Here is a 144,179-nt window from a genome sequence, read left to right on the forward strand (position 1 = left end):
ATACCTGACTCAGTTTACAGAAAAGAACGCGCCTTCTTTGACCTTATTGGCTCAATTGATATATTGTTAACCTTTAATTGGCTCGCTACCAAAGGTCCAAAAATGTCAAGTTGATTAATGCAACATGCTGAGTTGCACGTAGCAGCTTTGACTTGGGGTCTGTGAATTCTCACATCCTAACTGAATGCAGCCTGTTTGAATTCTCTATCATGCGCGCCGACTCTAGCGCGATTGTGCAGAGGTCCCGGAACTGTTTTCAGTGCCGGGACCTGGCTCCACCCCAAACCCATTGGGCCATGCTATGCCACGACCGAGGAGAGGCTATGGAGTGGCCAGAATACAGAGGTCTTTTTTCGGCGCGCTTGGAGGCGGACAAAAGCGGTGCATTTCGCGTGAGGGTGCCAGAAAAACAGGTTAGGGAAATTCTAGCCCATAGGGCCTAAATTTGGCCAGGAGTTGCTCCGTTTATTTTGGAGCAACTTGATTTTTCTGGAGTATCTTAAAAATCCCCATTCTGCACATTCAATTTGCGCCGGTGTAAGTGAGTTAGTTAGGATTTATTTTATTTAGTTTTTTTTTCAAAAGGGGGCGTTACCAGCCACCTATACCTGTTTTGGCCATTTAAGCCATTTTGGACAGCTAATAGTTGCTCCAAACTAATTTAGGCCAGCGTATGTGGCCACTTGTGGCCGCACAGAAAACCCTTGCGGAGAATTAAGAGATCAGCGCAGCTAAGTACATTCTAAAGCACCAAGCACTAAACAAAGCACAAAAATACGCATTCAATAACAAATAAAAAATACAAGGAAGCTGAGAGGACCTGCATCTAGCACCAAGCACCAAGACTTACAAAGCACTAAACAAAGCACAAAAAGTAATAAGTAATTAATTAACAAATAAAAAATAGAAGGAACCCTGCACCTAAAGCACCAAGACCAAAGTAATAAGCAATCAATCAATCAATAACAAATAAAAAATAGAAGTCCTACCAAAACACGGCCCAGGAAGGCAGAGGGCCGCCAATGAGGGAGACCATTTGGCCAGGGATAGGGGCGGTGCGCTTCAGGCCCTTCCCACACAGCATGCAGCACACTCTCACAGATTCTGGGGGTGAGGAGCTACTGCGCATGCGCGCACAGTCTAGTGCGCATGTGCAGAGGTCCCAGCACTGTTTTCAGTGCCGGGACCTGGCTCTACCCCCGAATCCAGTGGCCATGCTACGCCACCATTGAGGAGAGGCTGGGGAGCGGCCAAACTCGGCCCGAAGATTTTTGGAGCATTTTGAGGCGGACAAAAGCTGCACACATCTGGTGAGTGTGCCAGAAATCTGTACTGGCCAAATTCTACCCCATAGAAACATAGAAATTTACAGCGCAGAAGGAGGCCATTTCGGCCCATTGTGTCCAAGCCGGCCAACAAAGAGCCACATGGCCCTTGGTCAGCAGCCCTAAAGGTTACATATAAACCTATGAACAATGACGGAAAGGCAAAGAACACCCAACCCAACCAGTCCGCCTCACGAAACATTCTACACTCCACCCCAACCGGAGCCATGTGATCTCCTGGGAGAGGCAAAAAACAGATAAAAACCCAGGCCAATTTAAGGAGAAAAAATCTGGGAAAATTCCTCTCCGACCCATCCAAGTGATCGAAACTAGCCCAGGAGATCACGTTGGCCGTATTCAATTCCCTGCAGTACTTACCATTAATACTACGTCAGCCAACAAAAGGTTATCCAGTCTAATCCCAATTACCAGCTCTAGGTCCGTAACCCTGCACGTTACGACACTTTAAGTGCCCATCCAACTATCTCTTAAAAGTGGTGAGGGTTTCTGCATCCACCACTCTTCCAGGCAGTGAATTCCAGATCCCCACAATCCTCTGCGTAAAGAAGCCCCCCCTCAAATCCCCTCTAAACCTTCCACCAACCACCTTAAAACTATGTCCCCTCGTAATAGACCTCTCCACCAATGGAAATAGACCCTTACTATCCACTATGTCCATGCCCCTCAATGCTTTGTACACCTCAGTGAGGTCTCCTCTCAACCTCCTCTGTTCCAATGAGAACAAACCCAGCCTATCTAATCTGTCCTCATAACTAAGATTCCCTATTCCAGGCAGCAGGAGTGAAATTAATTGAAAAAAAACACCAATAAACTAAGGGTGGTAGAAGTTTGGAACTCTCTTCTGCAAACAGCAATTGATGCTAGATCAATTGTTAATTTTAAATCGGAGATTGATAACTGAAGGTATTAAGGGATATGGGCCACAGATGGGTATATGGAGTTAGGTCGTAGATCAGCCATGATATTGAATCATGAGAACAGGCTCAAGGGGCTGAATGACCTATTCCTGTTCCTATGTTCCTGTGGTCCACCCCAGCAAGGTGCTTTCATATCCTCTATTAGTATTCCTAGACCCTAGGCCAAACGCAAGTATTTTTAAACCCTAACTCTCCCCAGTGTTTCTAATCCCGCCCCCACCCTCCCCCCCCCCCCCCCAGTCCTCCATGAAGAACAGACAGATGCCACACTCCAGCCTGCTCCACACTAACTCATCAAGTGGAAAATTTCCGTTTTCACTACCGGGACAGTAATTTGGCCGAATGAATGGCCTTCCAATTGTAGAACCAAATCAATTTTTGTTCCATTGATTTTAATTAACACCAAAACGTCCTCTTGGCCATATTTAAATATTGAAGGGGTACACCAGGTATACATGGCAGTGCAATATTGGGCATAGGTCAATAGGGAAGAGGATGTCTGGGCACTTCTGTGGTCTTACAGGCAGCAGCAATACTAAAGAGGCAGGTACAGTAAAAGCCTCTTGAGAAACTTCAAATCATGTGAATTTCAGCATTCATGAGAGCAGGAATGTTATTATTTCAGCAAGAACCACTCAGCTCAAGACCTCATTACAAACATGGACAAAAGAGCTAAATTCCAGAGGTGAGGTGAGAGTGACTGCTCTTGCCATCGAGGCAGCAGTTAACTGAGTGTGGCATCAAGAAGCCCGAGTAAAACTAAAGTCAATGGGAATCAGGGGGAAACATCTCTACTGGCTGCAGTCATACCTAGCACAAAGGAAGATGGTTGTAGTTGTTGGATGTCAATCGTTCCAGCCCCAGGAATCACTGCAGGAGTTCCTCAGGGCAGTGTCCCAGGCCCAACCACCTTCAGCTGCTTCATCAATGATCTTCTCTCCATCTTGAGGTCAGAAGTGGGGATGTTTGCTAATGACTTCACAGTGTTCAGTTCCATCTGCAACTGCTCAGAAAATGAAGCAGTCCATGCCCGCAAGCAGCAAGAACTGGACAACATTCAGGCTTGGGCTGATAAGTGGCAAGTAACATTCGTGCCACACAAGTAGTACCAGGCAATGACTATTTCCAACAAGCGAGAGTCTAACAACCTCCCCTTGATATTCAACGGCATTACCATCACCGAATCCCCCACCATCAACACCCTGGGGGTCACCATTGACCAGAAACTTAACTGGACCAGCCACATAAATACCATGGCAACAACGGCGGATCAGAGGCTGGGTATTCTGCAGCGAGTGTCTCACCTCCTGACCCCCCAAAGCCTTTCCACCATCTACAAGGCACAAGTCAGGAGTGTGATGGAATACCCTCCACTTGCCTGAAAGAGTGCAGCTCAAGAAGCTCGACACCATCCAGGACAAAGCAGCCTGCTTGATTGGTATCCCATCCACCACCTTCATTCATTCCCTCCACCACCGGCGCACCGTGGCCGCAGTGTGTACCATCTACAAGATGCACAGTTGCAATTTGCCACGGCTTCTTCGGCAGCACCTCCCAAACCCACGACCTCTACCACGTAGAAGGACAAGGGCAGGTGCGTGGGAGCACCATCACCTGCAAGTTCCCCTCCAAATTACACACCATCCTGACTTGAAAATATATCATTGTTGTTGGGTCAAAATTCTGGAACTCCTTCCCTAACAGCACTGTGGGAGTATCTCCACCACGCATACTGCAGCAGTTGAAGAAAGTGGCTCAACACTACCTTCTCAAGGGCAATTAGGAATGGACAATAAATCCCAGAAATAATTTTTTTAAAAGCTGTCAATGAATAATCTAAACTTTTAAAATCATTTTTTGTTAGTCAGAAGCTTAAATTTGCATGTTCCTGCTCTGCTCATTTATCTTAACGTGCCTTCCCCTGGCAATGTGCTCATGAAGTTGTACCAAGCTGGGTGGCAATAGCAGCCCACACAGGAGTCAGGGCATCTCTGCAGTTAGCCTGGGAAAGAGTGGGTAAAAGGGGAGCGCCATAGTTTAAAATGTCAAACACGTACGCATGCACTTGTTTCAATAAAGCTCTGTTTGTAAAGTATCATTATGATTTGAGTGTATTTTAAATGTGGAGGAATCGGGAATTCAAATATGGGTGTGCAGAATAATGGTGCAGCAATAGGAAATGAATGTTGATTTGACTGTAGGGCTTCTCTTTTTATTCAAGGTAGCATGGAACAGTTGTATGGCTGGAGGCCGGAGAATCTTTTGCTCTGTGGTGGGATACAGCTGTTAGTGACTCAGGGGAGGGGCAAATTACTTTTTTCAGCAGCTTTCAGGGAGGGCTTGTGGTTGTTTCTTCTCGTCTACCTCCAAGTAAGCCACATTACCAAAGGGGAGTCATCATAGGTGGTCCCTCAAACGAGGTTGACTTGCTTCCACAGATGTTTCAATGAAGGGCCCGATGTTCCTGTCCTGAACTCCAATTTAGGGGGTGGAAGATGCCTGTGCGTGGATTTTTTTAACGTGTAGTGACCGTTAGACATCAGCCACCACACGGGCTTGACAGAATTAGGCCTTTATCCAGTGGCAAGGGTTAACCAGGACGACCGGAGACCTGCTCTGCTGCACAGACCTAGCGTGCACACATCGCAGTGTGGGCACACCCGTGCTGCCCCTGGGCCCTCGGCTTTTCTGGGCTCCATACCCTCAATCGCCGCACCTCCGCCACGATCTCTCACCACTCCTCCACCACAAACATTCGCCGCACCTCCGCCACAAACATTCATCGCACCTCCGCCACAAACATTCATCGCTCCTCCGCCACAAACATTCGCCGCACCTCCACACCAAACATTCACCGGTCCCTCGCAGGTTGAGGTGGCCCACGATGGTTTTATATGATAGCACACTGTACAAGTCACATTTTCTGCTCTAAAGTGTGGCGCTCTCTCCTGATTGGAAGCGGAGGACATATTGATTATGCAGTAACCAGTTGGCATTTAAATCTACATTACCGCTCACAATTGTTGCCCTGCCAATCATTGGTGGAGGTGCTAATGTGGACAACATAAGGACAGGATAGGCCTTGGTTGTGTTGCTCTTGTAGTGGAACTGTCAAGACGCAAAGGAGGAATAATTGGCATTTGGACAAGGTGTCTGAAGGCAATTGGAACCCATGCAGCTGTTCACCAAGGAGTCAATGTCTTCTGAGCAGGAGGAAGGGGGAAGAACACTGAGGAGAAAATCATACTTTCCAAAATAAGATGAATGTTCGGTTACAAAAGCAAATTCTTCTTGTAGCATATTGGTAGCAACATACTACAGATGCCTGGTGACAGTACAGATGAACATATGCAGTCTACAGAAATGGTGAACCAAATATAGTTGATAGGATGAAAGGGCCAAAAAACATGAAGGTTTGGAAACATTTTTGAACACAGCTATTCAGAAGACCAGAAATTAATTTCCAGCACATTACAACATCTGATATACAACTGGTTGCTGAGCCCCACCAATTCACCCATTTGAAGCAAAGGAATTGTCTCCACCAATGACCAATCTGAGCTGAATCCACAGTGCGACTTATCCATGAGGTTGTCCAGCACCTGCCTGACTGTTTATCTTTCATCAACCATCATAGTTTTGGAGTTCTCATCAGACATGTGGACCTGTATCTGTGCCTCTTTGATCTTCTCCAATGCCACCCTGATTTTTTCTGCTTTCTGCCTGGCAGCTTGCTCCTCCTCTGTCATGGGTTGACACACAGTGATGAACACAGCTTACATCACTTAGTGAAAGAGGCTAGCTGCATCCGGCAACAAGTTCTGAAGCAGAACAAAAATGTTTTTTAATTCAAAGAGCCCAAAGGAAAGCTCTTTATTGATTGTACCAGCCTGACATTATGTCTGAAAGCATCTTTATGGTAGTTCAGTAAGCAATAGCCCCAGGTTTTTATGGGGATACTCTCTGCTCCTGATCTGCACCCAGAGCTGTTTGATAAAATTTAGATGCAGACTCATTTGACATATCCATTGGCATGTAAGTTACATTGCTGGACTGTCTTCAGATACAGTCAGGTACAGACATCAGAAAAACCACAGAAGTTTAGGGCAGTGCTATTCAGACCCAGAATAGGGTAAAGGATTAGAGCCTAATTATTCTCTGCATTGCACCAGAAATTTAGGCACTATTTGGGAGCAAGGCGAAGGAACATCTATCCTTATCTTCTGGCACTCATTGAGCAACTCCATGGAATATTTGTTAGTATATGATTAATATGGCACTTACCAGGAGTCTTGTGTATGCTCTGATCTCCTAACCCCTTCCAAGACACCTTGCCAATTTAACCTATTACTATTATTACTACTTAGTAAGTTCCTTCATGTTTACACATGAGGCCCTCCGGTTGAATACTAGCGCTGCATTTAAACATAAGATCAATGGGGGTTGAGATATGCCCAAGGAAATTCCTTCCCACTGTACATTCTCTTTGCCATCATTTCACTATGCTATCGGGGTCCTATGTACACCATGGGACTCCAGTTTGTATATTACAAGTGGTCTCTCGCCTGAAACAGGCGGGTGCTCCAGCCACTCATCCCAAGACCCTACCTAAGGTGCAGCAGTTGGAGCACCAGTGTAAACGGGGCAGTAAGTAATAGAATGCCATTTTCAGACTGCTGCAGGCAGACGGAATTAAAGTCATCCCTACTATTTCTGTGCCAACATGTGATCCTCATAACCTCATTTGCATATTTGGGACTGGTTTTCCCCCACACAAAAAATTCTTAACAAATTTCTTTGCAATGTTTGCCATTCAGGCTTGCTCTCAAAACTGGGCTTTTCTTATTTCATTGTGCCATTCTCCACAAATACTGCATTCTCCATAACTGGATTAATAAATGTTTTTGACAGTTATATCAGTTAAATGTCTAGTTAGCAGTTTGTCATGGCTGGCTGCTATTCCTTTCCCTATCAGTAACAAAGTCACATTCTCAAAAATGGCACATTTCAAACCACGCATTCCTGTGATTTGGTTAGCGGGTCATAAATTACTAGCATATGAAGATTTTTCTCATTTCTTTTGCACAGTAGAAAATATAGCACTCGGCGATCATCCAGACTGACTCAGTAACTGTTAATTTTGTTTATAGTTTCTTTAATATCAGCTGTTTCTTAGCCATGATGTTCTTTGTGCCTGCGCTTAAATGTTTCCCCATTGTTTTCAGTCTATCAACAGAATTCAGTAGTCCTGTGAAAGCAAAAACATCTTCAAAATGTCAAATTCTGTATTCCTGCGTAGCTTTCGAACACTTGGTGAAGACAACAGCGCATTTGAGTCCGAATACCTAGGTAACAAAATCTTTCAGCAGTAAATTTGTTTCTGCGAAAATTGTGATTGCACAGGAATTCTTAGAGAAATAATATTCTGTTCTATGTAAAATTATCTGTTGATGATAAAGTTATTTTGCCAATTGATTATTTTGGGTTTTTTCCCCTAAAATTCCTATTTAATTTTGGAGTGGTATTTCTGTGATGACTGTGGAAATGACAAAATTGAATACATTTTAACTTTCGGGTGGCCAACCGGCACAGAACACTGGCCACTCACCTCTTCACCAACACTTCCCAAACCGCGACCTCTAGCACCGAGAAGGAAAAGGGCAGCAGGCGCATGAGAACTCCTTCACCTCTAAGTTCCCCTCCGAGTCACACATCATCCTGACTTGGAAATATATAGCCGTTCCTTCATCGTCACTGGTTCAAAATCCTGGAACGTCCTCCCTAACAGCACTGTGGGAATAATCTCAGGATTGCTACCAGTGCCACGTGCTAGTCAGAGTAGGAATCGCAGGGTAGCTCAGATTAATACGTGACTTGAGGAGTGGTGCAGAAGGGAGGGATTTAAATTCCTGGGGCATTGGAACCGGTTCTGGGGGAGGTGGGACCAGTACACTCCAGACAGTCTGCACCTGGGCAGGACCGGAACCAATGTTCTAGGGGGAGTGTTTGCTAGTGCTATTGGGGAGGGGTTAAACTAATATGGCAGGGAGATGGGAACCTATGCAGGGAGACCGAGGATAGTAGAATGGGGGCAGAAGCAAAAGATAGAATGAAGAAAAGTAAAAGTGGAGGGCAGAGAAACCCAAGGCAAAAATCAAAAATTGCAGCAAAATTCTAAAAAGGCAAAGTGTGTTAAAAAGACAAGCCTGAAGGCTCTGTGCCTCAATGCAAGGAGTACTGTAATAAGGTGGACGAATTAACTGCACAGGCAGCAATTAATGAATATGATATAATTGGCATCACGGAGACATGGCTCCAGGGTGACCAAGGCTGGGAACTCAACATCCAGGGGTATTCAGCATTCAGGAAGGATAGACAGAAAGGAAAAGGAGGTGGGGTAGCGTTGCTGGTTAAAGAGGAAATTAATGCAATAGTAAGGAAGGACATTAGCTTGGATGATGTGGAATCTGTATGGGTGGAGCTGGGGAATAACAAAGGGCAGAAAACGCTAGTGGGAGTTGTGTACAGACCACCAAACAGTAGTAGTGAGGTTGGAGACAGCATCAAACAAGAAATTAGGGATGCGTGCAATAAAGGTACAGCAGTTATCATGGGCGGCTTTAATCAATATAGATTGGTATAAACTGGTAGCAATACAATGGAGGAGGATTTCCTGGAGTGTACTAGGGATGGTTTTCTAGATCAATATGTCGAGGAACCAACGAGGTAGCTGGCCATCCTAGACTTGCTGTTGTGTGATGAGAAAGGATTAATTATCAATCTTGTTGTGTGAGGCCCCTTGGGGAAGAGTGACCATAATATGGTAGAATTCTTTATTAAGATGGAGAGTGACACAGTAAATTCAGAGACTAGGGTCCTGAACTTAAGGAAAGGAAACTTCGATGGTATGAGACATAAATTGGCTAGAATAGATTGGCAAATGATACTTAGAGGGTTGATGGTGGATAGGCAATGGCAAACATCTAAAGATCACATGGATGAACTTCAACAATTGTACATCCCTTTCTGGAGTAAAAATAAAACGGGGAAGGTGGCTCAACCGTGGCTAACAAGGGAAATTAAGGATAGTGTTAAATCAAAGGAAGAGACATATAAATTGGCCAGAAAAAGCAGCAAAACCTGAGGACTGGGAGAAATTTAGAATTCAGCAGAGGAGGACAAAGGATTTAATTAGGAGGGGGGAAATAGAGTATGAGAGAAAGCTTGCCGAGAACATAAAAACTGACTGCAAAAGCTTCTATAGATATGTGAAGAGAAAAAGATTAGTGAACACAAACTTAGGTCCCTTGCAGTCAGATTCAGGTGAATTTATAATGGGGAACAAAGAAATGGCAGATCAGTTGAACAAATACTTTGGTGCTGTCTTCACAAAGGAAGACAGAAATAACCTTCCGGAAGTACTAGGGGACCGAGGGTCAAATCACAGATCGATAGATTTTTAACCAATAAGGGAATTAAGAGTTATAGGGAGCGGGTGGGAAAGGGGAGCTGAGTCCACGGCCAGATCAGCCATGATCTTGTTGAATAGCGGAGCAGGCTCGAGGGGCTAGATGTCCTACTCCTGTTCCTAATTCTTATGTTCTTATGTAACTGAAGGATATCCTTATTAGGAGGGAAATTGTGTTAGGGAAATTGATGGGATTGAAGGCCAATAAATCCCCGGGGCCTCATAGTCTGCATCCCAGAGTACTTAAGGAAGTGGCCCTAGAAATAATGGATGTATTGGTGATCATTTTCCAACAGTCTATCAACTCTGGATCAGTTCCTATGGACTGGAGGGTAGCTAATGTAACATCACGTTTTAAAAAAGGAGGGAGAGAGAAAACGGGTAATTATAGACCGGTTACTCTGACATCAGTAGTGGGGAAAATGTTGGAATCAATTATTAAGGATGAAATAACAGTTCATTTGGAAAGCAGTGATAGGATTGGTCCAAGTCAGCATGGATTTATGAAAGGGAAATCATGCTTGACGAATCTTCTGGAATTTTTTGAGGATGTAACTAGTAGAGTGGATAAAGGAGAACCAGTGGATGTGGTGTATTTGGACTTTCAAAAGGCTTTTGACAAGGTCCCACATAAGAGATTGGTGTGCAAAATTAAAGCACACAGTATTGGGGGTAATGTACTGACGTGGATAGAGAACTGGTTGGCAGACAGGAAGCAGAGAGTCGGGATAAACGGGTCCTTTTCAGAATGGCAGGCAGTGACTAGTGGAATGCCGCAGGACTCAGTGCTGGGACCTCAGCTATTTACAATATACAATTAATGATTTAGATGAAGGAATTGAGTGTAATATCTCCAAGTTTGCAGATGACATTAAACTGGGTGGCAGTGTGAGCTGTGAGGAGGACGCTAAGAGGCTGCAGGGTGACTTGGACAGGTTAGGTGAGTGGGCAAATGCATGGCAGATGCAGTATAATGTGGATAAATGTGAGGTTATCCACTTTTGGAGCAAAAACATGAAGGCAGAATATTATCTGAATGGCGTAGATTAGGAAAAGTGGAGGTGCAACGAGACCTGGGTGTCATGGTACATCAGTCATTGAAAGTTGGCATGCAGGAACATCAGGCAGTGAAGAAGGCAAATGGTATGTTGGCCTTCATAGCTAGGGGATTTGAGTACAGGAGCAGGGAGGTCTTCTTACTGCAGTTGTACAGAGCCTTGGTGAGGTCTCACCTGGAATATTGTGTTCTGTTTTGTTCTCCTAATCTGAGGAAGGACGATCTTGCTATTGAGGGAGTGCAGCGAAGGTTCACCAGGCTGATCCCAAGATGGCTGGACTGACATATGAGGAGAGACTGGATTGACTGGGCCTTTATTCACTGGAGTTTAGAAGGATGAGGGGGGATCTCATAGAAACATATAAAATTCTGATGGGACTGGACAGGTTAGATACAGGAAGAATGTTCTGGATGTTGGGAAAGTACAGAACCAGGCGACACAGTCTAAGGATAAGGGGTAAGCCATTTAGGACTGAGATGAGGAGAAACTTCTTCACTCAGAGAGTTGTAAACCTATGGAATTCCCTACAGCAGAGAGTTGTTGATGCCAGTTCATTGGAAATATTCAAGAGGGAGTTAGATTTGGCCCTTATGGTGAAAGGGATCAAGGAGTATGGAGAGAAAGCAGGAAAGAGGTACTGAGGTGAATGATCAGCCATGATCTTATTGAATGGTGGTGCAGGCTCGAAGGGCCGAATGGCCTACTCCTGCACCTATTTTTCTATGTTTCTATGTTTCTATGTTTCTACCTTCACCACATCGCCACTTTCTCAAGGGTAATTAGGGATGGGCAATAAATGTTGGCTTTGCCAGCACGACCACATCCCAGGAACGAATAACAAAAAGTGCCGGAGCAAAGAGGCCAGATCTATTGCAAGCCTGGACCTCAATTAAATAAAACCGACACTGCCCATTCCAAACAGGCAAGATTCAGGCCGGCACAATATCTGGTGTTTCAGAGGCCACCCGACTGGCAGCAAAGTAAATGAAAAAAAATTCTTCTTACAAAACCTAGCTACATAATGCATGTTCATTTACTCACACTGACTGGGATTCAAGATGGGTACTTGGAAACTTTCGGCACCTCAACATTATTTGCAGGGCAAGTTAGCTCATACCTGAAGGAGTAAACGTGAACTTGAGGAGGGCTCTATGTTTCAGGCCTCTGTCAGTCTTCAAGGACGTGATTCTGAATACTAAGAGCTTAGGACTAGTATTATCCTTCTCTTGCTATTTCTTCTTCCCCTACTCGCGCACTCACTTACTGAGATCATCATGACACAGAGTACATGTAAGCTCTGTTAGAAAGGGTGTTTTCCAACCAACATTCGACCGTATGTACCCATTATGTTTCTGTCGGCATCCCCAAAAGAACCAACCATAATTTCTCGAGAAATGAAAGAAACTATCACCTCACCCTGTCTCACCTGTAATAAGCACCTACACAAAACATCCATCCTAAGGGATTTAGATAGTCAGCAAAAGACATAAGAAAAATCATTTTTATGCAATGAGTGGTTAAGATCTGGAGGCAGATTCAATTTTATCTTTCAAAATGGAATTGATTAAGGATCTGAAGGAAAAGAAATTGCAGGGCTACAAGGAAAGGGCAAGGGAATGGGACGAGCTGAGATCTGGCACGGGCTCTATGGGCTGAATGGCCTTCTTCCGTGCTGTAACCATTCTATTTCTATGATTCTATGGTAAATCACAAAGCACCAGAGAGAGGAGCAGGTGACGATTGCAGAGGAGGAGAAGGAACTTGCCAACTGGAATACCAGCTGTCCCTGCGGTTTGGACCTCAAGGTCTGGTAATGATTGTGAAGGAGTTTACTAGCTGCATCTGTGCAGTCATGTACAACCGCTTATCACAATTACAGTGCACCATGAAGCTTGTTGCAAATCCATAGGCATTTGTATATGAGCCTCCAGTAACAGTGGTCCTTCACACAATTAAAGTATTCCTCAGGAAAACTCATACTGTTGGCATGGAGGATTTAGCTTTGATGTACAGCTGGCTTTCTTGTCCAACTTCAGCATGTTGAAGGAACAGGTTGAGAGAGCTATTACACACACCTTCACAAACATTATTGCTACCCAGAGACCTGCTTGCACACAAATCAGTGGACATGCTGCGAGAGTGTCCATTAGAAGGGTCATGGCTAGAGTAAGCACAAATAAGACTACCATCTCTCAGGGCATTGCCATATCTGTCCCATCCAACCCCACCTCCCCAGGCTCAATGACAATATTTGTCAGTAATTGCAGCAGTGAATGAAACAGAACTGTCTCTTGGTCTCGGAAAAGAAGGTACAAGGCTACTTCAGTCCCAAGAGGTTCCTGTTGACACCCAGAAGCTAACACCAGAAGGACCATTACAATAAGTTTGAGAACACATACATCCTAAGCTGTCACCAAGGAGAACATTAGGATAAAACATATATGCTGAATACATATTGGGTAATAAATTGGCTTACCTTTATTAGCACGTTGTTCAGAGAGTTTACATAAGAACATAAGAACATAAGAAATAAGAGCAGGAGCAGGCCATATGGCCCCTCGAGCCTGCTCTGCCATTTAATATGATCTTGGCTGATCCGATCATGGACTCAGATCCACTTCCCTGCCCATTCTCCATAACCCCATTATTCCCTTATCGTTTAAGAAACTGTCTATTTCTGTCTTAAATTTATTCAATGTCCCAGCTTCCACAGCTCTCTGAGGCAGCAAATTCCACTGATCCAAAACTCTCTGAGAGAAGAAATTTCTCATCTCAGTTTTAAATGGGCAGCCCCTTATTCTAAGATTATGCCCTCTAGTTCTAGTCTCCTCTATCAGTGGAAATATCCTCTCTGTATCCACTTTGTCAAGCACCCTCATAATTTTATATGTTTCGATAAGATCATCTCTCATTCTTCTGAATTCCAATGAGTAGAGGCCCAACCTACTCAGTCTTTCCTCATAAGACAACCCCTCATCTCTGGAATCAACCTAGTGAACCTTCTCTGAACTGCCTCCAAAGCAAATATATCCTTTCGGAAATATGGAAACCAAAACTGCACACTTTATTCCATGTGTGGCCTCACCAATACCCTGTACAACTGTAGCAAGACTTTGCTGCTTTTATGCTCAACCCCTTTGTAATAAAGGCCAAGATTCCATTGGCCTTCCTGATCACTTGCTGTACCTGCATACTAACCTTTTGTGTTTCATGCACAAGTACCCGCTGTACTGCAGCACTTTGCAATCTTTCTCCATTTAAATAATAACTTGCTGTTTGATTTTTTTCTGCCAAAGTGCATGACCTCACACTTTCCAACATTATACTCCATCTGCCAAATTTTTGCCCACTCACTTAGCCTGTCTGTCCTCTTACGGATTTTTTGTGTTCTCCTCACACATTGCTTTTCCTCCCATCTTTGTATCGTCGGCAAACTTGGCTACATTACACCAGGTCCCTTCCTCCAAGTCATTAATATAGATTGTAAATAGTTGGGGTCCCAGCACTGATCCCTGCGGCACTTCACTGGTTACTGATTGCAACCCGAGAATGAACCATTTATCCCTACTCTCTGTTTTCTATTAGTCAATCCTCAATCCATGCTAATATATTACCCCCAACCCTGTGAACTTTTATCTTGTGCAGTAACCTTTTATGCGGCATCTTGTCAAATGCCTTGTGGAAGTCCAAATATACCACATCCACTGGTACCCCTTTATCCACCCTGTTCGTTACATCCTCAAAGAATTCTAGCAAATTTGTCAAACATGACTTCTCCTTCATAAATCCATGCTGACTCTGCCTGACTGAATTTTGCTTTTCCAAATGTCCTGCTACTGCTTCTTTAATAATGGACTCCAACATCTTCCCAACCACAGATAACAGGCTATCTGGTCTATAGTTTCCTGCTTTTTTGTCTGCCTCCTTTTTTAAATAGGGCGATACATTTGCAGTTTTCCAATCTGCTGTTTATTTCTAGTAGTTTGTAATAAGCTATTAGTAGGTTAACTGATGGAAATCCATGATATGAGATAGGGTTGAAGACAAGTGAAGGTTTATATTGCACGAGTGCCATTCGAGGCTTGGGCAATTGGGTGAATCTTACTTCTATGAGAGTCTGAAACACTGCTCCTGTAGGTTGCAAAGGGGTTTCCATGCTGCTCAACACTTTCCATCCAGCCCTTTGACACCAACACTATATTTTGCCCTCTCAATAACCACATATGCCCATCATTTGATCTACTAATAGCTTATTCTGTTCCACTAGAAATATGGACCAAATGATAATAACATTAAACCAATTTTGAGTTTAGTGGGGTTCAAATTAAATGGATCTCTGCCCAATTTCCAAGTCATCCTATACCCTTTCCTGCACAGACCAGAATCTATTCTCTTGTAGACTTATTGCACATGGTAATATGGAATTAGCATAACAGAAAATATATAAGTTCAGGTTAATGCCATCACTGTTCAAGGTAAAGATAGGATTGTGCAGGAGAGAGAATAATAATGCTACAATGCTTCATACACTTCCTATTTTTAGAAGAAAAACACGTTAAAAAGTATTTTTTAAGTATTGTGCCATCAATTGTGTTTCTGGTTCTTTTCTCCTTCTGGTCTGCCTGGACAGAACACCTGAAAACTGAAATAGCAGGTACTTGCCCTACTCCCAGGACTTCTCTTAAGTAGGGTGACCATATTTTCTAAACCGAATCTGGGAACACACAGGGTGGGAGCACAACAAAGTAGCCAGGATGATTTTCAAGAAAATTGAAATGTCGACTTTGTTGCTTCTGCTAGTGGAATACGCGTAGAGAGACCTTACACCGAATTTCGAATCTTGAGTGAATTCTGGCAATACTGTTATACTCATCCCCAAATACCTTCTTAACTTTTCATTTCTAAATTTTAAATCTGTTCCAAACTGACTGAGATTTTCTATATAAGGAATGAAACACCCTCTTTCTCAACTGGTGTCAGAAACCTTTTCCCGGTGGGAAAATTTAGGGCTGGCTTTATTCAGTGAAAAGAACAAGATGCACCATACTAATCTGAGGAAAACTAAATCCACTCACCCACCAGCTCTCATTGCGCGTTCGGCTGCTCCTGCGCATTTTAAAGGTTCCACCCTGCAGCCAGTCACTATTGGCCGAAACACGTGGTCAGGTGACTCAATCCCCCAGAGTGCAGTGCGGCCCGATCTATCGATGGGGCTTTTTCTCCACCACGCTGTGGGAAGGTGGAGCTGGCATTATCACCTCCGTCCAACCGGCTCCTGGAATCCGTTCCTGAGCTCAAACCAGGCGGGAACGGGTGGAGAATACCCCCCCCACCCCCATCCCCCCCTGTGGCTTCTGTACATTCAAATTTAAATAAAACAAAGACTCTCTGTGGGTTCTAAACCGGAGACTCTTCCTAAGATATTGTTTGTCCAGGGACACAGTCCCTCATCCGGGGACTGTCCCCAGAAAACAGGGACATAGGGTCAGCCTACTCTTAAGGCATCTCTTAAGATGGCTTCTGGAGAAACACAAGTGTAGCTGGGAAATAACACTTTCTCTGACTTTTCTCTCTTTTTTAGGATGGCCCTCCATCACAGTGAAGTAACTGAATCAGAGACTGAATATGCAACTACCGCTTTATTGCACATATTCCATTTATTGTAAAATTATTTTCTGCTCTTTATTCATTTCTATTGTGGCAGGAACAATTTCCTAAATGGTGTTTTACACATAAAGCATCTCTCACATCCTCAACACACTTCACAGATAATTCATTACATTTGAAATATATTTACTGTTGTTATGTAGGCAAACATAGCAGCCAATTTATGCACAGCAAGGCCCCACAAACAGCAATGCGATAATCTTCTGATGGTGTTGGTCGAGGGATAAATGTTGATTAGGACACCAGGAGAGCTCCCTACTTTTCTTTAAATTTTTTATATTCACCTCAAATAGTAGATCAGTGCATCCAAAGAACATCATCATCATCATCATAGGCAGTCCCTCGAAGTGAGGATGACTTGCTTCCACACCAAATAATAGCCCTTTAGACAAGTGTCAACTTAGAATATGTCCTAAAGATCTGCAGTGGGGCTTAAACCCACAAGTGACTGACTCAGGTGACTGAGCCCAAGCTGATACTTAAACACAATGTATATCAATTATTGATGAGTTCTACGTGTTCTTCTTTTAATTATATTAGTTGCACTGCTGTTTGGAACATCAGCATTCTATTTGATCCTGAGTTGAGTTGCTGATCTCATATCCTCTCCATCACAAAGATTACCTATTTTCACCTCCATAACATCACCTGCCCCTGTCCCTACTTCAGCCCATCTGCTGCTGAAACCCTTGTCCATAATTTTGTCATGACTAGATTCGACTATTCAAATGCTTTCCGGCCAGCCTCCCATCCTCCACCCTCTTTAAACTTCAGTTCATCCAAAACTTTGTTGCCCTTCTTGTACTGCACTAAGTCCTGTTCACTCATCATCCCTTTCCTCACTGACCTACATTTGCTCCCTTTCCGCCAATGGCTCAAATTTATAATTCACGTCCTTAAGTTGCTTCATGATCGCATCCTTCCCAAATTCTGTAAGTGCCTCCATCCCCACATCCTTCCCTGAACTCTTGTGCAGCATTCTCCTTTTACCCCAGCATTTGCAGCTATACCTAGAGCCTCCTAGGCCTCACACTCTAGAATTCCCTTCCTAAACCCCTCCACGTCTCCTATTGATCTTCAAATGAGTGCAGCTCAGATTTATTAGAATGTTACTAGGGCTCTGAGGGTTAGATTATGAGGAGAGTACATAAGCTAGGCTTACATTCCCTGGAATGTAGAAGATTTGGGGATTATTTGATTGAGATTTTTAGGAATATGAAAGGAATTAGTAGAGTAGATAGAGCAAAATATTTTCTGCTGGTGGGGGAGTCCAGGACAAGGCGACATAACCTTAAAATCAGAGACAAACCATTCAGGAGAGAAATTAGGAAACACATGCACATGCAAAGGGTGGTAGAAGTATGGAACTGTCTCACACAAAAAGCAGCAGATGCTAGCTCAATTAATAATTTTAAATCGGAGATCAATAGATTTTTGCTAATCAAGGGTATTAAGAGATATGGAGCCAAAGTGGGTGGATAGAGTTAGGATCTCATTGAATGGCAGAGCAGGTGTGAGGAGCTGAATGGCCTACTCCTGGTCCTATGTTCTCGTGTCCCTATGTTCCTTTAATACTCTCCTTAAAAACATCTACTTCATCAAGCTTTTGGTCACCTCTCCTAATATTTCTTTCTTCGGCTTAGCTTCCATTCTTTTGATTGTACCTCTGTGAAGTGCCTTGGACCATTTTTCACATTAAAGGCGATATATAAATGAAAGTTGTTGCTTTTTTCTGTTATCCTGTATGATGAGCTTTTTTTTTTATTACAGATATTAATCGTACGAGTAAACGGTGAGTATTTTACTTAGGTACTTATAAAATGATGTGCCTTTGTAGGTGTGTTTTATTCTATGGCGAATAAAGTGTTCTGCATTGGACACTGTTGAATTGGAGCGATTTCTTCTATTTTACTCATTGAATCACTCCTAATCCTGTTCCTGTTTCCTGTTTTGCAGAAATTCCTACACGGTAAATGGAAAACCCTCCTCAAAAGCTGAGAACTGCAATGGAAACATGTAAGCCTAGAACAAGTTGTTGTGTACGTAAATAACCAGACTAACTGAAACAGGAGTAATGTAACTTAACTGTGTCCTTTATAGCAACTCCTAAAATGGTGTCCCAAAACCAGCATGAACCAGCATGTTTACAGCAGTGTGTGAATAGCTCCCACAGGGTCCTATGCCTGTCTAGTGAGGGTTCGTGTAACAAATAAATAGAGTATGAACACAACACAAGTATCATCCAAATAGTCATATATATAATGCTGGCTAGAGGCTGATTGCAATTTATTCACGTTGGACTGTCCAAGGGTTAAATTGACATTTAATTTTGTTGTATTTAAAGATCATCACTGAAAAAAGAAGATGGCATTAGGATTGGCTATTTTGAACTGGTAATTCAGAATTTTTTCACTGCCAGTGCTTTTGTGTTGTAAATTAATCTATGTAATGCCTTCAAGTGTTCGGACTACTCTTTTGAAGAAAAATATTTAAAATGAAGGGAATTTCTTTGTGCCTGTTTCTTCCCTGGGTTATAAACCAGGAATTTCATTTTCACATTTGAACCTTTCTAGGTGAAAGCAGGCCAGTGTGCCAAACTTTTTAAATATTAGAGGCATGAAATTCAATTTTTGTGGTCAAAAATTGGTAAATTGGTGTCATTCTGGCATAAATGACCAGATTTTAGGGCATAAAGCAAATACACCAGAGTTACACTCGAAACGATGATAGAATTAGCTGATGGCAGAAGATGCACCTACCCTCCCCATCACCTACCTCACCACACCTCACCCCCCCCCCCCGCCTTCCTCCAAATAGTGTGAGTGCATGTGCAATAATGAGGGCCAAAGATACTGTCCTAGTCTGTAATTTAAAGCAGGATTGTGCCTAATGTAAGTAAAGCCTGTAGAAAAGAGGAATTAGTTACCTGCAGGAGTTGACAAACCAGGGAGTGGTTGAGTAACCAGGCTTTGAATGTCGCCAAATTTGTGTGAAGCAATTAGAAAAACCTTTCCTCAGCTGTGCTGCTAAGAAAGGATTCTGCGAACTGCCATTCAGAAGTTTCACAGGGAATTCTTTTTCTTCCCATCCTTCTGTTATGGTGTTAACTATGCACATTCCCTTAGTGCCCTTGTGATGGAAGCAGAATAGGAACAGGTAGAGAATGTGAGAAGCATACAGAGTAATGCTATACCAAAGGCAAGGACTGGTTAGGAGGTACCCTTCCAACATAGTCGATGTCTCAGAAGAGGTCTACTTAAGGTGACAACACCTCAATAAGGAGACATGGAACTACCTCCCATTGCAAACTGACCTCCAAACATTCTTTCAAACATAAATGTATTCCGGAATACATAACACAAAGTAGCTTTACTGTGCACATATTTATTTACAGGTATTTATTTTTTACCATCATGCCTACTCCTGGTGTCTCTCTGAACTGTTCTTAACCTTAACTAAGGTTTAGGCAAGCACCAGTCCAGATTCACATACTTGGGTGGGGTTTAGAGTTGAGGAAACATTGGATGAATTATTTTTCTTAGGTGTGGAAGAGACAAACGTGATGGCTGATAAAGGGCTGGCTGCTGCTAAGTGGAGCCATAGCATTGTCACTGAGTCACATTGAGGTCAGGACCACAGGACTAGCTGTGAAATAGAGGATAGTTCAGCAGTGAGTCAACAGTCACTTCTCTGTTTATAAAGTATGATGTAAACAATTGATACACAGTTGGCCAATGCTGTGCACCATCTTCTCCATTCTCCAGACTGTCAACGAACAGCATACAGCATGAGTGGCATTTGCAGGGGAGACCTCAGGCACACCAAGCACAGTTGCAGCAGCTGACACAAATGTGTACACTACTCCTGTTAAGGAGCTATGCTCTACACTCCATGATACATTAATGACTGGAGACAGACTCCAGAGTGAAAGATTGGTAATATTCTGGAAGTACAATGCTCTGTTTTCAAGCAGACGAGTAGCTGATGTGAGAACTTCATTAGGGGCTCAGGAACAGGTGAGCGATTCTTAAGTGACCACCAATCCCTTGCCTGCAGCTGTCTCTGAGCTAGTGATAGGATAAACCCCCAAAAGGAAGCAAGTGACTGCAGTCAGAAGAGGATAGAACATTTCTGGTACATAAACAGGACTGTCTGTATCTGCCATTCATCAAGGTAAATAGTAGATGAATCACAAGCAGGTCTAAACCAGGATTCTCATAAAAACTCCTTATCTACTCCATATATATTCATCTTTGTCAGCTGTGGTTCAGTGGGTAGCACACTCGCCTCTGAGTCAGAAGATTGTAGATTTCCAGTCCCACTCCAGGGACTTGAGCACATAAATCTAGGCTGACATTCCAGTGCAGTGCTGAGGGAGTGCTGCACTGTCAGAGGTGCCGTCTTTCAGATGAGATGTTAAACCGAGGCCCAGTCTGCTCTCTCACGTGGATGTAAAAGATCCCATGGCACTATTTTGAAGAAGAGCAGGGGAGTTTTCCCCCGTGTTCTGGCCAATTTATATCCCTCAATCAACGTAACAAAAACAGATTATCTGGTCATTATCACATTGCTGTTTGTGGGAGCTTGTTGTGTGCAAATTGGCTGCTGTGTTTCCCACATTACAATAGTGACTATACGCAAAATTACTTAATTGGCTGTAAAGTGCTTTGAGATGTCCGGTGGTCGTGAAAGGCGCTGTATAAGTGCAAGTCTTTCTTTCTTTAATTGGTGCTTAAAAAGCCTTAACAATCCATTAATACTAAGTTTGTACATTGTGTGTTAAACCAATTTGGTCCTGGCAGGAATTTTGGGGGCCCGGAAAAAATGCATTAATGCTACCATACCAAATAACAATACATTAGTGCATGCTGAGCATAGAATGACTATGTATTAATGCACACTTAATCCATAGTTAGCTCTTATACACAGAATACTCTCGACCCTAAGCTAACGTTTCTGAGTGCTCACCAGCAGTGAGGAACCTCGCTCGCCACCAGTGTATAGCAGAAAACCACCCATTCCTCATGCAGCCAGCAAACAAATCTTTCATTTTGTTCCCTGTTTTTAATAAATGAAGATCCTCAAAAATGCCTTTCAGTTTTAAAGTGATTGCACAATTTTGTAGTGGCCTTATACTATTTAATAAAATGTCATGTATTAGAGTTCCATAAACATTGCAATTCAAGTATCATTAACAAAAATGTTTTTAAACAAAATGACTGACAAGTAAATAGGCACTCTTGAAGATTTTCCAAATAAAAGAAAATCCATGTAATTTCTCGATTTGTATGCCTGATGGTCTACACTGGCTGCTGAGCTTTGACAACTGATCAGTACTGACCAAATTCAACTTTTTCACTCAGCCACATTGATATAGACACATCTTTTCAGCAGTCTTATAAATGCTGATATTGTACTGTCTCACTTACCAATATAATCATATATCTATCTATATTTATAAATATATTCTGAGCTGTAAAATTCTATGATCCTTTGATTCTACCTCTCCTCATGCCTGCAGTCCGAAGCATTCCTGGAGGATAGTCATTATTCTCATCAAGTGTGTCTCTCCTCTGTCGAAATCCTTGTGGCGGAGCTTCCAGCACATAATTAATAAACCTAACATCCTTTATTCCTTAACACCTCATTTTTTGGCAATTTGCCTTGGTTAACATCTTCCCTGGCCTCTTTTCTGCTACTTCATCTGCTTAAATGCCTCCTGATTGTAGTTTTCAGCTGATTATAACAATTATGGATATATATCATTGTACCTTCATTGTTGCTGTGTGAGAACCCTAGAATTCCCTCCCTAACATCAGTATGGGAGAACCAACACCACAAGTACTCTGGCGTTTCAGGACATGGCCCCCTTCAACTCAGGACAGCTAGGGATGGGCAATAAATGTGGCCTTGTCAGCAACGCCCACATCCCGAGAACACATTTTTTTTAAATTGAATGTTCATTTTCATTGGCTGGCCTGCTGTGTGGAATTTTAAACCCACATTTTATTTAGCCCATGAACTAAAAACAGGAAAATCATTTGCTAAACTGCTTTCTTTGTAATAGTCAAACATCAAAAGCATTCCTTAGTCAACTCTACAATAGTACAGCAACAGCAATTTCCAGGTTAGGTTCATTTGTCCACTAAAAGTTGCTCCCTATGGAAATGTTCCTAAACTCTGTAAATATTGTGACCAAATTCATGAACAGATTGTGTGGCAAATCGTGGACATCTTTACCAAAATGTTGTTCCACTGCATCACCCCAGTTGGCGGGTCTTTTTTTTGACATGATTACTATTGTGAGAATGGAATATAAACAGCAACTGTTTCTCTTACATATAATGTTCAATATTCTTTCTTCCAGTTTAGGTTTGCTTCCTGCTATGAAATCACCCTGATGGTTATTGGAGGCCTCTGTGCTCTGGTTCATGGAGTAGCCCAGCCTGCTGTGTTATTGGTGTTTGGTTTGTTGACAGATACATTCATTGCATATGACATAGAATTACAAGAATTAAATGACCCAGGAAAGATGTGCATTAATAATACCATCACTTGGGCCAATGGATCAGAGTACCAAAATTACAAAAATGAGACAGTGCCATGTGGGTAAGTTGATGCCTGTATTATATTCTTTTCATATTCTTTCCTGTTTTTGTCCCCTTGTAGGCTACTCACTGACATGCCATCTACTCTAGGCAGATGGGTAGGGTGATGTGATCTCAGGATGCTACCCAGCATTATATCTGTGTTGGCTCATTGTCAGCTAGTGAGATGATCCAGGAGGAAGGCAGGAGCTGGGAATCTCAGTTGTGCCTTATATCTTCTGTTTTATCTATCTATCTATATATATATATACACATATACTGGAAAGCTTCAATAACTGGACATCATAATCACTGTATTGCCATTGCAATGATACTGCTATGAACAGTGCTTCTCTGAACTTCCTTCTTTGACCTTGCTAAGCTTGTCATCCTTTGTGTTCTTCCTTGTGCCTACATATTCAGTAGGGAATATTTTCAGGCGAGCGGCATGAGCATGCCGGTGCAGAATTTGCAAGAAGAGGCTGGGAAATCGATTCATTCAGCATGTGACCTTTTGCACAAAATGTCCAACAGTTTGAAATATGTATAAATTAAAGAGCAGTGCGATTTCCCTTCTGTTTAGGATGGGATTCTACTGTGCCTCCTGCTGCCCCACCTGGAGTGGGCAATAGATAAGAATTCATGTGCAATAATTCTCTTAAAGAGGCAGTGGACCTTCTGGAATTTCAAAGATATGGGGGGTGAAATTCATTATCGCCTCATTTGGGGGGTGGTAACATTCGGGAGGCGTGAGACTTAGCGGCAGGCACGGAAGTCCCGTCGCTCTCGAGACATTTGGGTTAGCACCTCTGGAAGGAAGTGGAGTACTAAATCAAGTGTTCCACTTCCTTCCAGGGGAGCTAACAGGCAAGGCGCCTCAGCAGCACTGCATACTGGGCCGTGCAGCGTTGCCTCGTGCGAGTTGCTCTTCCCTCACTTAAAGGGAAGGGCCCACGCTGCCTACTCTGCAGAAGGTAAACAGACCTCCCTGACCACCAGAGAGCAGGGAGGTGCCACACAATCAGCCCGGCACTCAAGCAGAGTGCTGGGCTAAGTGATCGCGGTTAGGATCCCGTGAAGAAAACGGAGCAGCAGTGGGAAACATAAGGTAAGTTTGCTTTCTTTTCCCCCTGGCCACCTCGCTTTTAAAATTCGCCCCAGTATCGGTTAGCTGCCCGATCCTCGCCTCCAGCAGCTGTCGGTGCTTTCACCCAGTGCTGCTGCAGGGGGCAAAAATGAATTTCGGGGTCGGGGCGTTAACGGGGCGATGCACGCGGCGATGGAGACACGATCTCCGGGCGCAGGAGATCGGAGCGCAATGCCGTGATGCTGCCGCTAAACTCCCATCCAATATGGCGTGAGTCGTTGGCAGTGTCGTGCCCGGGCGGTAAGGCATTCGTGCCCCGTTAGCGTCCCCTGAGAGTGCTAGTGGGAGGCGCAAATGCACCGAATTTCTAGCCCTTGTTTTTTTTTTTCATTTCTTTTGCTTTTACTGAAAATTTTTTTATATTGAATTTTTTATGTTTTTTATTCATTTTTAGAATTTTAGAATAGTGAAGAATTATTGTTTTGAAACAAAAAGGGCTGAACATTATCAAAGTTAGCAGCAAACCCTCTGTAATTTGAAGCAGGAAGAGCTTATAAAGGGCCTGTTACAATAAAAATGTAATGGAAGATCAGAAAGCAACATGACATCTTAATAGAACCTAAAGATCCACATAGTAATTACCAACTCAAATTAAAATTGAGGGCTCACTCTAAAGTGCCCAAAATATAGCATGCAATAGCTGTAATGGTATAAGATAAAAGAAGACATGCCAGGGAGATCAAGTATACCAAGGACATGTAAGAATTAGATGGTATTGATGCTGAGCTTGAACAAGGCCTGTGGTTTCATCTCCCTCTATTCCCTCCATGCAAGTATATTGAGCATAGCTTTCTCCAAGGAAGGCAAGGAAGGAAGACTTGTAATCTCTGAGCTTTCTTCCAGTTCAGATCCGTTCCCTTGTATTATCATAGAATCATACAGCACAGCTGGTGGCCATTCGGCCCGTCATGCCTGTGCCAGCAATTATGTGCCACATTATTGTGCAAGTAGTCTTGAGCTATTGTGAATAGCCCAACAGTGACAGATTTATGCCCTGCAGCCCATTCTGAGTGTCATTAAGTGACCGTACATCATGCAGCTAGGCTGCTTTATAATAATTTTAACTGCCAAGTCATTGAAAGGGTTTCAATTGTACATTGTAGATTAAATGTGTGCCCTACTAGAGTATGGACATGCATGACATGCAATTAAAGCACTATAAGGTTGTGTGAAGGCCTGGCTTGGGCCAGCAATACATATGGGGGCAACATTTCTGCAGTGTTCCCAATCATCCACCGTAATTTCGCGAAAGATCAAGTGAAATGGTGTAAACAGCTTCTCCGTGGTGTCCCTGATCTTCTAATAAAGTTACGACAGGAGTTTGGGCGAACTCTGGAAATGTTATCCCATGGAATAGATTGACAGGCAGCACTTTGTGGCGAGCATATTTTGACCAAGTTATCTGTTAAATAGCAGGATTGGGTCATCTGACAGTGTCAGTTTTCTTTACATGTGCCTCCTTCTTGCACATCTGTTCACAGCATTTTAATTTCTTCAGTTATTAAATGGGGATTCAGGTGCTGCATTGATACAGCAGTTGGGACTGGAGGCACATGGAGTGAGTCTGCCACTCACCTGGGGCTAAAGGCACATGAGGCTAGAACCTCAACTTTTATGCTTATCACCCAAAAATGGGCGTTATTTCCAGCGTGGGCGGAAAAAATAGGTTTTCAGATCGCCGGTTTCTCGCCATTCTCAAAGCACCTAGTTTCCATTTTTGAAAATCGGCGTTACCGCGAGTGATATGAAATGGACGGTAGCGTTAATTCATTTGACCTTCTGCCGTAAAGTGTGGCCGTCCTTAGCAATGGCATGGAAACGCTCGATTCCTGTGATTCAGGAGGTCAAGGGTCATCATGACATGCGCAGAAGAGGAGACAGAGAGAGGGAGCTCAGAGGGTCTGAAGGCGTGTGTGGGTGTGGTGTGGCTGCTTTGGGAGGAAGGAGGGAAACTTTAGAGCTTCACAGCAAGTAGGCAAACCAAAAGTAACTGTTACCAGCCACATATTTGCTCGAATTTGGCCTATAATGGAGAGAGAGGAGGGGGCATCACAGCACGCTGTGGAGACTGATGCTGGAGAGAGCAGTGAGGTGGGAGAGGAGCACATTGGAGGGCGCAAAAGAGCCAGGAGGTTCTCGGATGAGGCAAATGCCTCCCTCCTGCAGGAGGTCGAGGTACGCTTGGGTGATTTGACACAGAGAGGGCGTGGGAAGCCCACCCCAAGGCCTACCAGAGAATATGGACCGAGATAGCAGAGGTGGTCTCGTCAGTGACCAACGAGGTTCGTGAGGGCAACCAATGCCGCAAACGATGGAACGACCTTGTGGGATTCGCAAGAGTAAGTATTACATTGATTTACGTGTACTCATATATTTATATAATTTGACCTTGGCCATCATTTTCCAGTCCTCTTTGGATATGGGCATGGTGCCGGAGGATTGGAGGACTGTTAATGTAGTACTCTTGTTTAAGAAGGGAAAAAGGGATAGGCCGAGTAATTACAGGCCTGTCAGCCTAACATCAGTGGTGAGAAAATTATTGGAAAAAAATCACAATTTTGAAGGATAAATCTGCATTTGGATAGGCAAAGATTAATTAGGGACAGTTAGCACGGATTTGTTAAGGGAAGATCGTGTTTGACTAACTTGATTTAATTTTTTGAGGAGGTAACCAAGAGGGTCGATGAGGGTAGTGCATACGATGTAGTATATATGGACTTTAGCAAGGCTTTTGATAAGGTTCCGCATGGTAGACTGCTCATGAAGGTTAAAGCCCATGGGAATCAGGGCAAAGTGGCAAGTTGGATCCAAAAATGGCTTGGAGGTAGGAAGCAAAGGGTAATGATTGATGGATGTTTTTGTGACTGGAAGGATGTTTCCAGTGGGGTTCCACAGGGCTCAGTACTGGGTCACTTGCTTTTTGTGGTATATATCAATGATTTAGATTTGAATATAGGAAGTATGATTAAGAAGTTTGCAGATGACTCTAAAATTAGCTGTGTGGTTGATTACAAAGAGGAAAGTCATGGGGCTGCAGTAGGATATCAATCTACTGGTCAGGTGGGCAGAGCAGTGGCAAATGGAATTTAATTCAGAGAAGTGTGAGGTGATGCACTTTGGGAGGACTAATAAGGAACGGGTATACACATTAAGTGGTAGGCCACTTAATAGTGTAGATGAACAAAGGGACCTTGGAGTGCTTGTCCATAGATCCCTGAAAGTAACAGGCCGGGTGGATAAGGTGGTTAAGAAGGCACACAAAATGCTTGCCTTTATTGGCCAAGGCATAGAATATAAGAGCAGGGAGGTTATGCTTAAATTATATAATACTTTGGTTAGGCCACAGCTGGAGTACTGCATGCAGTTCTGGTCGCCGTATTATAGGAAGGACGTGATTGCACTAGAGAGGGTGCAGAGGAGATTTACTAGGATGCTGCCTGGAATGGAGAATCTTAGTTATGAGGAGAGATTGCATAGGCTGGGTTTGTTCTCATTGCAACAGAGGAGGTTGAGAGGAGACCTCATCGAGGTGTACAAAATATTGAGGGGTCTGGAAATAGTGGATAGTAAGGGTCGATTTCCATTGGTGGAGAAGCCTATTACAAGGGGGCATAGGTTTAAGGTGGTTGGTGGAAGGTTTAGAGGGGATTTGAGGGGGGTGCTTCTTTACGCAGAAGGTTGTGGGAATCTGGAACTCGCTGCCTGGAAGAGTGGTGGATGCAGAAACCCTCACCACTTTTAAGAGGTGGTTGGATGGGTACTTAAAGTGCAGTAACCTGCAGGGTTACAGACCTAGAGCTGGTAATTGGGATTAGACTAGATGACCTTTTGTTGGTCGGTGCAGATATAATGGTAAGTACTGCAGGGAATAGAATACGGCCAGGGTGATCTCCTGGATTAGTTTCGATCACCAGGATGGGTTGGAGAGGAATTTTCCCAGGTTTTTTCTCGCTAAATTGGCCTGGGTTTTTATCTGGTTTTTGCCTCTCCCAGGAGATCACATGGCTCCGGTTGGGGTGAAGTGTAGATGTTTTTAGTATAAGGGGTGTTGCAGTGGTGTGGGGCGGACTGGTTGGGCTGGGTGCTCTTTGCCTTTCCGTCATTGTTCATAGCTTTATATGTAACCTTTAGGGCTGCTGACCAAGGGCCGAGCGGCTCTTTGTCGGCCGGTGCAGACACAATGGGCCGAAATAGCCTCCTTCTGCATTGTAAATTTCTATGTTTCTATGGTTCTATGATTTGTAACAGTCATGAGTGACTATCATCAGATGTGAGGTCTTTCACTTTTACCGGGAATGTTTTACTCAAAGCCTGCGGTCACGGTGCACATCTTTAGGTAAAGAATGATCATTTTCATAATAATCATGATTACATCTGTCGGTTATGTGTTGTATCAGTCCCTGTGACAGTACCTAGCAATGATCACATGCCATGTCGTCCTGTCACCTTTTGCAGAAGAAGCTATCGACAATGAGGTCCGTACAGAGGCGAATGGGTGGGGGGCCACCAGTCACCAGCGACATCACTGAGATGGAGGAGCACTAGATGGCCTTGGGGTGGAATGGCTTCTGGACCGTGGCTCGCACTCATGGGAAGCACCTCCGGACAGCCACGGACGCATCTGTAGACCCTGAAGTGATGCCACGTGAGTAAAGTGTACACCATTGCGTGATGTAAAGTCAATAGATGCCGCACCCACTCATATCCGAACAATCATATATGATAGATGTTTTCTAAAATTGTCATAGAAATAATGATGGCCTAATGAAAATCATTGCAATGCAAATGTGTTGATGGTCATGAAATGTGATGTCTGCGATGATTTTGAGTGCGGTGGTGCTTTTGTTGTGCATATGCTGTGTGTAGCGCTGGACTCACCTTGTGACCCTAGCACCCCCTTCTCCTCTAATAACCTCATTTGTGTTTTGCAGTTCAGCCAGCAGCACATCCCAAGGCAAGACTACAGATGCCAGAAGGTGGGGGCGCGGGGCCCGACTCTCCGGACAATCCAACATCTGGTGCTGGGGAGCTCCGATTCTCATCCGTCAATCCACTGCGTCTGTTCTCCACGGATGAGAGTGCTGACTTCGAGGAACCTGCATCACCACGGTCCAGAAGCCATTCCACCCCAAGGCCATCTAGTGGTCCTCTGGTCATTCCCACCTCCACTCTGGAGATACCAGCCCCAAGCATCTCGCCACAGGGCACCCTATTTGTCCCCAGGACGGCGCCGACCCCACGGAGGTCTTGTGGACGCGGCAGGTCTGTTCCACGAGCGCCACATGACAGCGGAGAGATGGTACAGTTGTCGAGGAGGACTGTAGACATTGGTAACCAGCTCATCTAGCCATTGGGGGTCATATTCCAACAGCTGGCCACCATGACCAAGTACATTCTGCATATGACAGAGGCCCTGGATGCAATAGCCAGGAACACTGCTGGCACAGGCCTCCCAGTGGTCCCCGAGCGTGGCACTCCACCCCTAGGTTCCACACCACCACTGCGAACGACAGATGACAGCAAGGCCCAAGATCTTGCTCCTGCATCAGAGGATGTTGCCCCCTCGACACCCCCTGCTCCCATACCCGTGCAACCAACGCATCTGCCTTCATCCCCCCCAATGTGGCACCGCCTGAGGGGCTCCTCGGCCAGGTGCTGTGGAGCGAGGAGGGGAAGGGTAGACGTGGGGAGAATAAGGGGAGGGGGGAAGGAAAGTGAGGTGCATATCCACAGGTGATGGCTGCGTTATTTCTCCATCTGGGTGTATACAATTTGTTGTAACGTATGGAGGCTGAGGACCACGCTCCTGCTTTGCCTTTGTATTCTATGTTGCTGGACATGTTGAACATTTGATTGATGTCACTGGTGGTAAAATGGGGTGTGGGCAGGTGTTGGGTGTTATTGTCTGTGATACTTATGATTTCAGATCAATGTAGGTATAACATTTTTGTTATTGAACATAATCTTGTTGCGCATTGTTTCAGATAGCTGCACCGTTACACACTGGTGATTCCTTAACATGAAAGGGTTAAATACAACTTAACATCAATCAACGTAAACTTTAACTGGCACCAAGATGATGGGCACACCCCATTTTACCACCAGTGACATCTGAGCTGCACACACACAGCAGTGTGTCAGCGTTGTCACTCACAGCAACGCTCTTTCAGGCAAATCATTCAGATATCAGCTCCTCACGTAAGAGTCTTGCAGCTATGGAGCCAACACGGGTCCTTTTCTGCGGTGTAGAGGAGGTCGGTGGCATGGTTTCATAGCCAGCCTGTTTGTCTGGCCTTAGGTCAGCGTCCGGCCCCTCGTCGTCCTCTTCCTCTCTCTCCTGAGGTGGAGTATCAGTGCCTTCTGGCAATTCTTGGCCCCTCAAGATAGCCAGGTTGTGCAGCATCGAGCATACGACCACAAATTTACCTACTTGCTCAGGGTTGTATTGTAGCTCCCCTCCTGAGTGGTCAGGACATCTGAAGCTCTGCTTAAGCACAGTTATTGTTTGGTGGCCCCATTGCATTGAAAGTATAATAGCAATTGATCAGAAGCATTGATTTCCTCACTAAAATACACCTGGAGTAAAGCCCCAATAGTTCAGAGTCTGAAAATATATCTGTTCAGATGTTCACTTCACCTGAGAAGAACTCCAGAGTCAATGCAAACTCCCCCGAAGTTAAGGCAGCCTTTTGAATGAAGCGACCTGCAATTTTAAAAATGCCAGCCACACCGCTGGCGTTCGTTCAGAACAGGTTCACTTTTCCTGGGTGGTTTTTTGGGCGATATGTGTGCGAAGTGGTGAAAGTGACTGTGGGCGATCTCCTGGGTATTAGTTTCACCAAATGTGCTCTTTACGACAAAAAAAGTGGGCGGGCAGTATTATTGAATCTCGGCGTTAATTCCGTGCGGAAAGTAACGCTGGGCAATATTATGGGCATTGATATTGCCCATTCTTTTGATTCTGCCCAAAAAAAGTGGACGGGTGGTAATATTTTTTCCCAGTGTTAAGCACATGGGGGAAATAACGCTCGGCGATAAGTTTCCTAAAATGCCCATCAGTTTCCATTTTGTGCCAAAATGGGCGATAAATGGGCGTTATATGTCATTTCAGCGATAAAATGGACGTTAAGTGGCCGTTAAGCATGCAAAAAAAGTGGCGGTTCTAGCCCAAGGAGTGAGTCTGCCACTCACCTGAGGCTGGAGGCACATGGAGTGAGTCTGCCACTCACCTGAGGCTGGAGGCACATGGAGTGAGGCTGCCACTCACCTGAGGCTGGAGGCACATGGAGTGAGGCTGCCACTCACCTGAGGCTGGAGGCACATGGAGTGAGGCTGCCACTCACCTGAGGCTGGAGGCACATGTGTGAGGCTGCCACTCACCTGAGGCTGGAGGCACATGGAGTGAGGCTGCTACTCACCTGAGGCTGGAGGCACATGGAGTGAGGCTGCCACTCACCTGAGGCTGGAGGCACATGGAGTGAGGCTGCCACTCACCTGAGGCTGGAGGCACATGGAGTGAGTCTGCCACTCACCTGAGGCTGGAGGCACATGGAGTGAGGCTGCCACTCACCTGAGGCTGGAGGCACATGGAGTGAGGCTGCCACTCACCTGAGGCTGGAGGCACATGGAGTGAGGCTGCCACTCATCTGATGAAAGCGGTCAGAGGTCTTGTTACCATATTTGTGGCAAGTTGCCTGAACATTTGGAGAAACTTGTCAATGAGGTGGGAAGGACAAGAAATGCGGTTAAATTATGTTAGCGGGGGGAGGCGACCTCGAGGGAGGGCTATGGACAGTAAGGCATCAGGTGGCTCAATATTTATGGTATCAGAAGCCTTAATGCTCCTCCTGACCCCACAAGAATTGCTAAAAAATCTAACTGTCCCATTTTTGGAGCAGCTTCCAGCAGTCCCTTTAAGGACCCCAGTTTGGGCCGGTCTACCTCCAGTACCATTATTAAAATTGTGTTGTTGTTATTAAAGTGAAGAATTACATCGATCTGGAATCTAACATCCAATGGCTAGCACTCCCAGGTCAGGTATAGCATAGGTTAGTAGTAGGATGGTGCTATCAACAAGTTTGATGATTTACCAAATTCCAGCAAGTTAAGAACGATTATGGTGAAATGTATTTTGTGCAAATTCCCATTGTATTTTAAGAAAACCTAAAACATTATGTGACAGGACATTCTTACTAATATTTCATTATGAATTTCTAATAAATCAACAAGATGTTATGAAAAACTGATCTTTCTTTCACAGAAGTCCATGGTGGATTGTACTTTATGTTATGACATAATTAAGAATCATATATTGAAAGTTGGCTTTGCACAAATTATATGAATAAGATTGCTAACAGTACAAAGCATATCTCAGCAATAATTGAAACATGAAATCCATAATTTTTGTTGTTGTCTTTTCAGGGTCTTGGACATTGAGAAAGAATTGACCATGTTTGCTTTTTATTACATTGGAATAGGAGTATCTGTGTTATTACTAGGGTACTGTCAAGTAAGTTTTAATGATGAATCTCATTTTCAACTGATAATTTCTAATAATTGATCATCAATTATGGCATGGTTTCTAAATTGACAAATATTTTCATCCTGCAGTTAAACTGAAAATGTTTTCTGTTGTGCAATCTTCTTCTTCTTAGGCAGTTCCTCGGAGTCGAGGATGACTTGCTTCCACACGAATATGAGTTCTCAGGTGACTGATGAGTCCAATGCGGGATCTACAGTCTCTGTCACAGATAGGGCAGATGGTGGTTGAGGGGACGGGTGGGTGGGGTGCCGTGCGCTCCTTCCGCTGTTTGCACTTGGTGTCTACTTGCTCCTGGCGAAGAGACTCAAGGTGTTTGGCGCCTTCCCGGATGCTTCTCCTCCACTTTGAGTGGTCTTGGGCCAGGGATTCCCAGGTGTCGGTGGGGATGTTGCACTTTTTCAAGGAGGCTTTGAGGGTGTCCTAGAAGCTTTTCCTCTGCCCACCGCTTGTCGTGGACTTTGTCATCGACGTCTACCCTTGTTGACAGTAGACTCCCAAGGTATGGAAAATTGTCCACGTTGTCCATGGCCTCATCATGAATCTTGATAATCGGGGCGCTGTACTGTGTGGCGGGGGCAGGTTGGTCGAGAACCTTTGTCTTACGGATGTTAGTGTAGGGCCCATATTCTCATAAGCTTCAGTGAAGGTGTTGACATTGGTTTGGTGTTCGCAGTGTGCGCAGATGCAAGCATTGTCTGCATACTGTAATTCAATGACGGAGGGTGGGACCACTTTAGATCTGTACTGGAGGTGACGGAGGTTGAACAGTTTCCCGTTTGTTCTGTAGATTAGCTCCACTCCAGCGGGGAGCTTATTGAGGGTGAGATGGAGCATTGCAGTATTGCAGGGGTTACTGCTGATCCCACCATTTGTCTTGAATTTGACACACGGTGAAGATCATGTCCATTGTGTCCCTTAGTGAGCGGAATCCACATTGCGACTCTGGGAGGAACTCTTCAGCCACTGGGAGAAGGCGATTGAGGATGATTCTTGCGATAACTTTCTCTGTGGCAGACAGTAGGGAAACTCCTCTGTAATTACCGCAATCGGACTTGTCACCTTTCTTGAAGATCGTCATGATTACAGCGTCTCTGAGATCCCCTGGCATGCTCGCCTTCTTCCAAATAAGAGAAATGTGTTCATGGATTCGCGCCAATAGTGCTTCTCCGCCATGCTTTAGAGCTTCGGCGGGGATTCCATCTGCTCCTGAGGCCTTGTTGTTCTTCAGCTGTCGGATGGCCTTTTCAACCTCATGCCGGGCTGGGGTTGTGCTGAGGTGGTGGCGGGTAGCATGCTGCGGGATGGAGTCGAGGACACTCGCGCCGAAGACAGAGTCTTGGTTAAGGAAATTGTCGAAATGCTCCTTCCAGCGGGCACTGACTGCCTCTCTGTCCTTGATGTGTACCTCTCCATTCTTGGCTCTCAATAGGGTAGGACCTTGGGTGCTTGGGCCGTGGGTGGTCTTGACTGCGCTAAAGAATCCACGCATGTCATGGTTGTCGGCTAGTTGTTGGATCTCCTGCGCTTTTTCCACCCACCATCTGTTCTTTAGGTCGCAAGTTTTATGTTGGGCCTCGGCCTTCAGACGTCTATAGAGCTGCTATCTTGCTGCTATGTTGCTGTTTCCAGTTCAAGACTGCCTTGCACTTGCGGCTTATTAGTTCCTGGATCTCCGAGTCGTTCTTGTCGAACCAGTCTTGATGTTTCCAAGCATCTCTTTACAGGTGCTAATTATGGAGGCCTTGAGAGCAGACCAGGCACTGTGGACACTCTGCATCTCCGGTTCACTGGAAGTCTTCAGATTAGTTGTGAGGTGTTGGCTGAATAGGGCTTTCTTAGCAGGGTCTTTGAGTGCTCCAGCGTTGATTTTCCTATGGCATCGTTTCTGTTGCCGCCGCCATTTTGGGGATACATTGATGGGAATGACAGAGCAGATTAGGCGGTGATCAGTTCAGCAGTTGTCAGCTCCTGTCATGGCACAGGTGATGAGGACGTCCTTGTGGTCCCTCACTCGGACGATGACGTAGTCAAGCAGATGGCAGTGCTTGGAGCGAGGGTGCTGCCATGAGGCCTTGTACTTGTCTCTCTGATGGAACAAGTTGTTGGGTATGATAAGACCATGTTCTAAGCATTTCGTCAGGAGGAGGGTGCCATTGGGTGTGGCTTTCTCTGCAGATCACACCTCCCTAGAGGTCTTTGTCCTTTCCAACTCTGGCGTTAAAGTCGACAGGAGGATCAGCTTGTTGCCCGTTGGGACTCAGGTCAGGGATTGTTCAAGGCTGGAGTAGAATTCCTCTTTGGTCTCGTCTGTAGCTTCCGGTGTTGGGCGCACGCACTGATGACCGTAGCACACTGGTTCTGGGCTAGGGTGAGCTGAAGGATCATGAGGCATTTGTTTATCCTGCAAGGGGAATTTTTGAGACGCCCAACTGGCTCATTTTTTATGGCAAAGCCTACCCCATGGAGGCAGCGTTCTTCTTCTGGTTTACCTTTCCCGAAGAAGGTATAACCACCACCTTGTTCCTTGAGCTGGCCTTTCCCTGCCCGCCGAGTCTAGCTTACGGCGGCGATGTCTATGTCGAATCATTTGAGTTCCCGAGCAACAATAGCAGTGTGACATTCCAGTCTGTCACTGTTGGGGTTTTCCATGAAGGTCCTGACGTTCCAAGTCCTGAACTTCATTTTAAAAGTTGGAAGATGCCTGTGCATAAGTTCTTTTAACGTGGGGTGGCCGTTGCATATCATCTATTACATGCCGCAGGGATCAGTGCTGGGACCCCAACTATTTACAATCTATATTAACGACTTGGAAGAAGGGACTGAATGTAATGTAGCCAAGTTTGCTGACGATCCAAAGATGGGAGGAAAAGCAATGTGTGAGGAGGACACAAAAAATCTGCTAAAGGACATAGACAGGCTAAGTGAGTGGGCAAAAATTTGGCAGATGGAGTATAATGTTGGAAAGTATGAGATCATGCACTTTGGCAGAAAAAAAATCAAAGAGCAAGTTATTATTTAAATGGAGAAAGATTGCAAAGTGCCGCAGTACAGCGGGACCTGGGGGTACTTGTGCATGAAACACAAAAGAATAGTATGCAGGTACAGCAAGTGATCAGGAAGGCCAATGGTATCTTGGCCTTTATTGCAAAGGGGATGGAGTATAAAAGCAGGGAAGTCTTTCTACAGTTATATAAGGTATTGGTGAGGCCACACCTGGAATACTGCGTGCAGTTTTGGTTTCCATATTTATGAAAGGATATACTTGCTTGGGAGGCAGTTCAGAGAAGATTCACTAGGTTGATTCCAGGGATGAGGGGGTTGACTTATGAGGAAAGGTTGAGTCGGTTGGGCCTCTACTCATTGGAATTCAGAAGAATGAGAGATGATCTTATCGAAATGTATAAGATTATGAGGGGGCTTGACAAGGTGGATGCAGAGAGGATATTTCCACTGCTAGGGGAGACTAGAACTAGGGGGCATAATCTTAGAATCACTAAATCGACTGATTGGTAAGAAATAATTTCAGTAAATGTACCATCTCTGAAAAAGAATAAAATCAAAACAAACACATTATACTTTTTCAATGATGGTAAAACTCCTTTTTTAATTTACTATTTTACAAATAGGGAGAGGAAATTGGCTCAGATGTCGACTTGTATCTTCAGTTTTGCAGAATTGTATTTCAAATCTACAGCCACAGCTCTTCACTTCAGAACTGGTCACTAGAAATACATTCCATTTGAAGAAAAGAACCTGACATCCTGCTCAATCCCTACAAGTCCACGAAAACTTTACGGGACTGAAATTCCTGGAACGGCAGGGCTGACAGCAGCACCAATAACGGCACTCATTGGCCATTGGCCCCACAGGGGAGTGAGGAATTTCAGAGCTGAAATTTACACTCTCCATTGGGGCAGTAAACATGTTCTGGCTGAGGATCAAATACATCTTCAACATAAATAATCAATTTTACAACAGCTGTTTTCCTACTGTTGCCATTAAGAAACTGTCATTGTGGGCCCCACTTCTGTCAAAATGTTATCCTGACACTCAACATGCAACTTGCGTTAAACTCATAAACTCACCCATCATGTTGGAAAAGCTGAGGGTAGTAGCGAATATGAATCTACTTGCATAATTTTGTCATATCTACCTTTTCCAGATATGCTTCTGGGTCACAGCAGCAGCCCGGCAGATTCAAAAGATAAGAAAAGCTTACTTCAAACAAATTATGAGAATGGAGATTGGTTGGTTTGACTGTAATTCTACTGGAGAATTGAACACAAGGATGTCAGAGTAAGTATTTGATTTAAGTTCATAAACAGCTTTACCCTTTCTATAAAAACAATGTTCCAATAAAGATTAATAATGGCTATACAACCAATGCCACCAATAATAATTACAACTTAATAAAATAGAAGTAATGGAGAAAGACTTTAAATAATTCACTTGTTTTACATTATATGTGTGGTAGTATAAAGTGCAATAGATAATTACAGCTAGTATTTTTGAACTGCTATAAGCAATCATATTTGAGGATATTAATAAACCATGACCTTACTCCTGGCCAATTAGAAGACATCTGTCATCGTTAAATGCTATTCGAGGAATAACAGGGCCTGCAAGGGGAAGAATTTCTCTGGTTCCTTTGTGACATTCCAATTACAATCAAAAAGATGTTCACCTTGGGCAGACATCGGGCGGGTGATGGGCAGTGGGCAAGCCAATTGTGCCACCTCACCTAATGTCCTCAGTGAGAAGCACGAGCCACTTTGATAGCTGAACCTTATTTACATAATGCTAGCGAGCTGCGAGCATTGAATCAGTGCTTGTAGGCAGCTGGCTGGTTGAGGGCTGCAGGAAATCCAGCAACTCCTTTGAGGAGCTAAGTCAGAAGTTCAATATTAAGCACTGGAAGCAGGGGACCAGTTGGCATGTAGAGGCTGGCAGCAGGCTGGAATAATTTTGTGGGAGCAGGAACATTCATGCTTTGAGAATAGCTGGTTAGGCTGCTCAAAGCTTAATACCAATGGGCATGCTCTGCCCTTTGGCTCCTCAATATTGCTTTGGGGTCCTTCAGGCTGCATTTTTTAAATAAGCTCCTATCTGAAACAGTCGGACGCCTGGGCCACCCATGTGAAAGCCGAAACAACATACAGACAAGTGGATTAGGAGTGGGAACAAGGCGGTAACTTCAGCCCATGCTTTATGGAGCGCTACTATTCTGTTCCCATCCGAAAATAGGCTGAAAATCAGATTTGTTAATGATGCCACTACGTAAAATGTGAAAACTATATTCTTCACCACAGACCCTTTGGTTTTACATCTTGTCATGCCCCACTACTTTCCTCCATCCTTGCAAGAAAGTAACTGGTCTCCATTCTGTGCCTCAGTATAATGGTGCCGCTGATATCCAATACTTTCAACATGGGAACTCCAGACATTAGCTTGTCTTACTGCTCCATGGCACACAGGTTGCAATTGCAACTGTGCTTAAAATAAATGAATGAATAAGAGCAAGATTATGACCACGCTTTCATAGAAAACATAGAGACATAGAAAATAGGTGCAGGAGTAGGCCATTTAGCCCTTCAAGCCTGCACCACCATTCAATATCATGGCTGATCATTCCCTCAGTACACCTTTCCTGCTTTCTCTTCATACCCCTTGATCCCTTTAGCCGGAAGGCCCATATCTAACTCCCTCTTGAATATATCCAACGAACTGGCATCAACAATTCTCTGCGGTAGGGAATTCCACAGGTTAACAACTCTGAGCGACGAAGTTTCTCCTCATCTCAGTCCTAAATGGCTTACCCCTTATCCTTAGACTGTGACTCCTGGTTCTGGACTTCCACAAAATCGGGAACATTCTTCCTGCATCTAACCTGTCCAGGCCCGTCAGAATTTTATATGTTTCTATGAGATCCCCTCTCATTCTTCTAAACTCCAGTGAATACAGGCCCAGTCGATCCAGTCTCTCCTCATATGTCAGTCCTGCCATCCCGGGAATCAGTCTGATGAACCTTCGCTGCACTTCCTCAATAGCAAGAACGTCCTTCCTCAGATTAGGAGACCAAAATTGATCACAATATTCCAGGTGAAGCCTCACCAAGGCCCTGTACAACTGCAATAAGACTTCCCTGCTCCTATACTCAAATCCCCTAGCTATGAAGGCCAACATACCATTTGCCTTCTTCACTGCCTGCTGTACCTGCATGCCAACTTTCAATGACTGATGTACCATGATACCCAGGTCTCGTTGCACCTCCCCTTTTCTTAATCTGCCACCATTCAGATAATATTCTGCCTTTATGTTTTTACCACCAAAGTGGATAACCTCACATTTATCCACATTATGCTGCATCTGCCATGCATTTGCCCACTCACCTAACCTGTCCAAATCAACTTGCAGCCTCTTAGCATCCTCCTCACAACTCACACCGCCACCCAGCTTAGTGTCATCTGCAAACTTGGAGATATTACACTCAATTCCTTCCTCTAAATCACTGATGTATATTGTAAATAGCTAGGGTCCCAGCACTGAGCCCTGTGGCACCCCACTAGTCACTGCCTGCCATTCTGAAAAGGATCCGTTTATCCCGACTCTCTGCTTCCTGTCTGCCAACCAGTTCTCTATCCACGTCAATACATTACCCCCAATACCATGTGCTTTAATTTTGCACACCAATCTCTTGTGTGGGACCTTGTCAAAAGCTTTTTGAAAGTCCAAATACACCACATCCACGGGTTCTCCCTTGTCTCATTTCCATTCTCCCTTCTCACTAGTTACATCCTCAAAAAATTCTAAAAGATTTGTCAAGCATGATTTCCCTTTCATAAATCCATGCTGACTTGGACCGATCCTGTCACTGCTTTCCAAATGCGATGCTATTTCATCTTTAATAATTGATTCCAACATTTTCCCCACTACTGATGTCAGGCTAACCAATCGATAATTACCCGTTTTCTCTCTCCCTCCTTTTTCAAAAAGTGGTGTTACATTAGCTACCTTCCAGTGCATAGGAACTGATCCAGAGTCGATAGACTGTTGGGAAATGATCACCGATGCATCCACTATTTCTAGGGCAACTTCCTTAAGTACTCTGGGATGCAGACTATCAGGCCCTGGGGATTTATCGGCCTTCAATCCCATCAATTTCTCTCACACAATTTCCTGACTAATAAGGATTTCCTTCAGTTCTTCCTTCTCGCTAGATCCTCGGTCCCCTAGTATTTCCGGAAGGTTATTTGTGTCTTCCTTCGTAGACAGAACCAAAGTATTTGTTCAATTGGTCTGCCATTTCTCTGTTCCTCATTATAAATTCAGCTGATTCTGACTGCAAGGGACTTACGTTTGTATTCACTAATCTCTTTCTCTTCACATATCTATAGAAGCTTTTGCAGTCAGTTTTTATGTTCCCAGCAAGCTTTCACTCATGCTCTATTTTCCCCCTCCTAATTAAACACTTTGTCCTGCTCTGCTGGATTCTAAATTTCTCCCAGTCCTCAGGTTTGCTGCTTTTTCTGGCCAATTTATTTGCCTCTTCCTTGGATTTAACACTATCCTTAATTTCCCTTGTTAGCCACGGTTGAGCCACCTTCCCTGTTTTATTTTTACTCCAGACAGGGATGTACAATTGTTGAAGTTCATCCATGTGATCTTTAAATGTCTGCCATTGCCTATCCACAGTCAACCCTTTAAGTATCATTCGCCAGACTATTCTAGCCAATTCATGTCTCATACCATCGAAATTACTTTTCCTTAAGTTCAGTACCCTAGTCTCTGAATTAACCGTGTCACTCTCCATCTTAATAAAGAATTCTACCATATTATGGTCACTCTTCCCCAAAGGGCCTCGCACAACAAGATTGCCAATCAGTCCTTTCTCATTCGACATCACCCAATCTAGGATGGCCAGCCCTCTAGTTGGTTCCTCGACATATTGGTCTAGAAAACCATCCCTAATACACTCCAGGAAATGCTCCTCCACCGCATTGCTACCAGTTTGGTTAACCCAATCTGTATGTAGATTAAAGTCGCTCATGATAACTGCCGTACCTTTATTGCACGCATCCCTAATTTCTTGTTTGATGCTGTCCCCAACCTCACTACTACTGTTTGGTGGTCTGTACACAACTCCCACTAGCGTTTTCTGCCCTTTGGTGTTCCGCAGCTCCACCCATACCGATTCCACATCATCCAGGCTAATGTCCTTCCTTACTATTGCGTTAATTTCCTCTTTAACCAGCAATGCTACCCGACCTCCTTTTCCTTTCTGTCTATCCTTCCTGAATGTTGAATACTGTCGAAATCTCGACCTCCGATAAACACCTTCAGCTCCGGCAGAAGTTTCTTTAATTTACTTGCTAGCAAGGGAAAGGTCACACTCAGTCAATGGCTAAGTGAACACCTCCGCAATGGTACAATTTCACGAGATATTTATACAGTAAAACCCAAGTTATGGCCTCTCCCTGTGTATTGGCTCTGTCTCGCAGTCAGTGAATATAGATAAAGAGTTAATTACTACATCCTTGTCCTGACATGGTTTCCAGATATTTTCTTTTGTCAGGGTTATTAGTTGGCCAGCCGGCCATTACTCGATGAGAGTGTGGTAATGAGCTATTACCTGCCTTGCATTGTGTCAGGATGGTCCAGTTTCCTGGTCAGTTATCTTTTTTCGTCAAATGGATGAGGTCTCTACAAGAGATAATGGCTGGTGGTTTGAGTACTTTGAAAAGGGTGGGGTGGAGTGGAACTGGTGTCGTATAGACAATAGAGAGCACCATGGGTGGTACTTGTCTTCAGCAGGACTTGTCTCCAAGCTGTCTGGTGGCCATCAGCCATTTCAAGCCAGGTTTAGCTGTTTATGCAAGCCGACTGCTTTATGCAGAAATTTCTGGAAGGACCAGGACTCCATTTTGTTATATATTGCAAAGGGCACAAAAATACCGTGTGGTATCAGCTTAGATAAAAATACATTTCCACATTCCCCCATTTTGTCCTTCACAAGGACAACTTAATCCATTCTGATTTACAGTCTCTCTATTTCCATTTCCACACAAGAGCCTTCAGTAGTTATTGCTACCATAACTCTAGCCGTGGTCTCGGTAGGTAACATGGTTTTTCCCACCCTGGCACAGCAACACTTAACCAAGACAAATAATAGATATAGGGCGAAGGCTATCAGCAGGAATATGATCAAACCCTGTACCACAGATCTCGCTAGGGGTCCCAACCATCCCGATGCCCAACCCCACAAGGTGATACTGTCCTGGCCAACTGTGTGTTTATACTCTATTACCTTTTTCCTAATGTATTCAGCTAGACTGCCGATTTCTTCTGATTTATCCTGGATATACGTACAGCATTCTCCACCTATTAATGCGCATGTCCCTCCTTCCTTGGCTAGGAGATAATCTAAGGCCATACAATTTTGGAGAGCCACTGTTCGAATAGCTACCATTTCATCATTCACCCCTTCAAAGGCTTGGGAAGTTGCGTTGGCTACGGATTCAACTAAGTTAGCCATTTCCCGTAACTGCCATTCAGTTGATGCTATTCCATAGGGTGGCACCATTACCATGAATATTCCATTTAGCCATGTCAAATCCCGTTTAAATCTATGGCTTCCATAGGCATCCCTTAAAGTCTTTATTGATCTGATAAAGGGTACCACATATCCTAAGTAACAGGACCCTGTCCAGTTGGCTGGTAACCATGGGTAGGCTTTATGGCCACAAATAAAGTAAGTGCAATTATAGGACGTCAGTCTCCTGGTCCTTTCGCGCCATCCATACTCGAGTGGTCTCACCTTCCCACCCTTCACCTGGGGCTTTGTTATGGACCATTGTCCAGCCAACGGTTGCTATCTTTATCTCATCAGTGGGATTAGTTGTGGCTTGCCATTTAGTCATTTGGGAACACTTGCTGCATCCCATTTCTGGTCCTTTAGTCTCATTACTCACTAGGCATATTATATCTTCATGATTTCCTATTCTGGGAGTAATACTTAGGAAGGGAGGCTGACGGTTATTATTATAATTGGGCTGGTACCATCCCTGGAAGGCTGTAAGTTTATACCCTGCTGACCTCCATTCTGTTTGCTCCTTCGTTTCTGACATCTTGGTTAGGTTTGTCCTATTTTGCACTATCAACCATTCTACCATTTCTGATTCGTTAAAGGGGACAGATCTCAGGGGAATACCCTCTTCAGAGTGGACAGGTACATGCGAACATATCCAACAACTCGACAAGTTTCTTTCTTGAACATACTTATGACTCAGTGCCATAAATACGTTTACTTGCAGTTCCCTTCGGTGGCGTGTCTGTACCCCTGGTATAATCAATAATGCAAAGTAAAACCCTGTCAAGCCCAGCACCATCAGTCCTCATAGTCCATATAGTTCCTTATTCAGTCTTCCTTTTTCTGTTCCTCTGGTTCCTTCTTCCCTTCCTCCTGGTCGGGTGCCCTTTTGCAATGGGACGCATGGATCCATGTTGGTCTTTCCTTTACCTTGATTGCAGTATTAGTCGCCAGCAAGACCTGGTATGGTCCTTCAAATCTTGGCTGTAGACTGCTTTTTCTTTTAAAGATTTTGATGTAAACGAATTCCCCAGGTTCCAGGTTATGACACTTCCCTTCCGCTGGCTTGACTTGAGCTTCCTTTACCTGTGAATGAAAGCTGGAAATACATTTGGTTAGTGCAATACAATAATTCAACATATTTTCCTCCATTTTGTGGATGTCCATTTGTTTTGCAGTAAATGGTGCTGTAAAAGGTAGTCATTGGGGACATCCCATAACTATCTCATGCGGTGACAGGCCTGTTGTTCTGTTGGTTGCAGATCGCATTACCATCAAAGCTAAGGGCAGCAGTTCTGTCCATTTCAGTTCAGTGTCATTGCATAATTTTGCCAGCTTATTTTTAAGCATTCCATTATATCTTTCAACAAGTCCAGCTGATAGAAACATAGAAACATAGAAAATAGGTGCAGGAGTAAGCCATTCGGCCCTTCTAGCCTGCACCGCCATTCAATGAGTTCATGGCTGAACATGCAACTTCAGTACCCCCTTCCTGCTTTCTCGCTGATTGTGGATGATAACTGCAATGAAAACGTTGATTAATCTGCAAAGCTTTACACATTTCTCTTATGACAGTTCCCGTGAAATGTGACCCGTTATCACTAGAAAGCTTAGCAGGGATTCCGAAGCGCAGTACGATTTCCTTTAACAAACATTTAGCAACAGTAGTGGCATCGGCCTTTTTACATGGAAAGGCTTCAATCCATCTAGAGAACACATCTACAATAACTAATACATACTTGAATCCCATACACATAGGTAATTCAATAAAATCCATTTGTAAATGTACAAAAGGCCCCATTGGATTTGGGTGGGAGGCAGATTCTACTTTTTCCGTCTTACCCGGATTCATTGTCTGACCGGTAACACAATTTTCAAAGATTTGTTTTGCAATTGCCGAAATACCTGGTGCATACCAAGTTGCCAAAATATAATCTGCCATCCCCCCTTTGCCTGCATGTGTGAATGTATGAACACATCGGGCAATCCATGGAAGTAAGGATTTGGGCGCTACCACGCGGCCGTCGTGGTGAACCCATATTCCTTCTGGATTTTTATAACATTGATCCTTTCTCCAGGTCACCACCTCCTCTGTACTGGCCTGTGTCTGAAAGGCCAGTGCATCATTAATAGTGGGTAGCGGGTCTGAGCAATTATTTTTCCTTAGTGAGAACAATGACACCTGCATCCCCCCTTTTGACAGAGCTGCTGACTTAGCTGCATTATCGGCTCTGGCATTCTCAAGTGCCACCTCATTCGACTGGCCTGTATGTGCTTGGCATTTGATAATGGCAAGTTTCAAGGGGCATTGAATGGCTCGCAGGAGATTTTCCACTTGTTCTGCATTTTTGATAGTGGTTCCTGAAGAAGTCAGGTACCCGCGAATCTTCCAAATTTGTCCATAGTCATGTGATACCCCAAAAGCATACCTGGAGTCAGTGTAGATATTAACTGTTTGTCCTTCAGCCAGAATACAGGCTCGAGTTAACGGAAACAATTCGGCTTTTTGGGCTGAAAAGGAGTCTGGAAGAGAGGCTGTTTCTATAACTTTAAACTGGGTTACAATTGCATAAGCTACTCTAGGTTGGCCCCTATCATTTCGTAGGGCTGATCCGTCAACATAGTACACTAGATCAGGGTTACACATTGGTACATCTGCAAGATTGATACGTGGTTTAGTCACTAATTCGGTTACCATTTCACATGAATGGGGTTCGCCGTCTTCTTCCGTGGGGAGTAGAGTGGCTGGATTTAAGGTAGTGCATCTTTTGATGATAAGGTTCGGATTTAATAACAATTCAACCTCATATTTAGTGGTTCTTGCGGAGGTTAGGTGTTGGGTGGCACATTTAGTAAGTAAAATCTCGACAGAGATGTATAGAATGGTCTGATGATTTAGAGTTATTGTCTGAGCCTGTTGCAGAGCATAATAAGCTGCTGCCAACGAAGGAAGACATCCTGGTCGTCCATGTGCCACTGGGTCTAGTTGGGTACTGAAATACGCTACGGGTCGCTGCCTGTCCCCATGTAACTGAGTCAAAACAGATTGTGCAAAACCCGACTTGTGATGAACAAATAAGTTGAATGGCTTAGTGTAATCTGGTAATCCCAAGGCTGGTGCTGAAGTGAGAGACTGTTTAAAATTCTGGAAAGCATTCATTCACAGCTCGTAGGTCTTGGACAAACCTTCATTTGTCACTATTGGGCTTCTGAACCGGAAGAATCGGTGTGTTTCACGGACTTCTCATTTATGCTTATAGTGATTCACAGATCACAGAATGTAAAGTACTTGTTTTATAATTTTATTAAAAGGCTTCCAAACCCAAGATTTTTCCTATACACCCAAAATGTTGATCAAGGAGATCACCTGAAATATCTCAAAATCCCAATTCAACTATTGTACTGCCACTCTTTATCTAAAACAACAAACCCTCTTACAGAGCTAGAAGCTTTCGCGTCAAGATTTTATACCAAGGACAATGGGAGCGTACTCCCCCAGCCTGCACCTCGAGAGACCCACAAAGGCTTTTTTAAAAAAAAAGGCATTACAAATTTCCTTCCCCGTTCTTTATCTCACTCCGAGACTACATTTATGTCTTTCAACCCAATGTAATCAATGATTGCGTGTCTTCTTTCGACAAGTAAGTGAGCGTGTCAAATAAATTCTCTTTTTTTTAACCGGGACCATGTCACAACAAACGTATCCTTTGTGCATTTCCTAGCTCCGTAACTTCTCATCCGAATAAATCCACACCTGCATTTCTAACTTAAAATGTCTTAAACTTCCCACATACAGGACAACACTATGGCCCAAGTTTCGGGCCGCGCCTAAAACGGCGCAGCCCGGACCTGGACGCCCGTTTTTCATGCCACAAAGTGCGCCTAAAAATAACTTACGTATTCTCCGCTCCCTGCAGGTCCTCTGGAGCTGGGCGCGGCACAGCACGAGCTGTAGGGGGCGGAGCCAGGTCCTTGCGCTGAAAACAGTGCTGGGACCTCTGCACATGCGCGCTACAGTAGGCGCGCATGTGCAGTAGCTCCAGGCGCCCAAAACTGTGGGAGGGGCCCGAAGCACGCAGCCCCTAGCCCTGGCCGAACGGCCTCACTGATGCTGCATGTATAAGGCTCCTCACACCCGACCGGACCCGACCCCCCCCCCCCCGCGACTCTCTCTCTTCCCCCCCCCACCCCGCGACTCCCCCCCCGGACCTCCGCGACTCTCCCCCCACCCCCCACCCCGGGACCTCTGCGATTCTTCCCCCCCCCCGGATCTCCGCGACCCCCCCCGAGACCCGACGCCACCTACCTGTAAATCCAGCCCGAAGTCTTGGGCCCGGCCGTTCAGCCTCCTTCCCTCCCTCCCTCCCTCCATCCTCTCTCCCTTCTCCCCCTCTCACCCCTCCTCTCCCTCCCCTCCTCCCCTCCCCCTCTTCCTCCTCCCCCCTCCTCTCCCCCCCTCCTCTCTCCCTCCCCCCCTCCTCTCCCCTCCGTCTCGCCCCTCCTCTCCCCCTCCTCTCCCCCTCCCCTCCCTCTCGCCCCTCTCCCCCCTCCTCCTCCTCCTCCTCCTCCCCCCCACCCCCTCCTCCTCCTCCTCCCCCCACCCCCCCTCCTCCTCCCCACCCCCTTCTCCCCCCCACTCCCCTCCTCCTCCCCCCACCCCCTCCCCCTCCCCCCACCCTGCTCCCCTCGCCCCCGCCCCCCTTCTCCCCCTCCCCCCCACTCCCCTTCCCACCCCCCTACTCCCCCTCCCCTCGCTGTCAGAAACACAGACACTGACAGACGGAGAGTGAGAGACACACACAGACAGACAGACAGAGAGATAGAGACACTGACAGAGGCACACTGGGTGGGCCGTCCCAGCACGCTGTTGGAGGACTCCCGGTGCTGCAGTCGGTAAGTAGAAAATGTTTTATTTATTGATTTTTTTTTTTAATTATTTTTTATTAATTGTTTTGATTGATTTATTGGTTGATTTATTGATGTATTTATCATTTATTATTGATGATGGCTCTTTATTTGTAAAACTGAAGCGTTTAATGTTTGTAAACTTCCCTTTAAACCCTAGCCCCCCCCCATTCCCTACGCCTAATTTGTAACCTATGCCTGATTTTCTAAAGTGTAGACAAGGTTTTTTCGAGCGTACAAAAATCTTCACTTACTCCATTCTACGTTAGTTTGGAGTAAGTTTTCACTGCCGAAACTTTGAAAACAGGCGTAAGTGGCCGGAAAAAAAAATTCTGTTCCAAAGTGAAACTGTTCTAACTGACGAGAACTGGAGCAAACTAAATGCCAAGAATTCAAATTTCTAAGATATTCCATTCTACACCAGTTGCTCCAAAAAATCAGGAGCAACTCAGGCCGAAACTGGGCCCCTATGAAGGGTTAAAATAAACTTCACTCTGTTTGAAAAAGTGGGTGGAGTTAAAACAGACAGGCAGTTGCACTACCTTTCCAAACAGGTTTCCAGACACATGAGAAAAAAACACAGAAGCACTCTCATTCAAAGACAGACATTCACAAAAGTCTCTCTCCATTCAATAAAGCTTTTTTTGTTGACCAGCTTTATTTTTTTTTAATCCATAAGTCACTATCAGGTTCTCTTTTTTTTTCATATTGATTTACTTCCTCTGTTAATTTTACATGAGCTTGAAGAATCGGAACCCAGGCCTTTTCTATTACTTTCCTTTTTTTTCTTTACCTCTTCTACCTGGATCTCTGTTTATAAGACACTCCTCTAGACATGTTCTCTCTAAATTAAATGAACCATCGGGTGGAAATGGCCTGTTTTCACCCTTAGTCCACTTTACCCATTTTTTTTTTGTGGTCAATTGAAGTCTGACCACAATTCTGGAGCATAAAATAGGCTGGCATGCCCTTTTGTGGTGTTTTAACTTGCTCTGGCACCCATTCTGGATGATTAAGATTTTCCACAGTTTCTGATCTCACAATCCTTTTGGCCAACCGAGTTCTCTACGCCCACTTCTCCTGGCCGTTACGTGGCCTGAAAAGGCTCTTAATTCAGGCTCAGTCTGGGTGTGTGAGAGATGTTGGCACGAACCAACTGTAGTTGATCAATCAGTTACTGTTTCTTTTCTTAATCAATCCTTGTTTTTCCGAATCACAATTTTCCCTAGTGACTCTTCCCGTTTCTCTAATTGCAAAGTCGCTCAAAGGTATTGAACACAATAGTATAACAAGGACAACTAGGACAAACAACATTCACGCGAGTATACAAATCATAACCTTAAACTCTATCTAAACAAATAATCAATTCTCAGTCTGTGTTGTACGCCACTACAGACCGAGTCCTTAACTTATCCTAATAAAACTTATAAAACTTATAAAACTTATGGTCCCATTAACTTAACTCTTATCACATAAGAACCTTCGATCGAATAGCGTTTTTTTTTCCTAATCTTATCACATAAGAACCTTCGATCGACTAGCGCTGTTTTTATCTTACCTACAGAAACCTTCCCCGGGCTGTTTCTAGATATTTCCAGAACCAGATCTCTTCTGCCTGCGAGCTGAGAAAGAAATGATCATAAAAAATAACTTTAGCTTTTAAATGTCGAGTCTCATAGATTGCAATACTTCTCCTGTGGACAACAGATTACATATGCGATTCAACAGTGAAGGAACCTCTTGTGAGCAAAAGGCTCACCTTGTTTTGGCCACTGAAGCCTTTCACTGGAGAGGCACTATGCCTGTATCCGTTTTACTCACAGGGCAGAGAGTATGCATCTCGCTGGAACCTCCAAAAAGTAACTGTCGAAATCTCGACTCCCGATAAACGACTCAGACACCGTCAGCTCCGGCAGAAGTTTCTTTAATTTACTTGCTAGCAAGGGAAAGGTCACACTCAGTCAATGGCTAAGTGAACACCTCCGCAATGGTACAATTTCACGAGATATTTATACAGTAAAACCCAAGTTATGGCCTCTCCCTGTGTATTGGCTCTGTCTCGCAGTCAGTGAATACAGATAAAGAGTTAATTACAACATCCTTGTCCTGACATGGTTTCCAGATATTTTCTTTTGTCAGGGTTATTAGTTGGCCAGCCGGCCATTACTCGATGAGAGTGTGGTAATGAGCTATTACCTGCCTTGCATTGTGTCAGGATGGTCCAGTTTCCTGGTCAGTTATCTTTTTGCATCAAATGGATGAGGTCTCTACAAGAGATAATGGCTGGTGGTTTGAGTACTTTGAAAAGGGTGGGGTGGAGTGGAACTGGTGTCATATAGACAATAGGAGAGCACCATGGGTGGTACTTGTCTTCAGCAGGACTTGTCTCCTAGCTGTCTGGTGGCTATCAGCCATTTCAAGCCAGGTTTAGCTGTTTATGCAAGCCGACTGCTTTATGCAGAAATTTCTGGAAGGACCAGGACTCCATTTTGTTATATATTGCAAAAGGCACAAAAATACCGTGTGGTATCAGCTTAGATAAAAATACATTTCCACAATACCCCGGATGTTGAGTTTCCAGCCTTGGTCACCCTGGAGCCATGTCTCCGTAATCCCAATTATATCATATTCGTTTATAGCTACCTTCGGAGTTAATTCGGCCACCGTATTTCACATGCCAGAGACCACTTTTGAAAGAAGTGAAGTCAGTTGCTAAGTATAGATACTTCTCAATAGTTTGTTATTTCTGTCAGATATCAATGAACAGTTTGCATATGATTGCAGTTGTTGTGTTTGATTCTCTTGACTTGACAGCTGCAGCTCTGCAGACGAACAATACAATAGTTTTCAAGCATTAATTAAGCTCCAAGTTTACTGTGTATGTTTGGGTGCAAGAATAGGGTGGCCATGTTTGATAGCCAGTATTCTTCAATTATAGCAATAATCTGATCATTCTTTAACATTGCAACTCTATCAAGTCATTTTGATGATACAAGTGCCTTCAATGTTCTTCATCTTTTTACAGTGATATTAATAAAATTAATGATGCCATCGCTGATCAAGTTGGGATTTTTATTCAACGTTTCACTACTTTTGTCAGTGGATTCCTCCTAGGATTTGTCAGTGGTTGGAAGCTCACACTGGTTATTATTGCTGTCAGTCCTCTGATTGGTTTTGGAGCTGCTCTCATGGCATTGGTGAGCAAACAATTGCGTACGCGAGGAGACATGATTTGTGCTATAGCTGTGTATTCATTGCATACTCAAGATTTCAGATATCAATTACTTGTCAGTAGTCAGCTAACCAATTTGTAGACTGAATAGACAGGCCTCATCGTGTCATTGATCCGGCAGCTTAATAATATGTCATGCTTTTCAGGCCGGAATTTTCTTTACCTTGGCAGATCTGGTGAGGCAGTGTCCCTGGCGGGTCTCAACCCTGCTGCTGGCTCCATTCCGCTGAAGAAAATTAACTTACCTTAATGGGGCCTATTAAGTCCGCCCAGTGCGTTACGTGGCCCAATGAGATGGAGCGCATCTGGTGACGTCATTCATGACGTGTTTTCAGCCGGGATCTTTAAAGAACCCATGGCCACATTAGATTTGAAGTTTCATCTAACATAGTGCTGTTGTGCACTACAGCATTGGAGTGCTGCAAACACTGACAATGACTGCACAGAGGCAGAGAGCTGCACCCAGGTTCTCCGATGACTCCCCATATGCTTATGGAGGGTGTCAGAGCACGCAGAGAGGTCCTCTTCCCCTCCGATGGGCGGAAGAGAGCTCCACAGGAGATCAAGACATTCTGGTTGCAGATTGCAGAGGAGGTCACCAGCAGGGATGTGGTCAGGAGGACCTAGGTGCAGTGCCGCAAATGTTTCAATTATTTCAATAGATCAACAACAACAACTTGTATTTATATAGCACCTTTAACGTAGTAAAATATTCCAAAGTGCATCACAGGAGTGTTATAAGACAAAACAATAAATTTGACACTGAGCCACATAAGAAGAAATTTCGACAGATGACCAAAAGCTTGGTCAAAAGAGGTAGGTTTTAAGGAGCATCTTAAAGGAAGAAAGAGAGGTAGAGAAGTGAGGAGCTTTAGGGAGGGAGTTCCAGAGCTTAGGGCCCAGACAGCTGACGGTACAGCCACCAATGGTTGAGCAGTTATAATCAGGGATGCTCAAGAGGGCAGAATTTGGGGAGTACAGACATCTCGGAGCGTTGTGAGGCTGAAGGAGATTACAGAGATAGGGAGAGGTGAGGCCATGAAGAGATTTGCAAACAAGGATGAGAATTTTGAAATTGAGGCGTTGCTTAACTGGGAGCCAATGTAGGTCAGCGAGCACAGGGGTGATGGGTGAGCGGGACTTGGTGCAAGTTAGGCCAAGTTTTGGATGACCTCTAGTTTACGTAGGGTAGAAAGTGGGAGGCCAGCTAGGATTGCGTTGGAATAGTCAAGTCTAGAGGTAACAAAGGCATGGATGAGGGTTTCAGCAGCAGATGAGCTGAGGTAGGGGCGGAGACGGGCAATATTATGGAGGTGGAAATAGACGGTTTTAGTTATGCCACGGATATGTGGCTGGAAGCTCATTTCAGGGTCAACTATAACACCTAGGTTGCGAACAGTCTGGTTCATCCTCAGACAGATGCTATGGAGAGGGATGGAGTCGGTGGCTAGGGAACACAGATTGTGGCGGGGACCAAAGACAATGGCTTCGGTCTTCCCAATATTTAATTGGAGAAAATTTCTGCTCTTCCAGTACTGGATGTCGGACGAGCAGTCTGACAATGTAGAGGGAGTTCGAGAGAAGTGGTGGTGAGGTAGAGTTGGGTGCCGTCAGCCTACATGTGGAACCTTATGCCATGTTTTCGGATGATGTCGCCAAGGGGCAGCATATAAATGAGAAATAGGAGAGGGCCAAGGATAGATCCTTGGGGGACATCAGAGGTAACGATGAGGGAGTGGGAAGAGAAGCCATTGCAGGTGATTTTCTGGCTACGATTCAATAAATAAAAATGGAACCAGGTGAGTGCAGTCCCACGCAGCTGGATGGTGGTGGAGAGGCGTTGGAGGAGGACGGAGTGGTCAACCGTGACAAAGGCTACAGGCAGGTCGAGAAGGACGAGGAGGGATAGTTTACCTTTGTCCCAGACACAAAGGATGTCATTTGTCATTTTGATGAGTGCCGTTTCAGTACTGTAGCAGGGGCGGAAACCAGATTGAAGGGATTCAAACATGGAGTTCCGGGAAAGATCAGGAAACAGTACAAAGCCACACTCAACCTCATCCTGCTGTGCCACTTAGCACATCCCCATCACTCTGCCTTCCCTACCCAACTCCTACACATCCTTACTCACACCAACATACCTTGCACCTCCACCCATCCCTCTCTATTTACATTATCATATCCCCATCTCATTAGCCACTCCTCACATTTACCCTCATCCTAGTGCAATCCTACAAACTAACAACACACAAGGGTAGCCACTTCGGTGTTTTAGCCAATGTTTGTGTAAAGTTTATGTTAATGTGGTGTCAATCATAAAATTCTTTATTTTCAACACTTTCCGGTCTTAGACAGATTTGTGTGCACCTTTGGAAGTGGCTTAGTGAGTTGCAATTAATGGTGAGACATAATGGTACCCTGCAATGGTGATGAGTGTGAAAGTAATGGCTTGGCCATTGTAGGGATGCTTCATGGCATTGCTGTGGGGTGGTGCCAACCTAGCACATCATGTGGCAACCATATGAATGTATAGCCTCAAATGAAGTAAATCTGGCCATGGTGAGGCCATCCCTGACCTCCCGGGAAGCAATGTGGTCGGAGGCTGATGCCTTGTGTCCTGTGCAGCATCAGGTGATTGTGGAGAGGTTAGTGTTATTGGTGCTGTTGGTGTGCCTGGTACTGCTGGTGTTGGGGCTCATTGTGGTCCGATTCTGAAGACCAAGGTGAGACATTATAAATGGCACCCATGTTGATGGAATAGATGGCAGGTGAAATACAGATGACAGATGCATTCTGTCACAGGTGAAAGAGTTCTTCCAATAAGGGAACACGGGATGGAAACTTTGCTGGAAACACTTGCAACCTGCAGAATCTGAGCTAGAAATGGATTGAGCAACAGCTTCTGCCTGAGGAAAGAAACATAGAAACATAGAAAATAGGTGCAGGTGTAGGCCATTCGGCCCTTTGAGCCTGCACCACCATTCAATAAGATCATGGCTGATCATTCACCTCAGTACCCCTTTCCTGCTTTCTCTCCATACCTCTTGATTCCCTTAGCCATAAGGGCCATGTCTAACTCCCTCTTGAATATATCCAATGAACTGGCATCAACAACTCTCTGTGGCAGGGAATTCCATAGGTTAACAACTCTCTGTGTGAAGAATTTTCTCCTCATCTCAGTCCTAAATGGCCTACCTCTTTATCCTAAGACTATATCCCCTGGTTCTGGACTTCCCCAACATCGGGAACATTCTTCCCGCATCTAAACTGTCCAGTCCTGTCAGAATCTTATACGCTTCTATGAGATCTCCTCTCATCCTTCTAAACTCCAGTGAATATAGGCCCAGTTGATCCAGTCTCTCCTCATATGACAGTCCAGCCATCCCTGGAATCAGTCTGGTGAACCTTCGCTGCACTCCCTCAATAGCAAGAACGCCCTTCGTCAGATTAGGAAAGTGATCATCTGTCAGGTGGGAGCTTTTACTGTACATTTCATGCTGTCAAATAATCAGCTGGAGCAATGGCCACTGAACTCCCACCTCAGATTGACAGACGTGGTTCCCGAGCAGCGGGAATCACGTGGTGACGCAGCGAAAAATAACAAGTAATGAAAAAAGGCTTTTCAGTGCCTGTAAACTACCCGATAATCATTTCAATTGGTCGCCCGCCACTGCCGGTTGGGTCAGCTCCACGATGACAGACGCGCCTGGGGGAACAGCCACTGGGTGTGAGAAGACAACAGGTTCCCAACCCTTTTTCAAAAATAACAACTTTCCCATCCCATCTGCCACCGATCATGCCCGCTACCACCCCGGAAAATTCCGGCCATAGAATTTACAGCACAGAAATAGGCCATTTGGTCCAACTGATCTGTGCCAGTGTTTATGCTGCACATGATGCTCCTCCCACCCTACTTTATCTAACCCCATCAGCAAATCCTTCTATTCCTTTCTTCCTAATACACCCTAGCTTCCGCTTAAATGCATCTATGAAATCGTTAAGTTCCATTGCTACTATATATTTCCATTTGAAACTTTCAAGTGCCTGCAATCTAAGGCCCTTTCCAGTGACCAGACATCATCACTGGCTGTTGGAACCTGGAGGATCAATGTTGGTACAATGGTAGCCAGCCAGGCTCCTCCTGCATACCACAGCCAAATACTAGAACAGGGCACCAAACCAGGGAAGATGCTCCTATACACCATAAGACAGCAAATTCAAAGCAGAACTGTTGCATCAATTAAGCAAACTGATTATAACCTCGTCTCATGTACCCCTGAGATCAACAGAGAAATTGCAAAAAAACCTACTTTGCTCAGCTTATTAGAGTACCACGTCATGCACGAAATATACACAATATCTATCCTAACTCTCACTATAACTAGCCAGCCAGGACACACATGATGAATTAAAGATACTCAGAAAATGATGGGTTAGATGGTCATACAAGATGGATGAAAAAGATTGTTTAATTGTATGTGGTATAGTTTAATCACCAATCAGACTTGATAATTTGTAGGTTTAAATTCAATTTGAAAGAGTTGCTAAAGGCTGAGGATTTCAGGAAGGAGATGGAAGGGATAGGGAAAGAGAAAAGCAGAGTAAATCTAGTGGAACTAGAGCAAGCCCTGTTAGTTCCTCAATATGATGCATTCAAAGAAAGGGTGAATGCATTGCCATGCACAGAGCTGCTACATGTTGTAACATGATGGTTAATTGGTTTTGATGCAAAAAATGAAACTGCTCGCGGCTTTAGCCACTGTTTGATTGGGACCTGTCTGTCAGAGGAGTAGTGTCAAAATATTGTTGCATATATTCCAATAGCTCATAGGCATTTTCCACCCGTCAAGATTTAGTTCGGACCTGAAATTTTAGGTCCATCATTGAAACACCTGTGAACTTTTTGACGTGGAACCAAGTCATCCTCGATTCAAGGGACTGCCTATGATGAGGTGAAATAACACAAAATATTTTAAAAGATCAACAATCTTGTTGAGATTATATTGTTAATGTTAATTTTAACATTAGTTTTGGCTTCTAGGATTTTATTATACTGCTACATAAATTCTTAATTTTCAAAGCATCAAAGTTGCCCTTCATAATTCATACGTAATACTGCAATATGTTGATTGCTGAATTTTGTGACATGTACCTATTACTCAGTGCATGGTATCAAAATTGCACTATTGTTGGTTGGTACTGAAAAGCTCCTCTTGCATACCACAGCCAAATACTAGAACAGGGGACCAAACCAGGGAAGATGCTCATATACACCATATGCCAGCAAATGCAAAGCAGAACTGTTGCATCAATTAAGCAAACTGATTATAACCTCATCTCATGTACCCCTGAGATCAACAGAGAATTTTCAAAAAAAACTACACTTTGCTCAGCTTATTAGGGTACCACGTCATGCAAGAAATATACACAATGTCTATCCTAACTCTCACAAGAAAGCATCCAGTTGCTCCATTCTCAGTCAGTGAGATCCAGTTGACAGTAAAAAGCTACTAGTCTGGGAAACTCTAGAGTCAATACCTAACTTGACAAATTTCAAATGATCCTATTCCCTTAATTCACTTACCTCCTCCTGACACCTTTTCACAAAATGCTCAAGACAAATGCCCTCTCAAACACCTTCAAGGCAACCACAATCATCTTAATACATAAAAAGACAAAGACCTCCACCCAAATGCACCTTTAATGCTAACTAGAAAACTTTGTTCAAAATCCTGACCTTCAGATCGGACACAGTTATCTTTTAGCTGCATCAGATCAAACCAAGACATCCAGAGAGCAGGCTATAAGCACTGATCACAAAATATCCCTGAGAACCAATCCGATCACCTCACTCCACAGCATCTTTCAAAACATCTGAGAACTTGGGCAACTCTCAGGTTTCAAGGTCAATGACTCTAAAACTGAGGACATGTCCCTCATGCAGTTGTCCATATGCACACACTGGAGACCTTTGCTTGGTTGGAGGCTGGCTTTAGATACCTGGGCATAAAAGTTACACTGAAAATTATCTTGATAATTAATGAAAAAGCTCCCCGAGCCTATTATATCATTTGATTAGATCATTGCTGATCTGTACCTCAACTCCATTTACCCGCCTTTGATCCATATCCCTTGATACCTTTACCAAATAAAAATCTGTCAATCTCAGTCTTGAAAATTGCAATTGAAACATAGAAACATAGAAACATAGAAACATAGATGCAGGAGTAGGCTATTCGGCCCTTCGAGCCTGCACCGCCATTCAATGAGTTCATGGCTGAACATGCAATTTCAGTACCCCATTCCTGCTTTCGCGCCATACCCCTTGATCCCCCTAGTAGCAAGGACTTCATCTAACTCCTTTTTGAATATATTTAGTGAATTGGCCTCAACAACTTTCTGTGGTAGAGAATTCCACAGGTTCACTACTCTCTGAGTGAAGAAGTTTCTCCTCATCTCGGTCCTAAATGGCTTACCCCTTATCCTTAGACTGTGACCCCTGGTTCTGGACTTCCCCAACATTGGGAACATTCTTCCTGCATCTAACCTGTCTAAACCCGTCAGAATTTTAAACGTTTCTATGAGATCCCCTCTCATTCTTCTGAACTCCAGTGAATACAAGCACAGTTGATCCAGTCTTGACGAGGCATCTACACCCTTTTGGAGGAGAGAATTCTATATTTCCATTATCCTGTATCTGAAAAAGTGTTTCCTGATTTCACTCCTGAATGACCTAGCTCTAATTATAAGGTTGTGCCCCTTGTTCTGGTTTTCCCCACAAGAGGAAATGGCTGTATCTACTTTTCAAATTCTGTTACCACTTTAAACACTTCAATTAAATCACCCCGTAATTTTCCAAACTCAAGGGAATACAACTCACATTTATGCAACTAGTCCTCATAATTTAACCCTTTTGGCCTGGTATAATTCTGGTTAATCTGCACTGTACCCCCTCCAAGGCCAATATCTTCTTAAACTCTGGTGCCCAGACTGAATGTAGTGCACCAAATGGGATTGACCAAGGCTTTGTTCAACTGAAGTATCACTTCCTCCCCTTTGTATTCCAGTCCCCTTGAGATAAAGGCCAACATTCTATTAGCCTATTTGAAATGTTTGTATCTGTCCATTAGGTTTTAGTGATTTGTGTACCTGAACACCCAAATCCTTTTGCTCATCTACAATTTCTAGTCTCTCGCCATTTAGAAAATATTTTGATTTGTCTTTCTTGGAACCATAGTGGAATCCTCATGCTTCCCAACATAGGGCTCTATAAGCCACAGTTTTGCCGACTCACTTAATCTGTCTATGTCCCTTTGTAACTTCCTGCTCCCATCTACAGAACTTACTGTTCCTCCTAATTTAATGTAATCTCAAACTCCCTTTCTCCTACCTCCCAACCAATTTTCAACCAGGTTACCTCCAATTTCATGCAGTCCCATTTTTGTTAATAACCTTATCAAATATCTTCTGGAAGTCCATATAGACAATACCCATAGACACACTTCCATCCACCTCCTCAAAACATTCAACTAGATTAGTCAGACATGACTTATTCACAAATCCGTGATCAGCTTATAATTGTTCAAAAGCTGAGTCACTCTATCAGTTCCTATGGAGTGGAGGGTAGCCAATGTAACCCCACTTTTTAAAAAAGGAGGGAGAGAGAAAACATGAAATTATAGACCGGTCAGCCTGACATCGGTAGTGGGTAAAATGATAGAATCAATGATTAAGGATGTCATAGCAGCGCATTTGGAAAGAGGTGACATGATAGGTCCAAGTCAGCATGGATTTGTGAAAGGGAAATCATGCTTGACAAATCTTCTGGAATTCTTTGAGGATGTTTCAAGTAGAGTGGACAAGGGAGATCCAGTTGATGTGGTGTATTTGGACTTTCAGAAGGCTTTCGACAAGGTCCCACACAAGAGATTAATGTGCAAAGTTAAAGCACATGGGATTGGGGGTAGTGTGCTGACGTGGATTAAGAACTGGTTGGCAGACAGGAAGCAACATGGATTCATGAAGGGGAAATCATGTTTAACTAATTTACTGGAATTCTTTGAGGATATAACAAGCATGGTGGATAGAGGTATACCGATGGATGTGGTGTATTTAGATTTTCAAAAGGCATTCGATAAGGTGCCACACAAAAGGTTACTGCAGAAGATAAAGGTACGCGGAGTCAAAGGAAATGTATTAGCATGAATAGAGAATTGGCTGGCTAACAGAAAGCAGGGAGTCAGGATAAATGGGTTCTTTTCATGTTGGAAATCGGTGGTTAGTGGTGTGCCACAGGGATCAGTGCTGGGACCACAACTGTTTACAATATACATAGATGACCTGGAAGAGGGGACAGAGTGTAGTGTAACAAAATTTGCAGATGACACAAAGATTAGTATGAAAGCGGGTTGTGTAGAGGACACAGAGAGGCTGCAAAGAGATTTAGATAGGTTAAGCGAATGGGCTATGGTTTGGCAGATGGAATACAATGTCGGAAAATGTGAGGTCATCCACCTTGCAAAAAAAAACAGTAAAAGGGAATATTATTTGAATGGGGAGAAATTACAACATGCTGTGGTGCAGAGGGACCTGGGGGTCATTGTGCATGAATCCCAAAAAGTTAGTTTGCAGGTGCAGCAGGTAATCAGGAAGGCGAATGGAATGTTGGCCTTCATTGCGAGAGGGATGGAGTACAAAAGCAGGGAGGTCCTGCTGCAACTGTACAGGGTATTGGTGAGGCCGCACCTGGAGTACTGCGTGCAGTTTTGGTCACCTTACTTAAGGAAGGATATACTAGCTTTGGATGGGGTACAGAGACGATTCACTAGGCTGATTCCGGAGATGAGGGGATTACCTTATGATGATAGATTGAGTAGACTGGGTCTTTACTCGTTGCAGTTCAGAAGGATGAGTGGTGATCTTATAGAAACATTTAAAATAATGAAAGGGATAGACAAGATAGAGGCAGAGAGGTTGTTTCCACTGGTGGGGGAGACTGGTACTTGGGGGCACAACCTCAAAATACGGGGGAGCCAATTTAAAACTGACTTGAGAAGGAATTTCTTCTCCCAGAGGGTTGTGAATCTGTGCAATTCTCTGCCCAGGGAAGCAGTTGAGGCTAGCTCATTGAATGTATTCAAATCACAGATAGATAGATTTTTAACCAACAAGGGAATTAAGGGTTATGGGGAGTAGGCGGGTAAATGGAGCTGAGTCCATGGCCAGATCAGCCATGATCTTGTTGAGTGGCGGAGCAGGCTCGAGGGGCTAGATGGCCTACTCCTGTTCCTAATTCTTACGTTCTTATGTTCTTATGTTCAAAGAGTAGGAGTAAATGGGTACTTTTCAGAATGGTCGGCAGTGACTAGTGGGGTACCGCAAGGTTCTGTGCTGGGGCCCCAGCTGTTTACATTGTACATTAATGATTTAGACGAGGGGATTACATGTAGTATCTCCAAATTTGCGGATGACACTAAGCTGGGTGGCAGTGTGAGCTGCGAGGAGGATGCTATGAGGCTGCAGAGTGACTTGGATAGGTTAGATGAGTGGGCAAATGCATGGCAGATGAAGTATAATGTGGATAAATGTGAGGTTATCCACTTTGGTGGTAAAAACAGAGAGACAGACTATTATCTGAATGGTGACAGATTAGGAAAAGGGGAGGAGCAACGAGACTTGGGTGTCATGGTACATCAGTCATTGAAGGTTGGCATGCAGGTACAACAGGCGGTTAAGAAAGCAAATGGCATGTTGGCCTTCATAGCGAGGGGGTTTGAGTACAGGGGCAGGGAGGTGTTACTACAGTTGTACAGGGCCTTGGTGAGGCCACACCTGGAGTATTGTGTACAGTTTTGGTCTCCTAACTTGAGGAAGGACATTCTTGCTATTGAGGGAGTGCAGCGAAGGTTCACCAGACTGATTCCCGGGATGGTGGGACTGACATATCAAGAAAGACTGGATCAGCTGGGCTTGTATTCACTGGAGTTCAGAAGAATGAGAGGGGATCTCATAAAAACGCTTAAAATTCTGACGGGACTGGACAGGTTAGATGCAGGAAGAATGTTCCCAATGTTGGGGAAGTCCAGAACCAGGGATCACAGTCTAAGGATAAGGGGTAAGCCATTTAGGACTGAGATGAGGAGAAACTTCTTCACCCAGAGAGTGGTGAACCTGTGGAATTCTCTACCACAGAAAGTTGTTGAGGCCAATTCACTAAATATATTCAAAAAGGAGTAAGATGTAGTCCTTACTACTAGGGGGATCAAGGGGTATGGTGAGAAAGCAGGAATGGGGTACTGAAGTTGCATGTTCAGCCATGAACTCATTGAATGGCGGTGCAGGCTCGAAGGGCTGAATAGCCTACTCTTGCACCTATTTTCTATGTTTCTATGTATCTCTGATAATAGGTGCTGATAACTACCCTGCAACTGACATTTACAGTTGCAAATGGAATTTGATGAAAATTATTGAAAATGCTAATGGAATTGCTAAAGAGTCCTATGTAGGGCCCAAACATTTTTAGTTTCCATTATATTTTCTGCAGCTACTTAAAAATAGTACCAAATTAGCAAAATCCCTTTTGCTAAAGCTGTAGCTGAAATTTTTGCAGTTCTGTAATTTTGTCAGTAAGAAATAATGTAAAATATGAAAATACTGTCATACATAAATATATTTAAATAAGGCTTCAACAGGGACTAAGAATTTGGGTTCATTTCATATCAAACTTATACAGCACTATAGCCTAATTTGATATTATTTAAGTGCAGTGTCCATTTATAGTGCAATGGCTCAGTGGGTAGCACGCTCACCTCTCAGTCAGACTCCAGAGATGAGGGTGCTACCCACTCCAGAGACTTGAGCACCAAAAATCTAGGCTGGAAAGTTATGAGCAGTGTCCTGCTCACTGATGAGGTCAGTGGGGTTGGTGATGTACTGCTCAGCCCTGCTGAGGGAGTGCTGCAATATCGGAGGTGCCATCTTTCGGATGAGACATTAAAACCGAGGCCCCGTCTGCTCTCTCAGGTGGACATAAAAGATTCTATGGCAATATTTCGAATGAGAGCAGGGGAGTTATCCCCGGTGTTTTGGCCAATATTTATCGCTCAATCAACATAACAAAAGAAAATTGATGATCTGGCAATTAACACATTGCTGTTTGTGGGAGCTTTCTGAGCAAAAATTGGCTGCCGTGTTTCCTACATTACATTAGTGACTACATTTTAAAAAGTACTTCATCGGCTGTAAAGTGCTTTGGGATGTCCGGTGGTCATGAATGGTGCTATATAAATGCAAGTCTTTCTTTCATGTCTTTCTATAACTATTGAATATTAAAATTAACCTGCATACAGTTGCATGATCCATTTATAAGGCTCAATAGAGAAAACAATTGGTACACTGGAATAATATTCACTATAATTTGTTACAGTCTGTCTCAAAATTGACTGGTCTTGGACTAAAGGCTTATGCTAAAGCTGGTGCTGTAGCAGATGAAGTGCTTTCGTCCATAAGAACAGTGGCTGCATTCAGTGGTGAAAAAAAAGAGGTGGAAAGGTTAGTTACCATGATAAGGTTGCCCTTTTAAATATTGCTTCAGTTATTAATAAACAAGAAAACAATGGTAAGATACAGACAGTGAAATCTCTATTAAAGATTACAAATCCTAAGTAATCACCGATAGTCCCAATAATAGATAAAGATGTAGACTTATAAAACATAAGAGAGCGTCAGGGATGAGTAACTGCCCCATGGTCCACAATTTATTTCAACATTCTTGTTGTGGATGTTAGGAAATAAAAAAACAATGTTCTGTAACATAAAATAATTTGCCAGTGAAAGAATCATTCATTCATTGACTGAGTGCATCCAAAACTGTGCTATTTAAAAAATAATCACCACTTTCCTACATCACTGGCACCACACAGACCTTTTTATATATTGAACAAAAGAATGATTTAAAGCTCTGATAGAACAAATCATTGTTTGCATGTTCTCTGCAGAATATTTATCATTTCTAAATTTATTACACAGATATGACAAAAACTTGGTGTTCGCTCAACGCTGGGGTGTTAGAAAAGGCATGATAGTAGGATTTTTCACAGGCTACGTGTGGATGATAATCTTCCTCTGTTATGCTTTAGCATTCTGGTATGGGTCTCAACTCGTTATAGAGCAGAATGAATATACACCCGGAGGTCTTTTGCAGGTATGTTTATAGTTACATTTCCAATTATTAACTGGCATTTAATAAAGTCATAATGAATACAAAAGAAAATTTTAGATCAGAATAATAGACAAATAGGGACTCCAGGGACTTGAGCACATAAATCTAGGCTGACACTCCATGGCAATGCTGAACGAGCGCTACACTGTCGGAAGTGCGTCTTTGGGATGAAATGTTAAACCGAGGCCCCGTCTGTTCTCACAATTGGACGTAAAAGATCGCATGGCACTATTTTTCGAAGAAGAGCAGGGGAGTTATCCCCTGGTGTCCTGGCCAAAATTTATCCTTCAATCAATATAACAAAAAAACAGATGATCTAGTTGTCATGTACGTACTTTTTGGATCACTAGCCACTAGATGGCGTCACTGTTGGAGGCCATTGGGCTGCACGCACGTGTGTGCAGCCCAAGTATAAAAGGGCCAACCATTTTGTATAATAAGCAATTTGGGACTTAATAAAGCAGAGCCAGGTTAATACCCCTTGGAGTTAAACAGTACTCAGGCGAACAGTTATTGCATACACAACATTTGGCGACGAGGCAACAAGAACCTCTGCATGCAAAAATGAGCACAATTGGATTGTTGGAGCGATTCGTGGAAGGAGAAGATTGGGCAGACTTTGTGAGCCTTTTGAGCCAGTTCTTCGTGGCCAACAATATGGAGGAGGTCAGCGACGCAGATCGGCACCGAACAGTGTTCCTCACGGTTTGCGGTGCAAAAATTTATGGTCTGATAAAGAATCTACTCCTGCCTCTGAGTCCAACAGAGAAGACGTCTGAAGAATTGTGTACACTGGTACAGGACTACCTTAAGCCAGATGAAGGCATCATCATCTCGAGATGCAGATTTTACACACATGGGGCCAGAATGTGGCGGAATTTGTTGCCGACCTGAGACGTCTAGAGGGACCGTGTAAGTTCGGGCTGTATTGGCAGACATGCTGCGGGACTTCTTTGTAATCGGCATCAACCACGAGGTGGTCCTGCGTAAACTACTGGCATTGGAGATGTTGGACTTGAACAGGGCCATCACAATCGCTCAGTCATGCATGACGACGGATAGAAATCTAAAGCAGATATCAATGAAAAATCGAAAATCGGCAAGTACTGTAAATATGATTGATTCGGCATTCAGCAGAGCGGCACATGGCAGGGCTTACCCGACTGCGTACGTGAAACCTGTGGCTGCCCAAAGTCCGCCAGTGGGAATGCATCTGATTTCTCTGTGTTGGCATTGTGGGGGAAATCACCGGCACTAGCAGTGCCGATTTAAGCAATATAGTTGCAAAGGCTGTCTGAGAGTAGGGCATCTCCAGCGCAAGTGTCCGCAGATGAGCAAGCGTGCTGCAACACACCACATGGAGGATGATATTAGACTAGTGCAGATCGGGATACGCAATCCAAGATACCAGAGGAGGAAGTATATGGACTGTACTCGTTCCTAACTAAGGGCAAGCCGATAATGATCAACGTGAAATTTAATGGGGTGGTGGTATCGATGGAACTGGACATGGGGGCGAGTCAATTGATAATGAGCCAGAGGGCATTCAACAAGCTGTGAGGCCCAGGCTGAGTCCAGTCAAGGCAAAGTTGCGCACATATACCAAAGAACTCATAACGGCGATTGGCAGTGCCACAATTAAAGTGTAGTATGACGGTGCGGTTCATGAGTCACAGCTATGGAATGTCCTAGGCAATGGCCCAACACTGCTCGGCAGAAACTGGCTTGAAAAAAATCAGATGTGATTGGAACGACATCAAAGTGTTGTCGTCAGAGAGAGATACACGTGCCCAAGTACTGAGCAAGTTCCCCTCGCTGTTCAAACCAGGCATCAGCAACTTCACGGGAGCCAAGGTGCAGATCCACATGGATTCGGATGCAAGACCCGTCCATCATAAAGCTCGAGCAGTTCCGTATATGATGAGGTAGAAGGTCAAAATCGAACTGAACCGACTCCAGCGTGAAGGGATCATATCACCGGTTGAATTTAATGAATGGGCCAGCCCCATTGTTCCTTTGCTGAAAAGTGATGGCACAGTCAGAATCTGTGGAGACTACAAGGCTACGATCAACAGGGTTTCAAAACAGGATCAGTACCCGCTACCGAAGGTTGATGACTTGTTTGCAATGCTAGCCGGGGGAAGTTGTTCACCAAACTGGACTTGACGTTGGCCTACATAACACAGGAGCTGATTGAGACGTCGAAGAGACTTGCGTGCATTAACACAGGTGCCCTTTTGGAATTTGCTTGGCTGCAGCAATATTTCAGAGGAACATGGAGAGTCTACTGAAGTCTGTTCCTAGAACCGTTGTGTTCCAAGATGACATCCTGATCACAGGTCATGACTCCGCGGAACATCTGAACAATCTGGAAGAGGTTCTACAGCGTCTGGACAAAGTGGGACTCAGACTGAAATGCTCGAAGTGCGTCTTCATGGCACCAAAGGTCGAATTCCTGGGGAGGAAAATTGCTGCTTACGGCATCAGGTCCACGGACGCGAAAACCAAGGCCATCAAGAATGCACCCAAGCCGTAGAATGTGATGGAACTGCATTCATTCCTGGGTCTACTCAACTACTTCGGTAACTTCCTACCTAAATTGAGCACCTTATTAGAACCACTGCACATGCTGCTAAGAAAAGGCGACAACCAGGTGTGGGGTGTGTCTCAAGACAGAGCTTTTGAGAAAGCCACTAATCTGCTTTGCTCTAACAAGCTGCTGGTACATTGTGACCCATGTTAATATTTAGTATTGGTCTGTGATGCTTCGTCATATGGAATTGGTTGCATATTCCAACAAACTAATGAGTCGGGTAAACTTCAACCAGTCGCGTATGCTTCAAAAAGTTTGTCTAAAGCAGAAAGAGCCAACAGCATGGTAGGGAAAGAAGCACTAACCTGTGTGTATGGAGTTAAAAAGATGCATCAGTACCTGTTTGGTCTTCGGTTTGAACTGGAGACAGATCACAAGCCGCTCATTTCACTAATCTCTGAAAACAAAGGTATCAATACCAATGTTTCATCCCGCATCCAGAGGTGGGCGCTGACATTGTCTGCTTATGATTATGTCATTCGCCATAAACCTGGTACCAAAAATTGTGCCGATGCTTTAAGCCATCTGCCGTTACCCACACCGGAGTTGGAAATGCCACAACCGATGGACCTATTGTTGGTTATGGATGCTTTTGAGAGTGAAGGAACCCCTGTCATGGCTCGACACGTTAAGACCTGGACCAGCCAGCACCCGATTTTATTGGTGAAGAGTTGCATCCCCAAAGTTGATTGGTCTACCATACCCAAGAAAATGTGTGAGGAGACCAAACCTTACATGATCTGTCTATTCAGTTGGATTGTATACTGTGGGGCAATCGTGTTGTTATGCCCAAGAAAGGGAGAGAGAAATTTGTACGTGAGGTACATAGCACACATCCCAGCATTGTAATGGTGAAAGCCATCGCCAGGTCTCATGTATGGTGGCCGGGAATTGACCACGAGCTGGAATCATGTGTGCATCAGTGCAACACTTGCATGCAGCTTAGCAAAGCACCAGCGGAATCGCCGCTGAGTCTGTGGTTGTGGCCGTCCAAACCATGGTCCAGAATCCACATAGACTTTGCAGGTCCCTTCCTGGGGAAGATGTTTTTAGTTGTGGTGGATACATATTCAAAGTGGATAGAGTGTATAATCATGTCATCCAGCACAATCACAGCTACCATTGAGAATCTCAGTGTCATGTTCGTGACACATGGTCTGCCTGACATCGTTGTTAGCGACAACGGATCATGCTTCACCAGTTAGGAGTTTCAAGAGTTCATAAAACTCAATGGTATCAAACTTATAAGATCAGCACCGTTCAAACCTGCATCCAATGGGCAAGCAGAACGTGTTGTCCAAATCATAAAGCAGAGTATGAAGCGAGTAACCCAAGGGTCACTGCAGACCCACCTGTCATGCATACTGCTGAGTTACAGGACAAGACCACACACGCTTACCGGGATCTCGCCTGCTGAACTAATGATGAAGAGAGGGCTTAAGACCAAGCTATCTCTTGTATAATCACGCAGCTATGTCACACGATATTTCTGTAAATGATCCTGTATATGTTCTGAATTATGGTCAGGGTCCCAAGTAGATCGCTGGTACTGTCATGGCCAAGGAGGGCAACAGAGTATTCATTGTCAAGCTCAAAATGGGTAAACATGCAGGAAACATATGGATCAGACAAAATTGTGGCACACAGACGAACTGGAACAGTCAGAAACAATCGACGACCTACCCCCAGTCATCAGAGAACTCAGTGGTCATCAGTGAATCGGGACTTTCAATCACTGACATGTTCAATGAAAATTGACTTTCAATCCCTGACATGGCCATTGCCACTCCCACCAGGTCAGCCACCCAGCCACCAATCACAACAGTCTCTGAACATTCACCCAAGGCTGGAGTTGAACTGAGACGGTCAACCCAGGAGCGTAAAACACCGGACCGTCTCAATTTGTAAAAGACTGTGTTAATATCTCAAAGGGGGTTATTGTCATGTACGTACTTTTGGGATCACTAGCCACTAGATGGCATCACTGTTGGAGACCATTGGGCTGCACGCACATGTGTGCAGCCCAAGTATAAAAGGACCAGCCATTTTGTGTAATAAGCACTTTGGGCCTTAATACAGCAGAGCCAAGGTCATACCTCTTGGAGTTAAACAGTACTCAGTCTACCAGTTATTGCATACACAACACTGGTCATTATCACATTGCTGTTTGTGGGAGCTTGCTTGTGCACAAATTGGCTGCCATGTTTCCTGCATTACAATAGTAACTACATTTCAAAAGTACTTAATTGGCTGTAAAGCACTTTGAGACATCCAATGATCGTGAAAGGTGCTATATAAATCCAAGTCTTTCTTTTTTTTTTAATTGTAATTGGCTCCACAAATGTCTTTGATTCAAAGACCATTATGTGGGTGACTCCAAATTTGGGTTGCGATCTGTCACTCTCAGTCTCCCTGGAAGTGTGCCGGCAAATTCAAAGTGTCCAGAGTGCCTGCCTGAAAGAGGCATTAGGTGCCTGAATAACACCGGTTATAGGACCCCGCTCAAAACTCAACATCAACTGAGCGGAGCGTGCACTGCGTGTGGCACGCTCAGTTTTTACGGTCTACAGTGGCTTAACTAGCATTCTTTCATGGGAGCGCTGGAGGCTGCCTCCAAGAAGGTGAATAACCATTTTATTCTGTGGTGCAACAAGTGTGCTCCTCTTGGCTCCAAGTGCTTCACCATCCTCTGATTCGCTTCCCCCCCCCCCCATGACTTAGCTGAGGCCGAGACGCCATCGGAGCTGACCGAATTATCTAATGTCCCGACTTAAGGCCCGATTGGCATCTGCAGCTTGCCGGTTTTATGGAGATAAAGCCTGAGGCCCAGTTTGCAACGCGCCTCGGTCCAGCGTGTTCTGGTGTGTGTTGCATTTCATGCTGGATTCTGGCTCTACATGAGTTTTTGCTCCAGAGAATTTGCGTTCGTGCAGTCTTCAGCATTTGAAAGATTTTTGAAAATAATTTTTCAGCATCAGTTATTTATAGTAATTCATTTCCCTATTTCATAAATGTTCATTTATCATGATTAGATTTAAAGTGAGCTTTAAATATTTTATTTTATTTTAGGTATTCCTGGGGGTACTAATAGCTGCTATGAATCTGGGTCAGGCTTCACCTTGTTTGGAAGCCTTTGCCTCCGGCCGTGGTGCTGCCTCAAAAATATTTGAAACGATAGACCGAGTGAGTTGAAATATTATTATTCAAGTCACACTACTTAATTCTGAATAAAATGGTGTAAACTCAGCAAACTAGTGTAATAAATTAGACTCTTCTTACTCACCTTAGGAACCTGAGATTGACTGCATGTCACAAGAAGGATACAAGCTGAATAAAGTGAAAGGTGACATTGAATTCCACAATGTGATCTTCAATTATCCCTCCAGGCCAGAAGTCAAGGTACTTAAGTGTTCACTGAAATGCATTTTTATTTATTGAAAGAGTTTACAAAAAACATTTGCAGGTGACATATGCACTGCAGTCATAATGAAATATTTCCTAAATCTAAAGGTTCAAAGTAATTAACAAATATGATATTACGTGATTAACTATAAACATTCTTATAGCACGTTGGCCCCTAATTTTCTTGCTATCTTCAGCATTTACGCTATTGTTACTCCATTATTGCACTAAAAAAAAAATCGAGGAAACTAATGTTTAGCACATTACGCCGCTTGTGCCCTATTAACGCATTAAAAGCGAGTTTCATATGAAAATGACAGACAGGTAAATCCCACTGGTCCATCTAGCCAGTCCCATATAGTCACAATACAAACACTCTCCACCCTCCCCGAGCCATTTCATTTCCTGGGAGAGGCGAACAAACAGCTAAAATACGTGGACAATTGGCAAGAGAATCTGGGATATTTCCTCTCCGGCCTCTTTAGACAATCAAACTAGTCCAGGATATCACATAGACCCTGATTTATATTATAGGATACCTACCTCTTGTACAAAGTGTCCTCTGCTCTAGCCAGAAAGAGATCCAGCTCTTTATTAAAGAAATACAGTGAATCAGCGGTCGCTGTTCCACAAGTCCGCTATTCTCTGAGTAAAGAAACGCCTAACATCAAATCTAGTTCTCCCCTTGCATAACTTGTAAATGTGATACCTGGTCCTCCCTAACCTATTCAGCTTAAATAATAATATTCATCCCTAATGATTCCTTTGAGCATCTTATCTGTTATTGAAGTTAAGCTAATGTGCTGAGAATGAGCTGCCTTTTCACCCTTTTTAAATTTGGAACTATGTTAGCGTTCTTTACTTGATCTTTTTGGTAACTTTGTCCAAGCCCTGGAGCGGTCGTTTGCTTAGGAGCACCACTCACCTGGTCATTGTGCCTCTGATTCTCCTGCTTTTACACCACTACTGCACTCTGGGAAGGTTCGACCCATAATAAACATGTGCAACTGCTCCCCCTGTCACCTGATTCAGGCAGAAGTGGCTCGCGGGCTTCCGCGAGAGGTGGGCGCCGGAGGGACTGAGTGCATTATAACTCCCGGCAATCACATTTTAATTTGATTTAAGTTTCAGTTAAAGTTTTATTTGGAAATTTGTGGGTTGTGGTACCTTTGTCAAAAGGGGGCACTTGCTTTAAATGTTCTACCAAAAATAGTTGTGAAGCTGTTGCACTGTGAGTGGCTTAGCCAGTCATGTGATGGTCACAAGACTCAGGCAGAAGTGAGGAGTTGGAGAGATTTGAAGAGTCCCCAGACTTTGTGTATTTCTTGCTTCATGGAACCTTTTTTCCACCCCATTCTTTGTGAGTTGTGTTCACTAAGACTTGCATTGTTCTTCCCCCCACAGCGCTAAAGTCTCACCCCATCCCTATATTTTTCAAAGCCCCACTCTTCCCAGCCCCCTAAAGAAGGTATGGTATTTCCCAAGGCCATATCTCTTTATCCCATGCTTATGGAGGAGAATCACATGAAGGTGAGGAGAATAAGGTAGTGTGGCAGAAGACAGCGGTCTACTTCCTCCACAATGTGTTAGAGGACCTCTTTGAGGAGCTCTATAGTTCAAAGTGACTATCCAAGGCTGCCATTGCACATCGGTGCAACTTTCTTCACAAAGGTCTACATTGCCAGACTGGCTGAAAGTGACCACTGCCTTGATGTTTTTTGGCCATGGATTCTTACAAGATTTTTTTTTTTAATTTTTTTTTAATTTTTCGTTGCCAATCTTTCCAATTCTTTGTACAATCACAAACGCCAGAGGTCACCTTGCACACATCAAGGATCACTCTGCGCCAATGCTCTTAGCCAAAAGGCCGAGAGCCACTGCACCGTTCCTGGAAGTACTGCAATACCAGGTTCGTGCCATGGAGGTGGATGGGTCAGGCCCCCCACACACCTCCGTGGAGGTGGAGGTGGATGGGTCAAGTCAAGCCACCCCACCCACCTCCTATTTCCAAAAAGGATAGGCGAACCACCTTCCTGATCCAGGGAGAACCACTTTGGGGTCATGGTTACTCCCCTGTCAGGTCAGTTACGCATGATCTTAGCCAAAAGGCATGGATTCTTTCAAGATGCTTTAATGAAGACTGCAATGTTTACAGAAACTGCGTTCTTCTGCAATGAAGTTTTCCAGGGCCTAAGTTGCTCACTACACTTTTAGGAATGCAGGAACAGGTCATTCAGCCCCTTGAGTCTGTTCTGTCATTCAATTAGATCACAGCGGATTGTATCTCAACTCCATTTACCCACCTTGGTTCCATATCCCTTAAGACCTTTACCTAACCAAAATGCAATTACACTGGAACTTACAGCAATTCATATGCAAAATTAACTCACCCAACTCCCGCTGCTGGTGAACTGCATAACTTTCCAGCATAGGAACAGCACAAAAATGGTGTAATGGTCATTGAAGAAATTCAGGGCCATTACTACTAATAGTCCTCCTACTTTTTTTCTTCCTTTGAAGTTCTCCACAGGCCATTCTTCTTCTTCTTAGGCAGTCCCTCGGAGTCGAGGATGACTTGCTCCCCGCTGGAGTGGAGCTTAATCTACAGCACAAGTGGGAAATTGTTCCTTCAAGAAAGCTGACAAGTCCGACTGCGGTAATTACAGAGGAGTTTCCCTGCTGTCTGCCTGGTGTATAAGAGCACCTCTGATTTTTCTGCAATGTAGGAAGGCATTGGTTTTCATTCAGGATCTTCCCACAGCATTATGGATGTGTTTATCACCATGCTGCACTTTAATTAAATTATAAATAAATGAATATTTAATGACACACCTTCACTACAGATCTGAATAATACTGTTTGTTGGAATATACATAACTGATTAACTTATTTTACTCGAGTGGTTTTAAACTTGCCTTTAGTCCAGCTTTATGCAGTTGTCTTATGTTTCCGTTTCCCAGATTCTTGATCGACTCAGTATGGTGGTTAAAGCAAGTGAAACAACAGCATTTGTTGGACCAAGTGGGTCTGGTAAAAGCACAGCAGTACAGCTCATTCAGAGATTCTATGATCCTAAACAAGGAATGGTATGCTTTCAAAAAATATGTAATACATAAATAAATACTAAGCATTTTTATGATTGCCTGCCTTTATTATATAGATAAGCTTTTAATTTTGATTACAGTCATAGTCACTTGGAATATCATAAGCTGCAGCTTACACCATTACTTTCTCAGCTTCCTATTCTTGCATGCAATATTCAGTATACATTTAAAAACAACTTTTGTTAAAGTCCTTGGTTGATTTCCCACTGGAAATGTGCCAGTGCAGCACTTCCTGCCACAGGTGTAACCCCACTCTCACCCTGTCACATTTCCCTGCATTGGGGTCATTATCATACATAGGTTGGGCTCTCACACAGAAGTATAAAAACTGAGAGCAATATAACAGACCAAAAGAAGTTTGTCTGAGGGTATGCTGCAAGGCACAGAGCCTCCAAGTTTTCAGTCTCCTCTGAAGAGATTTTATTGGCCCACATGTGGGAAAGGAGGGAGCAGTTATTTGGCACCAAGGGAAGGAGGCCAAATGGCTTAAACACAGTGCAAGGAGGTAGCTAAGCCAATCCATGAATTTCACATAGCAACTACATGTTGGAAAAAATTGAATTACCTCACTAGGCTAACTAAGGTAAGAGAACGCAGTCAGATATGTAACAATGCAATGTGAGAAGCATGCTTCACATTTGCAGCCATCTTACCTTTACTGTGATGAACACCAACTACAAAATTATAAGAAATATCCACAAAATGGCTGCCCAAATTCCTTCCCAAATAAGTGTGCCTTCACTCAACCACACATGAAGTCAAGCAGTAAAAGCTTCATAAAGGTACATAGTTGTTCCTTCCTGCACAGAACACAATCTGGGCTGATGATTGAGTGCAGTGCTGAGGGAGTGCTGCATTGTTTCAGGTGAAACATTAAAGTGTCTGCCTGCTCAGGTAAATGTAAAAGACCCCATGGCACATTTTTCAAAGAAGAGTAGAAAGTTTCCTGGTGTCCTGACCAACATTTATCTCTGAACCAACAGCACCAAAAAAATCTCTGCTGTATGTGCACAGATTGTTTACCTTATTAACAATGATGACTATACTTCAAAAGTAATTCATTGGCTATGAAGTACTTTGCGATATCTTGACGGTGGGAAAGATAAATGCAAGTTATTTCTTTGTACAAAGCAATAGACAGTTAATGAATTACCAAATGTGGGGAGGGAAAGGGCTCTTACATTGGTTTGGGTTTGTACTTAGCAAATTACATTGTGCACCTACTAGACAAAATAAAAATTTAAAACTGTATGCATTTTTATAATTCACTTTAGACCATCTCATATTCCATATTGTAGACATTTATGCTTATTTCTAAAAATAATTTTCGTATTTTATGGTCCAGATTTGAAATAATCTATAGATCACATTAAATGAACATTTTTTAACGCAGAATGTTTCAGATATACTGTATTGTTATAAATTTGACTTGTTCTGGCAGATCACGCTGGATGGCCATGATATCCGCTCTCTGAATATTCAATGGCTGCGTTCTTTGATTGGGATAGTTGAACAGGAGCCTGTCTTGTTTGCCACCACCATCGAAGAGAATATTCGATACGGTCGTGATAGTTTGACAAAGGATCAAATTATCAGAGCAGCCAAGGAAGCCAATGCGTACAACTTCATTATGGACCTGCCAGAGGTACTATCTATCACTCTTCACATGTGACAAGAGTAGATATTATCCCCACAGTGTAGTAGCTGTATGGAACAGGCTCCCAGACGAAGTAATTAATGCTAATTCACTTCTTTGGGTCTGAAATCTCGCTCCCCACGAGCGCTTACGAAGTGAGCACGCGCCCGTGCGGTCCCTGCAAGTTCCAGTTTAGGTATGCAAAGCGCATGTGCCTAAACCCAGCACTTGCAATCTGTCAAAAAGTCTCTTGACAGATCACACGCATGCCCAGCGAATGTCTTCCAAATTTTTACACTGGTAAAAGCAGGAGTAAGGCTTGCTTTTACCAGCACAAGAGTTTAAAAACATAGAAAAATAAAATGTCATCACTCATTTATATGTTAAAAACCCTGTCCATTAAAGGTAAGTTTATTTTTAGCCCTGTTAAAGCATATTTTAAAAAATGTCAACAAAAATAAATTTTTGTTTAAAGTATTTAATTAAATTGCATTTTAATTAATTGTAAATATGTAATGTGTTTTTTTAATTTATTTTCAGTTTGTGTGTTTTGGGGGGTATTCCTATTCATACTTATCACAGTTCTGTATATATGGAATTATGTGAATGTGAATGGGGATTCCCCCTACTCTGACAGGTTGGGCCGGCCCATGTGATCCCAGAGATCCGTACGGACCCATACGATCCTGGGATAGGTGAGCCCCTACGCTGGCCTTCGAACACAGCCCAGGCCCACAAGTTGCTGAACCTCTAGGACCACCAGGTGCTTTTGTAGAAATTATTGCGGTCGAAGGCATCCGCCCACAGGAAGCTTCCGACTGCAATTTCTGGGCCAATATTTCAGAATGTTAGAGGAACAGGTATAGATAGAAATGATCAAATACTCTAATGACCATAATAATGCAAAATAAAAATGGCGCATGGAAATAAAATCCTCATTTAATAGAAACACAAATCACTTTTACTTCTTGCATTGAAGGACTATTTCAGTGCTACCCTTTCATAAATTAGATTTGCAGAATATTATCACTGCATCTACTTAATGCAGTCAAAAGACTGTTACACTAATTTCCTCCATTAGGCCTAAATTTGTCGTCAGAGGCAAATGCCTCCGAACTGCAAAAAAAGTCTGAATCTATCTGATGGTCCTGGAGGTTCGTAGACTCATGCTATTGGGCCTCTACATGTATGCATGCGTAAAGACCCACATATCCCAGGGGCGCATACAGTTCACAAGCATCCCTGAGATCACATGGGCCGGCCCAACCAATCAAAAAGGGGATCCCCATTATGGTTATGAACATTCCATTTACATAAGCATGAATAGGAATCACCTGAACAACACAATTACAGTTAAATAAAAATAAATCATTACATATTCAAAATTAATTAAAATATATTTAAATTAAACATTTAAAACAAAAATTTGATATTTTGAAAAATAAATTTAAATGTTTTAAAGGGGCTAAAAATAACCTATAACTAATTTTAATGTTTTTTATGTTTAAATAATTTTTTTTAATTGAATCAAATATTTAGTTAAACTCTTATGCTGGTAAAAGAAGGCCCTATGCTTGCTTTTACCAGGTGTAAGAGTTTTACGGGCATTCGCTGGGCAGTAGTTGGGCAAATAGCCCAACATTCCGCCAACGAGTGTCCAGTTCCTGGTGGACCTGTCAAGCTGAAATTGGACAGATCTCAAGTTCTGGGTTTTCGCGCATGTGCAGCATATGTGGAAACCCGGAACTTGCGGTGCACTTACTGCCGCGTACGTACGGATTGGATTTGTTTTTACAAATATCTTGCAAGGCAGTGTTACTATATACAGTGTTACTATATAGTATAGAAAGTGACGAAAAAATATACTTTTAATCATTTAAAACTATGTAAATGACTATTTTCATTAAAATCCACAAACTATTTTGTTACGAATAGTACACTGTTCCATATATTAGGTTCTTTATATCTTTTTTGCCAATAGCCTTTGTAGCCACAGAATATTTGAATGGTGTGCCATGCTTTGAAAACTTTTTTATTTAAAATTATATTTTTGCTGAACATTTTATATTCTTCAAAATGAAGCATGTCGGTCGTGGGGAATGAAACAATTTTACAATTTTTGGCACACAATCTTGGCGTTAAGCACTCCATTATAATATGGTCCAGGTGCAAAGTAACGTTTGTTCTGCTTTGCCCCAACAATGTGACTGAGTGCTGTTAGCGTTAGTGTTTTCTCAGAAGAATCACTCAACACTTAGAGTCGGTTCCAGTGCTGATGCGGCTTTTATTACGCTCAGCGGGGAGGAAAAACTCAGGACCGTATCCAGGTTTCTCTCCACCAAACAAAGGGTTACATGCACCTTTATATGTTTCACAACAGTTACAAAACAGTTTACTACAGCTACACAGCCCATCACGGCTGGACACAAGCCAATCACAACGATTATAGATTACATATAGGTTCTTTTAACCCAATAGAATTCCCCTAGTATCCAGGGAACCATATGTTCGGTTATTGTCAGCTTGGGCTGATCGATGACTTTATAGGTTCTCTCCCTAGTTCTTTCATCTGGGAGAAATAATTGGTTTATAACCTTGTTTACAGGAGATGGTTTCCCTCTTATCTTTCTTCCTGGGGAATTAATTGGTTTATGACCTTGTTCACAGGAGATGGTTTCCTTCTTATCTCTGTCTTCCCGCATCCCAGGCATTCCTACAGTGGGCCTCACAGGGTTATTGCTTGGTCATTGAACGTTCAACAGTTCACAGCTTGACTACCTGATTTCCCATCATGCCTGGGCAGCCATTTTATGTGTGTGTCCACTTTAAACTTATATGCGTTTAGATATATCTAGCAGGTGCCTAATGCCTAGTATTCTGGTATATTCTAAAGGTGCCTACCTCATACAACAACTCCCCCTTTCGGTAAAGGGATTAGTCCTAGTCCCCTTTTAACCGACCATTCGACCTTTATTAGATTTTGTGCACGGCCCGGTACTCCCTGCCTCAACGTGCTGGCCAGTCACGCGGTTTCAGGAGTCCCACTTGCTTAAATCGAATTGACAAAGGCCAAATCCTCCTGCCCCCTTATAAAACAGGCTTGTTTAGTATCCGGGGAACGGTGATTTGTCCGTCTTCGTTGTGCGTGGTGTCTGCATGCCTGGCAGGCCATTACGCCCCATGTTATTGCTAAGATCAATTGTATCCCGACCAGTATATGTGAAATTATTCGAATCCATGGGTGGATGTTCACATTTATTCCCCAGTCCCAGACCTTTCTCCACCAACTCTGACTTTGTAAGTCTACCTCGGTATCTTCTTCCAGTACTTTGATTTTTGTTTGTAGTTGGTGGTAGAGCTTTACGGATTGACCCACTCTGAGCCTCAACTCTCGTAATACTTCGGTTAGATGTGGGATAAGGACCTGATCTGGTTCATCATAAGCCTGTAAATGATCATGGAGCTGATCGGTTACCTCAATAACTTCGGACTTCCGGCGCCTAACCTGGGTGATATGCGCTTGCCCGATCGCGACAGGTCGTAGTGGTGTAAAGCAAAAGTTTGGCTGTGGTATAGGGCACTGCAGGTCATTATACTGGAATGAACGCTCAGTAGTAGAGACGCAGTATCTTCCCTTCCCTCCGTAGCCTGCCCTCGCGAAGTGCATGTGTGCGGGCACTATTTCTAGTACACACCCGTCGGTTCGGTTAAACCCGCACTCGTCTCGCTCCCCTCTGCCCACCGGGTGAGGGCATACTGTGATTTCCCCCTTTTGCTTGCAATCTGCTAGGGAAATCCCGGTAAGTATGTTGTTTCGACGAACGGCAGAGGTGGTGGTCAGGTAATAGCGTATGGAGACATTTTCCCGTATTATTCCGATATTCTCTCGTTGGTATAGGGGGAACGGCCCTGAGTCCGGCGTGGCTATAGGGATCATCAGGACTATCCCTATCCCGGTCGTCCTACCCATCTGGCAATCTGGAATTGCTGGGTATACTCTGGTCAGTCCCTTCAGAGTACAATTATCCAGTGTCCCCCTTTGGTTAGCCAACTGAGCTAAATATGAACTGTCTATCCAATCGAGTACCTCCCCGCGTTGGATCTGGTCGAGATTGTGGCGGATCTGTCCCACCATCCACAGACCATAAGCGTGACAGAGTTGCCCCTGTCTTTGCTTTCCCTGTATCTTCCTGTTCTCTATCAATGAGGTGATTGATGGTTCTGGCGTGAGCTTCCAGGACTGAGATGCCATCCAGCTGGATTTTGGCACCCTCCTTTCCTAGGTTGGCTTGGTCTTCCTGGTTTTGCTCCACCCTCTCCAATAACCCCTTCATCACCCCTCTAAGCTGTTCCACCCTCTCATTTAATCCTTGTATGTCTATCGAGTTCACTACGGAGGTCCCTGTATTGAAAACGGTAGCAACATCATTAACTATTTCCCTCTTCATCCTGGGGGCTAACCCCTGTCCCCGGAACCTACTGGCACCCATTGCATCGGCAGCCTGCTGCATTACAACTTTACTTAATACATTGTACATCTTCCTTGACTGTTCTGTACAGTATTCCGGCATCTGGATGCCTGAAATATTGATCAGAACAGGCACAATTTCATGTTTAACATTATCATACAACAGTTCCCCCTCGTTGTACATTACAATCCCATTCTCTGGTCCCTTCGTAGTTATGGGGCAAGGCAGTTCCTCGGGCAATGTAGTGATTCTTATGGGGCGCGGTGTCGGAGGGGGTGAGAAACATACATACAATGATATTGCAGCCTTATGGGGCGCGGTGTCGGAGGGGGTGAGAAACATACATACAATGATATTGCAGCCGCCCCCGCCTCCTCGTAATACCCACACAGCCCCATTCCCTTCTTGCGGATGACTGATTGCTGGGATTGTCCCGGAGGCGCGCAAATTATGCCGAAAGTACATTCATCAGGCCCTTTGACATCCCTCCATTTAATGCATCTGCTCCTTATACCCGTGGAGCACTGTACACATACTCTTATTCTTATTAGATTCTTATTAGGATTCACTTGTAACCATGCATTAAAATAAGTCCTGTCCTTGCTCCAGTCCTTGGCTGCCGGGATGCACATTCCGTCCGTTAAATTAAACAAGACTCCATAGTTCAGGTAGTTGTTTATTTCCAGCGTGCTCTGCTGTCCGTCGGTGTTGCCCAGGGTACGTGCATGTCGCAGGGCTATCCATATTACGAGTAGCGCCTTTCGTATTCCCATTCCGGTAAGTATTATCTGTAATTTTAAACAGACGTCACCAGGGGTTAAGTTTTTTGCTCTACGAGTGTCCCTGTCACCCTGCAAAATCAGAAGCACAAGGTTATAATCGAACCATTTCGAGCTGAATCTGTAGGGCGTGCGCCCGTGTCTTTACCCACTTAAATATTACCCAAACTCCTATGACCAAGGCCAAAGCTATTCCTCCAAACATCGCTGTCTGCTTTACCGTTAGGTTGGGTTTGTGGACTACACCTACCCACCGTGGGGTACATTGGCTCTATTGCCAGAGGTGATGGTGCTATGGCTGCGCACTGCACTATCCGTCTAGTCCCGTTATCTCTTCCAGCCTGTTTATCTTAGCTTTTAACTCTTCAATTTGTTTTATTGAATATCTATTTCTTTATTGTATCAGGCAAGTATTATTACATAAGCTAGTTCTGTTTTTATTTTTGTTTCCTCTGTTAGGTGAGTCTTTTTTTTTCCTATTAAGAAATCCAAATTAATAATGTTCAGTATAAAACGGCTGTCAATGGAAAGGGTTAACTCCTTTCCAGGTTTGTAAGAAGACCTGATGTCATTACGTGACTTCACGTAATCATCTGAAAAAAAAGTCTTTGTGCCTTCAAAACTGGCTTCGAAATTAGGAATCCGTTAAAAACAGCATAAATCATTAGAGTAAACTCCAATGTTTTCTTAAGTTCTAATTCAAGTACTTGCCAAAGAATTTTTTTTTTTTTAATTGTTTTAAAACAAGACCACACATACAATAGCAATTTTGTTTACTGAAATTCAATTCTGTTTTTTTTTTATTTCTCTCTTTCTCCTCATTATCTTCAAAACCCTCCTGCTTGTTTAGACTGTTCGGGACATTTTTGATAAACACTGTCCATTTTGGAAATCTTTTCAAACTGCATTGAAACTTTTTCATAATTGAAAATTCGAATCCATGCAGAGTGTTTTTTACTTATTCCAATTTTTTTTTTCTTCGAATTAAACCAATATCTTTTTCACAGCAAACATCAACTGGTATTTAGTAAGTTATGTCTTTTTCCATTTAGTCCGTTACATCTTTTTTTTCTTTCTTCAAATTAGGTTTTGTATTTTACACGGAGGGTTCGTAACTCCATAAAGTTGTTAATTTAAAATCATTTGTTTACTTTCAAAGTGGCGTCTTTATCTTTTTCTTTTTTTTCATAACTGGAATGGAGTCCAGCTTTGAGAGTTTAAGGGCTGCCTTTCGTTATCTCAAAATGCTCCAGTTTCAAAGTCGTTACTAAAGCTTGCTGTTTTTTAACATTTTCCAAAAGTTTCTTTTACACCTTCGCAGATAGCTCGCCACTTGCCCAGGAGTTTGACCTGATCAGATTTAATTTAATCTTTTTCTTTTTTTTAAATCCACCTCAGTATTTCCTGTGCCTTCTCTGAATATCTCAAAATCCCAATTCAAACTTTGTAATTTCAATCTTTATTTAAAACTTTTTTTTTTAGAAGCTCTTTTTTTTTAAAGCATTCTTTACCTCATTCCGAGACTAAATTTATGTCTTTCAACCCAATCAATCATTGCATGTTTTCTTTCGGCAAGTAAGTGAGCGTGTCAAATAAATATTTTGCTCAACAAACCTATCCTTTATTTGTTTATTTTCCTAGCTCCGTAACTTATCATCCGAATAAATCCACACCTGCGTTTCTAACTTAAATGTCTTAAAACTTCCCACATACAGGACAACATTACAAAGGGTTAAAAAAAGACTTTCACTCTGTTTCTAAAATAAACAGACACTTGCATTGCTCTTCCTAGTTTTATCTAAATAATTCCTCACATAACTAGTTCCTGAGGATTCCACCCTGCTTTAATCATTTTTTTCAATTAGCTTCTTTTGTTTTTCCGCCAGGTGGCGGGTAAGCGACCCTTCTGGTCCCCACTCGAGTTTACTTGTTTTCATGGCCATTCCTGGGTAGGACTAGTACCGTTAAGAATCTACTCTCAGAGGTCCGTTTTCTTTCTAGCGCGACTTGTAGTAAACTGTCTCTTGGCTACTGTCAGGTCACAAGTTCTGCTGTTACACAAACTTATACAATTCTTAAAAACACGTTTAAGCAATTCCTGCAGTGCTCTACGTATCCTTAACGACTACCTACCACCGCTCAGCCCGTTGGTCCGACCCTGTTCACAGGTTTGGATTCCGTTAGCCGCTGTACACCGCTTGGTTCTACCCCGGGGTATTTCAAATTACACTACTGGGTCCGGAAGATGTCTCTCGGTATCACGATCCCATGGTCTAAATGTGTTCCCTACGCCTACTTGGTTCCTGGCCGTCACATGGGACAAAAGTCCTCTTAATTCAGGCTCAGGCTAGGCGTTTGAGATATTAGACCGTCTCCTCATGTCGATCAACCAGCTTCCACCTTCCGCACCCTTTATACTTAAAAATTGTTTTTTATACTCACCCGGGTTTTTTTCAAGGGCGTCCAGCGACTCCGGGAAATCCTGCCGACTACGCCATTGTTAGCGTTAGTGTTTTCTCAGAAGAATCACTCAACACTCAGAGTCGGTTCCAATGCTGATGCAGCTTTTATTACGCTCAGCGGGGAGGAAAAACTCAGGACCGTATCCAGGTTTCTCTCCACCGAACAAAGGGTTACATGCACCTTTATATGTTTCACAACAGTTACAAAACAGTTTACTACAGCTACACAGCCCATCACGGCTGGACACAAGCCAATCACAACGATTATAGATTACATATAGGTTCTTTTAACCCAATAGAATTCCCCTAGTATCCAGGGAACCATATGTTCGGTTATTGTCAGCTTGGGCTGATCGATGACTTTATAGGTTCTCTCCCTAGTTCTTTCATCTGGGAGAAATAATTGGTTTATAACCTTGTTTACAGGAGATGGTTTCCCTCTTATCTTTCTTCCTGGGGAATTAATTGGTTTATGACCTTGTTCACAGGAGATGGTTTCCTTCTTATCTCTGTCTTCCCGCATCCCAGGCATTCCTACAGTGGGCCTCACAGGGTTATTGCTTGGTCATTGAACGTTCAACAGTTCACAGCTTGACTACCTGATTTCCCATCATGCCTGGGCAGCCATTTTATGTGTGTGTCCACTTTAAACTTATATGCGTTTAGATATATCTAGCAGGTGCCTAATGCCTAGTATTCTGGTATATTCTAAAGGCGCCTACCTCCTACAACAGTGCCAATCCATTAGACTAACCCAACTGCACCATTGTGTCATTTTCACCATCTCCCACACTGATAGCTAATTAGTAGTTTTGTGCTGTGCACCCACACCTACATAGAACTGAGTTGAGATAACTGTTAAGCTAGTTCACATCGGACTCTTACAGCTATCAGATAGAGGAGATTTGAATTTCATCAGTCTATGCAGAATTGGAGCCTAGGTCACAGAGGTAGAATTGATAGTGTGCTAACTCACTGCACATACCAATGCTATAAATATCCTGTTTAAATCTTTCTATCCCTACTTGCTCATTCATATTCAAATTTTTCAGAAATTTAACACCCTTGTAGGAGAAGGTGGAGGACAATTGAGTGGAGGACAAAAGCAACGTATTGCCATCGCTCGAGCTCTTGTGAGAAATCCCAAAATTCTGCTGCTGGACATGGCTACTTCAGCCCTAGACAACGAGAGTGAGGCTGTTGTTCAAAAAGCACTGGACAAGGTGTGTTTTCATTAGAAAGATACAGAAATCAGCTGTCAGATCTCAGTGATGGCTATCTCTGAAACCTCCTTCAACTTTACAACCTCCCCGGGTTCTGTGATTCTGGCTTTTAAGTGCATCCTTCTGCACCCCCCACTACCCCCCACTCCCCCCAACTTTCATCCTATCATTGATGGCTGTGCCTAGGTCCCATTCCCATGATTTCTCTCCCTAGACCTGTCGCCTCTCTCTCTCCTGCTCCCCTTCTCTTTGACCAAGCTCCTGGTCACCCTTCTTCATAATTTGTTCCTTGGCTTGATGTCCTTTTATTCGTACACCTTTGAGAAGCACCTTTGGACATTTTTATACTTTAAAGGCACTATATAAAGGATTGTTGTTGTTGCTGTTGTTGCATTGAATTATTGCTTTGCAACTCACTGCCAGCTGTCCTGCATAATTAATGAAGTACATAATTATATTTAATTATCATTTTGAAAGAAACTAAATTCAGAATATGCTGAAAACATGTTGCGATTATTTTTGTGTAAAGGTTCGGGTGGGTCGAACAACAATCTCCATCGCTCATCGCCTGTCCACAGTAAGAAATGCTGATGTGATCATTGGTTTTGAGCATGGAAGAGCTGTAGAACGGGGAAAACATGCGGAACTACTTGAAAGAAAGGGGATTTATTTCACTCTGGTAACCCTACAAAGCCAGGGAGATAGAGCTCTCAATGAAAAGGCAAGACAAAGTAAGCAATTTTAACATTTTTTGTGAAGCAATCATTTCATTCAAGCTGGTTAAAACAAATTGATTTTATATTGAGTGGCAGAAATGTTTTTGTTTGCTTTCCATGTTTACTCATTTCTTAGTGGCAGGAAACTGTACCATCGAAGAACCAACAATTGAAAAGCAACAGTCTTTCAGGCAAGGGAGCTATCGTGCAAGTTTACGGTAGGAAGCAAAAATTGCTCAATGGGGATCTTGGATCAAGATTTGTCCTTCTTATCAAATAAATGCACATTGTAGGAAGGCTATTGCTATCCACTAACACAATTTAAAACGGGCTACATTGCCCTTTTAGGCGCATGTTAAGTTTTATCGGTACTTTCTAACCTTCCTAATATAGATTATTTTGGCTCCTTTATCGTACCTCACTCTCTTGAGTGAATGTCAACTCCCCATATCTTTGCCTCATAATATAAATAAGCTTTTGTGCTGCACCTCGGTAAATGAACATCAAACACTGCTTCGTCATTTCTTTCAGGTTTTTGTCTCAGGTGTTGTCATGTATTCAACCAGCATTGTAACCCATGTATAAACTGACCTTTGGCATTGACATGCTGTAACACACACCCGACACCATAGGACGACGCATCACACGTTAACACAAGTTTCTTACATGGGTCATATAGCGTTAACAGATTGTTGGAACATAACAAATTGCATGCTCTATTAAAAGCCCTTTCCTGGCTGCCCCCCCAGACCCATTCGCGACCTTTGCGTAGGAGCACGTGTAGCGGCTCTAGCAGCGTGCTCAATTTGGGAAGAAAGTTACCAAAATAGTTCAGGAGCCCCAGGAACGAACGCAGCTCCGTCGTGTTACGGGGTCTGGGTGCTCTCTGGATCGCTTCCGTCTTGGACGCAGTAGGGCTGATCCCGTCTGCAGCTACCCTCATCCCCTGGAATTCTACCTCTGGAGCTAGGAAGACGCACTTCGCTTTTTTCAGTCGCAGACCTACCCGGTCCAGTCTGCGTAGCACCTCCTCCAGGTTGTGGAGGTGTTCTTCAGTATCGTAACCCGTAATGAGGATGTCGTCCTGAAAAACCACCGTCCCTGGAATCGACTTGAGGAGGCTTTCCATATTTCATTGGAAGATCGCGGCGGCCGAGCGAATCCCGAACAGACATCCGTTGTACTCAAACACCCCTTGTGTGTCGTGATGGTGGTCAGCTTCTTCGACTCACTCACCAGCTCCTGGGTCATGTAAGCTGAGGTCAGGTCCAATTTTGAAAAAGGTTTGCCACCGGATAGCGTCGCAAAGAGGTCCTCCGCTCTCGGTAGCGGGTACTGGTCTTGGAGTGACACCCAATTGATGGTGGCCTTGTAATCGCCACTTATCCTGACCGACCCATCCGCCTTGAGCACCAGCACAATCGGGCTCGCCCAGTCACTGAATTCGACTGGCGAGATGATGCCTTCCCTCAGCAGGTGGTCCAATTCACCTTCTATCTTTTCCCGCATCACGTACGGCACTGCTCTGGCCTTGTGGTGTACTGGCCTGGCGTCCGGGTTTATGTGAATCACTACCTTGGCCCCCATGAAAGTGCCAATGCCAGGTTGAAATAATGAGTCAAATTCGTCCAAGATCTGTGAGCATGATACTCGCTCCACAGAGGAAATTGCATTGACATCGCTCCATTTCCAGTTCATGACAGCAAGCCAACTCCTCCCCAGTAGTGCGGGACCGTCCCCTGGGACAATCCAGAGTGGCATCTGTTCTCCGAATCTTTGTGGGTCACGACTACCGTGGCGCTGCCTAGCACCGGAATGATCTGCTTTGTGTAAGTCGTAGCTGTGCGTCAATCGGCGATAATTTTGGCCTCCTGGCCTTGGACGCCCACAACTTTTTGAACTGTTTGATACCCATCAGGGACTGGCTGGCCCCCGTGTCTAGCTCCATTGATACTGGGATGCCATTGAGGAGCACTTTCATCATTATCGGTGGCGTCCTGGTGTATGAACTGTATACGTGCTCCACATGAACTCGCTGAACTTCAGCTTCCAGCGATTTCCCCCAGTGTCTATTTCTGCAATTTCTGCAGGTATTTTGCTCATCTCTGCAAACTCCGGCTGAGTGTGTGCTTCCACGCCTCCAGCATGAGCTGCGGTTTGAAACAAAAGGTCCCTTGCCAGTCGATCGGCCCTGACTGCCCCTGTTATTGTCCTTGAGTGCACCATTAACAGGTGTTGATGGCCCCATTACTGGCCGCATTGTCCCTTGCAATGGCGTGAATCGCTGTTCAGCTTGCCATTGTCTCTGTCGAACTCCCCCTCTGGGTTCGACTACATATTGGGGCATGCCCGACTGCCCTTGTCTGCCTGGAGAACTGTGTGCTGCTTTAACAATGTTGAATCTCTGTCCCAACCATTCCTTAACACAGCACCTCTTGTCTCTTCTGCTAGTGGCCATGCTCGCATGGTTTAAATCCCAGTTTCTTGTCGCCATTGATACGTCCTTACTATACAGTATAAATGCACACGAGGCCCATGCTTGAGAGAAGGTCAGTCTGTGACCTGTCCTTTATTCCTCAGCACTCAAGTGATGAAGGTGGGTGGAGCTTCCCCTTTTATACCTGAAGGTCCAGGTTAGGAGTGTCTCCCACCTAGTGGTCAGTGTTCTCATGGTGTACAACTTAGGTCAGTTTATACATGGGTTACAATGCTGTTTGAATACATGTTAGAACGGCACCGTTCAAGCCGGCCTCAAACGGCCAGGCAGAACGAGCAGTGCAGATAATCAAACAGGGGATGCTCAGAATCCAAGGGGGTTCCCTACAAACCCGCTTATCACGCCTCCTGTTGGCCTATAGATCCCGACCACACTCGCTCACAGGGGTTCCACCCGCAGAGCTGCTAATGAAAAGGACGCTCAAAACCCAGTTATCCCTTATACACCCCACCATGAAAGAAATTGTCGAGAGCAGGCGCCAGTCACAATATGACTACCATGACAGGAATGCGAGGGCGCGATGTATTGATGTAAATGATCCTGTTTTTGTCCTCAACTACGCTGCAGGGCCCAAATGGCTCGCAGGCACTGTGGTTGCCAAAGAGGGAAATAGAATTCTGGTAGTTAAACTTACCAACGGACAAATCTGCCGCAAACATGTGGATCAAACAAAAAGGAGGTTCAGCAACCCCATAGAAGAAGCAGAGGAAGAACACGATATAGAGTTCACTCCACCACAGGTGACCGAACACTGGAACCAAAGGGAGGAGAGCCCAGCCACTGTGGGCAGTCCGGACAGGCCTGGGGCACCGCAAACAGCAGACACTCAGGCCAGCGCCCAACAACCAGAGCCCCAACTCAGGCGCTCTACAAGGGAGCGTAAACCATCAGAGAGACTCAACCTGTGATCCCAATAAGACTTTGGGGGGGGAGGTGATGTCATGTATTCAACCATCATTGTAACCCATGTATAATCTGACCTCAGTTGTACACCGTGAGAACACTGACCACTAGGTGGGAGACACTCCTAACCTGGACCTTCAGGTATAAAAGGGGAAGCTCCACCCACCTTCATCACTTGAGTGCTAAGGAATAAAGGACAGGTCACAGACTGACCTTCTCTCAAGCATGGGCCTCGTGTGCATTTATACTGTATAGTAAGGACGTATCAGGTGTCTCAATTGAAACCTAATAATGTGAGAAAAAAAGACTGCAACACAACCCCTCATGGTGAGAAAATGGAGTGCTGAGGCCTACGGCCATTTCACTGTCCCAACAAAGATTTCCCTCTCCCACCTCCACCGGGACCACTGCTGCCTGCTCCTTTCCTACCTACTTGATGCAAATGGCAGACAAGGAACAGGACCCAGGTCCCAGAGGCTTTTCCTTCTTTCTGCCTTATGTTACCGCCACCTCCTGTGGTCATCTTGGGAAAGGTGGCAATGGGCCACGGGAAATAATGGCAACTGTTCTGAGGTGTAATGACCTCTGCTGCGTCCATTCTATTCCCAAAGCTTTATCTGTTGAAGGTCCCAGTCTCTGCTGAGACTTGTCAATGGTTTTGGTTTCCCATCTTTGGGTCATTTCTGCTCCTTTAAGGATCCATTCCAGCCATCACCATTGCCCTTTCATATACAGGTGAGGTCACACACACTGTAATTCCTCTTGTAAATATATAAAGCCTTCTGGAGTGCCTTTGTCTGGGCTATTGCCTACTTTAAATTAAGTTGTTGTTCAGCTAGTAAAGCAGCATTCTAGGGAATTACCTCTCATCTGTGAATTACTTTTAGCATCCTAATGCATCCGAGATATAATGTAACTCCCATATAATGACTGCCTGTGAATCAATAATAATTTCACCCAGATGCATGTTTTGGTTTAACTCTAGTGCACATTTGTATCTAATTGGTCTTTAAGTTGCTTTAGTTTATCATGATAGGCAGCTTAATTTGATTAAATTCTTCAATTAATTCTAAATTTTACAAATGCTAAAAGGCAACGAAAATAAGCACCAATTCCTTCCTTAATACTTTTCAAATGACCAAACTAAATCTTTTGTTATTTTAAGATGCATATTGAAAAATGTAACTGTATTGGAAACCACTACATATTTGCAGATCCTCAATTCGCCAGCGTTCCAGGTCTCAGGTATCAAACCTACTTTCCGACTTGTCTTTGCCTGAAGACATTTCTTCAGTTGTCCGTCGTCCCTCTGGATATCGTGATGATGAAGACAAGGTTGGAAATTCCATTGTTGCATACCTGGCTTTAGGTTTATTGTTTTGTGCAGAAGAAAAGTCTCTTGTGATATTAAGTTGAAAAGAACATATAGCTCCAGTCTCCAAGGGTAGAGTTGTGCTGGTAATGAGCAGAGTTCACAGTGAATTCCTCAGCATCTAGCAACTTGATCCATTCCTTTCTGTCATAACTTATTCTCAAAGAAAATAATACATTCTTTATTATCCAGTGTAATCTTTTGTGAAAAGGAAAGGTATTATCCCTGTGCTCGCTGACCTACATTGGCTCCCGGTTAAGCAAAGACTCGATTTCAAAATTCTCATCCTTGTTTTCAAATCCCTCCAATGCCTCGTTCCTCCCTATTTCTGCAATCTCCTCCAGCACTATTTCTAAAGTGTGCCATTTTGCATTATGAGAGCATTGGTCTGTGCTTGTGAGAATGGGATGTGTGCAGCACCGTCTGGAACCCTCCCACTACTCATACCACTGTAATGTTTTTGGCCCCTTCTTTGTGTCATCCAGTCTTCTTCAACACATGCTCTCACTGGCTTTCAGTCTCCTTCCTCCTTCCCTCTCCCATTACTTCGCAGGACTGCTTCAGCAGTCACTTTCTCCATAGCCTGCAGTTACTTCCCCCCTCCTCCCACCGACCTAACTAGAAGTGAGAGAGAGAGAGAGGAAAGTTGTAAAGAGAAACAGAAAAGGGAAAGAAAAGTAGATGAGAGAGGGAGAAGCAGGAGGTGGAGAGAACTAAAAAAGGAGAGAGGGAGAAACCAGCAAAAGAGGAGAAATAATGAATCAATAAAGGATAGAAAGGATAGGATACCAAACGAGTTAATTAAAAAAACATCTAGAAGCCAAAAATAAAATAGTCAACATGGATTTCAAAAGAGAAAGTCTTGCTTGACCAACCTCATTGAATTCTTTGAATAGGTAACAGAGAGAGTAGACAAGAGTAATGTAGTAGATGTAATATATCTAGATTTCCAAAACTCCTTTGATAAGGTTATACCTATCAGGAAAGGTCTATTTTCCCTTGAAAATCATCATCATCATAGACAGTCCCTCGAAACGAGGATGACTTACTTCCACGCCAAAAAGTGATGAGTTCACAGGTGTTTCAATGAAGAACCTAATATTCCAGGTCCCGAACTACATCTTGTAGGTGGAAGATGCCTGTGCATGGATTTTTTTAACATGTGGTGACTGTTGCACACCAGCCACCACACGGGCTTGACAGAGGTAGGTCTTGGTCCAGTGGCAAGGATTACCCAAGATGACTGGAGACCAGCTCTGCTGCTTGGGCCTAGTGCACACACATATCGCAGTGTGGGCTGGCCCTTGCTGCCCCTGGGTCCTCGCCTCTTCTGGCCCTGAACTCACGCCTCTCCTGGGCCCCGATCACATCCCCCTACATTCTCTTGCCGCTCCTTCACCCCGACCTCGCCACTCCTGCTGTATCTGCCCACGCTCCAATCACCGACCTGGACCTTGATGACGTCCCTCTTCGCTGCCATCGCGCTCCTGCACCAACTCACGCTGTACCTTGCGTGGCGGCCCCATGGGAGGCGAAAGACCATTAGAGGCAGGTCGGGGCCATAAAAGGAGCGGCAAGCGGCAGCCCCATGGGCAGCGTGGTGGCATACCACTTCAAGGTACAGTCCTTGAAAATAGAAGGCTGAGGAGTGGCCTAATAGAGATCTTTAAAATTAAAATTGAAAGGTTTTGGTAGAGTAAACATAGGGAGAGTATTTCCACTTGTGGGGAAGAGCAAAACTAGATGCCATTAATCTAAGATAATCATCAAGAAATTAAATAGGGAATTCAGAAGAAATTCAGAAGAAGCTGAATTTGAGGATAAGAATATGAGGGAGCAAGGAATAGAGAGATATGCTGATAGAGTTGGATGAGGAAGGATGGGAAGAGGCTCAAGTGGAGCATAAAAACCGTATGGACTGGTTGGGCCAAATGGCCTGGTTCTGTGCCATTTATTCTATGTAAGGACTGGCCTGTTCTCAACAAGAATGTTGTAAATGCTTGCCGAAGACACTACTTCTGTGTTAGAAAGTTAACCAAAAAAAGGGAAAATGAGGGACACACACACACATAAAATGGAAAGGGGACAGAGACACACTCCAAAGGGTCAAGGCACATAGAAGGGAAGGAAATACAACATACAGGAAAAAGTGAGAGTGCAGAGATAGAAGGCAAGGAAGAAGGTGATGCAGATGGGAAGGAAATGAGAAAACAAAATATAGAAGGGAAGAAGAAAGAAAGTCAGAAGGAAAGGTAAAGAGAAGGCTGTTCAGGCACATGAAGTTGGCCCACTAAATTGTATCTCTCTACCGCCGAGAAAACAAATGCAACAAGGCCCAATTTCACACCCCTGATGCCTTGACTTTTTAAAGGAAATTAATGGCAGATGGGCAGAAGATGAGAAATAGGCAAGAGAGCAGTGATGGGTGGAGCTCATCAAGTGTCCATTATAGTTCTATGCTATATACTCCATTTATTAACAAGATATAGGAACACTTCCCAAGTGATATTATCAAATTTACAGATGACTACATTTATGGTACTATTACTGAGGTTTCCTGGTTCCAAGGTTAGCTGGAAAATGATATGATCTAAAAAGATAATTTTAACCTTCAAGTTTCTACCGGATGTTTTCTCAAAATTTGGTCCTCCATTACTATTGACAGTGACTAGGCCTGGGCATCCTAGGCATTTCCAGATTCTGAGCTTCAGTGAATGCAGTGCATGGAGACCAGTCCAAATAATTTGCCTTGGAGTTCCGAATTAAATATGACAATTCAGATTTGATTTTTGCTACATTTTGCATTTTGGTCCCAGAAACAGCCACTTATATCTTGGCCCAGTGCAGTCTAATGGGTACTCCTTCCTTCATATATTCTTGATACAACGGGATTTATAAATTTTGCTTGATTCAGAATGGTTCTGTTTATTAATGCTTGGATTTCCTATCTTATGTTGGTGCAAGTAGTTTTAATATATCATGGTTTCTTATTTTTATTGTTCTGCTTTCCATGGTCTACACATTATTTGGACTGTTATGCGAATCTTTAAGTAAAAAATAAAAAAACATCAACTTTTATCAATTAGTTTCAACTGTGCTTCACTCAAAGTTGAAGGACACCTAAGAATCAATGACATCTCAATATTCAAAGTAGGTTTGATTGAATTCACAATAATGTTCAGCTAATTTATATTTTCTATTGCCAGCAGAGTACTCCCTTACTCTATCACATCATAAAATTTGATTGTATATTTTGTAATAGCTGCCCATCTAATAAATAGTCTATAAATTCAATCTGGACTAATTTAATTATAGTCTAAATGAGATTTATTTTACAATAAGGTTATGGAGGAGGAGGACAATATTGAGCCTGCACCTGTGACTAGAATTCTGAAATACAATGCTGCTGAATGGCCGTATATGTTGTTTGGTTCACTTGGTGCTGCTGTTAATGGTGGAGTCAATCCAGTCTATGCACTGTTGTTCAGTCAGATTCTTGGGGTAAGAAGCTTTTTTTCCCACTTTACAATGATTTCTGTTTGGATAACAATCCAGATTTAAGGTAACAATTGTTTCCTTCATTTCCCTAGACATTTTCTATGCAAAACGAAGAAGAAAAAAGAAATCAGATCAATTCAATCTGCTTATTTTTTGTTATTGTTGGAATTGTATCATTCGTGACACAGTTCCTACAGGTATAAACATATTTCTGTTCAACAAAATATTGTGTAGCCTTCTTTTTTGATCCTAGAATCTTCTTGGTGATTTTTCTTTGCTCTCATTAACTATTTTTGCTTTGTGACCTCACTATCTGCAAAATCACTCTCAGGTCAGGTGTAGCATGGGCTAGATGCAAGGAAATGTTCTCTCTACTCTACCCCAATAATATATCTTAACTCCAAACTCAAAAGAACATCCACTATTGCATGAGATTTCCATTTCCCACATCCACCATTCATGTTACATCTCTGAGCGAAACAGCCAATTACTATCGAATTTTAGGCAGTTTTGTATTTTCAACTCTTTCCAAAGCCATGTAACCTAATTTGTCCAAATCAGCATTAGTCAGAACTTTTACATTTTGGACAGGTGATTTGCATCCCATCCAGATTTGAAGGGACAGTCTTCCACTGTGCCATCCAATCTTCCCTTCTTTTTTATTTGATTCCACATTGCAATTTTATTCTGTATCTTGTTATCAAAAATCGGCTTTATCTTCCAGGGTTATTTTTTTGCCAAATCTGGTGAATTGCTGACACGGAAACTGCGGAAATTAGGTTTCCAAGCAATGTTAGGACAAGAAATTGGCTGGTTTGATGATCACAAAAACAGCCCTGGGACATTAACAACGAGGCTTGCTACAGACGCATCACAGGTTCAAGGGGTAAGCTATGGTAATTAATATCAGTAACATTTAAAAAATACATCCTGTTTTAAAAAGCTGGACACGCCAGCTGCCCATCTCAGCACCCAACCCCAGTTGGCAATGGTCGGAACATCAGCATAAACAGGGCAGCAAGTGACCTCATGCCATTTTCAGGCTGCTGCTACCCTGTTTACGCTGGGCAGAGAGAATTAAAATCAGCCATGCTATCTCTTAGTTGGCTCATGGGTCAGCATTGGTGCCAAAAAGTGACAAAATTAGGCAAGTTTATTAGGTTCCCAATTAATAAAGAATTCTGTGGCAGTAAGGTTGTACGAAACAGACATACCAAGTAGTCATTGTTTTTTAGATGAAGCCCAAATTTAAAAATTAAAATCCTACTTATCTATATCATTATTTGTAGATCCAATTTCTTATTCACAACAGTCCATGCTGCCTAGATCTCTGTGTTAAACTTAGTGTATCTCCTCTCTGGATATGTTCTACTTCAGAGCCTGTGTAGAGGAGAGAATTGTGAAACTTTGTCCACCTGCAGCGCAACTCAGAAATTAAGGTGTATGCTGCCCATACAATTCTGATGTATTTAATGGTTGGAAAATCATGGGCCATGTATTGCTAGTTCCCGGTAGCACTGCCAGTGGGAAAAACTACTCTTGGCAATGCAGACTCATAAAATGATACCCTTGGTGGCAGAATATGACTTAAGTGTTGAGAGGGGACAGGATTCAGTTATTGTGGAATAGAGTACAAAAAGTGATTTGGAAGTACATCCTGAAGATATATATGAAGACATTTCTACGTTAATACATGTCCAAAAGTTCTGATTGAGCCTGAAACGCAACTTCCAAATAACGTAATTTTAATGCAACTTGCAGAACTTGTTAGCTTAGAAATTACAATTGGCATTAAGCTTAATGCCTGCAATATTGATCATTACTGAGCAGTAAATACAGGAGGGCCAATCTCACCAGTTTCTGACGTCAAAATGTTGTTGAAGGAAAGTTTGTTTCTGTGTGCTACAGTGCTGAAGTAATTAACTCTGTGATTGCTTTTATACTGCAGCCCTAGTGTTGGGAATACAGCCATATTGCACTGCTTACTGCATTCACCAGTAAGGAGGGCAGCCAGTCTTCCTGAAAGCAACCTACATCGTAGGCTCATTACTTCACGTATGCGCAGACTTGCCATAACAGGTTGGCCAGTGTGCATGCGTGAATTAGTGATATTATGACGTTGCATCATGACATCACTTCCAGTAAAAGTGCTGCCATCACCAGAACAGTGTGGTTTATTGGCCCAGGAAGAATGGTGATAGTTGGGGAAACTAATTAGAAAAAAGGCCCTCTGGACCAGCAGTTGCATGACATCTGCACTTTTGGATTTTGCAACTAAAGAACAATATAAAAGCAATTTCCGTCAGTTTTGAGGTCCACGGATACCAAGGGTAATACCTTATTCACTTTTGCCACAGCAGCAACATGATAGGCAACACAATTCTACGGCTGGTATTCCCAGAACACAAAAAGTCGTCCATTGCCCCAATGTTGCCATTTGGACCCTTGTGCAAGAGTCAAAGAAATAGGACTACTATGCAGCCTATTTCTGACAGTTACCAATTGATGTCACAAGATTTTTCTAAGTGTCATGTTTAAAATCCATTTATCCTCCCTTAGTGTTACAGGGATCCAAAGTGCAGTCCTTTTTTGTCATATTGTCACACCCTTTACATTTAGCATGTCAACAAGGTTCAACATCCAGATTTCCCAACCAATTCTGCTCTCTCTGTAATTCATTGTTGTGACACACTTTGGGATATCTTGAGGACATGAAAGGTATGACAGAAATGCTTTAAAAAGTTTTGTTTTCTTTCTGTCCCTTTCATTGGTGGGAATTGTGCACACTTGTCGCTCAGTTAATATCAGATAGGTCTACAATTAATATCAAATAGGTTTACAATTAATATCAAATAGGTCTACAATTAATATCAGAAAGGTTTACAATTAATATCAGATAGGTCTACAATTAATATCAGAAAGGTTTACAATTAATAACAGATAGGGTTTGGATGTTGCATAACAGCCCTGGAAATCGCATAGTTGTCGATTACAGATACTCAGCACAAATCTAAGGTGTGCTTACACTGCATTATTTTTAATGATCATATATGCTGCAGAATCTATGAACTGTTTTTAAGTTTGTCAATAGTGGCTTTGTAGCTTTTGAAAAGCCATTTGGAATGTGATAAATATTAAATCTCTGTTTTCTTTGGAGAATTTAGTTCTACAGCAATGCTATAATAAGGATGAGTTTTTTTCAGTTTGAAGAATAATGATAATGTAAGTGAAATGGTGCTCATTGTGGGGCGGTATTGGCGGTGGTGCAGTAAAGTTTGCGTCCAGGAACAGTTTGCACCTCAGTCAACAAAATTCAGCAGCTGGGCAGTGTTGCACACCTACCTGAGGTCGACACTACTTACCTCATTGCAGCCGCTACAGGTTGGACCGCCCACTTTCACAGGCGGTCCCAGCATGGCGCTCTACGGAGCACTACGGATTGGGTGGGAGCCAAAAATTGAGCCGGTGTTGCAATCAGGGGTGTTGCAGATCGGCTCGCCTCTTCCGGGCGGTAATGCTCTGCGCCCCGCCAAAAATGGTACCAAAAATCCTGGCGGGACGCTGGAAGCTGGCCGTCTGCCCAGGGCGAAAACAGACGGCAACAAGTGGAAAATCCAGCCCTGTGTGTTTAGTGGGTGCAGTTTCTAAACTGATTTTGTATTGTTTTTCTTCCCTCAGGCTACCGGATCTCAGATCGGAATGATAGTGAATTCTCTCACCAACATAGGAGTGTCCTTGATCATCGCTTTCTACTTTAGCTGGAAACTAACTTTGGTTATACTCTGTTTTCTACCCTTTCTGGCACTGTCTGGCGGTCTGCAAGCTAAAATGTTAACAGGATTTGCAAATCAGGATAAACAAGCCCTTGAAGTTGCTGGCCGGGTATATTTCAGATTATTATCTTACTTGCCGGATAAGATTTTGTCTTATTCCAATAAACAAACACTCATTTCAACATTCTCTTACTCTTTAGATTTCCAGTGAAGCCCTGAGTAACATCCGAACTATAGCTGGTTTAGCAAAGGAGAAAATGTTTGTGCAATTGTATGAGACACAGCTAAAAGCCCCTTACAAAGCCGCAATTAAAAAAGCTAATGTTTATGGTTTGTGTTTTGGCTTTGCCCAATCCGTAATCTTCTTGGCCAATGCTGCATCATACAGATTTGGTGGTTATTTGGTTGTTGCTGAGAGCCTTCATTTCAGCATTGTATTCAGGTATGGTTACTCTATATATAGTAAAAATATCATATCACATTTAATACACAATATTTAATAGTTTTAAAATAAGTAATGTCACTTTATTTCAGAGTGATTGCTGCAATAGTAACAAGTGGTACAGCACTGGGAAGAGCCTCATCATACACCCCAGACTACGCAAAAGCTAAGATAGCTGCTGCACGCTTCTTCCAATTGATCGACCATGTTCCTAAAATAAATATCTACAATGGTGATGGAGAAAAATGGGTATCGTATCAATTTTTCTTCAATAGACAGCTAGGCTTTAGTTTCAGAACTATGCTGCATTTAGTGTTAATAAGCCTCATATACATTCTTTGAAGATAATAGTTATCATAGTTGACATATCAGGATGATACCAGAATTGAGAGGTTATACCTATTAGGAAAGATTGAACAATGCTGGGACTCTTTTCTCTAGAAAAAAGAAGGCTGAGGTGTGACGTGCTTCGATATGCTAGACGTAGAGAAGATGTTTCTGTTAGGCGAATACAAAATAACTACAAGATAGTCATGAATAAATCCAATAAGAAATTCAGGATAAACTTCTTTACTCAGAGAGTGGTTAGAATGTGGAACTTGCTATCACATAGAGAGCTGAAGTGAATAGTACAGATGCATCTAAGGGAAAGTTACTTATGTACATGAGGGAGAAAGGAATAAAAGGAAGGGTATGCTGATTGGGTTACATGAAGAGAGGTGAGAAGAGGCTCACGTGGAGCACAGCACCGGCTTGGACCAGTTGGGCCGAAGGGCCTGTTTCTATGCTGTAAATTCTATGTCATTCTGTGTAATTTGGTGCGTAATCAATCAAACAGAAACTGAAACCTATCCTTCTTTTAAACTGGTTTACCATTTTGAGCATATAAAAACATAAAATTCTGGAAATACTCAACTGGTCAGGCAACATCTAAGGAGAGAGAAACAGAGTTAACGTTTCAGGTCGATGACCCTTCATCCAGTTCTGATGAAAGGTCATTGACCTGAAACGTTAACTCTGCTTCTCTTGAGAGTTGAGGAGTTTTATGCGCTGAACAGAACCCTGACATTATGTTAAAGCCCATAACTTACTGGATCCAATCTTTTTGAAGATGTGTCATTTGATAGCAGGTATGACAGAGTTCAGAATAAAAGTTTGCAGTCATGTTGCATTGCATGATAAAAGAAAGAAAATTGTAATAAATGTTTCTTATTACTGTTATCATTAATTTATTTCACCCATGTTCAAAATTCTGCTGTTGAGAACCTTCAATAAAAGAATCAACAGAATATGTAGACTGCTTCGGAAGGAAGTTGGCTGATCTGTCTCAAACTAGAAATAGATTCACTTCTAACAATCAACTGATTTAGAATTCAGTGCAGTCAGATTCAGGTGAATTTATAATGGGGAACAAAGGAATGGCAGACCAGTGGAACAAATACATTGGTCCTGTCTTCACAAAGGAAGACACAAATAACCTTCCGGAAGTACTAGGGGACCGAGGTTCGAGTGAGAAGGAGGAATGAAAGGATATCCTTATTAGGTGAGAAATTGTGTTAGGAAAATTGATGAGATTGAAGGCCAATAAATCCCCGGGGCCTGATAGTCTGCATCCCAGAGTATTAAGGAAGTAGCCCTAGAAATAGTGGATGCATTGGTGATCATTTTCCAACAGTGACGTGTAATGAGAAAGGACTAATTAGCAATCTTGTTCTGCGAGGACCCTTGGGGAAGAGTGACCATAATATGGTAGAATTCTTTATTAAGATGGAGAATGACACTGTTAATTCAGAAACTAGGGTCCTGAACTTAAGGAAAGGCAACTTCAATGGTATGAGGCATGAATTGGCTAGAATTGACTGGCAAATGATACTTAAAGGGTTGACAGTGGATAGGCAATGGCAAACATTTAAAGATCACATGGATGAACTTCAACAATTGTACATCCCTGTCTGGAGCAAAAATAAAACGGGGAAGAAGGCTCAACCGTGGCTGACAATGGAAATTAAGGATAGTTTTAAATCCAAGGAAGAGGCATATAAATTGTCCAGACAAAGCAGCAAACCTGAGGACTGGGAGAAATTTAGAATTCAGCAGAGGAGGACAAAGGGTTTAATTAAGAGGGGGGAAATAGAGTATGAGAGGAAGCTTGCTGGGAACATAAAAACTGACTGCAAAAGCTTCTATAGATATGTGAAGAAAAAAAGATTAGTGAAGACAAACATAGGTCCCTTGCAGTCAGATTCAGGTGAATTTATAATGGGGAACAAAGAAATGGCAGACCAATTGAACAAATACTTTGGTTCTGTCTTCACGAAGGAAGACACAAATGACCTTCCAGAAATACTAGGGGACTGAGAGTCTAGTGAGAAGGAGGAACTGAAGGATATCCTTATTAGGCGGGAAATTGTGTTAAGTCTGATAGTCTGCATCCCAGAGTACTTAAGGAAGTGGCCCTCGAAATAGTGGATGCATTGGTGATCATTTTGCAATGGTCTGTCGAGTCTGGATCAGTTCCTATGGACTGGAGGGTAGCTAATGTAACAGCACTTTTTAAAAAGGGAGGGAGAGTGAAAACGGGTAATTATAGACTCGTTAGCCTGACATCAATAGTGGGGAAAATGTTGGAATCAATTATTAAGGATGAAATAGCAGCGCATTTGGAAAGCAGTGACTGGATCGGTCCAAGTCAGCATGGATTTATGAAAGGGAAATCATGCTTGACTAATCTTCTGGAATTTTTTGAGGATGTAACTAGTAGAGTGGACAAGGGCGAACCAGTGGATGTAGTGTATTTGGACTTTCAAAAGGCTTTTGACAAGGTCCCACACAAGAGATTGGTGTGCAAAATCAAAGCGCATGGTATTGGAGGTAATGTACTGACGTGGATAGAGAACTGGTTGGCAGACAGGAAGCAGAGAGTCGGGATAAACAGGTCCTTTTCAGAATGGCAGACAGTGACTAGTGGAGTGCCGCAGGGCTCAGTGCTGGGACCCCAGCTCTTTACAATATACAGTAATGATTTAGATGAAGGAATTGAGCATAATATCTCCAAGTTTGCAGATGACACTAAGGTGGTGGTGTGAGCTGTGAGGAGGATGCTAAGAGGCTGGAGGGTGACTTGGACAGGTGAGGTGAGTGGGCAAATGCATGGCAGATGCAGTATAATGTGGATAAATGTGAGATTATCCACGGTGGGGGCAAAAACACGAAAGCAGAATATTATCTGAATGGTGGCAGATTAGGAAAAGGGGAGGTGCAATGAGACCTGGGTGTCATGGTTCATTAGTCATTGAAAGTTGGCATGCAGGTTCAGCAGGCGGTGAAAAAGGCAAATGGTATGTTGGCCTTCATAGCTAGGGAATTTGAGTATAGGAGCAGGGAGGTCTTACTGCATTTGTACAGGGCCTTAGTGAGGCCTCACCTGGAATATTGTGTTCAGTTTTGGTCTCCTAATCTGAGGAAGGACGTTCTTGCTATTGAGGGAGTGCAGCGAAGGTTCACCAGACTGATTCCAGGGGAGGCTGGACTGACATATGAGGAGAGACTGGATCAACTGGACCTTTATACACTGGAGTTTAGAAGGATGAGAGGGGATCTCACAGAAACACAGAAGATTCTGACAGGACTCGACAAATTAGATGTGGGAAGAATGTTTCCGATGATGGGGAAGTCTATAACCAGGGGACAGAGTCTTAGGATAAGGGGTAAGCCATTTAGGACTGAGATGAGGAGAAACTCCTTCACTCAGAGAGTTGTTAACCTGTGGAATTCCCTGCTGCAGAGAGTTGTTGATGCCAGTTCATTGGATATATTCAAGAGGGAGTTAGATATGGCCCTTACGGCTAAAGGGATCGAGGGGTATGGAGAGAAAGCAGGAAAGGGGTACTGAGGGAATGATCAGCCATGATCTTATCGCATGGTTTTGCAGGCTCAAAGTGCCGAATGGCCGACTCCTGCACCTATTTTCTATGTTTCTATGTTTCAACAGTCCATCAAATCTGGATCAGTTCCTATGGACGGAGGGTAGCTAATGTAACACCACTATTTAAAAAAGAAGTGAGAGAGAAAACAGGTAATTATCCACCAGTTAGTCTGACATCAGTAGTGGGGAAAATATTGGAATCAATTATTAAAGATGAAGTAACAGCGCATTTGGAAACCAGAGACAGGATCGGTCCAAGTCAACGTGGATTTAGGAAAGGGAAATCATGCTTGACTTATCTTCTGGAATTTTTTGAGAAGGTAACTAGTAGAGTGGACAAGGGAGAACCAGTGGATGTGGTGTATTTGGACTTTCAAAAGGCTTTTGACAAGGTCCCACACAAGAGATTGGTGTGCATCATTAAAGTACATGGTATTGGGGGTAATGTACTGACATGGATAGAGAACTGGTTGGCAGACAGGAAGCAGAGAGTTGATATAAACGGGTCCTTTTCAGAATGGCAGGCAGTGACTAGTGGGGTGCCACAGGGCTCAATGCTGGGACCCCAGCTATTTACAATATACATTAATGATTTGGATAAAGAAATTGAGTGTAATATCTCCAAGTTTGCAGATGGCACTAAGCTGGGTGGCGGTGTGAGCTGTGAGGAGGATGCTAAGAGGCTGCAGGGTGACTTGGACAGGTTAAGTGAGTGGGCAAATGCATGGCAGATGCAGTATAATGTGGATAAATGTGAGGTTATCCACTTTGGTGGTAAAAACATAAAGGCAGAATATTATCTGAGTGGCGGCAGATTAGGCAAAGGGGAGGTGCAACGAGACCTGGGTGTCATGGTACATCAGTCATTGAAAGTTGGCATGCAGGTACAGCAGGCAGTGAAGAAGGCAAATGGTATGTTGGCCTTCATAGCAAAGGGTTTTGATTATAGGAGCAGGGAGGTCTTACTGCAGTTGTACAGGGCCTCTGTGAGGCCTCACCTGGAATATTGTGTACAGTTTTGGTCTCCTAATCTGAGGAAGGATGTTCTTGCTATTGAGAGAGTGCAGCGAAGGTTCACCAGATTGATTCCCGGGATGGCAGGACTGACATATGAGGAGAGACTGGATCGACTGTACCTGTATTCACTGGAGTTTAGAAGGATGTGAGGGGATCTCATAGAAACATATAAAATTCTGACGGGACGGGACAGGTTAGATGCAGGAAGAATGTTCCCGATGTTGGGGAAGTCCAGAACCAGGGGACACAGTCTAAGGGTAAGGGGTAAGCCATTTAGGACTGAGATGAGGAGAAACTTCTTCACTCAGAGAGTTGTTAACCTGTGGAATTCCCTACCGCAGAGAGTTGTTGATGCCAGTTCGTTGGATATATTCAAGAGGGAGTTAGATATGGGCCTTACGGCTAAAGTGATCAAGGGGTATGGAGAGAAAGCAGGAAAGGTGTCCTGAGGTGAATGATCAGCCATGATCTTATGGAATGGTGGTGCAGGCTCGAAGGGCCGAATGGCCTACTCCTGCACCTATTTTCTATGTTTCTATGTTAACAGATTGAAGTATTAGTGGGGTGTTTTCGACTTCCATCTGAAACAGGGGCAAATGCAGCAAAGCGACCTGCCTGAAGCTGGTGTCCGATCGCCCAAACCATTTTCAGGTTGTGGCCTCATTTGAATGTGACCAGATAGCTGCGGGCATCAAAAGGGCACTCCGCTGCCGTGTATCGGTTGCATGAGGGGGAATAGGCCAGCTGCTATACAGAGCCAGCTGGCAAACCAGACCTGGGAGCAGGTGAGAGCTCAACTCTGCTCCCACTGGCTCCACAAAAATCCCCCGGAAAAAAATTCTGGACCTTTTGTGAAGCAGCCACCAATGATCCCTTTAAGGACTGCTGGTTAGGACACTCTCCGACTAATTTATATTTAAATCACAAGATTTGATTGTTCATCTCTCCCTACCCACCACAACACAACAACAACAAAAAACAACTGACAGAAATTGTATAAAACCATCCCTCCCCACCTGCATAATTGAGAGGAAAACATGAACTGCATTGACATAACACGACATTGAAAAACCACTCAAGCTTCAATGCCCTTTATGACTTTACACTCCAGTTAATCTGATATACAGTACAGGTAAAAAAAATTTAAACTCCAGCGAGTACAGGCTCAAACTGGGCTGGGAATTCAACACCCAGGGGTATTCAGCATTTCGGCAGGATAGACAGAAAGGGAAAGGAGGCGAGGTGGCGTTGCTGGTTAAAGAGGAAATTAATGCAATAGTAAGGAGGGACATTAGCCTGGATGATGTGGAATCGGTATGGGTGGAGCTGCGGAATTCCAAAGGGCCGAAAACGCTAGTGGGAATTGTGTACAGACCACCAAACAGTAGTAATGAGGTTGGAGACAGCATCAAACAAGAAATAAGGGATGTGTGCGATAAAGGTACAGCAGTTATCATGGGCGACTTTAATCTATATATTGATTTGGCTAACCAAACTGGTAGCAATGCAGTGGAGGAGGATTTCCTGGAGTGTATTAGGGATGATTTTCTAGACCAGTATGTCAAGAAACCAACTAGAGGGCTGGCCATCCTAGACTGGGTGATGTGTAATGAGAAGGTACTAATTAGAATCTTGTTGTGCGAGGCCCCTTGGGGAAGAGTGACCATAATCTGGTCGAATTCTTTATTAAGATGGAAAGTGAGTCCTGAAAGTGATTCAGAAACTAGAGTCCTGAACTTAAGGAAAGGTAACTTCGATGGTATGAGGCGTGAATTGGCTAGAATAGACTGGCAAAGGATACTTAAAGGATTGACGGTGTTTAAGCAATGGCAAATATTTAAAAATCACATGGATGAACTTCAGCAATTGTACATCCCTGTCTGGAGTAAAAATAAAATGGGGAAGGTGGCTCAACAATGGCTAACAAGGGAAATTAAGGATAGTGTTAAATCCAAGGAAGAGGCATATAATTTGGCTAGAAAAAGCAACAAACCTGAGGACTGGGAGAAATTTAGAATTCAACAGAGGGAGACTAAGGGTTTAATTAAGAGGGGGTAAATAGACTACGAGAGGAAGCTTGCAAGAAACATAAAAGCTGACTGCAAAAGCTTCTATAAATATGTGAAGAGAAAAAGATTAGTAAAAAAAAACGCAGGTCCCTTGCAGTCGGATTCGGGTGAATTTATAATGGGGAATAAAGAAATGGCAGACCAATTGAATAAATACTTTGGTTCTGTCTTCACGAAGGAAGATGCAAATAACCTTCCGTTTATACTACGGGACAGTAGGTCAAGTGAGAAGGAGGAACTGAAGGATATCCTTATTAGGCGGGAAATTGTGTTCGGGAAACTGATGGGATTGAAGGCCGATAAACCCCCAGGGCCTGATCGTCTGCATCCCAGAGTGCTGAAGGAAGTGGCCCTAGAAATAGTGGATGCATTGGTGATCATTTTTCAACAGTCTATCGACTCTGGATCAGTTCCTGTAGACTGGAGGGTAGCTAATGTAACACCACTTTTTAAAAAGGGAGGGAGAAGGAAAGCGGGTAATTATAGATTGATTAGCCTGACATCAGTAGTGGGGAAAATGTTGGAATAATCATTAAGCATGAAATAGCAGCGCATCTGGAAAGCAGTGAGAGGATCGGACCAAGTCAGCATGGATTTACGAAAGGGAAATCAAGCTTGACGAATCTTCTGGAATTTTTTGAGGATGTAACTAGCAGAGTGGACAAGGGAGAACCAGTGGATGTGGTTTATTTGGACTTTGAAAAGGCATTTGACAAGGTCCCGCACAAGAGATTGGTGTGCAAAATCAAAGCGCATGGTATTGGGGGTAATGTACTGTCGTGGATAGAGAACTGGTTGGCAGACAGGAAGCAGAGAGTAGGGATAAATGGGTCCTTTTCAGAATGGCAGGCAGTGACTAGTGGAGTGCCGCAGGGCTCAGTGCTGGGACCTCAGCTCTTTACAACATACATTAACAATTTAGATGAAGGAATTGAGTGTAATATCTCCAAGTTTGAGGATGACACTAAACTGGGTGGCGGTGTGAGTTGTGAGAAGGTACGTTTAGAGGCTGCAGGGTGACTTGGACAAGTTAGGTGAGTGGGCAAATGCATGGCAGATGCAGTATAATGTGGATAAATGTGAGGTTATCCATTTTGGGGGCAAAAACACGAAGGCAGAGTATTATCTGGATGGCGGCAGATTAGGAAAAGGGGTTGTGCAACGAGACCTGGGTGTCATGGTTCATCAGTCATTGAAAGTGGGCATGCAGGTACAGCAGGCGGCGAAGAAGGCAAATGGTATGTTGGCCTTCATAGCTAGAGGATTTGAGTATAGGAGCAGGGAGGTCTTACTGCAGTTGTATAGGGCCTTAGTGAGGCCTCACCTGGAATATTGTGTGCAGTTTAGGTCTCCTAATCTGAGGAAGGACGTTCTTGCTATTGAGGGAGTGCAGCGAAGGTTCACGAGACTGATTCCGGGGATGGCGGGACTGTCATATGAGGAGAGACTGGATCAATTGGGCCTTTATTCACTGGAGTTTAGAAGGATGAGAGGGGATCTCATAGAAACGTCTAAGATTCTGACGGGACTGGACAGGTTAGATGTGGGAAGAATGTTCCCGATGTTGGGGAAGTCCAGAACCAGGGGACATAGTCTTAGGATAAGGGGTAGGCCATTTAGGACTGAGATGAGGAGAAACTTTGTCACTCAGAGGGTTGTTAACCTGTGGAATTCCCTGCTGCAGAGAGTTGTTGATGCCAGTTCGTTGGATATATTCAAGAGGGAGTTAGATATGGCCCTTACGGCTAAGGGGATCAAGGGGTATGGACAGAAAGCAGGAAAGGGCTACTGAGAGAATGATCAGTCATGATCTTATTGAATGGCATTGCAGCCTCGAAGGGCTGAATGGCCTACTCCTGCATCTATTTTCTATGTTTCTATGTTTCTAATCTACTCGGTCCCTTCATCCAAGTCATTAATATAGATTGTAAATAGTTGAGGTGCCAGCACTGATCCCTGTGGCACTCCACTAGTTACAGTTTGACAACCTGAAAATGACCCATTTATCCCAACTCTTTTTTCTGTTAGTTAGCCAATTCTCTATCTATGCTAATATATTACCCCCAACCCCAACCTATTACAATGTCTAAGATTCTGAGGGGGTTTGACAGGGTAGATGCAGAGAGGACGTTTCTCCTCGTGGGGGAATCTCGAACTAGGGTGCATAGTTTCAGAATAAGGTGTCGTCCATTTAAAACGAAAATGAGGAGTATTTCTTCTCTCAGAAGGTCGTGAATCTTTGGAATTCTCTACCCCAGAGAGCTGTGGAGGCTAGGTCATTGAATATATTTAAGGTGGAGATAAACAGATTTTTGAACGATAAGGGAGTCAAGGGTTATTTGGAGCGGCAGGGAAGTGGAGCTGAGGCCAAGATCAGATCAGCCATGATTTTATTGAATGGTGGAGCAGGTTCGAGAGGTCAAATGGCCTACTCCTGCTCCTATTTCTTACGTTCTTATGTTGTTATGTGGGGGATTGACAGGATAAGTGTTGAGAGGTTGTTTCCACTGGCTATAGAATCTACAACTAGGGAGCATAGCCTCAGGAGAAGGGGTCAGCCATTTAAGACTGAGACGAGGAGGAATTTCTTCACCCAGAGGGTTGTGAATCTTTGGAATCCTCTACCCGAAAGGGCTGTGGATGCTGAATAATTGAGTATATTCAAGGCTGAGTTAGATAGATTTTTGAACTCCAGTGGAATCAAGGGATATAGGAACCGGACAGGAAAATGGATTTGAGGTCGAAGATCAACCATGAACTTATTGTGCTCCTAATTCTTATGTTCTTATGAGTGGATGAATAGTACCTCAGTTTAATATCGAATTCAAAATACGGAACATTTGACAGTGCAGCACTCCCTCAGTATTGCAGTGAAGTGTCATGTAAAAAAGCCACTTGAACATCACCAAAGGTGGTGGGGTTTATTGTGTTCCCAACACAGATGAGACTGCACACAGGGGGGTTAAAGTAACAGTGACCTCAGTTTTCATTCAGACACTCCAGAGTGAGGAACAGGCCTTATATACAGTGCTCCCAAGGGATGCTGGGATCCCTTGGGAATTCAGGGGATGCACTCCCTGGTGGCGGAACATGGGAGTACATGCTTTACGGATACACAACATCACTCATCACTCCCCCGCAAAATCAAAGTGAAAACTATTTACAAGGTGAGGCGGTCGGGAGCCTTTCTTTCCCTGGTGGACTGCCTCGGTACAAATGTCTGTTCTGGTCTGTTGGCTGTGCCCTCGCTGGGCTGGCGTGTTGTTGGCACTGCAGGGCTGCTGGGTGAGCCTGGCCTTGCTGGGCTGTTGGGCGTGATGGGTTCGATTTCCTGGTCCGGCGTGGTGTCATTGGTCCTTTGGGTGTGTGTTGTGGGCTCAAACAAGGTGGTGTCTGCTGTGGGTTGTTAAGGCAGTCTGTGAACCGCAGCCTCGTTTGGTCCAGGTGCTTTCTGCAAATTTGTCCATTGTCGAGGTTGACTACAAACACCCTACTCCCTTCGTTAGCTATCACCGTGCCCGCGATCCATTTGGGACCATGTCCATAGTTTAGCACATACACAGGGTCATTCAGATCAATTTCCCGTGACACAGTGGCGCGACCATCGTTTACATTTTGTTGCTGCCGCCTGCTCTCTACCTGATCATGCAGGTTGGGGTAAACCAGCAAGAGTCTGGCTTTAAGTATCCTTTACATGAGTAACTCAGCCGGGGGCACCCTTGTGAGCGAGTGGGGTCTTGTGTGGTAGATGAGCAGTACTCGGGACAGGCGGGTTTGGAGTGAGCCTTCTGTGACTCGTTGAAGGCTTGGTTTGATTGTTTGTACTGCCCGCTCTGCCTGCCTATTGGAGGCTGGTTTAAACGGGGCCGAGGTGACATGTTTGATCCCATTGCGGGTCATGAATTCTTTAAATTCGGCACTGGTGAAACATGGCCCGTTGTCACTGGCCAGTATGTCAGGCAGGCCGTGGGTGACAAACATGGCCCTCAGGCTTGCAATGATGGCAGTGACGATGCTTCCCGACATTATTTCACATTCAATCCATTTTGAAAAAGCATCCACCACCACCAGGAACATTTTACCAAGAAACGGGCCCGCATAGTCGACATGGATCCTTGACCTTGGTCTGGAGGGCCAGGACCACAAACTTAGTGGTGCCTCTCTGGGCGCGTTGCTCAACTGAGCACACATGCTGCATTGCCGTACACAGGACTCGAAGTCAGAGTCGATACCGGGCCACCACACGTGGGATCTGGCTATCGCTTTCATCATTACTATACCCGGGTGTGTGCTGTGGAGATCCGAGATAAACGTCTCCCTGCCCTTTTTGGGTAGCACTACGCGGTTACCCCAAAACAGGCAGTCTGCCTGAATGGACAGCTTGTCCTTTTGCCGCTGGAACGGCTTGATTAGCTCTTGCATTTCAACGGGGATGCTGGCCCAGCTCCCATGCAGTACACAGTTTTTTACTAGGGACAGCAAAGGAACTTGGCTCGTCCAAGTCCTAATCTGGCGGGCCGTGACAGGTGATTTATCATTTTCAAACGCTCCCATGACCATCAACAAGTCTGCGGGCTGCACCACCATCAACAAGTTTGCAGGCTGTGCCATTTCCACCCCCGTGGTGGGCAATGTTAGCTGACTGAGAGCATCTGCACAGTTCTCGGTGCCTGGCCTGTGGCGGATGGTATGCTGATAGCGCGAATGCCCATCTTTGTATGCGGGCTGAGGCATTAGTATTTATCCCCTTGTTTTCAGCGAACAGGGATATGAGGGGCTTGTGATCAGTTTCCAGCTCAAATTTGAGGCCAAATAGGTACTGATGCATTTTCTTTACCCCGAGCACACACGCTAATGCTTCTTTCTCAATCATGCTGTAGGCCCTTTCGGCCTTTGACAAGCTCCTGGAAGCATAGACAACAGGTTACAACTTCCCCGCAAGGTTAGCTTGTTGTAATACACACCCGACTCCGTACGACGACACATCACATGCTAGCACAAGTCTTTTACACGGGTTATACAATACAAGCAGCTTGTTGGAGCACGAAATGTTTCTGGCTTTCTCAAAAGCAATTACTTGGTTTTTTCCCCATACCCAGTTCTCATCTTTAAGCAATAACACATGTAGGGGTTCAAAGAGGGTGCTTAACCCCGGTATGAAGTTACCAAAGTAGTTGAGGAGTCCCAGGAATGACCGCAGCTCTGTAACATTCTGTGGCCTGGGCGCGTTCCTGATAGCCTCTGTCTTGGCGTCTGTGGGCTGAATGCCATCCGCCGTGATCCTTCTCCCCAAAAACTCCACTTCTGTTGCCATGGAGACGCATTTCGACCTCTTCAGCCGCAGCCCTACGTGATCCAGTCGCTGGAGGACCTCCTCCAGGTTTTGTAGGTGCTCGACGGTGTCCCGACCCATGACCAATATTTCGTCCTGAAAAACCACCGTGCGTGGTACCAACTTGAGTAGGCTTTCCATGTTTCTCTGGAAGATCGCTGCAGCTGACCGAATTCCAAATGGGCATCTGTTGTAGATGAACAGTCCCTCGTGCGTGTTGATGCAGGTGAGGCCCTTCGAAGACTCCTCCAACTCCTGCGTCATGTAGGCCGAAGTCAGGTCAAGCTTGGTGAACGTCTTGCCTCCTGCCAGCGTCACAAATAGGTCGTCTGCCTTGGGTAGTGGGTATTGGTCCTGTGGCGAGAAACGATTAATAGTTACTTTATAATCGTCGCAAATCCTAACCGTGCCATCATTTTTGAATACTAGAACAATCGGGCTGGCCCACTCGCTGAATTCCACTGGGGAGATGATGCCCTCACGTTGCAGCCTGTCCAGCTCAACTTACACACTCTCCCTCATCATGTGAGGTACCGCTCGCGCCTTGTGGTGAATGTGTCGTGCCTCTGGGACCAAGTGGATCCGTACCTTCACCCCGGAAAAGTTTCCAATGACTGGCTCAAAAAGGGAAGGAAAATTGTTAAGAACCTGGGTACATGACGCCTCATCGACATGTGATAGCGCTCGGATGTCATCCCAGTTCCAGCAGATTTTGCCTAGCCAGCTCCTTCCAAGCAGTGTGTGGCCATCGCCCGGGACAATCGAGAGTGGCAGTTCGTGCACCGTGCCCTCGTAGGTGACTTTGCCCATGGCGCTGCCCAGGACAGTGATAAGCTCTTTGATGTACATTCTCAGTTTCGTGTGGATGGGGCTCAGGGCTGGCCTGAGTGCCTTGTTGCACCACAGTCTCTCAAACATCTTTTTACTCATGATGGATTGGCTAGCACCAGTGTCCAGTTCCATGGCTATGGGTAAGCCATTCAATTTTACGTTTAGCATTATAGGTGGATATTTCATTGAAAATGTGTGCACCCCGTGTACTTCAGCATCTGCCTCCTCTCTCTGAGGCTCGAAATTGCTTTGATCCACCATGGACCGATCTTCCTCTGCCACATGGTGGTTAGCAGGTTTTGCAGAGCTTGCAGCTCGTCTGCAAGCTCATTGGAGGTGCCCATTGTTCCACAGCTCTTGCAAACATACTCTTTGAAGTGGCATGAATAGGCTGAATGGAAGCCTCTACAACACCAACAAGGTGTGAATTGCCTTGCGTTCATCCTTTGTTGCGGACTCTGAGTCATCTGGGTCACCTCAGACCTGCTGACAGTTGCAGACTCGTGGTTTCTGCCCTGTACATTTCTGCTCGCAAAAACAGTTCCAGTTAATTTATGAACATTGCTTGCACTTGTGTGCTGAGAGATTTGTTTGGTGTTATCACTGGTGGACATAAACGCCTGTGCTATCGCAATGGCCTTACTGAGGGCCAGTTTCTCTACAGTCAAAAGTTTTCATAGGATGGTCTCGTGGTCAATGCCCAGTAAAAAAAGTCTCTGAGCATTTGCTCCAGGTAGCCATCAAACTCACATTGTCCTGCAAGTCGCCTTAGCTCGGCGACGTAGCTCGCCACTTCCTGACCTTCAGATCGCTGGCACGTGTAGAACCGATACCTCGCCATCAGCACGCTCTCCCTCGGATTAAGATGCTCCCGAACCAGTGTACACAGCTCCTCATATGACTTATCTGTGGGTTTCACCAGAGCCAGAAGATTCTTCATGAGGCTGTAGGTGCCCCGCAGACCATGAGGAGGACCGCTCTCCTTTTTGCAGCGCTCCCTTCTCCGTTCAACTCGTTGGCTACAAAGTACTGGTCTAGCCATTCGACATAGACTTCCCAGTCCTCACCCTTCAAGAACTTCTCCAGGATTGCCCACAGTTTGCTGCATCTTTGCATTGGATTCGTATTCTCGTCACCAGTTATTGTGTTCCTAACACAGATGAGACTGCACACAGTGAGGTTAAAGTAACAATGATCTCAGTCTTTATTAAGACACTCCAGAGTGAGGAACAGGCCTTAGGGACCGGCTTATATACAGTGCTCCCAAGGGATGCTGGGATCCCTTGGGACTTCAGGGGATGCACTCCCTGGTGGCGGAACATGGGAGTGCATGCTTTACAGATACACAACAGAGTTCAACAAGGCAGTGTAAGCTATGGTTCTCCTGAATAGATTGTGACATTGATTTTATTATGTATTTAACCCCTTGTAATCTGTATTACACTACCACCAGAGGGCCTACCTGTTGGAGTCCCAAGGGATCCCAGCATCCATTGGGAGCATGGTATATAAGCAGGCCACCCACAAGGTACCTGCACTCTTGAGGCTTATTAAAGGAGCTAAGGTCACAATTGCTCATTGTACACAGTACTCAGTTTCATCCTTTATTATGAATGCATCAATTGGTGACGAGGTAACGAACAACCGCGCGAAAATGCGAACAACAGTTGGTATCCTGGAGAAGTTCTCAGATTGGGAGGCCTTTGTGGAGAGACTCGACCAATACTTTGTGGCCAATGAGCTGGAAGGGCCGAGAACGCTGCCAAACGAAGGGCGATCCTCCTAACTCTCTGTGGGGCAACAACCTATGGCCTCATGAAGAATCTCCTCACTCCGGTAAAACCAACAACTAAATCCTATGAAGAATTGTGTACGCTGGTCCGGGAGCACCTAAATCCTCAGGAAAGCATTTTGTGGTGAGCTATCGGTTCTACACATGTCAACGGTCAGAGGGCCAGGAAGTGGTGAGCTATGTCGCCGAACTAAGGCACCTCACAGGACATTGCGACTTTGAGGGATTCCTAGAACTAATGCTTAGGGACTTCTTTGTACTAGGCATTGGCCATGAGGTAATCCTTCGCAAACTGTTCACCGTTGAAACTCCGAATCTAAGTAAAGCCATAACGATAGCCCAGGTATTTATGTCCACCAGCGACAACACCAAACAGATTTCGCAGAGTAAAGTAGTTTCGGCCAATACTGTGCACAAAGTAACGTCATTTTCGAGCAGGAATATACATGGCAGAACGTACACGCCGGCTGCTGCTGCCCGACCTCAGATGACCCAGAGTCCACCATCAATCGTTAATGTGAGGCAGTTAACACCTTGTTGGCGCTGTGGAGGTGATCATCGGCCCCATCAATGCCGCTTCAAGCACTGTGCGTGCAACAGTTGCAGAACAATGGGACACCTCCAGCAAATGTGCAGGCGAGCTGCAAACCCTGCAAACCCAGCAAACTCTGCAAACCCAGCAAACCACCACGTTGCAGAGGAAGATCGATCCACTGTGGATCAGGCTGAATTGGAGACTTGTAGCGAGGAGGCAGAAGTGTACGGGGTACACACATTCACCAGGAAATGTCCACCAATAATGTTGAAAGTTGAACTGAATGGAATTCCAGTATTTATGGAACTGGACACTGGTGCGAGTCAGTCCATAGTGAGTAAAAAGATCTTCGACAGGCTGTAGGGCAACAAGGCACACGGGCCCAAGCTCAGCCCCATTCACACCAAACTAAAGACTTACACCAAGGTACTAATCCCTGTAATTGGCCGTGCAGAAGTTAAATTCTCCTACGATGGAGCAGTACACGAACTCCTGCTGGGGATTGTGTTAGGGGATGGCCCCACATTGTTTGGCAGAAGCTGGCTAGGAAAAATCCGCTGGAACTGGGACGACATCCGAGTGCTTTCGTCCGTCGACGATGCCTCATGTGCCCAGTTTCTGAGCAGGTTTCCATCATTGTTCGAGTCAGGCATTGGAAGCTTCTCGGGGGTGAAAGTGCAGATTCATTTAGTTCCCGGTACGCGACCCATCCACCACAAGGCACGCGCGGTACCATATATGATGCGTGAGAAAGTGAAAATTGAGCTGGACAGGCTGCAGCGAGAAGGCATCATTGGCTGGTGGAATTCAACGAGTGGGCCAGTCTGATTGTCCCGGTACTTAAAGAGGACGGCACGGTCAAAATTTGCGGGGACTATAAAGTAACGATTAACCGTTTTTCGCTACAGGACCAGTACCCGCTATCCAAGGCAGATGACCTATTTGCGACCCTGGCTGGAGGGAACACGTTCACCAAGCTGAACCTGACCTCGGCCTACATGACGCAGAAGCTGGAGGTGACTTCAAAAGGCCTCACCTGCATCAACACGCACAAAGGTCTGCTCATCTATAACAGATGCCGGTTCGAGATTCGGTCGGCCACGGCAATCTTCCAATGGAACATGGAGAGCCTGTTAAAGTCGGTTCCTCGCACCATGGTTTTCCAGGATGACATACTGGTTACAGGTCGGGACACCATTGAGCACTTGAAGAATCTGGAAGAGGTTCTTAGTCGGTTGGATTGCGTGGGGCTCAGGTTGAAACACTCGAAATGTGTTTTCCTGGTGCAGGAGGTCGAGTTCTTGGGAAGAAGAATTGCAGCAGACGGCATCAGACCCACCGACGCCAAGACAGAGGCCATCAAGAACGCGCCGCGACCACAGAACGTGACAGAGCTATGGTCGTTCCTGGGACTCCTTAACTATTTTGGTAATTTCCTACCTGAGTTAAGCGCCCTGCTAGAACCCCTACAGGCCCTACTGCGCAAGGGCGACAACTGGGGATGGGGGAATTCACAAGAGGCTGCCTTTAAGAAAGCCAGAAATCTGTTGTGATCAAACAAACTGCTTGTCCTGTATAACCCTTGTAAAAGATTAGTGCTAGCTTGCGATGCGTCGTCATATGGGGTTGGGTGTGTTACAACAGGCCAACAAATCGGGGATTTTACAACCGGTCGCTTATGCGTCCAGGAGTTTGTCCAAGGCCGAAAGGGCCTACAGCATGATTGACAAAGAGGCTCTGATGTGTGTTTATGGGGTAAAGAAAATGCACCAGTACTTATTTGGCCTCAAGTTTGAGCTTGAAACTGACGACAAGCCGCTCATATCGCTGTTCTCTGAGAGCAAAGGGATTAACACCAATGCCTCTGCCGCATCCAAAGATTGGCGCTCATGCTGTCGGCATACAATTATGTAATCTGCCACAGACCAGTCACAGAGAACTGCACATATGCTCTCAGTCTGCTACCATTGTCCACCACCGGGGTGGAAAGGCACAGCCAGCGGACTTGCTCATGGTAATAGATGCATTCGAAAATGAAAAGTCCCCCGTTACGGCCTGCCGGATCAGGACCTGGACCAGCCAGGATTCTTTACTGTCCTTGGTAAAAAACTGTGCCCTCCATGGGAGCTGGTCCAGGGTCCCAGCGGAGATGCAGGAGTCAATTAAGCCGTTCCACAGGCGCAAAGAGGAAATGTCCCTGCAGGTGGACTGTCTGTTGCGGGGCAATCGTGTGGTCTTGCCCAAGAAAGGCAGAGATACGTTCATTTGTGAACTGCACAGCACCCACCCAGGCACTGTAATGATGAAAGCCATAGCTAGATCCCATGTGTGGTGGCCCGGCATCGACTCATATTTAGAGTCATGCGTGAGCCAGTGCAACACTTACTCTCAGCTGAGCAATGCACCCAGAGAGGCACCGCTAAGTTTGTGGTCATGGCCCTCCAAACCGTGGTCGAGGATCCACGTGGACTATGCGGGCCCATTTCTAGGCAAAATGTTTTTGGTTGTTGTGGACCATTACTCAAAATGGATTGAATGTGCAATAATGTCTGTAAGTACATCCACGGCATTATTGAAAGCCTACAAGCCATGTTTGCCACGCACGGCCTGCCTGATGTCCTAGTCAGCGACAGTGGGCCGTGTTTCACCAGTACTGAATTCAAGGAATTCATGACCCGCAATGGGATCAAGCACGTCACATGTGCCCCGTTCAAGCCCGCATCCAACGGCCAGGCAGAACGGGAAGTTCGGACTATCAAGCAAAGTTTGAAACGCTTGTCGGTGGATCCCTGCAGACCCGACTATCTCGAGTGCTGCTCAGCTACCGCACCAGAACCCACTCACTCACTGGAATTCCCCCAGCCGAACTGCTCATGAAAAGGGCACTTAAAACAAGGCTCTCTCTTGTCCACCCTGATCTCCATGATCACGTGGAAGGCAAGTGGCATCAACAAAGTGTGTACCATGACTGCGCAAATTTGTCACGCGATATTGAGGTACAGGACCCTGTGTTTGTACTCAATTATGGACATGGTCCAAAATGGCTCGCTGGCACGGTCATACTGGGGGGAGAGTGTGGGGGGAGGGTACAAGGGGGGGAGTGCAGTGGGGAGTGCGGGGGAGAGTGCGGGGGGGGGGAGAGTGTTGGGGGGAGAGTGCAGGGGGGGGAGAGTGTGGGGGGGAGAGTGTAGGGGGGAGAGTGCGGGGGGGGAGAGTGCGGGGGGGGAGTGCAAGAGGGGAGTGTGGGGGGCGAGAGTGCGGGGGGGAGTGCTGAGGGGGAGTGCTGGGGGGGAGTGCAGGGGGATAGTGCGAGGGGGTGTGCGGAAGGAGGAGTGCGGGAGGGGGAGTGCGAGGGGGGGATTGCGGGGGAGAGTGCGGGGGATGTGCGGGAGGGGGAGTGCAGGAGGGGGAGTGCGGGGGGGGTGCAGGGGGGAGTGAGGGGGGCTGCAGGGAGGAGTGAGGGGAGTGAGGGGGGAGTGAGAGGGGAGTGAGGGGGCGTGTGGGGGGGAGTGCGGGGGGAGCACAGTCGGGCAGTGGAATCCGACATGGAGGTCCTGTAGAATTTAACAGCAGGACCTCATTATAAGTTTTTTCTTTCATTTCCCGCCCGGCAAATTAACAGGCTGACTGGCTGCCGGGTGGGAAAACCAGCGGCAGGAGACCACCATTTGGGATGTTCCCCGGTAATCGCAATCGCGGGGCAGGCTACAGATCGGGGGTTGGGGTGGGGTCACCAACTGCGGGGGAGGCTACAAATTTGGGGTTCGAGGGAGGGGAATGTCGTGGACCGCAGCTGGAGCTAGGAAGAGACCGTGATTGGCAGAGGCGAGGCCGAAGGCTTCATTTAGGCTCCTGGGGGGAGCTCCCCTGCTCCTCCAAGCCCACAAGATGTGCTATAAAAAGGACTTACTTTTGGAGCCAGCAGCTCGCGCCTCCCATTCACCACCAGATTTCCGGAGCCCTGGGAAACCCACGCGGCAACTATTACATTTAAATCAGGTTCCCAATTGTACTGTGGGAGCCAAATTTAAATATGATAAAGAATGGATTAACTATCCACGCTGAATGATCATAATATTGTTAAGTTTTCAGTCATTTTCTTCTCGATGATTGCATTTAAAATGATATCTTTTTTTAACAGAACAACTTTAAAGGAGAAATTAAATTCATAGACTGCAAATTTACATATCCTTCTCGGCCGGACTTCCAAGTTCTAAATGGCCTTTCAGTTTCGGTTGAGCCTGGGCAGACACTAGCTTTTGTTGGCAGTAGTGGATGTGGGAAAAGTACCAGCGTGCAACTGCTAGAACGATTTTATGACCCTAATCAGGGGAAAGTGGTGAGAGAATATATTCTGTTCCAAACTGTTGTGTTTGCTTGTAAACATCTTGCTTTAACAACGTCCTTTACTTCATTAAGTCCATTATTTTCTGTTTCATTCATTTCAGCTAATTGATGGCCATAACACGGAGACTATAGACCCTGCCTTCTTAAGATCTAAAATTGGAATAGTGTCCCAGGAGCCTGTGCTTTTTGACTGCAGCATTGCAGCGAATATTAAATATGGTGACAACAGCCGTCAAGTCAGTATGGATGAAGTCATTGCAGCTTCAAAGAAGGCTCAGCTCCATGACTTTGTGATGTCATTACCAAATGTATGGTTTGTTATATTCTAGAGTTAGAATTGAAATGATTCTTGCTATATAATGTGCTCTGGTCAATGGAACTTCTGTAATATGAGATCATTAGAATTGTGTAAGTGTCATGTATGTATGCTGGGGTTTACTAGCCACCAGGTGGCGCCACTGTCGGAGGTTATTGGGCTGTGCGCACATGTGTGCGGCCCAGGTATAAAAGGCCAGCCATCTTGTAATGTAATCACTTTAGGCCCTAATAAAGTAGAGTCAGGTTTGTACCTGTTCGGAGTTTACAACGTTCAGTCTATTGAGTTATTGCATACACACAATAGTAAGAATAGCTGCAATTTGCCCTGATGGCTCAGTTGATAAAGTCAGTATTAAACTAAGCCATCCCAATAAGGAGGCAGTAAGTTCAATTCCTAGTATATGTTGAGTTAGTTGATCACAGCTGGGATGGTTTCAGAGGCAGTGCAGTTGACCTCAGTTTTCCTGAACTAGAAAGAGGAAAATCATCCAGAGTTCCTGCTCCTGATTCTTTCCTCAAAATGGGCATGTGTGGGCATCAGGTGAGGACTGGATCGGGCTCCACTATGAAGAATTCTAAAACAATCATAATCAAGTACTTCACAAATGTTGAGTTGACCAAATTATTGAAAATTATTATTGTTTTGTTATAAATAATATTACAGCGTTATATTCTGGAATGGTTTTAAATGCTCACATCTGGTATAAAATGCTCATAACTCCTAAAAGTTCAAACACATTGCTTTATGTATACTTTTGTATTGTTTCACTCAGAAATATGAGACTAATGTGGGTGCCCAAGGTTCTCAGTTATCACGTGGACAGAAACAACGTATTGCTATAGCTCGTGCCATCGTCCGGGATCCAAAAATTCTTTTACTGGATGAAGCAACATCTGCACTAGATACAGAGAGTGAAAAGGTATTAATAAGGAAAGTATTGGTATGACTGGTTATGATTGGTGTCATGTATCCTACATGGCTACTGTTGGTACTATCACAAGGTGTGCCACCAGAGGGCACAGCAGTGGGAGACTTGTAGGTTACCTGTACAGGTGTGCCTGGCCTCGTATAAAAGGCAGGCCACCAGGTGTGATCCTTACTCTGAAGTTAACAAATAAAGGACTAAGATCACTATAGTTCAAGTACAACACATTGCCTCATGGAGTCATTAGTAGAGCATCTAAGGACACAACAATTGGTATGACACAAGTTCCAGGCAATGACTATCTCCAACAAGAGAGAATCTAACCAATGCCCCTTGATATTCAATGGCGTTTCTATTGCCGAATCCCCCAATATCAATAGCCTGGGGGGGTTACTATTGACGAGAAACCTAACTGGACCAGCCACATAAATACTGTGGCTACAAGAGCAGATCAAAGGCTGGGTATTCTGTGGCAAGTTTCTCACCTTCTGACTCCCCAAAGCCTTACCAAGGCACAAGTCAGGAGTGTAATGCAATACTCTCCACATGCTTGGATGAGTGCAACTCCAACAACACTCAAGAAGCTCAACAACCTCCAGGACAAAGCAGCCCGCTTGATCAGCACCCCATGCACCACCTTAAACATTCACTCCCTCCATCACAGGCGCACCGTGACTGCAGTGTGTACCATCTACAAGATGCACTGCAGCAACTCGCCAAAGCTTCTTCGACAGCATCTCCCAAACCCACAACCCCTACCACCTAGAAGAACAAGGGCAGCAGGCACATGGGAACACATCACCTGCAAGTTCCCCTCCAAGTCACACACCATCCTGACGTGGAAATATATTGCCGTTTCTTCATAGTATCTGGGTCAAAATCCTGGAACTCCCTCCCTAACAGCACTGTGAGAGTACCTTCACCACGCATACTGCAGTGGTTTAAGAAGACGGCTCACCACCACCTTCTCAAGGGCAATTAGGGATGGGCAATAAATGCTGGCCTTGCCAGCGACACCCACATCACAGGAAAAAAATCTAAAAAAAAGATGGCAGATATCTGGAGATATGTTATAAGGCTGTAGTACACCTAAAAGGCTGAATGAGCTAATTATTTTGTCATCAAATCATCCATCGCAAAAAGATGTGTTATAGTCTTCAGCACACTTTGTTATCTTTAAACTTCTATCTTTTGTTTCAAATCATTTCTTTGGAATTCCATTTTCTACTTCCACAGTCAATTTTTTTTTCATAACCCATATTTTAATTGAGCTTTGTGTTACGTAGCATGAAGTGAATAGCTTTTATATGATTATTGAGTGACTGTGGATCGGGATATATACATAAATACAACATGTTCATTATTTTTGACAGCAATAGATGCCACAGGAATTTAATTTGTATATTGCTCTCTAAGTAAAAGTCTAATATTATGACCTGTATTACACTTTAAATCTGCATGTTATACTAAAATCTGTCACACTTAAAGATGAACCTAAATAATCAGAACCTCTTTGATTACTCATTCTGATTTGCTCAAATATCCCATTACTATCACTACCAATAAGGAACCCAAGGGCCAGTCTTTCACTTGCTGTCCACCTGATGTTGGATGGATCTGAGGCAGGCAGGGATGAGTTAGGACTGGAAAGTTGAGCAGGGAGTTGTTCTGCCAGCTCCCAGCAGCCTGCCACCATTTTCACCAGAAGTGATGGCAGGTGTTGAGTACAATGTTGCTATGGAGGATGGAGGGAGATTTAAGATTCTGTCTTCCTTGCCAGTAATTTTGCCTTCAGCTGCGCCAAGGACAGACGGCACTGTTTTGCTGCTTGAGCGGCCCAAGGTCTTCAGCAGCAATATTCCACACATATCTCAGGAGTGGGCTCATAGGTGGGAATTCTTCTGGGAGGCCACCAAAATTGTACAGACAAACCATATAAAATTAGCCAGGATTAGCATTGAGTCATTTGGGTAGATAGCATTCCCACCCTACTGGCTTGTTTCCAATCAAGCAGCAAAATCCAGCCTAAAGAAGCAACTGACATAAAACCAACCAATCAAATCGCTCAAGTAACTTTTCAAAGTTGTTTTGCTATCATGTTGTTTTTTACCCCTAAAATTAAATTTATAATAAATTCATTAAAAATCTATAATAATGCTTAAAGAGAAATCACTACACATATCCATTCACATTGATTGTTTGAACTCCCTTTAATAACTTTCCGTGTACAAATGTGCTCCTTTCTCTGCGACCTCTATCTTCCTGCCAGTATGTTCTGGTCTCTGCTGATGCATTGGGCACAGTGTAGCTCAATGCTTCTCTTGGAGCCTCTGTGCTTGCATGACCTGCCTATGATTTTTATTGCTAGAAATGTTTGCTATTTAAGATGGCACAAACCCAGCCTTTGCCATATGAGTTCCACCACATTGCCCCTCCCAGTATCTATCAGTATTTCAAGTGTATTAATTATTGTACAACAATATGTTCGCACGTTGTTTGATAACACTTTAATGCATTCTCTTGAGTTTAGATTGTCCAGGCTGCTTTAGATGAAGCAAGACAAGGAAGAACCTGCATTGTGATTGCACATCGGCTGTCAACCATTCAGAACTCAGATATCATCGCTGTCATGTCTCGAGGACTCCTTGTTGAACAGGGAACTCATGAGGAACTAATGGCTGTTAAAGGAGCTTATTATAAACTTGTTACAACTGGTGCTCCAATCAGTTAAACAGCTTCAAACCAAATTCACACTGTTTATTTAGGCAAGTTGCTTTCCAAATGACCCTTGAAACCTTGTTCGTCCAGTTTTTTTGCCATGCAGTCCATGGGTTAACTACAGTAATATTGTAATAATATATGTGTGTATACTGTAATTTTTATGCCTGCTTGTTTACAAGTAGAATTTCTTCATTTTTATATGTCAGCAAAACAATCATTGCACATTCCTTTAGCTTTGCTAGTGTGAGCTACGAAAATGTGATTTCTCTGCAGTATCAGTGACTTTAAATCAAAGCTGTGTATCTTCAGTAAGTGAAACATTACCTTGAATTAATTAAAAGTGTGTTTATAATATTGTTTGGAGAATTTACAATATATTCAATGAATTGCAGAATTATCTTTAATATATCATATTTTCCAAGTTAAAATGGCTTTTTTGAATTAGAAATACAAATTATGGTATTATTGTCCACAAGCAGTTTTATTAACATATAAATCTTATATTTACTTACTTGGTTTTATTCTTACCTACCCATTTGTAGCTAAAATAGCTCCAATAATGGCTTCTGTTCTTGTCCCCACACCACTACCTCTGGAGTCCTCTTTGCCCCTCCTCTTCCTCACTTATATCCTTGGTGACATTTGAAGATATGGGATCAGCTTCCACATGTACACTGATAACACACAACTGTACCTCTCCACCACCTCTCTCAACATTAATATAAAAGAGCCACTAACAGATCAAATAAAGAATTTAGGAGGAATTTCTTTATATAGAGAATGGTGATAATGTGAAACTTTCTGCCACATGGAGAGGTTGACGCAGATTGCATTGATGCATTTAAGGGGAGGGTTGATGCATACATGAGGAAGAAAGGAATAGCAGGATATGGTGGGGAGTGTTAATTAGAGTGGGAGGAGGCATGGGTGGAATATAAACACAGGCATAGACCTATTGGATTATTTCTGTGCTGTAGATTAAATGTAATTCTATGTGCTGCCTCTGTGCAGTCAGACATCCAGCCTTGGATGAGCAGCAATTTCATCCAGTTAAACATTGGGATGACTGAAGCCATCATCTTTAGTCCCTCTACAATCTCTATACCGGCATGGCCGGCGCGACACAATGGGCCAAAATGACCTCCTTCCATGCTGTAAATTTCTATGATTCTATGATTCATTACCACTGATTCCATTCCCCTCCCGAGGCATTTTCTTGGTTGAACCAGACTGTTTGCAACCTTAGAGTTCTATTTGACATAAGCTGAGGTTTCAATCCCATATCCTCTCCATCACAAAGACCTCCTACTTTCACGTCCATAACATTCCCCATTTCTGGTCCTTCCTCAACCCAACTGCTTTTGAAACTTTCATCCATGTCTTTGTCACCTCCAGACTCGACTAGTTCAATGCTTTCCTGACTGGTTTCCCATGTTCCATGCTCTGCAAACTTCAGTTAATCCAAAGCTTTCCTACCTGTATCCTATCCCACGCCAAATCCCATTTACCCATCACTCCTCTCCTTGCTGTCTTACATCGGTTTACGGTCCCCCAACACCTCCATTTTAGAATTCTCATTCTTATGTTTAAATACCTTCATGGCTTTGCCCTTCCATATCTCTGTAACCTCCTTCAGCCCGACAACTTCCTCAAAATGATCTGTTCTTCCGACATTGGCTCCTTATGCTTTCCCCCTCCATTCGCTCCACCATTGACAGCTGTGCCTTCAGACATTTAGGCCCCACGATCTGGAATCCCCCTCTCAACCTCTCTGCCCCCTCCCTTTCCTGCTTTAATAGCCTCCTAAATACCCATCTCTTTGACCAATCTATTGCCATCCCTCTAATAACTGTTTTTTAGTTCAACATCCATTCTTACCTGATTACACCTCTGTAAGGCACCTTGGAACATTTTTTGTATATTAAAGTCACGATATAAATGCAATTTGTTGTTGTTTATTCATAATGCTGCACCATAGAAATATAAAGCCCAGAAGGAGTACATTTGGCCCTCAGAAATCCCTGTGCCTCATTTACCTTCGAAGTAATGTTCTGCCCCGATAAGGCAATGAGGAAAATCCCAGAAATAGCAGACCAACAGAACATCCATGGAATTTCACCCACCCCTGCCTCAGCCCACCTACTGCTGAAATCTTCAATCGTGTCACCTCGAGATTTGTCTTCTTCAGTGTCTTCCTGGCTGATCTCCAATCCTCCACATTTTGTAATCCTCAGTTCATCCAAATCTCTTCTGTCCATCTCCCATTTACCCATAACTCCTGTCTAGCTCCTTCCTAGAGCAATCTAAAACTAACTCAGAGCCCTGTTCTCTATGTAATAATATTGAAGGTTAGTTGTCATGTATGTAACCTCTATGTAACACCACTGCAATACTGTATATACTTAAGCAATGCACACCTTGACCACAGGGGGTGAACTTGTGGGAGACACTCCTTACCTGGTCATCCAGGTATATAAAGGGAGGTCCCACGCGGGGTCATCACTTCTTGGTCCTGTGAATAAAGGTTCAGGTCATAGAGTGACCTTGTCCATAGAATATGCCTCGTGTGGGTTTTGTGCCATTGAGTAAGGACATTACATTGGCGACGAGAAACGGGAATCAACGACCCACGAGAATGGCCACCGGTAGCACAGAGGAATGGTACAGTGTTGGTGAGGACTGGGATGATTTCATTGAGAGACACCAGCAAAGCTTTATCACGAAAGAATGGCTGGGAGATGCAGCGGCCGACAAGCGAAGAGCCCATCTGCTGACCAGGTGCGGACCTAAGACTTACACACTCATGAAGGACCTACTAGCACCTGAAAAGCCGGCGTACAAACCTTTGAAGAGCTCAGAAAACTAATTGGTGAGCATCTCAAACCGGCGAGCAGCAAACACATGGCCCGACACAGATTCTATACCCACCGACGTCGTGAAGGACAGAGCATACCGGACTTCATTGCGGACCTCCGGCGTTTGGCCAGCCTCTGTAAGTTCACAGATGCCTGCAGGGGGGAGATGTTAAGGGACTTCTTTATTGAGGGCATCGGTCATGCGGGGATTTTCCAAAAGTTAATTGAGACCAAGGACTTGACTTTGAAGCGGCGGCGTTGATGGCTCAGACTTTCATGGCTGGGGAGGAAAAAACCAAAATAATATACGCGCGCAATTCTGCCTCCAACGTGGCGGGGGATCAGGGAGTCAATATCATAAACGCGACTCAGAGCCCCGCAGGCAGACAAGGGCAGTTCGACACACCCCAGGCAGCAATAGACCCCAGAGTAGGTTTTCAACAGAGACATTGGCAGGCTGAATGGACATTTACGCCATCACAGTGGACCATGTGGTCCAGGATGGGGCCATTGACACCCACTAACAGGGTACTCAAGAGCAGTCAAAGGGACAATCAGCAAGGAATGCCGGGTCATAGCTCCTTTGTTCACAACAATGGGAATCTCAGCTCATGCTGGAGGTGTGGGGGCAAACACTCTGCCAGGACTTGCAGGTTTCAACAATTTGTCTGCAGAAATTGCAATCTCAGTGGCCATTTAGCTCGAATGTGCAGAAAGCCTGTAACCAGGTTAATTTACGAGGTGGATGGACCAGAAGAGGGGTCTGTGAGGCAGGCTGACTCTTGGGGCAAATCAATGGATGCTGAAGTTCAGCGGGTTCATGTGGCAAACATTCACAGCTCATATACCAAAACACCATCAATGATGATGAAGGTTTTATTAAACAGCATCCCTGTACGCATGGAGCTGGACACGGAGGCCAGCCAGTCACTCATGAATGATAAACAATTCGAAAAGCTATGGCCACTCAAAGTCAGTAGACCCAAACTAGAACGCATTGAGACACAACTACGGATGTATACCAAAGAAATCATTCCAGTACTAGGCAGTGCAATGTTGGCGGTCACACACAATGGATCAGTGAACCGGCTGCCACTCTGGATTGTCCCGGGCAATGGTCCCGCACTGTTGGGGAGGAGCTGGTTAGCTGAGATAAACTGGAAATGGGGGGATGTGCACGCAATGTCAACTGTGGAGCGAAGTTCGTGCTCATAAGTTCTACAACAATTTGAGTCACTATTCCAACCTGGCGTCGGGACGCTCAAAGGTACCAAAGTAGTGATACGCATCACCCCGGATACAGACCAGTGCACCACAAAGCCAGAGTAGTGCCATATGTGATGCGGGAGAAAATTGAGAGCGAATTGAACCGTTTGCTGAGAGAGGGCATCGTCTTGCCTGTTGAATTCAGTGACTGGGCGAGCCCCATCGTTCCTGTTCTAAAAGCGAATGGTTCTGTCAGGATCCGTGGCGACTACTAGGTCACTATCAATCGGGTGTCCCTACAAGATCAATACCCACTACCGAGAGCGGAGGATCTTTTCGCCATGCTGGCAGGCAGCAAGCTGTTTACAAAGTTGGATCTCACTTCAGCCTACATGACCCAAGAACTGGCTGACGAATCTAAACTATTGACCACCATCACTACGCACAGGGGACTGTTCGTTTACAACAGGGTACCGTTTGGCATTCGATCAGCGGCCGCGATTTTTCAAAGAAACCTGGAAAGCCTGTTCAAATCCATTCCTGGAACAATCGTATTTCAGGATGACATCATCATCATGGGTCGTGACACCGAGGAACACCTCCACAACCTGGAGGAGGTGATACGCCGACTGGACCGGGTAGGCCTGCGACTCAAGAAGTCTAAATGTGTGTTTTTGGCTCCTGAGGTTGAGTTCCTGGGCAGGAGGGTTGCTGCAGATGGGATTCGGCCCACCAAATCCAAAACAGAGGCAATTCAACAAGCCCAGCAATACATCGGAGTTTCGTTCATTTCTGGGACTCTTGAACTATTTCGGGAACTTTCTGCCGAGCTTAAGCATGTTGTTGGAGCCGCTTCACGTGCTCCTGCATAAGGGTTGTGATTGGTTTTGGGGGGACTGTCAAGAATGGGCTTTCAATCGGGCGCAGAACCTACTTTGTTCAAATAAGTTATTGACCCTGTACGACCCCTGTAAGAAATTGGTTCTGACATGTGATGCACCCGTGGGTGCGTGTTGCAGCACAGTAATGCTGAGGGCCAACTACAACCTGTGGCTTATGCTTCGAGGTCGCTCTCTCAAGCAGAACAGGGATATGGGATGGTTGAGAAGGAGGCACTCGCATGTGTCTATGGTGTAAAAAAAATGCATCAGTACCTTTTTGGCAGGAGGTTCGAATTAGAAACGGACCACAAGCCGTTAACATCCCTGTTGTCAGACAGCAAGGCTGTCAATGCCAATGCGTCAGCCCGCATACAGCGATGGGCTCTCACGCTGACTGCTTATGACTACTCCACCCGGCACCGGCCTGGCACCGAAAATTGCGCTAACGCGCTCAGCAGGCTTCCACTGGCCACCACCGAGGAGGCTGTGGAGCAAAGCGCTGAGATGGTCATGGCCATTGATGCCTTTGACAGCGCAGGCTCCCCCATCACAGCCCACCAGATCAAAATCTGGAGAAACAAGATCCCCTCCTATCCCTGATTAAGAAATGTGTCCTGACTGGGGATTGGGCACCCACACACGGAGCATGCCCTGAGGAGGTCAGACTGTTTCACAGGCGGATGGATGAGCTCTCCATCCAAGCTGACTGCCTACTATGGGGCAGCCAGGTAGTCATGCCTCAGAGGGGCAGGGAGGCATTCATCAGAGAACTCCACAGCGAGCATCCAAGCATCATGCTGATGAAGGCCATTGCACGGTCACATGTTTGGTGGCCGGGAATTGATTCAGACCTGTTCGCAGGTGCATGATGTGTGCCCAGCTGGGTAATGCCCCCAGGGAGGCCCCGCTCAGCCCGTGGCCCACCAGGCCATGGTCATGTATTCACTACGCGGGCCCGTTCATGGGAAAAATGTTTCTCATTGTGGTAGATGCGTACTCGAAATGGATCGAATGCATCATTTTGAATTCGTGCACGACATCCACCACTGTGGAGTGTCTACTTGCGGTCTTTGCAACCAACGGCTTTCCGGACATCCTTGTTAGCGATAATGGCCCATGTTTCACGAGCTACGAATTCCAGGAGTTCATATCGGGCAATGGCATCAACCATGTCAGAACAGCACCGTTCAAGCTGGCCTCCAATGGCCAGGCGGAACGTGCGGTCCAAATCATTAAACAAGGCATGCTCAGGATTCAAGGACCCTCCCTTCAATGCGGCCTATCGCGCTCCCTGCTGGCCTATAGGTCCCGACCACACTCGCTCACGGGGGTCCCGCCCGCTGAGCTACTTATGAAATGAACACTCAAACTCGGTTGTCCCTCATTCACCCAGTCCTGACCGACATAGTTGAGGGCAAGCGCCAGTTCCAAAACGAGTACCATGACCGAAATTAAAGGGGGAGATGTATAGAAATAAATGACCCCGTATTTGTCCTCAATCATGCCGTGGGGCCCAAATGGCTTGAGGGTACTTTTATGGACAAAAAGGGGAACAGGGTCATCGTGGTTAAACTTAACAATGGGCAGATATGCCGTAAGCATCTGGACCAAGTAAAAAAAAGGTTCAGCATGGACACTGAGGAGCCCGAGGAAGATCATGAGATGGTGCTCACACCACCACCAGTGAACGAGCAACAAAAACATTCAGCAGCAGGCACAGTCCCGGCGGTCAGCCCGGACAGGCCGGAATCACCACAGGTGACAGACACTCATGCCAAGGCTCAACAACCAGAGCCCCAACTGCAGCGCTCCACGAGGGAGCGTAGACCACCTGAAAGACTTAACCTATGATCCCAATAAGACTTTGGGGGGCGGGGGGGGGGGGGGGGGAGGTGATGTCATGTATGTCACCTCTATGTAACATCACTGCAATACCGTATATACTTAAGCAATGCACACCTTGACCACAGGGGGTGAACTTGTGGGAGACACTCCTTACCTGGTCATCCAGGTATATAAAGGGAGGTCCCACGCAGGGTCATGACTTCTTGGTCCTGTAAATAAAGGTTCAGGTCATAGAGTGACCTTGTCCATAGAATATGCCTCGTGTGAGTTTTGTGCCATTGAGTAAGGACATTACATTAGTAATCAGTAGTAATATTTGGTGCATGATAAGAATCTGAGGGTACTAATGTATAGCTCACAAATGGACTGACCTAGTAAGGTATGAGTGATGAAGTCACGATTGAGTCAGTCAAAACCTTGATGAGGATGTCATTGCAACTCACAATTTTGCATTGTACTTTCTTTCAGCTTACATCACACCGGGTAATTAATTGAAATTCAAATAATAAAAGCTATTTTAAGGAGAAATGTAACTGCTTAAAATTTTGATAACATCTTTATGAAATGCTAAAAATATTCTCCTTAGAACAGAGAAGTCTAAGAGGAGATTTTATAGAGGTGTTTAAAATCATGAAGGGTTTAGATAGAGTAAATAAAGAGACACTGTTTCCAATGGTTGGAAAGTCGATAACCAGAGGGCACGAAAGAGATGGCGCAGACTCGATGGGCCAAATGACCGTCTTTTGTGCTGTGCTAATCTATGATCCTATGATATATGCTAGAGATTACATTTAATGAGGGACGCAGCTATTTGCACCAGTAAAAAGCTCTGATTGTCTCTGATAGGCTCACATGACCACATGAGCCGATTGCTGATTGGTTCCCTTGAAGGATAAGCCATACCCAGGAGTTTCTCTGGAATGAATAATTAGAACCGCCCAGCCCAAGTTCTGAGTGATTTCCAAAGTGTAATTCGAGCCATTCCGATTTCAAACCCCAGACAGGATAGAGCCCCCCCCATCCCAGCACAAGTTCCTGAGTCCCCCCAGCCCAAGTTCTTTACCCACCACCCAACCCCCCAGCCCAAGTTCCTGACTCCTCCCCCCGCCACCCGCCCAAGTTCTTGCCCCCCCAGCCGAAGTTCCTTACCCCGCCCCAAGCCCAAGTTCATGACTTCCCCCCAACCCAAGTTCCCGCCTCCCCCCAGCCCAAGTTCCTGACCCCATCCCAGCCCTAGTTCCTGTCCCATCCCAGCCCAAGTTCCTGCCCTTGCCACAGCCACCCCCACCCACCCCGTGCCATAGATGGGGCATTGTATGTGAGTCACAGATTGTTAACAGGTTTATTGGGTATGAAATGAATCGTAACAGTTTCGTGACTTCCGGATTTCATCCACTTGAATGATATTCCTTGACACACATGCACCGAGCTTTCCAAGAAATCGGGTGTGGGTGTAAAGGAGGTTGGAAGAACATGAATCGTCTTCCCTGAGTTCCATCTCTCCCCTCTGATCCCCTCTCCCACACCTCCTCTCTCTCCCCCAGTCTATGTCTCTCTTCCTCCCTCCCTGGTCTCTCTCTCCCCCTCCCCCCCACCCCCCGCAGTCTCTCCCTCCCTCTCCCTCCTCAGTCTCTCTCTCGCTCCCTCCTCAGTCTCTCTCATTCTCTCTCCCTTCCCAGTCTCTCTCTCTTGCTCCTTCCCTCCCCAGTTTCTCTCTCTCCCTCCCCAGGCTCTCTCGCTCTCTCTCTTCTTCCCTCCCCAGTCTCTCTCTTGCTCTCCTTCCCACCCAGTCTCTCTCTCCCACTACCTCCAATGTTTTCTCTCCCACAGAAGACCGTGAAAATGTTCCAAAAGAAAAATGCAGCTCCAGCGGGAGCTCCACGCGGCTCGTTGTATGGCCCGACTTCCGGCTTGCTCATACATTGCACTGCGCATGCGCGACCGAATCAAGAGCACATGCCCAAAAAGGGGGCAGAGTCCAATGTGCGCATACGCAGAAGGACACACAGAAACCGAGTGCAAATAGTCACTCTGATAAAAAAAGGAACTATTTGTACTGCCCTTTTTCGTTCCTTCTGCGCCTGCGCCCCCTTGAGACTCCGCCCCCGATACTTTCCGCCTGAAACCGGAACCGGCAGTGGCTCCCAGACCCGGAAATGGGACCCTGCAATCAGTCCAACCACACTGTTGATAACTCCACGATACCGGGTTTTAGCTCCTGATCCTCCGTGAGCCTGCATCAATCCGACCATTTTGTTGATCCCTCTACGACCACAGGTTGTAGCTCTTGATCTTCAGAGAGCACGGGTTGTAGCTGCTGATCCTCTGCGAGCCTGCATCAGTCCGACCACGTTGTTGAAGCAGCGGGATGGAGGAAGAAGCGGTGACGCGGGGAGAGAAGCACGGGGTGGGGAGAGAAGTGGCAGGACGGGGAAAAAGAGAGCTGCGGCGGGTAGCAGGGTGAGAGAGAGAGACAGAGCCAGAGGGGAGAGTGAGAGAGAGAGCCTTGAGGGGGGAGAGCGAGAGAGCCCGTGGGGAGGGGGCGAAAGAGAGAGCCATGGGGGGGGAAGAGAGAGAGAGAGAGAGAGAGAGAGAGCCTGGGTGGGGGGGGGGAGGGGGAGAGAGCTTGACGGGGGGGGGAGGGAGAGAGAGAGAGACACGGGGGGATCGGAGGGGAGAGAGATTCTTCCAATCCAGAAGTCACGACACTATCATTATTCACTTCATACCCAATAAACCCGTTAACAATCCACACATAATGCCCCATCTATGGCGGGGGGTGTAAGGTCATACACCTCCGCTTGGGTGAGGGACTTCGGCTGGGAGAGGGTTGCACTTGTGCTGGGGTAATGGACTTAGGCTGGGAGAGGCAGCAGTTGCGCTGGGATAAGGGACTTCGGCTGCAACTTGGTAGTTTTTGGGGAGATCTATCCTCTGTGGCTTCTGAAGTCAAAATAGATCGAGTTACAATTTGCGAAGTCAGTCAGAACTTGGGATGAGCAGTTCCAATTACACACTCCAGAGAAACTTTAGGGTGTGGCTTATCCTCCAAGGGACCAATCAGCAATAGCTCCAGTGATATTGGAAATCCAATCACAGACAAGGCAGCCATTTTGGCAGTACACATTGACGCATCCATAAAAAAGCACCAGGAGCAGAGCATGGAGATATGACACTGTAATATCTGGAGTGGGAGGGGCTTGGGTTGCTTTGTGGCATGGGTCCTGGTTCCTTTATGATGTCACCTGGAGATAGGTTTATGCCCCTGGTTACACAGCAACAGTGGGAGTCACTGTGGGAGGAGCTGGACTTGGCAGCTGACATTGTCAGTGAGTTTAGAAACACAGAAAAATAGAAACATAGAAAATAGGTACAGGAGTAGGCTATTCGGCCCTTCGAGCCTGCACCACCATTCAATATGATCATGGCTGATCATTCACCTCAGTGCCCCTTTCCCGCTTTCTCTCCATACCCTTTGATCCCTTTAGCTGTAAGGGCCATATCTAACTCCCTCTTGAATATATCCAATGAACTGGCATCAACGACTCTCTGTGGCAGGGAATTCCACAGGTTAACAACTCTCTGAGTGAAGAAGTTTCTCCTCATCTCAGTCCTAAATGGCCTACCCCTTATCCTAAGACTGTGTCCCCTGGTTCTGGACTTCCGCAACATCGGGAACATTCTTCCCGCATCTAACCTGTCCCGTCCCGTCAGAATCTTATACGTTTTTATGAGATCCCCTCTCATCCTTCTAAACTCCAGTGTATAAAGGCCCAGTTGATCCAGTCTCTCCTCATTTGTCAGTCCAGCCATCCCTGGAATCAGTCGGGTGTGTCATGTATGTAACCTTCATGTAACTGTAACCTTCATGTAACAACACTGCATACTGTATACACCTAAGAAATGTACACCTTGACCACAGGGGTTGAACTTGTGGGAGACACTCCTCACCTGGTCATCCAGGTATACAAAGGGAGGTCCCACGCAGGGTCATCACTTCTTGGTCCTGTGAATAAAGGTTCGGGTCACAGAGTGACCTTGTCTGCAGAATGTGCCTCGTGTGAATTTATAGTAGTGTGTAAGGACACTGCATTTGGCAACGAGAAACGGGAATCAACAACTCACGAGAATGGCCACCGGTAGCACAGAGGAATGGTACTGTGTTGGTGAGGACTGGGACGATTTCGTTGAGAGGCTCCATCAGAGCTTTGTCATGAAGGATTGGCTGGGAGATGCAATGGCTACAAGCGAAGGGCGCATCTACTGACCAGCTGTGGACCTAAGACATACTCGCTGATGAAAGACCTGCTCACACCCGAGAAGCCGGCGGACAAAACCTTTGAAGAGCTCAGCAAACTGATCGGTGAGCACCTCAAACCGGCAAGCAGTATACACATGGCCCGACACCGATTCTATACACACCGACGTCGGGAAGGGCAGAGCATACCAGACTTCGTTGTGGACCTTCGGCGCTTGGCCAGCCTCTGTAAGTTCACAGACGCCTGCAGGGGGGCCATGTTAAGGGTTTTCTTCATTGAGGGCATTGGTCATGTCCGTATTTTCAGAAAGCTAATTGAGACCAAGGACCTGACCTTGGAAGCGGCGGCATTGATGGCTCAGACCTTCATGGCAGGGGAGGAGGAAACCAAGATAATATACGCACGCAACTCTGCTTCCAATGTGGCGATGGATCAGGGAGTTAACATTGTAAATGCGACTCAGAATCCCGCAGGCAGGCAAGGGCAATTCGACACCACCCAGGCAGCAACAGATTCTAGAGTGGGTTCTCAACAGGGACAATGGCAGATTGAACGGACATTTACACCATCACAGTGGACAATACGTCCCGGGATGGGGCCATTGACACCCACTAACATAGTGCTCAAGAGTAATCAAAGAGACAATCAGAGAGGAATGCCTGGTAACAGCTCTTTTGTTCACAACAATCTCAGCTCATGCTGGAGGTGTGGGGGCAGACATGCTGCAAAAACCTGTAGGTTTCAACAATTTATCTGTAGAAATTGTAACTTCAGTGGACATTGAGCCAAAATGTGCAGGAAGCCCGCAGCGAGGCTAATTTACGAGGCAGATGAACCACAAGAGAGGTCTGCAAGACAGGTTGATGCTTGGGACAAAGCAATTGGCACTGAAGTTCAGCGGGTTCATGTGGCAAACATCCACAGCTCATATACAAAAACACCACCTATGATGATGAAAGTCCTATTAAACGGCATCCTGGAATGCATGGAGCTGGACACATGGGCCAGCCAGTCACTTATGAATGTCCAACAATTTGAGAAACTGTGGCCACTCAGAGCTAGCAGACCCAAACTAGAACGCATTGACACGCAATTACGGACGTACACCAAAGAGATCATCCCAGTGCTAGGCAGTGCAATGTTGGTGGTCACACATAATGGATCAGAGAACCGGCTGCCATTCTGGATTGTCCCGGGAAATGGTCCCGTGCTGTTGGGGAGGAGCTAGCTAGCCGAGATGAACTGGAAATGGGGGGATGTGCACACCATTTCATCTGTGGAGCAAAGTTCATGCTCGCAGGTCCTACAGAAATTTGAGTCACTATTTCAACCTGGTGTTGGGACTTTCAAAGGTACCAAAGTAGTGATACGCATCACCCCGGACGCCAGACCAGTGCACCACAAAGCCAGAGCTGTGCCATATGTGATGTGTGAGAAAATTGAGAGTGAGTTGGACAGGTTGCTAAGAGAGGGCATAATTTCGCCCGTTGAATTCAGCGACTGGGCAAGTCCCATCGTGCCTGTCCTAAAAACAGATGGCTTGGTCAGGATCTGTGGCGACTACAAGGCCACTATCAACCGAGTGTCACTACAAGACCAATACCCGCTTCCGAGAGCGGAGGATCTTTTTGCCACGCTGGCAGGCGGCAAGTTGTTCACCAAGTTGGACCTCACTTCAGCCTACATGACCCAGGAACTGGCCGAAGAAGGCAAGCTACTGACCACCATCACCACACACAAGGGGCTGTTTGTCTACAACACGTGTCCGTTTGGCATTCAATCAGTGGCCGCTATCTTTCAAAGGAACATGGAAAGCCTGCTCAAATCCATCCCTGGAACAATTCTATTTCAGGACGACATCCTTATCATGGGTCGAGACATCGAGGAACACCTCCACAACTTGGAGGAGATGCTACGCCTACTGGACCGGGTAGGCCTGCGACTAAAGAAGTCCAAGTGTGTGTTTTTGGCCCCAGAGGTCGAGTTTTTGGGCAGGAGGGTTGCTGCAGACGGGATCCGGCCTACCGAATCCAAAATGGAGGCGATTCGTTGTGCACCCAGGCCCGGCAACACATTGGAGTTGCGTTCATTTCTGGGACTCTTGAACTATTTCGGGAGCTTTCTGCCGAATTTAAGCACATTGTTGGAGCCGCTACACGTGCTCCTGCATAAGGGTTGCAATTGATTTTGGGGGGACTGTCAGGAATGGACTTTCAATCGGGCGCGGAACCTGCTTTGTTCCAATAAGCTGTTGACCCTGTACAACACCTGTAAGAAATTGGTTTTGACATGTGATGCATCATCCTATGGGATTGGGTGCGTATTGCAGCAGAGTAATGATGAGGGCCAACTCCAACCTGTGGATTATGCCTCCAGGTCGCTCTCCCAAGCAGAAAGGGGATATGGGATGGTTGAAAAGAAAGCACTCGAATGTGCCTACGGGGTGAAAAAGATGCACCAGTACCTTTTTGGCAGAAGGTTCGAGTTAGAAACGGACCACAAGCCATTAACATCACTGTTGTCAGACAGCAAAGCTGTCAATGCCAATGTGTCAGCTCACATACAGCGATGGGCTCTCACGCTGGCTGCGTATGACTACACCATACGGCACCGGCCAGGCACCGAAAATTGCGCTGACGCGCTCAGCAGGCTTCCACTGGCCACCACTGAGGAGGCAACGGAGCAAAGCGCTGAGATGGTCATGGCTGTCGATGCCTTTGACAGCCCATCACAGCCCGCCAGATCAAATTCTGGACCAACAGAGATCCCCTCCTATCCTTGATTAAGAAATGTGTCCTGACTGGGGATTGGGTGCCCGCTCATGGAGCATACCCCGAGGAGGTCAGACCGTTTCACAGACGGATGGATGAGCTCTCCATCCAAGTCGACTGCCTACTATGGGCCAGCCGGGTAGTCATGCCCCAGAAGGAAGGGAAGCATTCATCAGGGAACTTCATAGCGAGCACCCAGGCATCATGCTAGTGAAGGCCATTGCCCGGTCACATGTATGGTGGCTGGGAATTGACTCAGACCTGGAACACTGTGTTCGCAGGTGCACGACATGTGCCCAGCTGGGCAATGCCCCCAGGGAGGCCCGACTCAGCCCGTGGCCCTGGCCCACCAGTCTTGGTCACATATTCACGTAGACTACACGGGCCCGTTCATGGGAAAAATGTTCCTCATTGTTATTGATGCGTACTCGAAATGGATCGAGTGCATCATATTGAATTCGTGCACGACATTCACCACTGTGGAGAGTCTGCGTGCGATCTTTGCGACCCACGGCTTGCCGGACATCCTGGTTAGAGACAATGGCCCGTGTTTCACTAGCTATGAATTCTGGGAGTTCATGTCGGGTAATGGCATCAAACATCAGGACAGCACCGTTCAAGCTGGCTTCCAATGGCCAGGTGGAACGTGCGGTCCAAATCATAAAACAAGGCATGCTCCAGATTCAAGGACCCTCCCTTCAATGCCGCCTATCGCGCCTCCTGCTGGCCTATAGGTCCCGACCGCATTCGCTCACGGGAGTCCCGCCCGCGGAACTACTCATGAAACGTACACTTAAAACTCGGCTGTCCTTCATTCATCCAGTCCTGTCAGACATTGTTGAGGGCAAGCGCCAGTCCCAAAATGAGTGCCATGATCGCAACTCAGTGGGGAGATGTATAGAAATCGAAGATCCTGTATTTGTTCTTACTCACGCTTTGGGGCCCAAGTGGCTTGAGGGTACTGTAATTGGCAAAGAGGAGAATAGGGTCATAGTGGTCAGACTTAACAATGGACAGATATGCCTCAAGCATCTGGACCAAGTAAAAAAAAGGTTCAGCATGGACATAAGAACATAAGAACATAAGAACATAAGAATTAGGAACAGGAGTAGGCCATCTAGCCCCTCAAGCCTGCTCCGCCATTCAAAAAGATTATGGCTGATCTGGCCGTGGACTCAGCTCCACTTACCCGCCCGCTCCCCATAACCCTTAATTCCCTTATTGGTTAAAAATCAATCTATCTGTGATTTGAATACATTCAATGAGCTAGCCTCAACTGCTTCCCTGGGCAGAGAATTCCACAGATTCATAACCCTCTGGGAGAAGAAATTCCTTCTCAACTCGGTTTTAAATTGGCTCCCCCGTATTTTGAGGCTGTGCCCCCTAGTTCTAGTCTCCCCGACCAGTGCAAACAACCTCTCTGCCTCTATCTTGACTATCCCTTTCATTATTTTAAATGTTTCTATAAGATCACCCCTCATCCTTCTGAACTCCAACAAGTAAAGACCCAGTCTACTCAATCTATCATCATAAGGTAACCCCCTCATCTCCGGAATCAGCCTAGTGAATCGTCTCTGTACCCCCTCCAAAGCGAGTATATCCTTCCTTAAGTAAGGTGACCAAAACTGCACGCAGTACTCCAGGTGCAGCCTTACCAATACCCTGTATAGTTGCAGCAGGACCTCCTTGCTTTTGTACTCCATCCCTCTAGCAATGAAGGCCAACATTCCATTCGCCTTCCTGATTACCTGCAAACTAACTTTTTGGGATTCATGCACAAGGACCCCAGGTCCCTCTGCACCGCAGCATGTTGTAATTTCTCCCCATTCAAATAATATTCCCTTTTACTGTTTTTTTCCCAAGGTGGATGACCTCACATTTTCCTACATTGTATTCCATCTGCCAAACCTTAGCCCATTCGTTTAACCTATCCAAATCTCTTTGCAGCCTCTCTGTGTCCTCTACACAACCCGCTTCCCCACTAATCTTTGTGTCATCTGCAAATTTTGGTACACTACACTCTGTCCCCTCCTCCAGGTCATCTATGTATATCGTAAACAATTGTGGTCCCAGCACCAATCCCTGTGGCACACCACTAACCATCGATTTCCAACCTGAAAAGGACCCATTTATCCCAACTCTCTGCTTTCTGTTAGCCAGCCAATTCTCTATCCATGCTAATACATTTCTGCTGACTCCACGTACCTTTATCTTCTGCAGTAACCTTTTGTGTGGCACCTTATCGTATGCCTTTTGGAAATCTAAATACACCACATCCATCGGTACACCTCTATCCACCATGCTCGTTATATCTTCAAAGAATTCCAGTAAATTAGTTAAACATGATTTCCCCTTCATGAATCCATGTTGTGTCTGCTTGATTGCACTATTCCTATCTAGATGTCCCGCTATTTCTTCCTTAATGATAGCTTCAAGCATTTTCCCCACTACAGATGTTAAACTAACCGGCCAATAGTTACCTGCCTTTTGTCTGCCCCCTTTTTTAAACAGAGGCGTTACATTAGCTGCTTTCCAATCCACTGGTACCTCCCCAGAGTCCAGAGAATTTTGGTAGATTATAACCAATGCATCTGCTATAACTTCTGCCATCTCTTTTAATACCCTGGGATGCATTTCATCAGGACCAGGGGACTTGTCTACCTTGAGTCCCATTAGCCTGTCCAGCACTACCTCCCTCATGATAGTGATTGTCTCAAGGTCCTCCCTTCCCACATTCCCGTGACCAGCAATTTTTGGCATGGTTTTTGTGTCTTCCACTGTGAAGACCGAAGCAAAATAATTGTTTAAGGTCTCAGCCATTTCCACATTTCCCATTACTAAATCCCCCTTCTCATCTTCTAAAGGACCAACATTACTTTAGTCACTCTTTTTCTTTTTATATATCGGTAAAAGCTTTTACTATCTGTTTTTATGTTTTGCGCAAGTTTACTTTCGTAATCTATCTTTCCTTTCTTTATTGCTTTCTTAGTCATACTTTGCTGTCGTTTAAAATTTTCCCAATCTTCTAGTTTCCCACTAACCTTGGCCACCTTATACGCATTGGTTTTTAATTTGATACTCTCCTTTATTTCCTTGGTTATCCACGGCTGGTTATCCCTTCTCTTACCGCCCTTCTTTTTCACTGGAATATATTTTTGTTGCGCACTATGAAAGAGCTCCTTAAAAGTCCTCCACTGTTCCTCAATTGTGCCACCGTTTAGTCTATGTTCCCAGTCTACTTTAGCTAACTCTGCCCTCATCCCACTGCAGTCCCCTTTGTTTAAGCATAGTATGCTCGTTTGAGACACTACTTCCTCACCCTCAATCTGTATTACAAATTCAACCATACTGCGATCACTCATTCCGAGAGGATCTTTTACTAGGAGATCGTTTATTATTCCTGTCTCATTACACAGGACCAGATCTAAGATAGCTTGCTCCCTTGTAGGTTCTGTAACATACTGTTCCAAGAAACAATCCCGTATTCATTCTATGAATTCCTCCTCCAGGCTACCCCGTGCGATTTGATTTGACCAATTGATATGTAGGTTAAAATCCCCCATGATTACTGCCATTCCTTTTTCACATGCCTCTATTATTCCCTTGATTATTGTCCGCCCCACCGTGAAGTTATTATTTGGGGGCCTATAAACTACGCCCACCAGTGACTTTTTCCCCTTACTATCTCTAATCTCCACCCACAATGATTCAACATTTTGTTCATTAGAGCCAATATCATCTCTCACAACTGCCCTGATATCATCCTTTATTAACAGAGCTACCCCACCTCCTTTCCCTTCTTATCTATCTTTCCGAATTGTCAGATACCCCTGTATGTTTAATTCCCAGTCTTGGCCACCCTGCAACCATGTTTCTGTAATGGCCACCAAATCATACCCATTTGTAATGATTTGTGCCGTCAACTCATTTACTTTATTTTGAATGCTGCGTGCGTTTAGGTAGAGTGTTTTAATACTAGCTTTTAAACCATGATTTTTAGTTTTGACCCCTCCTGCAGCCCCTTTATCTTCATACATATTGTCCCTTCCTATCACCTTGTGGTTTACACTTACCCCAGTGCTACTCTGCTCTGTTGCCTCCTGCCTTTTGCATTCTTTCTTGGGGTCCTGTTCATCTGAGCTCTCACCCACTCTAACTAGCTCAGACCCCTCTCCTGGGTTCCGAATACTCCTCGCATTGAGGCACCGAGCTTTCAGGGTTGCCTTTTTATTACACTTTGACCCATTAGAATTTTGCTGTACATTGCCCTTTTTGTTTTTTTGCCATGGGTTTCTCTGCCCTCCACTTTTACTCATCTCCTTTCTGTCTTTTGCTTCTGTCTTCATTTTGTTTCCCTCTGTCTCCCTGCATTGGTTCCCATCCCCCTGCCATATTAGTTTAACTCCTCCCCAACAGCACTAGCAAACACTCCCCCGAGGACATTGGTTCCGGTCCTGCCCAGGTGCAGACCGTCCGCTTTGTACTGGTCCCACCTCCCCCAGAACCGGTTCCAATGCCCCAGGAATTTGAATCCCTCCCTGCTGCACCACTGCTCAAGCCACGTATTCATCTGCGCTATCCTGCGATTCCTACTCTGACTAGCACGTGACACTGGTAGCAATCCCGAGATTACTACTTTTGAGGTCCTACTTTTTAATTTAGCACTTAGCTCCTTAAATTCGTCTAGTGGGACCTCATCCCTTTTCTTTACCTATATCGTTGGTACCAATGTGCACCACGACAACTGGCTGTTTTCCCTCCCTTTTTAGAATGTCCTGCACCCGCTCTGAGACATCCTTGACCCTTGCACCAGGGAGGAAACATACCATCCTGGAGTCTCGGTTGCAGCCGCAGAAACGCCTATCTATTCCCCTTACAATTGAATCCCCTATCACTATCACTCTCCCACTCTTTTTCCTGCCCTCCTGTGCAACAGAGCCAGCCACGTGGCATGAACTTGGCTGCTGCTGCCCTCCCCTGATGAGTCATCCCCCTCAACAGTACTCAAAGCAGTGTATCTGTTTTGCAGGGGGATGACCGCAGGGGACCCCTGCACTACCTTCTTTGCACTGCTCTTCCTGCTGGTCTTCCATTCGTATGGACACTGAGGAACCTGAGGAAGATCATGAGATGCTGCCCACACCACCACCAGTGAACGAGCAACAAGAACTTTCAACAGCATGCACAGTCCCTGCGGCGAGCCCGGACAAGCCGGAATCACCAGAGGTGACAGAGACGCATGCCAAGGCTCAACAACCAGAGCTCCAACTGCGGCGCTCTACGAGAGAGTGTCGACTGTCTGAAAGACTTAATCTTTGACCCCATAAGACATTGGGGGGGTGGTGATGTCATATATGTAACCTTCATGTAACTGTAACCTTCATGTAACAACACTGCATACTGTATACACCTAAGAAATGCACACCTTGACCACGGGGGGTGAACTTGTGGGGGACACTCCTCACCTGGTCATCCAGGTATATAAAGGGAGGTCCCATGCAGAGTCATCACTTCTTGGTCCTGCGAATAAAGGTTCGGGTCACAGAGTGACCTTGTCTGCAGAATGTGCCTCGTGTGAATTTATAGTAGTGTGTAAGGACACTGCAGGATGAACCTTCGCTGCACTTCCTCAATAGCAAGAACGTCCTTCCTCAGATTAGGAGACCAAAACTGAACACAATTTTCCAGGTGAGGCCTCACCAAGGCCCTGTACAGTTGCAGTAAGACCTCCCTGCTCCTATAAGACTTCCCTGCTCCTCTAAGACCTCCCTGATCCTATAAGACTTCCCTGCTCCTCTAAGACCTCCCTGATCCTATAAGACTTCCCTGCTCCTCTAAGACCTCCCTGATCCTATAAGACTTCCCTGCTCCTCTAAGACCTCCCTGATCCTATAACAGTTCATATAGTTCATATAAATAGGGGAAAGGAAAGGAAAGAACAAATTAATAGTAAGCTAAGGTCAACCAAATATCATCAATTACCAATATATTTACATTAATTATAATCATAGTCACATAAGTAGTCCCATTATAATCCAATTGCAGATTCTAGAATTAATATTGATCACTTTTATGTTAAAAGATTCATGGAGTGAACATTATCTCAAGAAAGTGGAGAGAGAGGAATCGAAACATCGTCACACTAACTGGGACTGGATGGAGGGAGTCACAGAGCAGATCTGGTGGGACCAAGACCCCCAGTGTTGAAGATGGGATAAAAGAAGAAGGTTCAACAATGATTCTATGAGCAACTTTACTGGGATTCCCATCAATCCAGGATTTTGCTGAGGTGAGAGTCTAATCAGCTACTGGGAGCTGTCTAACACCTGCCATAAAGCTCAGTCTTTGATGCGACAGATTGATCTGAGCTTATCCCACGTGTAAAGCTAAACAATACCTCACCTGGGAGTGCTTGACACTTACATGTAGAGGGAATATTATTCTGTATTTTTACTATGCAGTAACTGAGCTGGTGTGCTCCATTGGTAAGTGTCAGTGGAGCTGCACACTGCATTTAACACATGCTGGATCTGGCTGTGCTTGGTGAACCAGTTTAGAAGAGCATCACTCTATCTAACACATGCTGCACCTTGGCTGGGAGTATTCGACGTGGCAGTGTCGAGGGAGGTTTATTCTGTATCTAACCTGTGCTGTACCTGCCCTGGAAGTGTTTGATGGAATAGTGTGGAGGGAGGTTTATTCTGTATCTAACCCGTGCTGCACCTGCCCTGGAAATGCTTGATGGAATAGTGTAGAGGAAGGTTTATTCTGTATCTAACCTGTGCTGTACCTGCCCTGGAAGTGTTTGATGGAATAGTGTGGAGGGAGATTTATTTTGTATCTAACCCGTGCTGTACCTGCCCTGGAAATGCTTGATGGAATAGTGTAGAGAAAGGTTTATTCTGTATCTAACCCGTGCTGTACATGACCTGGGCGTGTTTGAAGAGACAATGTGGAGGGAGGTTTACTCTGTATCTAACCCGTGCTGTACATGCCCTGGGAGTGTTTGATGAGACAGTGTACAGGGAGCTTTATTCTATATCTAATACATGATGTACATGCCCTGCGAGTGTTTGATGGGACATTAAAGAGGGAGGTTTATTCTGTATCTAACCCAAGTGCTGTGCCTGCCCTGGGTATGTTTGATGTGACAATGTAGAGGGAGCTTTCCACTGTGTCTAACCCGAGCTGTACCTGCCCTGGGAATGTTTAATGGGAAAGTGTAAAGGGAGCTTTATCTGTATCTATCCTGTGCTGTACATGCCCTTAGAGCAGGGGTGGGCAATTATTTGGGCTGGAGGCTGGGGAGGAGGGGGCATGAACTTGAGTGCTGGGGGGTGGGAGTCAGGAACTTGGGCTGGGGGAGTCAGGAACCTGTGCTGGGATGGGGGAGGCTCTATCCTGTCTACAATCTGAAGTCAGAATGGCTCGAATTATATTTTGCAAATCACTCAGTACTTGGGCAGGGCAGTTCCAATTATACACTCCAGAGATTCTTTAGGGTGTGGCTTATCCTCCAAGGAACCAATCAGCAATAGGTCCCGTGATATTGGAAAACCAATCAGAGACAAGGCAGCCATTTTGGCACTACAAATAGACGCATCGATAAAAAAACACCAGGAGCAGAGCAATGTCACGTGACACTGTAATATCTGGAGTGGGTGGGGCTTGGGTTCCTTTGTGACGTGGGTCCTGGTTCCTTTGTGATGTCACCTGGAGACAGGTTTACGCCCCTGGTTACACAGCTGTTATGTATTAATGCTTGGGGGTCACCAGACACCAGAGGGCTCTGCGGTTGGAGGTCATCGGGCTGTACGCATGTGGCATGTGCGTTTGGTCACCTGTATATAAGCTGGAAGTCTGTGTCACCCAGGCACTCTCGGGCTGGAATAAAGATGGATCAGGTTGCACCTGAGTGAGTTTACAGTAACCAGACTCTTGAGTCATTACAATTGGCAACGAGGTAATTTAAGAACCTTCGCATGCACAATGGGCAAGTTGGACTGCTGAAGAGATTCGTGGAGGGCGAGGATTTGGCAGATTTTGTCGACCGCCTGGATCAGTATTTTGTGGCCAACGGCATGGAGGCGGAGGCCTACGCAGTTAAGCACAGGGCAGTTCTCCTCACCGTTGGTGGTCCGAAAATTTACGGCCTCATGAAGAATCTGCTCTCTCCTGTACATCTGGCGGAGAAAGTGTACGAGGAATTGTGTACGTTGGTGGGTAACCATCTGAAGCCACAAGAGGGGATCATCATATCACACTACCGTTTCTGCACGCATGTACGTGCTGAGGACCAGGTCATGGCAGGATTTGTCGCCGACCTGCGACGTCTTGCTGAGCCGTGTAAGTTCGGGAACATGCTGGAAGACATGCTGCGGGATGTCTTTGTGATAGGCATCAGCCATAATGCGATCCTCAGGAAGCTGTTGGCTGCAGAGACGCTGGATTTGAAAAAGGCCTGACGACGATGATAATTTGAGGCAGATATCATCGATGAGTCAGAGTTCCACGGCAAGTACTGTAAACAAGATGGCGTCGTCTTCGGGCAGAGCTGCTTACGTAAAACCTGCCACTGCTCAGAGCCTGCCAACTGGTTCATACCAGATTTCACCCTGCTGGCATTGTGGGGCAATCTTCGGCCTCATCATTGTCGGTTTAGACAATACTCATGCAATGGATGTTCGAAAGTGGGCATCTTCACAGGATGTGTCCACAACAGAGCAAGCGTGGTGCGGCTCACTATGTGATTGATGAGGACCAGTTCAGTGATGGCCCGGATACTCAACCTAAGGAGGAAGTGAATGGACTGTATTCGTTCCTGAGCAAGAGCCAGCCGATAGTCGTTAATGTGAAGCTGAATGGCGTGCCTGTATCAATGGAGCTGGACAGGGGTGCGAGCCAGTCGATAATGCGCCAAAGGACATTTGACAAGCTGTGAGACACTAATGCTGTGAAACCGAAGCTGAGTCCAGTCAATGCCAGGTTGCGTACTTACACTAAGGAACTCATACCGGTACTTGGCAGTGCAGCAACCAAGGTGTCATATGACGTTGTGGTTCACGAGCTACCATTATGGATCATCAAAGGTAATGGTCCAACGCTGTTTGGCAGGAATTGCTCGAGAAAATCAAATTGAACTGGAATGATGTCAAGATGTTGTCCTCGGTGGATGATACTTCATGTGCTCAAGTTTAGAAAAAGTTTCCTTCTTTGTTTGAACCGGGCATTGGCAATTTTATGGGAGCCAAGGTACAGATTCTCCTGGACTCCAATGCAAGGCCTGTCTATCACAAAACTCGGCCTGTTCCGCACATGATGAGGGAGAAGGTTGAAATTGAGCTTGACAGACTCCAGCATGAAGGGATCTTATCACCGGTCGAGTTTAACGAGTGAGCTAGTCCCATTGTTCCTGTGTTGAAGAGTGATGGCACTGTCAGGATTTGTGGAGACTACAAGGTTACAATTAACCGATTTTCGAAACAGGATCAGTATCCGTTACCGAGAGCTGATGACCAGTTTGCCATGCTAGCTGGTGGAAAGTCGTTCACGAAACTGCATCTGACATCAGCCTATATGGCACAGGGACTGGTCAACACTTCGAAGAAACTCACCTGCATCAACATCCATAAAGGACTGTTCATCTACAACAGGTGTCCTTTTGGGATTCGTTCGGCTGCAGCCATATTTCAGAGGAATATGGAAAGTTTACTGAAGTCCATTCCTAGAACTGTCGTGTTTCAAGTTGACATTCTGGTCACAGGTCGTGACACTGCTGAACATCTAAACAATCTTGAAGAAGTCCTACAGCATCTGGACAAAGTGGGACTCAGGCTGAAACGTTCAAAGTGTGTATTCATGGCACCTGAAGCCGAATTCCTCGGGAGGAAGATTGCTGCTGATGGCATCAGCCCCACTGATTCAAAAACTGAGGCCATCAAAAATGCACTCAGGCCTCAGAATGTGATGGAGCTGCGTTCGTTCCTTGGGCTACTCAACTACTTTGGTAATTTCTTACCCAGATTGAGCACTTTACTAGAGCCACTGCATGTGTTGCTAAGAAAAGGCAACAACTAGGTCTGAGGTGTGTCTCAAGATAGAGCCTTTGAGAAAGCCAAGAAACTGCTATATTCAAACAAGTTGCTTGTTCATTATGATCCATGTAAGCGTCTTGTATTAGCCTGTGATGCTTCATCATATGGGATTGGCTGCGTACTCCAATAAGCAAATGAATCGGGCAAGCTACAACCTGTTGCGTATGTTTCAAGAAGTCTGTCTAAAGCGGAAAGAGCTTACAGTATGGTAGAGAAAGAAGCTTTAGCCTGTGTGTATGGGGTAAAAAAAATGCACCAGTACCTGTTTGGTCTTCGTTTTGAACAAGAAACGGATCACAATCCACTCATTTCATTGTTTGCGGAAAACAAAGGTATTAATATCAATGCATTGTCCTGCATTCAAAGGTGGGCGCTAACATTGTCTGCCTATGATTACATCATCTGTCATAGATCTGGTACTGGGAATTGTGTCGATGCACTGAGTCGGCTGTCCTTACCCACTACTGAGATGGAGACGTCTCAACCTGCAGATCTGCTGTTAGTAATGAATGCTTTTGAGAGTGAAGGAACCCCTGTCACTGCTCAACAAGTTAGGATCTGGACCAGCCATGACCCTATTTTTTCGGTTGTGAAACGGTGTGTACTCAGTGGTGATTGGTCTGCCATACCTATGGAGATGCGTGAGGAGACCAAACTTTACAACCGTCGCAAGGATGAGCTGTCCATTCAGTCAGACTGTTTGTTGTGGGGTAATTGTGTAATCATGCCTAAGAAAAGTTGAGAAAAATTTGTACGTGAACTTCATAGCACTCAGCCTGGTATTGTCATGATGAAATCCATTGCTAGGTCTCATGTATGGTGGCCTGGAATTGACTCTGACCTGGAATTATGCGTGCATTAGTGCAATACTTGCATGCAGCTAAGTAAAGTACTAGCGGAATCTCCGCTGA

General features: G+C 44.8%; 1 protein-coding gene across 1 annotated transcript; it reads left to right on the forward strand.

Moving 5' to 3' along the window:
• Positions 1 to 7,536: 7,536 nt before the first annotated feature.
• On the forward strand, positions 7,537 to 119,367 carry LOC139254081 (bile salt export pump-like). The gene is made up of 28 exons (XM_070873630.1): positions 7,537 to 7,612; positions 18,227 to 18,248; positions 18,413 to 18,472; positions 18,801 to 18,849; positions 22,824 to 23,065; positions 32,612 to 32,699; positions 36,895 to 37,028; positions 50,249 to 50,420; positions 61,881 to 62,005; positions 62,483 to 62,657; positions 68,338 to 68,451; positions 68,557 to 68,667; positions 71,631 to 71,756; positions 73,216 to 73,419; positions 82,173 to 82,343; positions 82,873 to 83,074; positions 83,196 to 83,277; positions 87,674 to 87,794; positions 91,174 to 91,332; positions 91,422 to 91,526; positions 92,054 to 92,215; positions 95,008 to 95,211; positions 95,303 to 95,544; positions 95,637 to 95,793; positions 115,187 to 115,384; positions 115,494 to 115,700; positions 116,484 to 116,630; positions 119,167 to 119,367. The coding sequence occupies exons 1-28, from the start codon at positions 7,537 to 7,539 to the stop codon at positions 119,365 to 119,367; spliced, it is 4,056 nt and encodes a 1,351-aa protein (XP_070729731.1).
• Positions 119,368 to 144,179: the final 24,812 nt, after the last annotated feature.

This window comes from Pristiophorus japonicus, chromosome 3 (assembly GCF_044704955.1).
Source record: "Pristiophorus japonicus isolate sPriJap1 chromosome 3, sPriJap1.hap1, whole genome shotgun sequence".
Lineage (NCBI taxonomy): Eukaryota > Metazoa > Chordata > Chondrichthyes > Pristiophoridae > Pristiophorus > Pristiophorus japonicus.

Excerpts from the sequence above, each read along its gene's own strand:
- LOC139254081 (XM_070873630.1), top strand. The coding sequence starts at position 7,537 with ATGTCAAATTCTGTATTCCTGCGTAGCTTTCGAACACTTGGTGAAGAC. Across the intron at positions 91,527-92,053 it reads TCGTGACACAGTTCCTACAG|GGTTATTTTTTTGCCAAATC; the intron begins GTATAAACATAT and ends TTTATCTTCCAG. Across the intron at positions 115,701-116,483 it reads TTGTGATGTCATTACCAAAT|AAATATGAGACTAATGTGGG; the intron begins GTATGGTTTGTT and ends TGTTTCACTCAG.